Source organism: Beta vulgaris, chromosome 5 (assembly GCF_026745355.1).
Source record: "Beta vulgaris subsp. vulgaris cultivar EL10 chromosome 5, EL10.2, whole genome shotgun sequence".
In the NCBI taxonomy this organism is placed as follows: Eukaryota; Viridiplantae; Streptophyta; class Magnoliopsida; order Caryophyllales; family Amaranthaceae; genus Beta; species Beta vulgaris.
The window spans coordinates 56,091,510-56,207,511 of NC_079206.1; the positions used below are offsets into that span (position 1 = coordinate 56,091,510).

General features: G+C 36.6%; 8 protein-coding genes and 1 pseudogene across 19 annotated transcripts; 6 read left to right on the forward strand and 3 right to left on the reverse strand.

The window, feature by feature from the left end:
* Positions 1-38: 38 nt before the first annotated feature.
* On the reverse strand, positions 39-7,973 carry LOC104894012 (histidine-containing phosphotransfer protein 1). Of its 3 annotated transcripts, none has more exons than XM_010680165.3 (7): positions 7,821-7,973; positions 7,281-7,360; positions 7,037-7,167; positions 6,853-6,921; positions 6,509-6,580; positions 1,915-1,987; positions 39-380 (listed from the first exon to the last, which is right to left on the reverse strand). In XM_010680165.3, the coding sequence occupies exons 2-7, from the start codon at positions 7,341-7,343 to the stop codon at positions 330-332; spliced, it is 459 nt and encodes a 152-aa protein (XP_010678467.1). In that variant the 5' UTR covers positions 7,344-7,360; positions 7,821-7,973; the 3' UTR covers positions 39-329. The 3 variants fall into 3 exon arrangements, with proteins under 3 accessions (XP_010678467.1, XP_010678466.1, XP_048500271.1); XM_010680164.3 differs by having other exon boundaries at positions 7,281-7,364; XM_048644314.1 differs by lacking the exon at positions 6,509-6,580 and having other exon boundaries at positions 7,281-7,364.
* A 23,283-nt stretch (positions 7,974-31,256) lies between these two features.
* Positions 31,257-37,925, forward strand: LOC104894013 (two-component response regulator-like APRR1). Of its 3 annotated transcripts, XM_048644313.2 has the most exons (7): positions 31,257-31,430; positions 31,564-31,725; positions 34,166-34,327; positions 34,409-34,542; positions 34,764-34,940; positions 35,973-36,057; positions 36,390-37,925. In XM_048644313.2, the coding sequence occupies exons 2-7, from the start codon at positions 31,581-31,583 to the stop codon at positions 37,313-37,315; spliced, it is 1,629 nt and encodes a 542-aa protein (XP_048500270.1). In that variant the 5' UTR covers positions 31,257-31,430; positions 31,564-31,580; the 3' UTR covers positions 37,316-37,925. The 3 variants fall into 3 exon arrangements, with proteins under 3 accessions (XP_048500270.1, XP_048500269.1, XP_010678468.1); XM_048644312.2 differs by having other exon boundaries at positions 31,257-31,725; XM_010680166.4 differs by having other exon boundaries at positions 31,259-31,725; positions 34,764-34,931.
* A 1,636-nt stretch (positions 37,926-39,561) lies between these two features.
* On the reverse strand, positions 39,562-43,695 carry LOC104894014 (vesicle transport v-SNARE 13). The gene is made up of 6 exons (XM_010680167.4): positions 43,480-43,695; positions 43,065-43,209; positions 40,822-40,880; positions 40,525-40,710; positions 40,183-40,353; positions 39,562-40,008 (listed from the first exon to the last, which is right to left on the reverse strand). Exons 2-6 carry the CDS (start codon positions 43,156-43,158, stop codon positions 39,856-39,858), a joined length of 663 nt encoding a protein of 220 aa, XP_010678469.1. The 5' UTR covers positions 43,159-43,209; positions 43,480-43,695; the 3' UTR covers positions 39,562-39,855.
* Positions 43,696-58,962: 15,267 nt separating this feature from the next.
* Positions 58,963-60,287, forward strand: LOC130591635 (uncharacterized mitochondrial protein AtMg00810-like; annotated as a pseudogene).
* Positions 60,288-64,457: 4,170 nt separating this feature from the next.
* Positions 64,458-65,790, forward strand: LOC104894078 (uncharacterized). The gene is made up of 2 exons (XM_010680244.4): positions 64,458-64,685; positions 64,867-65,790. The coding sequence occupies exons 1-2, from the start codon at positions 64,551-64,553 to the stop codon at positions 65,569-65,571; spliced, it is 840 nt and encodes a 279-aa protein (XP_010678546.1). The 5' UTR covers positions 64,458-64,550; the 3' UTR covers positions 65,572-65,790.
* A 1,464-nt stretch (positions 65,791-67,254) lies between these two features.
* Positions 67,255-67,962, forward strand: LOC104894079 (B3 domain-containing protein At1g05920-like). The gene has a single exon (XM_010680246.1). The coding sequence runs from the start codon at positions 67,255-67,257 to the stop codon at positions 67,960-67,962; it is 708 nt and encodes a 235-aa protein (XP_010678548.1).
* Positions 67,963-73,971: 6,009 nt separating this feature from the next.
* LOC104894015 (pentatricopeptide repeat-containing protein At2g20540) lies at positions 73,972-82,275 on the reverse strand. Of its 6 annotated transcripts, none has more exons than XM_010680169.4 (5): positions 80,147-82,275; positions 79,864-80,048; positions 79,423-79,579; positions 77,310-77,527; positions 73,972-74,295 (listed from the first exon to the last, which is right to left on the reverse strand). In XM_010680169.4, the coding sequence occupies exon 1, from the start codon at positions 81,960-81,962 to the stop codon at positions 80,307-80,309; it is 1,656 nt and encodes a 551-aa protein (XP_010678471.1). In that variant the 5' UTR covers positions 81,963-82,275; the 3' UTR covers positions 73,972-74,295; positions 77,310-77,527; positions 79,423-79,579; positions 79,864-80,048; positions 80,147-80,306. The 6 variants fall into 6 exon arrangements, with proteins under 6 accessions (XP_010678471.1, XP_019105208.1, XP_048500267.1 ...); XM_019249663.3 differs by having other exon boundaries at positions 79,864-80,051; XM_048644310.2 differs by having other exon boundaries at positions 80,142-82,275.
* Positions 82,276-103,725: 21,450 nt separating this feature from the next.
* Positions 103,726-104,630, forward strand: LOC104894016 (18.5 kDa class I heat shock protein). The gene has a single exon (XM_010680172.4). It carries the CDS (start codon positions 103,826-103,828, stop codon positions 104,348-104,350), a length of 525 nt encoding a protein of 174 aa, XP_010678474.1. The 5' UTR covers positions 103,726-103,825; the 3' UTR covers positions 104,351-104,630.
* A 4,802-nt stretch (positions 104,631-109,432) lies between these two features.
* LOC104894017 (putative pentatricopeptide repeat-containing protein At1g74400) lies at positions 109,433-115,661 on the forward strand. Of its 3 annotated transcripts, none has more exons than XM_057395189.1 (4): positions 109,433-109,657; positions 109,759-112,307; positions 112,590-112,717; positions 113,141-113,233. In XM_057395189.1, the coding sequence occupies exon 2, from the start codon at positions 109,950-109,952 to the stop codon at positions 111,984-111,986; it is 2,037 nt and encodes a 678-aa protein (XP_057251172.1). In that variant the 5' UTR covers positions 109,433-109,657; positions 109,759-109,949; the 3' UTR covers positions 111,987-112,307; positions 112,590-112,717; positions 113,141-113,233. The 3 variants fall into 3 exon arrangements, with proteins under 3 accessions (XP_057251172.1, XP_010678476.1, XP_048500266.1); XM_010680174.3 differs by having other exon boundaries at positions 109,440-109,657; positions 109,759-109,819; positions 113,141-115,661; XM_048644309.1 differs by lacking the exon at positions 109,759-112,307 and having other exon boundaries at positions 109,440-109,657; positions 113,141-115,661.
* The last annotated feature ends 341 nt before the right edge of the window (positions 115,662-116,002 follow it).

Genomic DNA, 116,002 nt, shown 5'->3' on the forward strand with positions numbered 1-116,002 from the left:
AGAGAGAGCCTGAAATACATCTCACAGAGAACATGGTATCCAAAGTAACAACAAAGCTAGAAATGGTTATTCACAGTGACTCGTAAACACAAATTAGATGCATCAAGAAAGTTGTCCAATGTCACCCACTTGCTAAAGCCTGAAATACATCTCACAGAGAGAATGGTATCAAAAGTAACAACAAAGTTAGAAATGGTTATTCACAGTGACTAGTAAGAGAAGGTTATTATGGAGGGATGCAACAGCATCTAGATCATCATCCAGATTCCAGGCCAATCTACTAACTTCCATCTTTCTGGTTTGCTATAATCGATACGGGGTTCCAAGGTCTAGTCCATGGTTGGAATTGTACCACCATTTTTCACAATATCTTGCTCCAGCTGCAATGATCGATCACCAGAATTTCAAAGGCATTAGCAGGATTTTTTTTTTTTTGATATCATCATAGGCGAAAAAAGCTTGATAGAGTTTGAAATTACATACACTTAAAAAATTGATTAATACTTCCTCTATACATGCAAGTATGCAACACTTCGACTTTTGCACTATTGGACTACATTTTTCTAAAATGATTCATAAACACGAGTAATGAGTAATATTATCTCTATACTTGCAACACTTTCACTTTTGCACTATTCATATGGTTCCTTTCTTTCAAATCATAAGATATTTTAGCTAAAAAAATTGTTTCCAAATATAAGGTATTAACAATAACAATGTAAAATTAAATGCAACTTCAAACTATCGACATAAGATTATAGGTTATTTTAATTTATCAATATAATATTTAACCATTTAATGTCAATTCTTATTATCTATGCAAATCTAACTAAAATTATACAAATTCTTTTATAAGACAACCTGACATTTAATTTAACTGACAGGGCCTATTAGGCCCATTTATACTCAATTCCAGCACGTCAATTTAATAGACCAATGAGTCAACTTGATTTTCTGTGTTTCCTTTTTGCACTATCTTCTCAAACCTTTGATTTCTTCTCTCCAAACTTCCTTTTTCAATTCTCTCTGGATTTTTAAAATCGTCATTCTCAAATGAAATCATCTTCCATTTTCGAATTTACCACCACCCCCGTTTCTCTCTCCTCTTCCCAATCCCAATTACCTTTTCTCCCATATCCTTGAACTAAAAAACCAAAATCACTCATTTGTTAGGTTTTCGGTTTGAGGGGTTCTCAAATTTGGATTAGTTTGAGCAAAAAAGTAGTGGCAATTGGTTATGCAATGGTAAAACAATTTTTGTCAGTGCAAATATTGATGTGCAAAAAAAGAAGCCGGGTATGAAATTCTCTCTCTCTTCAAATCTTCTCAGTTGCTTAGAGTGACGCGGGCATGGAGAAAGAGGATCGGAGGACCCTAATGCTGAGATTTAAAGCAAAGTATTTACTACAATTGTGATTCTTAGTTAATGGTTTTCAGGTTATTAGCTATAGTTTTCGAGTTGGTAGCTATGGTTTTGGGTAAATGATTATGCTTATTAGGCTAATAGTTATGATTATTAGGCTAATAGTTATGATTTTTAGTTATTAGTGATGGTGTTCGGATTATTAGTTACAATTTTAGGCTATTAGTTGTTGTCATGGTATTGGACTAATAGTAATAGTATTCAGATTAAATAGTGATGAAATTTAGGTTAATAGTTATGGTATAAATATAGTTATGATTTAATGGTTATTAGGAGAAAATTATATTAAGAGAAAATTATATGGTTAAAGTTGTGCTTTGGCAATCATGACAATCAATAAGTCTCAATGTTTCAAGTAAAGTATTTTATTAAAGGAAATTCTTCTAAATGCTTCTCTGCGAAAGGGTCGAGAATCAAAAGGGAGGAAGAACAGACATTATGCACAATAAACACTAGAAAGTACAATACATGCGAACCATATTATTTGATACCTGGAAAAGAATCTCAAATTTCTTTTTCAAAACAATATATTCCTGCTGCAGGTCTTGCAGAACAGTAAGACACCTGCACCAAACGATTAAAGGATCATCTTTGAGACATACTTCAATTAGAAATGCAATCGACCTACTGCACACACCTTAGATAATTTGAGTAAATTGTAAGTCGTTACCAAATGAAACCAGCATATGACTGTAGCCAAATAGCCAATGCACAATGATGTGCGCAAGCTAAATGAAAGTTGAATGGACTTGGACGCACGACCTATTGATTCATAATCATGGTACTAAGTTAATATCCTAATCTGAAAGCCCATTTGACTAACTATTAACTATTCAGTCAATTCTTTTTATAACCCAGTATTGCAAACTTATGTTATTTATGCAAAATGAAAGAAGTGGTAATCAATCAGGATGGTTGTAGGCTATTTAATAATAAGAGCCGGAAAAGGTAGACTATCTATTCATAGGAGCAAGATAAGCAGCACAATATGGCAAGCCTCTATCTAGATGGCAGAACCTGGGTTCGAGAGTCAGAACTTCCTACATACACCTGTTCAAAGAGGATGAAACCTCAGGGACCGGAGTAGCGAAGTTTATCGCAACAATCTGGTGTATCTGGTTACAAATAAATGAAATCATCTTTAGAGGTCAGCCTTGTGAAGCAAGAAGGACCCTAACAGTGGAAGAGGATTCCAAAACGAAACGAGGTGGCATGAGGCCATGGGAGAAGGGACCCTGTTTCCAGGACATATGAGGAACATAAGTACATAACTAACCAAGGCAGAGACCAGTCCAGTCAACCTCTGGGAGAAATCTGCTGGCACACACTACTAAAGTAGTAGACAGCCACGCCTGGAAGAATTGAAAGTAAAACCAAAGGAAGCGGTGGTCAGCTGCGACTGGTTTACATGGAACTGGGAAACTGAGTGGACTCAGGAGCACAAATGATATTCATGGTCTCACCTCTACAAGCTGAGTTATATCCCATTTTGAGAGGGAAGGAAGATTCCACCATTGCAAAACTTGCTCGAAGTATCCAGAGCATCATGAAGCCAGCAAAAAAATATAGAGAATGAAGCCCTGATTGCTCAATCTCTCAGAATACTTACATACTTCTTCTCTCATTTTCGTTCCTGCTGAGGTTGAGGCCCACTGTAACATAATTCGCTATATAATTCGCTTTTCAGTTCGCGGTTCGCCCAAAATAGGCAAAAAATATGCGAACACCGACCATAATTCACTTTTTCCGGATCGCAGTTAGCAGGGAGATTAGGGAATTATGTGACACTGGGTTGAGCTTGCCCCATACCTAGCTCACAAGACTAGAATTAGGGCATGTTCTCTTCGGCATAAAACAGCTGAACTGAACTGAATTGAATTGAACTGAATTGAACTGAATTGAACGGAACTGAAATGAATAGTGATATGTGAGAGTAAAAGTATTGTCAAGAGCTGAACTGAACTGATTTGAACTGAATTGAACTGAATTGAACTGAAAATAAGCTGGGGAGAACAGGCCCTTAGGCCTTAGCTTTTTCGTTTGTTTCCCGCCGCTAAAAAAGAAATAAGTAATATTGAAACCAAATTATGAACAAAAAGTATGATCATGTCTATCAAAAGAAGACACTCAATTCTATATTAATATATTCTTGGAAAAACTACAATGCCAATGGCTATGTAGATCATCAAAACAAAGAGTTGACACTAGGAGGGTTTCAAGTTGTCGAAAGAAAGGAGAGAAAAAGCTCCGTCCAATGATCTCAAGTCACAGCTGTAGTAAATTATCACCAAATCAACAGTAGTTCTGAGGAACAAGAATGCAGTCGAACCGGGGTGGCTTTTTAAAGGGATGCTTTTGTGGTGACTTCTATGCAAAGGGGTGACTCTTCCAGGATATGAAACGACTTTTAACGACGATCAGTGGAGTCTTATTGTATCTCTATAATTTGCATCAAACCAAGACATCTTCATTATTACATGAATCACATAGATAGGTATATCATTGGTCATCCGAATTGGATACTCAAGTACTCAACAACAATGATAATGCTGAAGAATAATATTCAGTTAGTTGATGAGTCAAATTACCATTCTACAGTGAACGATAAAAATGAAAAATTTATGGTGCCATATTGCCATTCTTCACTAAGATAGTGTCAATACAAGACTGACTTGAAATTTACAAGATACAGTAGCTGATTAATACTAGTAGCACATATAAAAACTATAAACCTCAGATGTTTGACTAATGATATTCTACCAACGAAACTGCCAATCTTTTACAGCTTCACAGAGACACAGATCATGACGCTGAATTTTCTAAAAGCAATTCAAATGTACTGACAGATTAATATAAAATAGCATTACATCCAAGTAAAGATAAAAAAAAAAAAAGTTGATTATACCAAAATATTATCATTATAACTGTAATATGATGCAGAGATACTAGCATGAATATTTGGTAAAATTTTGAAGCCAATCAAGATGCAGAACACATTTTAAACAATTCAGCAAGAAATAAAGCTGCTAAAATTATCATCTAAAATGCCCAGGTGCTGACCCCGACCTAGGTAGACTTGTTTACCAATATAAAGAACACGCATAGTTGATAAGTTCTAAATGCAATGTTAACAATCACAAAGACTATAATGATTAGAGAGGGTATCCGATAGTCATTGAGGTCAATTTGAAATAACACACATTCATAAAATATTCAGAAATTTAAAAGAAAACAAACAAAATTTAGATTGGCTTAAAAAGAAATAAGTAGACTATGTGAAATAATCCATATGACTTGAGAAAATTCTTGACTACTCCTAAACAACAAGGCAACTTAAAAGTTAAACCATTTGACTGTCATGGACAAGAAAGACAAGGAGAGAAAAGCTTCTTCAACCGGAAACACATACAAAGGAGGAGAAAATTGCTTCTTCAAAGTTCAACCGAAAACACATAGAAAGGAGGAGAAAAGTTTTACATACCTGTGTCCTACAATATGAAGCTTTTAGAAAAAAATCGTACTCAAATGTTTTATTTAATTTAATATCACCGATATGTTACAAATGCCATCCTATTTAAGATCAGATTATAATTTTAATGCATGATACAAAGAATGCGAGCAGAAAAAACATTGGCAGAGCGATGACCAACAGATTAGAAGTTCTATGGAGCTGTCGCAAGATGCCTTTGTATAAGTAACTTGAAGGATTATTAAGGTGCATTCAAGACTCCCTGAGGTCTCCAAGACACACATGACGATGCTTCTGGGGCTTTTAGTTCAACTATTGTTGTGGCTTTTCTTTTCCTTCTGTTAGGTGGGGGAGGGGAGGAACCCTATCTAAAAAGACAGAATAAATTGTTTTCTTGAGAACTTGAAATCTGAATGCAGGATAGAGAAATCTAATTGTATAGCATGTTTGCACGCGTGCTGCTTCGCCTACGACTCACCGTATGCAGCTCATGCTCAAAACATTGCACATTGGTCCCATAAAACCAAACTAAAATATCCATCAAGAACCAAACTTTCCTTATATCTTCAACCTTTCATGTTTTCTTACCTAGGCACCTCGGTAACTCTTTTATGCTAGTTTTTGTAAACTAATTACACTCTCACCAACATAACAAACTCGTGATTACTAACTTTGTCGGTCCAGACTGAATGGTATTGCATGTTACCTCTCAAATTTACAGGTGTCAACAATTGTAGATAAACAACTAGAAGGGGTGACTTTCTCTAGTAATAGCCAAACATGTATCATTCAATTAACTAATAATGAATTTAAAAAGAAAAAATCAAACTTTTACTGTTGGAAGAAGCATCAGTAAGTTTTTTTTTAAAATGAACCATTAATATGTTCAATAGTTTTATCTAAAATAAAGGTATTTCTTGAGCAAATATTTTTCGCCTGCTCTTTATGAAATTTTGAGTATTGCAACTAAAGCTGCCATGAAAATTTCCTCAACATATCCAGTTCTCAAAATAAACTTGTTATTATTGCATTTCTAAAATATTAACATATAAACAACTTAAAAATTGGTTAATTCTCTCTGAAAGGACCACAGCCAAGACTTACTTTCTCGAAACTTTAATCTAGTATCTCACTTCATGAAAAATGAAAGCAGGTATAGTCTATAAAATGATGCTAATTCAATCATGTAATCTACGTCATTTGATCTTGTCCTCTCATAAAGTGTTACTGAATCAACACCAGTCTTTAGATGTTGCAAGTTGCAACACTATGAGACCAAGTAACCTGTCAACCTTATTAAATGTTTTAACTTGAAGGCACCATAAGGAACTGCTTGACTACTTAACAAAGAAAGAAAAATTTCAGCCCAGTAAATGGAGTCCTTGTAGCACTTCGTAGTTCATACACACCACTGAAATAGTGATGCATCACTTGCCAAACATAATAGCATCAGCATGGAAAAAAACACACACACACACACCACGCACGCAAGCGCGCGCAAACACACGTGCGCACACAAGCATGCATATCTATCGCATGCATGATGAAAGAAATAACAATTTAAATCCCAAGGAGAAGAGGATGTATGACAAGAAGTATACAAGCAGATATCTTACCCATCATGGTTCCTCTCCTCACAATAAGCTCGAAACTTAACGCATTGGTTTTTGACCCTATGTGCGCCGATACTGTCACATACATCAAAAAAAAGCACACTCAAAACGCGGGAATTCTAAACACAACAAAATAGTTGTAACCCACCAGATACCAAGAATAACTTCATCTACATAGTCATCATCACCCAACAAAACTCAAGCAACATAAATATCTGATTTCAATGATTTCTCCAAATAGATGTATTAATCCCCCAATTTATAACCTTCATGACATTAGATCAAACACAAAAATCAAACAATAAATCATGTATAAAAATCAACGGCAAGAGGGGAAAAAAGCATACCTAGAACTACTACCCTTGAACTGATGAGCATGATTGGCCACTTGGTTGAAATCAACTACTTGCTGATTACTGTGTAAGATATATTTTTAAAAGAAAAACAATCAGATTCCAAAATTATACATGAATTTAATAACAAAATCATACCCTAAAAAAGATTTGAGTATATTAAGCCAATAAAACTTACAGAGATTTCGTTAAATTGTCAATAAGTTTCTCAGAATCTTGAAAAAAAAGAGTTACAACTTCATAAACAAAATCTGGGCTGCTCTCATCAGCCAATTTCTGCAACTGGGTGAACTGATCATCCAGATAATGCTGCCAAAAACATGAAATTGATCCACAATCAGGAAAAAATATATATAGAAAAACAATCAATGTTTTCAACTTTTTACAAAATCAAATTAAACCCAAAGTGTATTTTGGTCTACCTCCATGTATAGAGACTTCATATAATCGATAAATTGCCTCTGAAGCAGTTGCACAACATCCATCTTTACTCTCTCTTGCTCTTCCTAAGCACAAAGAGAGCAATTTACTGTAATTTGCTAAATAAGTGTAGTTACGCAAATTGGAATAAATTCCTACTCAGAAAGTATTCTTTTTTGGTGTTGTAAGAATAATTGATTCTTGATTGATAGAGACAGTATGTGAACCCTTCAAAAATTCATTTGATGAAACCAACATGAATAAATGAACAATCGCATGAAAGTACGCGAACCTACAAATTATAACATAAATATTCTTATCATTTAGTTCCATGAAACAAACATGAATTCAGAAGTTATACCAAAAAAATTCGAAGTATAAATATATATAACATCTAGATTATCCCTAAACACATCAAATAACATGAGATGAAGAAAAAAAAAAGTTGAATTCATGAAACAAACAGTAACAATCGCATAGAATCAATCGCATGTTGAATTTATGTACTTAGATCTTAGAAATCGCAAGAAATAAAATTTTACCTTAATGATCGAAACAAAAAAGATCGTCTAAACAAGTAAGGAGAGATGAATGCGAGCTTTGAAGATGAATTGGAGAGTGATAATTGGGTAGGAGTGAGGTTACTAAAGTTGAGAGTTGGCCAGGGTGTCTAATTGATCTATTAGCGTTATATGTAAGTGGTCTAATTGAATAATATTATTGTCTTCACTCTTTACATTTACGGTTGGTCGGTTCATGGGTGGTTAACCGTCTAGAAACAATATTCCGATTCGATAATCGTAAGTTTCGTTTCGCTCTTTTTGCGAATCGTAACCGTTTACACCGGATACCGCTTAAGCGGTTAACCGTTTTTTCGGTATCGTTTTCCGGTTAACCATTAATCATTATTTAATTTATATTATTATGTTTTACTTAATATACTATATATTTTCAAAATTTTTTGTGCATATATTTTAATATTATGTATATTCTAATATAAAATGTATTATAAAATGGATAATAAATTCATTGAAATAACTAACACCAATAATTCACTTCATTTCCTAACTATAGTGTTTATATTAGTACACAAAGTCTTAAAAAAGACGATCTCATGTTAGTCTTAATGTGAGACCTGACCAGCCCAAGAGGTGTATATATTTTTAGAAAACGGACCGCGTCTCACAAATTCTCACGATAATATTTTGACGAATTAGTTAATCTTTTTGGCGAATTAGTTAAATATTTTAGCACAATAGTTTAGAGCTGGTAATCTTTATGTAGACTTCATTGGTTTTTAGTTAACATATTCAATTTAGTTAATGTTATTCAATAATTAGTTAAGATTAATTGAGCATTATTTTGGTTTCTAATATAAACGAAGAAACAACTTTTTTACAAATCTAAAATGTTAAATACAAAAGACAGCCTGAAAAAATAACATAAAACAACCTAACATTTGGAGTAATTATTATACCAATTTCAGTTTAGTTTTTGAAATTTATTTTTTTAATATTCTCAAAATGACTTTTATTTCTTGCACTTCCTCTCTTTGTTTTTGAACCATACGGGTATAAAATAACCAATATAGTTGTACTTGATGAACATCGTTCTTCTATAATTAGTTTTGTAGTTAAGACTTTGTTTATAATTGTACTAGTATTTTTGTAGACTTCTTGGAGTGCCTTTCTTGCATCTTCATTATCTTGACTTTTGAGAATGAGATTGTAGAACTAATTTTCTCGCGGTTTCATATCGCCATGGAGTTATATTGGTTTATCTATTCATTTCTCTTTTCCACACTTTCCTCTTTACATATCTAATCCACCTTTTGTACATATACTTATGTAGTATTTTTGTGATTGAACGCATGTGCATGATTCTCAAGGCATGAAAATACAACAATCCTAGCAGCATAACTATTACGAATAAATTAATAACTAATAGCATTTACGTATTAGTTATATTTTTTCAAATAAAAAGTTAAACTTTCAAATGCAAAAGTTAAGTTTTCAGTACCAAAAGTGATCTGATCCGTTTATTCAAAGTTTCTGCAAGTGCAAGTTATCATCTAACAATAGGCAATATATATTACCATTGTGATGAATATGTGTCAAACTCTTCTTTCACTTCAAACATCTTATAATGTGAAAAAACAAAGTAAGTGTTTGTGGACATTGTCATTACAAACTCCTGCTCAAATATTTTACTAACATCCAAATTAAACATCCAATGCAGGTTGTATGCAGAGAATGGAGGAGGAAAACAATATTGGTTTTAGGGTGTCTCGATGGATTAGAGAAGAAAGAGAGAATGTTTATGTGTGATACTAAAATTAGGGTCAATAAAATGCATTATAATCTGGAATATATGATATAACTAATATACTCCAGCTCTTAACTAATATACTTCAGCGCTTAACTAATTCATCCAGAAGCAATTTAAGCCTAGCATAATTAATAGGTGCAAGCGCTTAACTAATTCTACTGCTGGTTTGATGCACGTGCGTGATGTTATCATGACATCAACGATTTCACGTTAACACTAATGTGAGACCGTCTCTCCAAAAATGGATTCCATTAGTAATAGAGTTTTCGAGTAATTACATATTTTTCCTAATTGTTATAACTTAGGAACAAATATTAGAAATAATGTAACTGTTGGAAAATGTTTCACAACAATTAAATAGAGAAAAATAATATTTTGGTTAACCGTTCACTCAAAAATCATAATTGTAACCGTATGGTTTAACCGTTAATTTTATCGGTTTGGAAACCATACCGTTGAAACTTTTTTTTATTGTTACGGTAACCATCCGTTTAGACCGATATTTCGATACGATTTTTCGGTTTCGATTTTTTCATGAACACCCCTAGTAAAAATAGAATGGACCACTAGTCTATGACTAGTTTAATATATTTTCCCTCAAAAAAAAGTTTAATATATTTAGTAATCAATTTAATTTAGGATTTTTTAACTACAATAATACAAACTTTTGCCCATTTTCTCACAATAATACAAACTTTTGATTATTTTTTAATAATACAAACTTTACATCAAAATTCTTCCAGTAGGTCAAGTTGACTTGTAACCGGTAAAAAAAGTCAAAAAAAATTACAAAATGATCTTTCTTCTTTCTCCCTCATCCCCCAACCCCCCACCCACCTGAACCACATCCGTTTGTTACCTCCCACAACAAGTTAAAAATCGGTATTGCCTTCCTGGAGGAATTTTGATCAAAAGTTTGTATTATTAAAAAATAATCAAAAGTTTGTATTATTGCCAGAGAACGGGCAAAAGTTTGTATTATTCTTGTTAAAAAATCCTTTAATTTATTCAGTGATTAATTTAATTCATTAAGTTATCACATTTTTTGATCTAATTTGTGATTAGTTTAATTTATTTAGTGACTAGTTTAATCCATTTGGTAAGATAGTGGGGTTGTTTTCAAAAGTTATCTGTTACGGTTCGAGAATTAAAGGGAAACAAAGGGTGGAGAAGAGAAAGAACGACTAGATTGGGGTGAGATGTGTAGATATAGTGTGGGGTTGGAGTGAGATGGAATGAAAGTGTTAGGAAAATGTATGTTTCGGTTATTCCAATAATTTGTGTTATTTTTATTGGTGCCAAGTGATATATAGTTTCTCCAAACAATACCTTGTTTTTATAATAAGTAATAAACTTTGGCATTAATAGTATGAAAATTTTGAGTTACCATATTTATATCATGATAGATAACCATCGAAAAAAGTTATTCATACACTAGGGAAAAAAAAAAGGAAGGACTGCGCTTTTGCAAAAAGCGCAACCCTTCACTTAGTAGGGTTGTGCTTTTAGGAAAAGCGCAGCCCTTCTTACACTCAGAAGGGCTGCGCTTTTCTACAAGCGCAGCCCTTCTGTAACGTAGGGCTGCGCTTTTTGATACAAGCGCAGCCCTTCATTAATTTTTTTTTTTTGCTTGAATTAGTGCGCGCATGTACAGTATAGAGTTCTATTTCCCTCTTTCCCTCCCTTAGAGTAATTATACGAGAGAAAAATCACCACCACCACTACTACTAGTGTGCGCGACCTAATTTACTGCTCCACCACTGACCACCACTGCTCCACCACATTGCGCGACCACCCACCACGCCACTGCTGCCCACGCCACTACTGCCACCACAATTCGAGTACAGTGGGACTTTGCGCGACCTAACTCCATTGCTCCACCACCACCTTGCGCGCCAACAGTGTCCGCCACCCACCACGTGCAACCCTGCTCTTCTCTTCTCTTCTCCACTATCACCACTACCCTTCTCTTCTCTTCTCTTCTCCACCATTTGAGTGGTTAAGTATGTATGAATTAATTTTGTTATTAAGTTACTTTTGTTTTTCTTGATTGAATTAAATGATTAATGTGCAATGTGGGTTTTGTCAATTGTAGGAAGAAGAGGCTAAGGAAGGCAAATAAAGTTCCAAGTATCACTTTTCTCTTCATTGCTCGTCGTTGATGTTAAGAGGTAACTAGATAGTTTAACATGTAGACAAAGTTGATAATTCATTGATGTATATATGTATTTTTTATAATGTATATTATAATTTATTGATATGAGATTGTATGAAAACGCAATGTGATTTAGCTATATATATGAAATCTACAAGTTGTTTGAATCATCATCATATGCCTAGATACCCATTCAAGACTTACTCATTAGGAGTAAGTCTTGAATAGTCCCCGGTTTGGGACTGTTCTTGGACGTTTGATCTCACTCAGGTGGTGAATGTGTGTCTTCTTTTCAATTTTGAGGAAATTCTTGGCTTATCGTTTCTCTACATTGTTCTCTGGTACATATGTAGATAAGCAATTATCTACATTGTGTACTTGGAGAACTGTAGGGAAATGCTGCCGGATTTTCCTTAGAATTGAAAAGTTGGCATATATTCACTAGTGAGATTAGACGTCCAAGGATGGGTTAGGTTGGAGTGATAAGGACCTTTGCTGCATGCATACAATTGAACATGTACTATCTTAGCTTGTTGTATACGTGTGTGATTTGAATATGTGAGTGTTATGTACTTTAATAATGATTGATGCATTATAATGAATGTTGTGTTTAATTATTAGAGGTGGTCTTCTTGAATGAGATGGATCGTACTTGGATGTATGGTAGTCGTGAATCGATTGAGTTTGTGAATGGGGTCTCGGAATTCTGTAGAAGTGCATTAGAATATCAAACATCCTCTGGAGCAGTCGACTTTTATTGTCCTTGTTTGGATTGTAGAAATGTGAGCAAGGTTAGTAGTATACATGTGGTTAGGGAGCATGTCTTTCGCCGTGGGTTTAGGCCTCAATACCAGTATGGATTTGGCATGGTGAGCAGGGGAGGTATATGGGAAGCTCTGGAGTAAAGAATGATGTATGTGAAGAAAAAAAGGATGATGATGAGTTAGGGGATGAGAATTTGGATGATGAATTTGGAGATGACGATAGGGATCGGGTAGACGAGATGATACACGAGGTTGAAGATCAGTCGTGTAGACGACCTCGTATTTTTGAGTCTATGTCTCAGGCTGCTGAAAAGCCGTTGTATCCAGGTTGTACAAAGTACACCAAACTTTCCGCGGTGGTAACACTGTTCAACATTAAGTCGAACGCTGGTTGGACGGACTCTAGTTTCACATCGTTGTTGGAAGTTTTAGCTGAGATGCTCCCTGATGGAAATGAACTGCCAAAGTCGTACTATTATGCGAAGAAGCTGATGTGTCCTTTGGGTTTAGAGTACGAGCGGATACATGCTTGTCCTAACGATTGTGTGCTTTATCGTAATGAGTATGAGCATTTACATGAGTGTCCACGTTGTGGATTGTCGAGGTACAAGCGTGAAGGAGCTGGAGGTAGTGAAGGACCACCAGCCAAGGTGTTGTGGTATCTACCCATAATACCTAGATTTAAGCGCATGTTCTCAATTAAAGGAGATGCGAAGAATTTGAGGTGGCATGCAGATCGTAGGAATCTGCTCAAGCATCCGGCTGATTCGCCTGAGTGGAAAACTATCGACAGGGTGCATAAGTCATTTGGTAATGAGGATAGGAATCTGAGGCTTGGATTATGTACGGATGGCATGAACCCTTTTGGCAATCTCAGCTCGCAGCATAGTACATGGCCAGTAGTTTTAGTGGTTTACAACTTGCCTCCTTGGTTGTGCATGAAACGCAAGTACATGATGTTGTCGCTTCTTATATCGGGGCCCAAACAACCTGGAAATGACATAGATGTATACCTTCAGCCGCTTGTTGAAGATTTACAGAAGATGTGGAACGAAGGAGTGTTAGTATTTGATGCGTATGCTAATGAGATGTTCACTCTGCGTGCCATGCTTTTTTGTACTATGAACGATTATCCAGCTTATGGGAACTTATCTGGGTATAAGACTAAAGGAAAACAACCTTGCCCGATTTGTTTAGATGACATGAAATCTACACACCTTAAGGGCTGCAAACATGTGTATATGCGCACACGAAGGCTCCTCAGCCGGACCATCCCTATCGGTTTAGAAGAAGGCATTCGATGGGACGGTTGAAGAAGAAGTTGCTCATAGACCATTAACTGGTACTGAAGTTTATAATCAGGTGAAGGGCATTGAAACAGTCTTTGGTAAACCTGCTAGTGAGGTTGATTGACCTACAGGATTATGGAAAAAACAGTCCATTTTTTGGAAACTCCCATATTGGAAAGATCTAAAGGTCAGACATTGTTTGGATGTCATCCACATAGAGAATGTTTGTGAAGCTATTATCGCGACACTTATGAATATTCCGGGCAAGACAAAAGATGTTAAGGCGTCACGACTTTACTTGGAAAAAGAGGGGTTCGACCAGAGTTGTGGGCTCAGAAAAGGGACGGAAGGAAGAAGAAAAAGGGGAGGAAAGGGTTGATGATGAAACTCAGAAAAGTAAAAAGGTGGAGGATTCGGAGAAGAATTATTTGCCACCAGCTTGCTACACGATGTCGCGTGCAGAGAAACGGATTTTTTGCGAGTCATTGTATGGCATTAAGGTCCCTACTGGCTACTCATCGAATATGAAGCGCTTTGTTACCTTAAATGGTGAGTTGAAGTTATCGAGTATGAAATCGCACGATTGTCATGTCATGATGCAAGTATTCTTACCGATTGCAATTCGTGGGATACTTCCAAAGCATGTGAGGCACACCATTACAGAACTGTGTTCATTTTTTCATTCAATCTGCAGCAAAGTCCTAGACCCGTCGACCCTCGATTCCTTGCAGCCAGAGTAGTTGAAACTCTATGCAAATTTGAGATGTATTTCCCCCCCCGCATTCTTTGACATTATGGTCCATCTCATTGTCCATCTAGTTCGAGAAATTAAGCTGTGTGGTCCAGTGTTTTTGAGGTGGTGCTATCCTTTTGAGAGATATATGGGAACTTTGAAGGATAAAGTTCGAATCCTGCACAACCAGAAGGTAGTATAATTCAAGGGATTGTGGGTGAAGAGATCAGTAATTTTGTGGCTGAGTATTTTGCTAGTGTTGATCCTGTTGGACTTCCGACATCCCGACACGAGGGCAGACTTGAGGGCAAGGGTACAATTGGTTCAAAATTGATCACACCTTCCGTAGAAAAGCGTAAACAAGCTCACTTATTTGTATTGCATCACGTACCAGATGTCCATCCTTATTTAAGTGAACATATGGAGGAATTACGTGTTAGCAATCCTGGAAAAGGAGTGAGGGCATTGACGCAAATGCATAACAAGACTTTCATTGATTGGTTTCATAAACGAGTACTCAATGATTTGGATGAAAGTGTTCCTGAAACAGTCAAGTGGTTAGCATTTGGTCCTCGTGAACTGTACGCTCTTATGAGGGTTATGATATTAATGGGTATACGTTTTGGACTGAACGTCAAGATCTAAAGTCAAGATCGCAACAAAATAGTGGTGTTTCACTTGTGGCGTCGTCTACACAATATGCAAGCTCGAAAGATAAGTCGCCTGTACATGCTGAAAGCAACTATTATGGGCGAATACAAGAAATATGGGAGCTGGACTACTGTACTTTTAATATTTGCCTCTTGTGTTGCAGTGGGTTGACTAATCGACGTTGTGTAAGAAACGATGATCCTTGCGGTTTCACTCTTGTTGACCTTAGTCGTCTACGTGAAACTGAGGAGCCATTTGTAATTGCATCACAAGTCAAGCAAGTATTTTTTGTAACTGATCCTGCTGATCATAAGTGGTCAATTGTTGTACCTGGTAAAAGGAGTATCCTCGGTATTGGTGATGTTGATAATGAGGAAGAATATGATGCATTTGAGGACCTCCCCCCTTTTACCTATCCTGAAATTGGTGGAAGATGATGTGAAATATGTCGGAGAACTATATGCGTGTAGATCACACGGAAGGGATACATGTACTTGAGGATCCTAAGAAACGGCGGAAGTCAATAAATCATGAGACATAAACTCAGGTGTGTGTAATTTCTCCAATTTGTAACTATTTTGGCCTTTTCGCTCCCAAATCGTACTTATCGAGTCATTTAACCCCAAATTCTTTTGAACATGATTATATGAGTCATAATATAACTAGTATGTAGATTCTTAGGCTTTAATTTGTTGTTGGTTGCATTTCGGGAACGAAAAGGCCATTTCCGGCCTATTTTTGGCCTTTTCGCTCCCAAAATGTACTTATCAAGTGATTTAACCCCAAATTCTTTGAACATGATTATATGAGGATAATATAACTAGTATGTAGATTTTAGGCTTTAATTTGTTGTTGGTTACATTTCGGGAACGAAAAGGCCATTTCCGGCCTATTTTGGCCTTTTCGCTCCCAAAATGTACTTATCAAGTTATTTAATCCCAAATTTTCTTTGAACATGATTATATGAGGCATAATATAACTAGTATGTAGATTCTTAGGCTTTAATCTGTTGTTGGTTGCATTTCGGGAACGAAAATGCCATTTTCGGCCTATTTTGGCCTTTTCGCTCCCAAAATACCCATCCCACTCCCTCCCATTGCACCCCCTCCCCCTCCCACTGCCCCCATCCCCTGCTGCCCCCCTCCCACTGCCCCATCCCCTCTGCCCCCCTCCCCCTGCACCCTCCCACAACCCCCTATCCCCCTCCCCCTGCTGCCCCCTCCGACTGCTCCCCCTCCCCTGCTGGCCCCCTCCCACTGCACCCTACCCTCCCCTGCTGCCCCCTCCCACTGCATCCCCTCCCCTGCACAACCCTTCCCCTGCTCCCCCTCCCCCTGCACCCTCCCCACAGCCCCCTGCCCCCCTCCCCCTGTTGCCCCCCTCCCACTGCACCCCCTCCCCACTGCACAACCCCCTTCCCGCCATAAATGTGAATTTTTTTTATTAATGCGTATGTTTGTACAATTTTAGGGACATGGCGGAGGTGCATACGGATACTAGTGCGGAACACACTACCGAGGATGAGTCTTTTGATTACCATAAGGAGCAGGGTAAATTGGTTAAGGCTCGCCGTGAAGAAAAAGTTGCACAAAGGCCAAGTAAGAACTTGGCGACGAAAAAGAGAAAGGGAAGGGGACCTACAAAGTCACTAGGGAAACCCACCCTAATAACTTTGGAGTACGATCATTTGGGGCAACCTTGTGGAAAATGGCGTCAAAGTATGCCATGCAAGTTGGGATTTGCATGCATTAGCTCTCCATTCTCCACTCATGGAAAGAGGTGCCCGAGTCTTTGAAAAAGATGATTTGGGAAGATACTATGGTAAGCTTCGCGTACAATAACGTTTAAATCTTAACACTTTAGTTAAATATACTATGTAATATTTACTAATTTGTGAAATGCGTTTTTTTAGAATCAATTCAATATTGAAAATGATGAAGCCAAGAAGAATGTGTTTCTATTCGCGGTTTCCCAGAGATTCAGAGACTTCAAGGCGAAGTTAGTGTCGGGGTGGATCACGAAGCGGAGAAAAGTCGTGGGTACAAAGAAGAAGAAAATCTACGGGGGAGAAACACACACCGGTTCTGAGGCTTCACCGGACACATCATTTGAGACGGCCTCCAAGTTTCCATATCAGATATGGAGGCATATCACACCTAAGGAGTGGCATGCATTTGTTGCACAAAAAACAACCCCAAAAGCTGTTGTAAGAATATTTTACTTGCTAAGATTTAATACTCTTAGATCCAGTATTATTGTATAACACCCAACCTTTGTTTTTAATTGTGTGTTTCAGGCATCTCGTGAGAAAAGTAGCGCGAATGCAAAAGCAAGGAAGTACTATCACCATCTGGGTGCTCAGTCGTACGGGCAGGCGAGAGATACGTGGATGTATAGCCATTACCCCACGGTTGGGTCGAAAACGGCAACGGGCACTAGCTCTACGACGACAGTTGCACAGCCTCGACAGCCAGTTAGAGTGCTCGATTAGTGGTGTTCGATGCATGGGGTTGATGCAAAGGGACAGAAAGTCTTGCCTGATCCCGAAACACAACAGATAGCTAATGCCATTGTAAGTACATATTATAAGTTTTTGATAAGGTATATATAATATAACTTGTGGGCTCACGAGCATTTCTCTCTTATCCTTATGTAGATTGGCTTGAAGGAAAAGGAGGCAACTGGTGAATTCACTCTTAAAGGACAAGTTGATGCCTTACACGAGACTTTAGGACGGGACCAATATGGACGTGTGAGGGGCGTAGGAGGTGTCCGCCTCGGGGTGAGAAAGGTGTATGGTGATCAATACACCTCTACGTCAAAATCCAGTGCCTCCAGTGTCAATTCGGCAGCTTCCATAGATTTGGAGGCTATGAAAGCGCAAATTCGGGAGGAGCTCAGAGCGGAGATGACTCAGAATTTCAACGCCATGTTGGCGCAAATGGGCTTACCGACTTTTGGTCCTTTCCAGCAGGGCAGTGTTCCTACGCAGCCGCAGCCTCATCCAGCTCCGGAGTTCATGGTAATCACTTAATATCACAACTATTGTTCTTAAATGCATGAAATTCTTACTATTATATATAGACTAACTATGGATAGAGTTTTTTTTTAAAGGAAGAGACACTATGTGAGCTATTAGCTCGAGGGGATGGTCATGGCAGTTTCATTCTCGTTGCTTATGGCCAAGCACAACCCCCTAGGGACCGGGTACGATTGCACAACCAGGCAGTCGCTGATATTCACTATGTGGTCAGCGTTTCAGAGATTGTGCCCGGTTTCGAGGAATTACCTCTTCTGCTGCCGAATGCAGAAGTTGGTCTACAGTTAGTGACTGATTCCCTTGGCAGTTACGTTCTATGGCCGCGTGCATTGGTGCGGTTATAGATGAGGTACAATGATTAACATAATATATATATATATATACATATATATATGTATATATATATACATATATATATATGTATATATATATATATATATATGTATATGTATATATATATATATATGTATATGTATATATATATATCTATATATACATATATATATATATATGCATATATACATATATATATACATGTATATATATATATATATATATATATATATATTATATATATATATATTATATATATATATATATATATATATATATATGATTGTCAGTAATATCTGTTTAATTTAACTAATTACTAGGGTTCGGGGAAGGCCGACAAGAAGGGAAAGAGAAGACATGTTCACCTCAGGAAGGCCGACGTGATGTAGTGGAGAAAGTAAATGTTTCTATGGCATTTGTCCACTCATTACGGAGATCGAGGTGGTGTAAAACCCTTACTTCTCCGTGCTTTTGGCTACATGAGTGCGCTAGCGATGTAGCCGATGAAGCAATGATTGAGATTCAGTTGTCGCACCACCAATTCCACTACTTTGAGGATACATCGACCTTTTTTTCTAAGGTTGATATAGGAGAATTCTTACGTGGGGAAGAGTTGAATGTTTCCATGATATAAACATTCATGAGGTAATACTTTAGTATATAAATTAAATATGCATATTATATATACATATATATGCCTTAATTAAGTAGTTTTCAATCCAACTAACTTCCATAATGAGTAAGTTTTCTTTTAATCAATATGATGTCTCAGGCTATTATACAATGAATTGCGTGCATCTCGTGAGCCAATGTTTGGTTGGTTATGTCCAAGCTTAGTACGAGATGACAGTTGCTTAAGAAACAAAAAGGGGTTGAAAGACTATCTCAAGTCTTCTTTGAAAGCATGTTCTCGTCTTGGACATAAGATCATTCTTCTTCCTTACATTGAATTGTATGCTTCTTAAACTCACTTTACTTTAATTAAATTCACCTATTAGTTGTTCTATGATTAAATAATAACTATATTTTATTGTTGTAGGAATCATTGGACACTGATTGCAATATGTTTGTCACGTAACGAAGCCTACCACTTTGATTCTTTGCGTAAAGAAACAATGCGGCCCTTACTAGTCAAATCATTGTTAAATAGGTAGCCTAATCGAAACTCAATATATGCACACTTATTAATATTAAATGTACATCTAATCTTATAATAATGTGTATTGATGTAGTGTGATGAAGGAGGTTAATGCAATAGGACTTTGACCACCAAAATCTCCTGTTTGGCATTCAGTCGAGGTAACATGACTAATTTTTTTTCTTTATATAGAAACACATAATACACATCTAATATCAATGTCATTTATTGCATCCGTTGGTGAATTTAGTGTCCGCTACAAGAAGGTGGACTTGCGTGTGGGTATTACGTCATGAGGTTCATGCTCGATATCGTCAACCGTTGCAAACATGTTGATGATCTTCAAAATGTATGTAACTTATTAATTAATTAGTATATGTTAGTTTCTGCCTATTTTGGCCTTTTCGCTCCCAAAATATACTTATCAAGTGATTTAACCCCAAATTTTCTTTCAACATGATTATATGAGGCATAATATAGCTAGTATGTAGATTCTTAGGCTTTCATTTGTTGTTGGTTGCATTTCGGGAACGAAAAGGCCATTTCCGACCTATTTTGGCCTTTTCGCTCCCAAAATGTACTTATCAAGTCATTTAACCCCAAATTATCTTTGAACATCATTATATGAGGCATAATATAATTAGTACGTAGATTCTTAGACTTGCATATGTTGTTGGTTGCATTTCGGGACCGAAAAGGCCATTTCCGACCTATTTTGGCCTTTTCGCTCCCAAAATGTACTTATTAAGTGATTTAACCCCAAATTTTCTTTGAACATGATTATATGAGGCATAATATAACTAGTATGTAGATTCTTAGGCTTTAATTTGTTGTTGGTTGCATTTCGGGAACGAAAAGGTCATTTCCGGCCTATTTTGGCCTTTTCGCTCCCAAAATGTACTTATTAAGTGATTTAGCCCCAAATTTTCTTTGAACACGATTATATGAGGCATAATATAAGTAGTATGTAGATTCTTAGGCTATGTTCAGTTCACCTTATTTTTGCTTATTTCAGATTTAATCAGATCAGATCAGAAAAAATAAGTTCAGATCAGATCAGTTCAGATTTTGCTTATATTTAAAAATCATTATATCTTTCATAACATATTAATAAAAATTATAATAATTCAATATTAATAAAATACTCATTGAGACGAATCAAACAAGACCCCACATGACTATATTTTTTCTTATATATTGAGCAAAATCTAAAAGATAAGATCTTGTAATCAGATCAGTTCAGATCAGATCAGATCAGATCAGAAAAAATAAGTTCAGATCAGATCAGATAAGTTCAGATCAGAAAATTTCAGGTGAACTAAACATAGCCTTAGGCTGTAATTTGTTGTTGGTTGCATTTCGGGAACGAAAAGGCCATTTTCGACCTATTTTGGCCTTTACGCTCCCAATGTACTTATCAAGTCATTTAACCCCAAATTTTCTTTGAACATGATTATATGAGATATATTATAACTAGTGTGTAGACTTTTAGGCTTGCATTTGTTTTTGATTGAATTTCGGGAAGGTATATGTCATTTTTAGAACTACTAACTATGGTAAAATGATTGAATTCTTATATATGTGTTTATTCCTTGGTTGTTTTGCAAGGTTTATGAGAATTCCACACCAAGTTCGAGGAACTTCACCAAAGAAGAAATAGATGAAGTTCGGGATAAGTTGGCGTCCCACATTACCGATGATTGCTTATGATACATACATTTTAGCTCGAATCTACTAATTTCTATCAATTCTATGTACATTTTTTACATTATCAAATATATAATTTGAAGTTAATTATTACCTTTCGCCACTTGTCATATATTATTGCATTTGCATTTTTTTTTGTTCAAGGGAGGTTTTGGGTTGGGGTGGGAGTGGGGTGGTGGGGGCTGCTGGGTGGGCTGGGGATGGGGGTGCAGGGCTGGTGGCAGGGGTGTGGCAGAGGGGTGGGCTGGGGGCTGTGCAGGGGTGTGCAGGGGTGGGCAGGGGGTGGGCAGGGGGTGGGCAGGGGGGTGGGCAGGGGTGGGCAGGGGCTGTGGGTGGGATGGGGTGTGCAGGCTGTGGGATGATTTTTATTTAAAAAAAAAAAATTCAGCAAGAAGGGCTAGGGGTGATAATGAGCCTGACAAGCTTGCGAGCAGCTCGGGCTCGGCTCGGTCAAAGCTCGGTCAAAGCTCGGCTCGTTGAAGCTCGGCTCGAGCTCAGGCTCGGCTCGAGACTTAAACGAGCCGAGCCGAGCTAGGCAAAGCTCGGCTCGTAAAGCTCGTGAGCAGCTCATTTATTATTTTATATTAAAAAAAATATTTATATTAAAAAAATATTTTATATTAAAAAAATTTAATACTAATTTATATTTTAATTTAGATTACAAAGTATATATTTTAATTTGTGATCCAACTTCACCTCTACTCCACTAGGCACTAAAGTCCCACATTGGTTAAGAAAACAAGGATCAACCTTATTTTCTTTATAAATAGCTACTATTCCTTACTTCAACTTAAAGTTTAATTTTGTATCTCCTTGGTTGGAAAACAAAAACTATAATTTATTTTCTTCATAGAGAGTATGAAGTATAATTTTAAATAGTTGATTATTTAATACTTAAAATATTTGATAATTTTTTTTTTAGCAAAACATGGAGTCCCACATTGAAATTTTAACAATGCTAGGAGGGATTCCAAGTTATAAAAGCATATGTAAACAAAACAAGGGTATAATGAGTTTTTTTTCTTAACAAAACATGGAGTCCCACATTGAAATTTTAGCAATGCTAAGAGGGATTCCAAGTTATATAAGTTAAGCATATGTAGAATGAGTTTGTTTATCTTAAACAAAACATAAAGTTCCACATTGAAATGGGGATAGTGAGTTTGTTTTTTTTTTAACAAACCATGAAGTCCCACATTGAAATCTTAGCAATGCTAAGAGGGAAATCAAGTTATAAAAGCATATGATGGATGAGTGAACAAGCTCACCTACTTCGAGCCAAGCCGAGCTCATTAGTCGAGCCTAAGCGAGCTCATTAGTCGAGCCTAAGCGAGCTCGCGAGGCGAGCCTAAACGAGCTCGCGAGGCGAGCCTAAACGAGCTCGCGAGGCGAGCCTAAACGAGCTTGCGAGCTGAGCTTAAACGAGCTCGCGAGCCGAGCTTGAGCCCCAAAATTCCATCACGAGCCGAGCTCTCCCAAGCTCGGCGAGCTCACGAGCCGAGCCGAGCCTGGAAAATTTTAAACGAGCTCGAGCCGAGCCCAGTGCTATTCGGGCTCGGCTCGCTCGATAAGCACCCCTAAGAAGGGCTGCGCTAGTTGAGAAAAATGCAGCCCTTCATGCTTGAAGGGCTGCGCTTGTTGAGAAAAGCGCAGCCCTTCATAGTAGGAAGGCTCATGAAGGCTGCAGCCCTTCAAGCTTAGAAGGGCTGCGCTTGTTGAAAAAAGCGCAACCCTTCAAGCTTAGAAGGGTTGCGCTTGTTTAAAAAAGCGCAGCCCTTCAAGCTTAGAAGGGTTGCGCTTTTTAGCAAAAAGCACAACCCTAATTAAAAAGTGAAGAGCTGCTATTGAAAGGGCTGCTGTCAAAAAGCGCAGCCCTACAGGCCTTTTTCAGCGCAGTCCTTCTTCATTTTTCCACTAGTGATATTTTGTAAATGTTATACTATTTACTAAGCAATAAACTCTAATAAACATATTACAATAACAAACAAAAATACTACAATTACATATGAATATCATCTTTGTATTTTAACTTTGTATTGGAAGAGGTGGGGAACACCAAAAAAGGGAAAAAGGAAAAAAAATAGAAAATACAAAAACTAACTCTTTTACTATTTTTTAAAATTAATCAAAAAAAGAAGATACAAGAAACTAACTCCTTTAATTATACAAAAGAAATTCCAAAAAAAAATAAAGGAATAAAGAATAAAGAAAGAAAGAATAATCAACTTATTTAACTTTGATCATAATTTTGCTGCATAGCGTGTATATAAGACAAGTTGTAATAATGGGACGAGAACTGATAAATAAGAATGATAGTAACAACGATTAGAGATGGACATGGATCCAGGATCCGATCGCTCGATCCATTTTGAAGGGTTTGGGTATAAAAAATTGAGACTCATTGGGTTTGGGTCGGATCTGGGGCTATATGGTAAAATTCGGGTCTGGGTTCGAGTATCATGAATTCAGACCCAAACCCTCCCCATATACCCATTTTTGTGTTTGCATATTATATATATGTATTATAATACAAAATATATAAAGTAGTAATAAAACTTTTTATCATGACTCAAGTCAACTTGTTGTGAATGTTCTAATTTTAAATGTTTATACAAGAATTAAACTATTAATTTGTACTTTTATCATATTAATAACTAAAAAAACAAGTGTATAAAATTTGCAGGTTAAAAAACAATCGAAACTCTTAATAAACTTGAGACCATTTTAGTCCCGATTTGGACCCAGGATCCGTCGGCCCCATTGGATATGGGTAACGGTTCAAATTTTCTGCACCTCGTGGGTCTGGGTCGAGTCTGTGTCTATATCCAAGTTTGTGGGCTTGGGTATGGGTCTAGCAGGACTTGCCGCAGACCGACCTATGTTCATCCATAAAAACAACAATGATAATGATAATGATAATGATAATGATAAAAGAGTGAGGGATGACCTAGTGGTTAGAGCTTTTCTTCCGATTTCAGGAGATCTTGGGATCGATTCTCACCCTAAGCAAGTCGGGATCCCTTTATTCCCCCAACTTGTCAAGGTTTCTCCTTACCTTATTTAAAAAATAAAAAAAATAAGAATAACAATGACAATAATTGTAATAAGTTATGAACTGAGCTAAATTTAACTTAATTAGTCTAAACTGAATTGAACTGAACTTAATTTTTCATTAGTTCAGTCTAAAAAATAACATAGCTCTAGTTTCCGTTGGTTATTAGACGCCAAAATTGTCCAAAGGGGGAAACTAAGAACGCTCTCGCAATGGTTGATACGCTAATCCAAGCTTTCTACGATTAAAGGTGATGATGTCAGTACCACTACGATATCACTTGATGTTTTCTTTCTTCTATAAATTAGACTTGCACTTCCTACCCTTAAGGCTCATCAAATCACCAAAGATACACATAACATTTCTTTCTTATAACTAGTCTTATATGCACGCGATGCGTGCGAAAACATGTAGAAAATTATATTAATTACTATTTACATTTAATAAATCAAAGATTTTTTGATTTTTTAAAAATAAATGTGTAAAATAGTGTCAATTAACAAAGGAGCCACAACCAATATAAAATGATAGTTTATAAGATACTCTAAATAATACTTCAATATAATAGTTGGTGTATAATAGAGATAAAAACTTTTTGTGAGATATTGATAGTTATCATGAAATTTTTCCCATAAGGGGTTTGTATATATAAAATTACGGTTATGATATTAGGGAAGCTACTGATTTGAAAATTCAATGTATCTCTTTTAAATTTTTTCTTCCTTTTCTTCTATTTTTCTTTATTCTATTAGATGTAATATGCTTCATAGTTGGAGGTAAAATAGGGGCTTTTAAGGTTTTTGATGTCCTACCCCTTTTGACATATAGAATAGAGATAAAAGTTCAAGAAAAAAGCTGGGCGTTGGATTTTGCTCGCCTCTTGTTTTGCTAGTTTTAAGTTTTAACAACCTATCTTTCATGATAGCCTTGCCATCAAAAAGCAATGCCGGAAAAATTGCAATATATTGGGGCCAAAATAAATGAAGGGCACATTAAGTCATTAACAACCACATGTAGAAGTGGATTATACATGAGTATATGCATGTAAACATAGCTTATTTCTCTCTACATTTGGAAACGGCCAAACTCCACGATGAACCAACTTGGCTGGCCATTGTGACCCTGACGCCTCTGATGGGTGTCGTAGAGTGAGCATCGGCGTCCGAGACTGGCAGAGCATGGGTATCAAGGTCATGCTCTCCATTGGTGGCAGTTCAAGGAGCTACTCTCTTACGTCGATCAGCTGATAATGTTAGAGGCGTTGCCGATTACTTGTGGGATAATTTCCTTGGAGGTCAATCCAATTCTCAACCATTTAGCATGTTGCATGAACTGTGGACATGTTTGTGAAAGTGTTTTTTTGCTGAAAGAAATTATACATCAAGAATTTAATCTTCCATCAATATTCTCATATGTTGATTAAACCAATGTGAACTTATAATTTGAAGTTCACATGTATTATTTTCGATTTATTCGAACTTATACAACTTTACTTTATGTTGAGCATATAACGCGTACTACTTTATTTGGAGCTTGATCCTAGGTTATCTTATTGTTTATTTTTAAAATAAAGGTAAGAAGTTCCTTAAAGTTCAAAATTTAAGACATGTCTACAAGGCCTTAACTTGCTCAAATAGACACCCTTAAAGACCTTACAACCTAATTTATACATAATTGATCAATTGTTTATATACAAAGCAAAATTCATATCTAAAAAGATCGAATCAAACCAAGATTTGTCGGTAGTAAAAATTGATTTAGGCATTACAACTCTAACATGAATCTTGATATGTCTTCAAATGATTGTGATGGTAGCTTAAATAGAAGGTAAATTTTGATTATGTTATATGGTGTCATGATTTCTTGCGGAAGAAGAAGGTTTAATTGCTCGAGGATGAAAAAGATAGACGAATAAGCAAGCTGCTGCCCGGTCAGACGTAGAGCCAACCCGACCAGGAAATAACACCATATCACGTGGTTGCGCGGACAACTCGTGACAGTGGGTTTGATCCAGATTTAATCGCGTTTGCGATTGCAGGGGAAGAGGAGGGGGTGCGGGGGAGTAGGAGGGGGGTTGCTGGGGTGGTGGGGCAGTAGGGGGAAGGGGTAAGGGGTGGAGGATGTGTGGTTACGGTTAGGGCATTAGATTAAGGGTTAGGGTTAGGATTTGGCTTAGGGTTAAGTTAGTTATTTTGTAGGACTATAGATGCTCAATGCGGAAAACGAGTATCATATACTCAAACATCTAACTCATGATCTTTGCATAAATTAACATGAATCTAATAAGAGTTTAGAATTATACCTCTTGATGCATGAATTCCTCCTACATCACAAGCATTCTAGTGGAGATCCTTTAGAACGTCAAACACCGTTCCTCTAGTGTTGGTCCACGAACAACCCTTGGATCACCACATATATATACTAGTACGGAAGAGAGGGAAACTCTCTTGCTTTTAGGGTGTATGGTAGTCGAATGGGGGGAAGGAAGAGAAAGGAAAAATCTAATTTTTCTTTCTAGATGATGTAATGTGTTGTAGTCACTTTGTAACCCGGTAACCCCCATATCTATATATAAGATGGTTACAAAGAGGTGATTCATGAGGCTTTATTTGCCTCATAATGTCACACATATTGTGAGCCTAATAATACCATGAGTTACATCTCACTCCACCCATCTAAAACTGTCCAACTCATTTCACTAATGGGTTCGGGTAATATCCAAGGGTTGTCACATTGTGTGACCTCATAGGACCTAATATATATTAGTAGTTGGCCCTATTATACTAGCCCAACAAACTGCAATTAATTACCTGTTAGCAAAATATTGTGGTCACCTAATAATATTGAATATTATCTCTATAATTTGTCCATATACATTTATTCTATTACACTTGATCGAGGACAAAATCTTTCATAATTAGGGTTAGAGGGGGAATTAGGGATTAATGAATAACAGCGTTAGCCTTGCGTTAGTCATAAGGGTAAGTGGATGTATATTTTGAATAGTGGAGAGTATATGGTGAATTTGGAAGGGTATATGGTGCAAATAAAAGTTGTCAGGGATATATGGTGAAAAACCATACAATAAATTATTGTAAATTTTTCTAATGGTAAGGTAAATAAACATTAGGAGACCCTCCTTTGAAGAAACCCCTAACGCATTGTTTACAAGGATAGAAGAATGAGTAGAATTATTGCAAGGATTGATAACAAACTAGTTATTAGGCCCAGGCTATGCCCCGGGTAAGAAAAAATTTCATTTATTAATATAATACTTTATAATAATAACACTAAATATAACTTAGCCTAGTGGTTAAGATTTTAGTATATATGTACTTGAGGTCTCGAGATCAAACCCTATACTATGCAATTTCAGTTATATATTTGTATAGATGAAGAATCAACTAAATGCCGTACATTAACTATCTATTCAATTGCTCGGTTTGCTTCCCAAAATACATAGTCTGATTTACCAATACCAGAATTTGTTTAGTAGGAGTTGAATGTCCTTTATGATGCTAAGTATCTGCCATGGGGGATTCTGCACATTTTTAACTGCATTGACAATCAGGTGGTTATCCCTTTTATAATGATGTTGATTGTATTGTGGTATAGGCCGGAGCGTCATCGACATTGTAAGTGCAAGCATGAGTTGGGACATTGTTGTAGTTGCGGATGATGACTCTTACTGCTGCTGAAGAACCTCATGTCTCATACTCCTTTTGTTTCTTTTAAGGAGTTGTTTGGTTCAAGATATGGAATGGAAAAGGAATGGATAAAAATAGAGAAGGTGAATGATAACAAAAATGGTTACCTTTATTGAGTGTTAAGTTCAACCCAAGAAATGAAAATGAAGGGTAACCATTAACTTGAAGTAATGGATTTTGTTACTTGAAGGGGAGGGAAGGTAACAAATTGGGGAAATCTATTACCATCAAGTAATGGTAAGGGGTCATTTAGGGGTTGAACAAAACACAAAGAAAGGGAATCAATAATCGATTCCGTTTCTTGAAACCCAAAAATAGTGAACCAAACGACTCCTAAGTTTACTTATTTTACTTGGTAGGGAGAACAAATGAGGATGGAAAAGTATAAGAGAGAAAGTGAGAAAAAAAATGAAAAGTGAGAGAGGAAAAATAAAAAGTGTACTAAAATATTAAAAAGTGTATGACACGAGTGGAAAATAAGGAGAAAATAGATGAGACATGTTACCAAGAATAGAAAAAGAAATAATGTATAGATAAAAAAGAAACAGATCAAAAAGGATAATGTGTAAGTTAAAAAGAACAATTTGACCTAAGTAGACCCGATTAACGTTAATATTAGTGCACACCACGCCAAAAGCACGCATCATTTCTGAACAAACCACTATATCATATCCACTATATCATGCAAATATCCAATATATCATATAAAGACTCGCTATATTATTTAGAAACATACTTTATCATGCAGAAACTATATCATTTCTAGACATTTCACTATATCATAAAGAAACTCACTATATTATTTAGGAATATAACATATCATGCAGAAACTACATCATTTTCTAACAATCCATTATATTTTTCACACACACTATATCATGCAAAAATTCATTATATCATTCAGACACTGACTATGTCATACGGAAACTACATCTTTCTATATGTTAAAGTACATGTCTTGATATTATATATACTACACAACCTACATCTTCCTGCATATTAAAGCATTAAAATCAAATCCTCCACTATATTGCATATAATTTCATTATATGTTTTCCGTTAATGAAATCCACTATGTTATATATAAGTTCATTATATCTCTATAAAACTCACTAATATCAATTATCAGTCTGGTGAACACTAATATGTTCTCTTCACCTTAAAAAATAAGTTTCATGTTCAATAATGATAGAGTATAGATCTATTCCTAGGGCCTGAACCATAAGCTTAAACTTTTGGTTGAGTTGGTCCTTTGACATGGTATTAGAGCTAGCGTGACAAAAAAGGTCACGGGGTCGAATCTCATCCACCCCTCCTTTCTAAGTGGAATATTTAGCGTCAGGTATGAGGGAGACATGTGTTGCATCCACACTTCAAGCCCAAAGGGCTATTGCGTGAGGGGGCGTGATAGAGTATAGATCTATTATTGAGGCCTCAACCATAAGCTTAAGCTTTTGGTTGAGATGGTCCTTTGACATATAAGTTCTTATTAACTTTGATCAGGTCTAAATGACACTCAAAAATAGGTTCCAATAAAAATCAACCAAATATAATAAGTTTAGATTAATTCAAGTTTTTTCAGGCGAATAGATGCCCTCTAAGTTAGTATGCACTAAGGTCCCTGTAAGTTTTTTTTTTTATAAAGAAGAATCGTGATCTCGTACAAAAATGTGTGTTCTTCACTTCTTTGAGTATGAGATATTTTGTCTAAACGACATTTATAGAATTCTATTTTTATCTCAAAAAAATACAGAAAAATAGTAAAGCAATTCCCTCTTACAAAGATCTTCGTATGACGTGGGCAATGGCCTACCTCCTATTTCAAAGTAAACTAATCCTTTTCAACTTTTTCCTTCACTTTTCTTTCCTTGTATCTTTTCTCTCTCCTCCACGTCCTCCCCTTCTCTAACATACGCCCCTCTTCTAACTTCACCCCCCAACTCCCTCTCCTCACTAGTCCACCTAATCCTACTCCCACCTGGCGCACATCAACAAACCCCACTTCACAATTAGATATTTTTCAGATATTAAAACTTGCACTTTTACTCCTATTTTTCAAATTGCTACATTTTATGAAAAACTTTAATATTTTTTTTTGAACGGATGAAAATCTTTAATACTTTGTGTTTATGTATGTAAATTTTAATATTTATTTTTCTTGATGTATAATTTTTTCTTAATGTATTTTCTCCGTTTCAAATTAGTCGTGATACTTTGACTTTTCACACATATCAATGTAAAACTTTGAGAACATGTATCTCTAATTTTTTATTTGTAAAAATTATTAAAAGTACATATTAAAAAAATATATATTAAGACGAATCTAACATAAGCACACGTGTATATTTTTATTCATGTATAAACTCATAAATGATGGTTAAAGTGAAATTTATAAGTAGTATAAAATGTCAAAGTACTAATATTTTAGAATGTAATTTAAAAACAGTTAAAAAGCAAATATAGCAATTAAAACAAGATTGAGAGTATAACAATGTCCAAGTAATACTACCTCTGTACTTTTTTAGTTGCATCATTTGCCTTTGCGACATTATTTATCAACCAACTTTGTTAAACTATCTCGCATTATTATATAAGAAAAAACATAATCAAACGGGGGTTTGTTGGATTTGTCTCAGTGCAAGGATATCAAATATCAAATTTTTATAATTTTTACTTACACCTAATAAGAAATATCAACATTCAAAGAATCGTCTCGGTAAATGTGAAAAAGCAAATGATGCGACTAAAAAACTAGAGATGTTATGGGGCTGCTCTCTTCGGCATAAAACAACTGAATCGAACACAGAAATAAAAGTGATAAGTATAATCTAGAGCTAAACTGAACTGAACTAAAAATAAGCTGAGGAGAACAAACCCGTGGTATAATTACGATTGCGAAACTTCATTTCACATCACACGCTGCTTTGAGCTTGGTTAGTGGGCACTTTGGCACCTTTGCTAATATACGCCACTTTTGGGTCCCACTACACAAATCCTAGCCGTCCATGAGTCGTTGAAACTCAATCTCAACCGTCTAATACTGCTGGTTCTGAGATATCATAATTGATATTTTACCCTCTTCATTCTCTCTCCTCTCTTCTCTTCTTTCTCTCTCATGGAAAAAATAAAATTAAATAAGAAACTCAGCTGAAATTAGGTGATGATGAAAATGGCTTCTCTAGAAAAAATCTTCACAGTTCTACTCTCTCTCTCCTCAGCTTTTAGCAATTCTGCAGCTTTAATGGAAGTTCTATAGTAATTAATTTACTAGTATTAGTATTAGGCAATTTCAATTTTCTTTTTTTGCTGGATTTTTGTTTTTCCCCTTTTGATATTAATGGCGGAAAGTGTGAGATAAAAATTGGGTTTTTTTTTTGTTTTTTTGGAGTTGAATTTGAGGTGAAGATGGAGAATGATGAAGTGGGTCCCAGCAATGGGAAGAGTAACGATCAGTTCATTGATCGAAGTAAAGTCAGAATTTTGTTGTGTGATAATGATTCCAAGAGTTCTCAAGAGGTTTTCTCTCTCCTTTGCAAGTGTTCTTATCAGGGTAATTTCTTCAATTTTGGATTAATTGATTGTTTTTATTATTACTTGTACTGTTTGATATATGCTAGATATTATTATATAATCCCAGTTGTTGAAATTGTTGTTATTTAATTTCTGGGTGGAGAGGGAAATTTTAATTATTGCTAATTTAGGGTACTGAGATTATGGGGATAATGATTTGGAGGAGTATACTTTGTGGGATCTGCTTTAGTTTAGACATTATTATGTTTATAGTTCTTGGTGCAAAAATTGTGGGAGTGTTGAGAAGTTGTGTTGAATGTAGATATTTTGAGTATTGGAGTGATGTTTAGGTCATGAAAGGCGTGATCAGATTCGATTGAAGTTAAAGGTAGGATGGGTACCTTGTTGTGATTGAGGGACTGCAGGATTGTACTTGGGTTTTGAGCTGACCATCTTTTTAGTGTGCTTGAGTGGATTGGACTGTTTACCATGGCAAGATGCTGGAGAGATCGAGATAGTCGAGATTCTCCTTGACGGAGTAAAGAGTGGTTATTGTTGGTTTAGCTGTACAATGGTTAGCTAAACTGTCTTCCATTGTGCTATTTAACGGTTGCACCTGAATTTTAACACCACAGTGATGATTTAGATGATCATAATGAGATATAGAGGATGTTTTTGTTGAGACTGTTGGACTACAACATAGAAACGTTATCAGTGAGAAGTATGTGCAATGAGTGATGGAGCTGTTTCAGTAGCTTCTGTATTATGCTCGATACTTAGATAGTGTTCGTCCTGTGGAAGTGGTTTATTTAGGGGTATGTTCTTTAATTTTTTTCATCTTATTTATTTGCAGCATTAGCCTATCAGCCGTGGTCGATCTGGATATGCCACTGAATTGTAGCTAATTTGACAGTTGGTTGAGTTGAGATTTTGAGTTATAAGTTGTGAATTGTGATCTAGCTGTCCGCTGGTTGTTGACAACATTTCCTTCTCATTGTAGTGTGCAGTTTTTTTCTTCAAAACTTTTTTGCTGACGATAGGAAATGAGTTTCTTGGGTATAAAAAGCACAGGAAATGATGTGGTAAATAAAGATCTTTTCAAGACTTCGTGGAACTCAAAAATTGATAGATTGGAAGTTTTTAACCTTATTGAAGCGTCTTTCATAGAAATTAAGGTGATAGAGGTAGAGTTTTATGCTCCTATACGCTACTTCAGTGTCAAAAAGCTCATGGAACACTTAAATATGTCATCGTTTATTACATCCTAATAAACTTGAAATATAAAATCTCCTTAAAGCCACCATGGATGTACAATTATTGGCCTTAATACTAAGACAATCCTCTTAAGCTTGTCAATGTCAAAAGGTTCATCTAGTCAACCTTTATCATCTTGTTCAATCCATTAATAAAAACACCATTGACATCCTCATCTTTGGAAAGGGATTCATGATAGGAAGAAATGTCCTTAGCTTTGCTTCTTGTATAATTCCACTCCCATCCTTTAGCTCTTTGATAAAGCCTTTTATTCTCCTATCATGAACAACTTTAATAAGACACACTTAACTCATTACCCCTGCTTGGAGCACTTAACTTTCATCTTTTCTGTCCTACTTTTCTCTGTAAGGAACAAATCCTCTGGCTCATAAGAATAATCCTGAGTTTTTCCAAAAGTCCCTAACTCTAAGATGATTTAATGTCAGTTAATCTCATATCTGGTAGGGGGTAGGATCTCAAGAGATAGATGAAGACCCCAGAAATAGTAGAGAACTGATCTGTCACCACCATTGTAGCAACTATCTTTATGTTGTTTGGGATCTCATCCTGAGTCATTAGCATACACAATTCTGCCTATTTGAAGGCCATATTCTGATCACCACCACCAATTGATGACAATGGAAAGGACTAACATGAAACTCTGCTTTTAGGAATTCAGACCCAATCTTTATAGTTTATACCAAGAGAATAGAGATCCTTAAATGAATCTAGCATGCCTTTCCCTTAATTTGTATACTAATGTTAATTTGGGATCTTGAAACAAATTTTGATGAAAAATAAGCTATATTCTAAAGTAAGACCGATATGGACAGAGTATTCCGATTAAGAAATTGTGCCTATGATAAATGAAACTTAGTGGGGCTACTTAAAAACATATGGGAAATTAATCCCTAACTTGATGTGGATTCTTGCCTTTGTCTGGGATGAGATTTCAAGTATTGTATGGAACTTGCTTGTAATACCAACTGCTAAAGGAATACAAATATTGCATATTCTTGTTTCTATTAACCATTGAAGGTAGGTTGTGCCATTGTATTGGTTTTCTTTCTCTTCTCCTTTTTGAATAGTAGGACTTGTATTACCTGATGTAGTTGTATCAATTTGGAAAGACTTAGTCTTCTTATTTGCACATCATTTTAGTTTTCAATCTACTGGCTCCTTGAAAGAATTTTCTTGTCTTCTTATGTGTCTCTGCATACCCACAGTGACATCAGTCAGGTCAGCTAGGCAGGTTGTTGATGCACTGAATGCGGAGGGGTCTGACATTGATCTTATACTTTCCGAGGTTGATCTTCCTACGAAAAAGGGGTTCAAGTTATTGAAGTACATAATGCGGGATAAAGAATTGCAACGTATACCTGTGATCAGTATGTTTGCTGCCATCCCCATCTATTGTTTGAACCCAAATTACAGACTTGTTATTAATTTTATCCTCTTCTCTTTCTTAGTGATGTCAACACAAGATGAAGTTTCTCTTGTTGTAAAGTGCTTGAGGCTGGGAGCAGCAGACTTTCTTGTGAAGCCATTGCGGACTAATGAGCTTTTAAATTTGTGGACTCACATGTGGCGGAGGCGAAGAATGGTTAGAATCGAATATTATGCTTCCTAAGTTGCTTCTTAGTGACTTTTGGTGTTCCTATATAGCTACATCCTATGATTTTTGTTCAAAAGAAACATAAAGGACCTTTTGGTGTGCTAACGGTTTGATTATTTTTTCTATGACTTCAGTCAGGTTAAATTGAGAATTTTCTGTTCTCAGTATGAAACATTTAGTGACATGAGTTTTTTTTATTACATTGGCAGCTTGGTCTTGCGGAAAAGGATATTGTGAATTATGACTTTGATCTAGCTCAATCAGATCCCAGTGATGCTAATACAAATAGCACAACATTGTTCTCTGATGACACAGATGATAAGTCCCGGCGGACTGTTAATCCAGAGATGAGTATCACAGTACAACAGGAGGAGGAGGTCAGTATGGTAAAAAGAGCTTGCTTTTGACACTGAGCTTATTATGGATGATGAACATATACTAGTAATCTTTTTTCAATTATTATTTTGTGGAAGCCAAGGTTATTGGTTTATGCTTTTCTTTGTTGATGTTCTTATTTCTCATTAGCCTTGTTAACATTATTTCTTCTCGCATGAACTGTGAATCCTGTTTGCTGATGCTAAAGCAGAAAGTTTCAAGCCCTTGATTGAGTAGAGGAGACTCTTATGCTCTTGAATTTATCCAAGATAGTTAGCTGCATTTTTATACTTGTATTATTATTAATGGTAAGCAAGAAATACAAATGCGCCATGCAAGCTATTATTGACAACCAAATTTATACTTGCATCTTTGTGACAAGACAAGGGCTTCCCAATCTAAAAATGTGATATGCAAGTACTTGTATTTCATGGTGGCTATATTTGTAACTAGAAAAGGTGACTAGGATATTAAGGATTCTGTGGAAGGTGAATGTTTTCATATCATAGAAAAGTTTCAACCCTAACTCTCACCGACATGCCACTTTATCAATTTTGTGAGTTTCTCTGACATGACTCAGTTTGTATGGTATACTCTTTTTTTTTTCTCTGGGATGAGGTGCATGTCTGCATGATATGTACAAGCTTATTAATTTGTTAGGTCTAAGAGAAGGTAACACTTTTGGCATTATGTTTACCTTACTAGTTTATGAGATGTTATGGTTGAAGAGTAGTGACTATTCTCCGAAACACACCCTCTTGCCGAGTCTCAATGTTGAATGAAGTAATCTTGGACTTTGGTTTCATAGATTTTTCAAGTTATATAGGATATTTTTGTCTGAATCTGTGCTTGATTGACTTAGTGTTCTTAGTTATATTGAGATTATCCTTTGTTGAGTTCCTTTTTCTGTTAATGAAATTCTTGTTGTAAATCTGATATTATCTTTTACCTTGAAGATTAATATCTTGACTTGCTGCTTCTTTTCTTCTTCTTTTTCTGTAACTCACTGTTCCTTTTTTTCTATTCTTATTTTCCCTTCCCAGTGTAATAAATTCACTTCAGAAGCTGTGCCAAGATATTCTTTGGATTGTCAGCCTGCTGTACCAGCACTGAGTGACCGCCGAACAGGCAAGCTGCTTTATGTTTGAAATTGTTTTCTTTCTTATGATTTAAAGCTGCTTTTTTGCCACACTGCATTAATATGGTTGTGCTGCTGCTGTAACTGTAACTATTAACATTGAGATACGACTCAAGTAAGCCATTTTAAAGAAAATTTAGAAAGCCATGAATAAATATCTATTTCTTTATCTGAGCAATGTAGGGGTTATTTTTAAAATATTAATTGTTTAGAGCTTTGTATATGTACATTATGTAGACCTTATTTCTCCCAAGTGCATAATCAGTATTTGTCATTCATTCAACTACACTGATCCCTTTGAGAGAATCTTATGCATGGTCAGGTCAATTTGCTCCATTTCCAAAAAAGAGTGAGCTGAAGATCGGTGAATGTTCTGCATTCTTCACATATGTCAAATCAGGCTCAATCAAGAGCAATTGCCAAGCAGTTATTGATGTTGAAGGTTATGCTGCTCAACCTTCAAGACCAGATGATGTATCAGATACTTGGAATGAGCATTTAAACAATGGCAATATGAGATATGAAAATGGAGACACATGGGAAAACAACTCACATGGAGAAGACTTCCCTAGCAGTACTAGTGTACCTGATTCCACTTCCGTGGAAAGGTCATGCACCCCTCCTGTAGCTGTGGAATTCATGCTAAATAAATCTAGCGATGAAGGCTTATCTGAGGTGCACGTGCAGCCGAAAAATGGGACGCATTTTGATGTCTCAACTTTGGCAACACATGCTGCTTATCCTTACTTCATGGCAGGAGTCATGAATCAATTTATGATGCCTTCGTCAACACATGTACATCAGAAGGATCTTCAAAACCATGGTACATCAACCGTGATGTCTCACTATAACCATCTCCCGCATTGCCCATCTCATTTACCTGGGATGGCACCATTTCCTTACTACCCAGTGGGTGTATGCTTACCACAGGGACAGGGTCAATCGCCTGCTAACCACCAACTGACGTCATTTGGCAATTCATCTTCAAGTGAAGCTAAATTAAGCAAAGTTGACCGGAGAGAGGCTGCTTTGATTAAATTCAGGCAAAAAAGGAAGGAGAGGTGTTTCGATAAAAAGATTAGGTATGTGAACCGCAAGAAGCTTGCTGAGAGAAGGCCTCGTGTGCGTGGACAGTTCGTGAGAAAGCTGAATGGTGTGACTGTAGATCTTAATGGAGATCCATCTGCTGACATTGATGAGGAAGATGAAGATGATCGTAATTCATCTCCTGAAGATGACACTTCTTGACGACACATTTGAGGAAAACCCTCCTCCTGATGGATCACTGCTGTTGCCGCCATAATTGTTTCCTGCAAATCTCAGTGCTTGAGCTCCTTCATCATTCATGTTCATATGAGAGAAAACTGGCATGGATTCGTGATTGCTCTCAATAGCTTGTGGGCTTCTACTTTTGTAAGCATCTTTTTCGCGAGCTTATTGATGTGAACATGGGAACTTCCATCTCCAACATCTGTTCTCTCGTAAGCTCCTTGTGGATGGAGCTGCCTTAAGCCCTTAAGCCTTTGCCAGGAGGTGGGTGGTAGGCAAAGCTTGTACTTATACATCAACTCTATTCGTCATTCTCCAAGTGCTGCATGAAGTTGGAATTCCAACTTTAAAGGTTGAATGAAAAGTTCTTTTTTTCTCCTTTTATTTTCCTATTATTGTTGTAAAGGGCGCATAGTGATCAGCTGTTCTGTATCTTCCAATGGAAAAGGATACTAGCATTAAACTTATCTCCTATGATAGTTAGATTAGATCTGTATCTTTCAGTTTATGTTAAAACTTGGGTGTGAAGGTCGTGCTCCAGTGCTTCCTACTGATGCTGGCCAATAAAAATGAATTTTTATCAGCAAAATCAATTTCAATCAGCAAAATCAGGTTTTTGCTTAGTTTAATACTTTATTCTAGCTTTCATTAGTTAACAACTAGTCTTACATGCACGCAATACGTGCGATAACGTGTGATAACAAATGAAGTAGAAAATAAACTTAATTGGGTAGAAAAATTATCTTTACATTTTATTTTCTCAAAAAACTGATGTTCAGTTTAAATGTTCTACTTTTCTCCTCTTTTTTCATTCAAAATGAAAGAGTTAGTTATATTCTATTTTTTTTTCTTTTTCTATTTTTTGGTGTCCCCCATGTGTTGCCTTATATAATAGAGATTCGATAAACTGAACAAAAATAGAAATCAGTTTCAATCTGTAATATAAATTGTTAGTAGTAAAATCAGTTTTAATCAACAAAAGTAATTAAATGTAAATTAGTTCAATCAATAAAAACAACATTTTTGACTAGAAGTGACCTATTAACGGAGTTAGATAAGATTATAAGATTGGTATGACTTATAAACGGGTGTTCAGGTCACCAATACAAATTGTTGGCAATATGCTATATCCACTTATGGCCTGTTTGGCTAAATGTCGTAAATGGAGGTAATAATAATGCATCATAGTGTAAATTTGTAAAGAACTTCTCACACAATTACCCATGGTAATTCTACTTGATCCCAAAAAATCCATTTTCTTCCGAAAATCACATTATATCCATTACCACTTAGGAAGGTGATATTGGATAGTAATAGAAATTTGCATAGAAAAACTAATATTTTGTAATGAAGTTTCATTACCATGGCCATTGACATGAGAACTTCTTTACATATTTACACTAAGAGGGTGTTTGGTATGAAATTTTTTGATGTAGGAAACGGATTCAAATAAGTGTTTCCATTTCTAATTGTTTGATATGAGTGTTAAGTAACAAATACCGTTTCCAAGGGGAAACATAATCGCCCCATTTTTTACCCTTATCAAACTAGTGGAAACAAATCACGTTTCCTTCCTCAATCATAATCCTCTCAATTGTTTCCATTCCACTAAGATACCAAACAACAATTAAAGATAACGGTTATTATTTCCATTTCCACTCCTTATCCAAATCCTTTCCATTCCGTTTACGTTTTCCATATCAAACACCCTCTAAATTACATTACCATTACCACCACTAACCAAACCGTTAGAATACTTTTTTTAGGGTATGCACTTCAGCGAATTTCAAGTGAAGCGATCACTCACAGTTTTAAAATTGTTTAAGGCTCTCCTAAGCATTGCTATCTGTCTAGTGGGTATTATAGATCACTGGTAGTCGTAGACAGTCATTTCCAACACAGGTTAAAAACCTACAAGCATGAATATCTCCTACGACTACCAGTGGTCTATAATACCCACTAGACAGATAGCAATGCCAGAGACTACATTCTTGAGAGAATACTTCCATTAGAAATCTCTTGATCTAGCTCCTCTAAGAATTTCTCTTAATCTAGCTCCAGTATTTGTTAGCACGCTCAAGTCTTCCCAGTGTTCAATTTTTTTGGAGTCCAGGAAAAGACCGGCGAGAATGGAACTCTCCTTGACGCTTGGGCCAAATCAATTTAGGCAGCACATTTAATTTGACAGTAGAAAGGAGAAAGTTGTATACTGAAGGCAATTAGTGTTGTGAAAACAACAGTAGTTAAATCACCCAAAAACATTGAGATTCAAGTGCAAACATTTACACAAGTAATTCGGTACTGACAGACATGAGATTTAACTCATTTAAGGGCAAACCTTGACACACCAGGCTATCTAAAACTTGGCCAAAGAATGTGAAGTGGCATAAGAAAGAAATATTAATTGATGAACAAAGTAACTTAGCAACAATGATTAATCACACCAAAAGATCATGGACATCGAACCACCAGCAGGACAAGTTGCCCGAGTTCTTTATATTTTTGACAGAGTTGACAAACTAATGGCGCAACTTGAAGTAAAGGATCAAAATAACTGCAAGCACCAGTACAGCTATGATAGAACCAATAATCCATTTGTTACGGTTCATTCTCCTTGACATTGAAGTCAGAATTTTCTTGCTTCTGCCAACATTCTCATCAACCCCATGAAGCTGGGTAAAAGAGAAAAGAAATTTGATTAGCCATACTCCAAAACTAGCTTGATCAAATCCATTTCACAAAAACATTAAAGATGCATGGCTAATGAAACATTATTAAATCTTAGTAATTTCCAAAGAATATAAAAAAGATTAATGTTGCTTGATTAAGGAGATGGAGACACTTACTGTATTATGAGCATGCAAAAGTGATTGGCGTTGCTGATGCAAATCTTCAAGTATAGAGACCCCAATAGCTTCAGTTTCCTGCATTGTCATTCTGCTCTGCCTAACCCTGTCAGAGGACTGATTCAATCTCTCTGTAGACATCAACAACCGTCCTCTTTGATCAGCAGAAGCCTGGTCATCATGTAAGCGAACACAACCAAATGAGATGACTCGCAAGATTCATATATGCAGTCACATTTGATAATTGCCAAGTTTCTCTTACGAATCCACTCATTAAACATCTAATAGATTGGCTTCAGCTCTTCACCATAAGGATAAGCAGAAAAACGATATCGCACTTACCATCAGTGCATCTGCCATACCAGATTCCAGCAATGCATCTCGAGCAGCTTGGCTATCAGTAGAAGAGAGTCTCTTGACCTCGGATTTCAGGTTGTTGAGGTCATTCTTATACTCTCTAAGCTTGGCAAGGACCATAGCCTTCGTGTTCGGCTGTAAAGTTCTTGCCTCGAGGTCCATTTTCCGGATCTGGTTATATTCAAAACATAACTGATACTTGTAACCACAACTTGCAAAGGGTTGACTTAATGATTAACATTTATAAAGAAGTATTGCAACAGAAAAGAGCTTATACAATACCAATGCTTCTGCTTCATCAAGCCCACTTTTGATTTCAGATATTTTCTGCTTCTTCTGCTCTGCAAAGCAACACTAGATAAGAACACTTAAGCAAAAATGAAGGTTGTAAGGCACGTAGCCAAGTAATCACCGTAGACAACGTTGACTCAATTAAACAAATATGATTCGGAGGCAAGTGCCATTCAACCCTTCAGAAATGCAGAGAAGTAGAACTGTCATGCAACACTGTTAGACTGAGTATGTTGTTAATTAGGATGCAAATTTTTAAAGGGTTGTGAATGAAACTCACTCAATATTCATTATTAAAACAAATTTTGTCTAGTACAGCTACCAACTTTTATCAAGTTCCCACAAGAGAAAAAACATATACTGCGCAGGACCTCTAGATATCTTTCTAAACAAAAAGGTATGTTTAAGATATTGGGGCCTTTCATATATATTATATTCTTTTTGTACAGATTTAGCAGACTAGAAAGAGTGTGAACTGGAAAATTTTGCAGGATCAGCCGACATGATCAAGTTCATTCTGGCTTTTTATCAAATAACTTTCTGACAATTGTTCTGCTTTGGATAAAGATAGTCATCATTATATTTTTCTCCTCTTGTTCTTATTCCCATGTGAAGTGGGAAGGCAATCTGGTAGCCCATTGTCTAGCTAAACTTAGCTATAGTTTTCCGTATAATAGAGTGTGGATTAAAGAGGTCCTCGAAGGAGTAGATTCAGTTGTAGACAACAATGTTATGGATGTGATTAATGAATCCTAATCATGCTTTCCCGCCAGAAGAAAAAATGTTCTCAACTCTGTGACAGCAGTCCCCATTTTGATACGTACATCAAGGATAAGATAATCAGAATTCAGATCCACTGTAACACAGAACATGTAGCTCCTTTTCCAAAACCCGCCATAAAAACCCCTCATGTTTTGAAGCAAAAAGACTTGACAAGTTAGTCTCGCCAGATAAACAGCTTCCCAAGTGAGCCAAGAAAGGCAACAACTATTAGAAACTTCTTCAAACATCCCAAAAAGACCTACTTTCTAAGAGAAATAGAGAGGCAGCTACAATTCAACATTACTACTTTGAGAACAAACGACGCAAAAACAACAGACTTCTTAAGTACTAATTAATTCATCATAGCTCTTTCGCAAACACCGTTATATAGCGATCCATAGCCCTTCTAATTCATGTAGACTACTAGAGTTTGGAAACTATAGGATAGATCTAGGATTACTAGGGAACCTTTGCAACTTTTTACATACAATTCCTAATTCCTCACAAGTACGCTTTCCTAATTATATGATCAAGTAATAATAAGTCAAGATGCTTGACATATTCCTAGAATAATCCATATAAACAACATCACATATACAAATATACTGTCTTATACAAAGCCAGAGTAAGGCCACAAACTTTCAAGGGGTAGGATTTCCTCTTGGAAAGAAAAGCCTGTAAGCCACACCATTGATAAGGAAATTTTGAGTACATACTTCTAATCATTTTGGCCCTTAGGTATCTGACTGCGCCTGGTGGAAGGGTTGTTTCTATAATAGGTCAGTCAAGTCCTATAATGAGCGAAACCTACCAGCTGCTACCTCCCTTCTGCTCAAGCTACAAGGTCATTTCTACAACCCCCAAACCGAAAACATAGCAATTTGGCAAGCATGACACACAAGCTTCATTAAGTTTGATTTAGTAATGATAAAAGAAGCTAAAGATTACTTCAATCAAAAAAAAAAGGATGAGCTAAGAATCAAGACATGTTCCAGTAATTATGAGTATTATCCAGCATTCATGCCCTTTCTTGAAACCAACAAAGAAAAGTGAGGCGAACAATCACACGTTCAGCTCTTTTTCTAACGAGATAGATCCACCTCCGCCCTAAACCACTCACCGTACGATACAAATATTATCATACACCTGGGCTAATGGTACACCCTTTTACTCATTGCTCATTTGAAATCATCGAAATGAGCAAAATTACTAAAAACAAAAGTTCCAAATGAAATTAGTGGTACACCCGGGTGTATATGAATGAACTCCATCATACAAGGACAAAGCCAACAATAACTCAAATTAAACAAACACAAAGCATCTGCCTATTCAACGAATGCTGCGAGCCTCGAAATTCAATCTCAAATTACTCATTAAGTCATTTTAGATAATTCGAATCACTGAATTAATCACCATCAAGACAAGAATACATTCACATAACCAAAAACCAATACAGAAAATTTAGGAATCACCTCCATTGAGAAGACCAGTAGAGGCACATTTCCGAGTCAAATTCGCCGAAATTTCACAATATTGACGTTCGTACCCTTCAAATACCTGACTCATCCTTCCAATTCTCTTCTTATAATAATCAACCACTCTTTTCTTCTCTCTCCCCTAAATCCAAAACAACGGAAAAAGAAACGATGAACATCAAATTCAGTTTCTATTATAAACCCTAATAAAATCAATCATCTACAATCAAAAACCCCAAAAAATCTGAGTGTTTTGTAAGCTTAACAAAGTAATAATTAAAGTAATGAAATCTGGATTTTTTGCTCAATTATGTGTATGATCATCAGGCTCAAGCATTTGTTCTTACATCATGTAAAATGTTCCAAATTTGAAAATTTCAGAAGTTATAGTTAAAATTACGCGTGAACAAACCTTTAGATTTTGGGAGGATCCGACTTTCCGATCTCGTTAAAAGAAGTTTAATTTACCCGCAATCTTCTTTATCTGTAACGTCAATCAAATTGGGGGAAAATTAAGTGGGATAATTCGTTAACTTTTTAGATGGAAAGGTGGAATGGATGAATCTAGAGAGAGAAACAAAGAATTAGGGATACATACTTCATCTTCTTCTTTTTTATTTCTTTTATCTTTTTGTTGTCTTTAACATTTTCTTTTAAGAATTAAATAAAATAAAAACCACGATGCCTTACCATCAATTTCTATACAATTAACTTAAGGTATAATTGTTTCTAATAATACAATTTTTTACAGATTAATTTTTAATAAACCAACATTTCAATTATTCCTTAAGGTAATAATTCAACCTTTATTACCTATCTACTTCCAGTGAGTCAAAATGACTTAAAATTGTGTAAAATATTAACTCTTAACCATATAAGTAGAGGTGTGGAGGCAAGGAAAGGAAAAAATGGACGAACTAGGAAAAAATGGACGAACTAGGAAATGTGGCTTGCCAAAAAAACTGATTATCAACACACCAAAGCCTATTAAAAACAAATACCCCAAAAGGTTGTATTATTCAACAATAATTGAAAAAGTTGACTTATTAAAAACGGTTATTTCACCAAATACCCCTGACAAAAAAAATTATTCACCAAATACCCCAACTTTTTTCAAAATTCACCAGATACCCCTAACTTTTAAAAATATTCACCAAATACCCCAAAAATTGACGGACGTTAGTCTCCGTTAGTATTTATCTAGAAGTTTTCCCTAAGTCAACTAATTACCCTAAGTCAACCTAATTAATCCTAACTAATCCTAACCCTAACTAACCCTAACCCCCTCTCTCTCCTAACCCATCACCCCCACCCCCTCCCCCTAACAACCCCCCTAGCCCAGCACCACCCCAACAGACCCCACCCTCCCCACCACCCCAGCACACCCCCTCCCCCAACACCCCAGCAGACTCCCCTCCCCCATCCCCCGAAGTCCCAACCCCTGCAGCCCCCCTCCCTCACACATGCCTCATCCACGGCAGCCCAACACCCTCCCCCACCCCCGTGCGCCTAACCCTTGCAGCCCACCGTCGTAATTAATCGCCCAAAATTGCAACCACCGTCGCATTTCCATCTCCAAAAATTGCAGCAAGTTCTATGGGGGTAGGATTAGAGGTGCCGAAATGAAAGGGGGGCGCGGGGGTGGGGGTTAGGCGCGCAGGGGTGGGGGAGAGGGAGGGGTGGGGGTTAGGGTTGTGAGGGTTAGGCGCGCGGGGGTGGAGGAGGGGTGGGGGTTAGGGTTGCGAGGGTTAGGCGCGCAGGGGTGGGGGAGGGGCGGGGGTGCTGGCTGCCAGGGGAGGGGAAGGGACTGGCGGGGTTGATGAGGAGTGGAGGATGGGATGGGGTCTACTGGGGTGGTGGGGAGGGGGGAGCTGCAAGGGAGGGGCTTGGAGCTGGTGGGGCTGGGGTTGTTGGGGGGTGGTGGGTTAGGGGAGAGAGAAAGGAGGTTAGGTTAGTTAGGTTTTTAAGATTTTTAAGTTAATTAGAATTTTTTAGGATCAATTAACACTAATGACTAATGGAGTTAACCGCCGTTAGTCATTAAGGGCATTATTTGTCATTTTAAAAAAAAATTTGGGGTATCTAGTAAATATTTTTTAAGTTAGGGGTATCTGGTGAATTTTGAAAAAAGTTGGGGTATTTGGTGAATAATTTTTTTTGCCAAGGGTATTTGGTGAGAAAACCGTATTAAAAATTAATTGGTGAAAGGTTGTATCATTGAAAACAATTATATGTTGATTTTTTTATATACTTCATTCAAACTGAAATAAGTAAAACAATTATATGTGTGAGTTTTTTTAAAACAATTACGTAACTGCCCCATCTCCCTAAACCTAGTTTTCTCTCTAACCTTCTCCCCTACCCCTTCTTCACACTAGTAGAAAAACGTTGATTTGCGTTTCCTGAATTACGTCGCATAACAGGTCAATTGACGCAAGAGTGGAAGAGGGCATCATTTACGTCAGACATTTAAGGCGTCTGAAGCAAATGCTTTATGCGTCGAATGTATCACGCATTCAACACAGAAAATTAAAGCAAATGGGTGCAAGATATACATGCGTCGGACCCCAATCAATGTTCGACGCAAATTATGAAAGCTAATTTTGCGTCAAAGGTGTTGGATAATTTAGAGTATTTGGTTGATTGAGTTCATGTAACGTATAACTTGAATAACTTGGTTAAGGTGTCGTTGTTCAAGTTACGTTAAATATACACGTAGATTGTTTATGGTGTAGTAAACAATAAGATTTGAAGGAATAAAGAAACCGCAAACAAGTTCAAATGTTACTTGAATCATTATGTATAATGCATTATGCTTGGTGGTTATAGCTAAGCATGGTGCAGCAAAGCAGTAGCATGTATACTCGCACAAGCAGCAGGCTTCACGATGCTCGCCGCAAGCAGCAGGCGTGGGCTGCAAAGCTTCGCGACTCGCGAAGGCTCGTCGCGACTCGCGACAGGCTCGCTCGCGACTCGCGAGCTCTGTCGCGGCTCGCAACGAGAGCCTGTCTTCAGCGTGGCTTTGTGTGCAGCGAATGGTTTTGACGGTTATCTTTGTGTTGTACGTGCATAAAAGTGGTTTTCCACAGATGAAAGAGACAGATTTCAGATAATATTTCTCTCTAAAAGCATTCTCTCTCAAGTCTTTTTATACGTTTGATCATCAAACAAAATTACACAAACTTATTCTCATTTTGACAAGATTCATACGAGCGTGACTCTTGTTGTTCTTCTTTGTATCTCGAAATTGAATTCCGTGCAACCCGTGCTTCGTATAGGGTCGGAATATCACTTTTGGGAAAGTGTCTACACACGCCTAGAAGATTCATCATTCATAGTATTCATCTTCTTCACCCTTAATCTAGTTCTAACAATCCAAAAGTGATATTTCTTGAAGATGGCTACGGTACGTGAAATGACTTCGAATTTTCAGAAACTTGAAAAGTTTGAGGGTGTGGGATTCCGTAGATGGCAAAAGAAGATGCATTTTCTTCTCACTTCTCTTTCGGTGGCATATGTTTTGAGTATCCAAAACCCGAGTTTGTGGAAGATGAAACTTTGGAGGCCTCAAGGAGAAGGAACAAGTGGGAGAACGATGATTATATATGTCGTGGTCACATTTTAAACGGTATGTCTGACACTTTATTTGATGTTTATCAATTTTATGAATCCGCTAAAATGCTTTGGGATGACCTTGAGTCAAAATACATGGCCGAAGATGCATCTAGTAAGAAGTTCTTAGTAATTTCAATAACTTTAAGATGAATGAAACAAGGCCTGTGATGGAGCAATTCCATGAAATTCAAAGGATTTTAGGAAGTTTTAAACAACACAATATTAGTATGGATGAAACTTTTATTTTATCTTCAATAATAGACAAATTACCACCAAGTTGGAAGGATGTTAGAAATACTCTTAAACATAGGAAAGATGATATAAATGTGGAACAATTGGGTGCTCATCTTCGGATTGAAGAGGGCATTCGGGTTCAAGATGGACAAAAGGAGGTAAATCCTAATTCTTCTACCATTAACATGGTGGAGGATGGAAAGTTCAAAGACTCAAATCCTAAGAAGAGGGCTAATAATTTCACCAAAGGCAACAACTTTAAGAAGCCTAAGAATGGTGGAGGTGTTCAACAACGTGGTTGTTGGGAGTGTGGCAAGCCCGGACACTTCAAAAAGGATTGCTTCCTATGGAAGAGGAAAATGAACAAAAAGAATGAGCAAGGTGGAGGGAAAGGCGAGTCTAGCCAATCCCAAGCCAAACAAGGTACTTGTACACAACTTTCATGTAATTCGAGTTTGAATTATATGTGTATGATTTCTGAAATCTTTTGTGTACAGGATGATTGTTCATGGTACATCGATTCAGGAGCTTCAAGGCATGTGTGCAAGGAGCGATCTTCATTCAAAACCTTCAAGGAGGTGGACAATGGAGAAGTTCTATACATGGGGAATGACTCTACAGCTCAAGTTCTTGGTGTAGGACAAGTAGAGTTGGTCTTTAGTTCCGGCAAATCTCTAGTGTTAAGAGATGTTGTATTTGCTCCGGAACTTAGGCGTAATCTAGTGTCAGGAGCTATCTTGAATCGAATAGGTTTTAAAATGGTTTTTGAGTCGGACAAATTTATATTATCTAAGGGTGGTTTGTTTGTTGGACTTGGTTATTTGTGTAATGGTATGTTTAAACTCAGCATTTCAAATGCTTTAGTGAACAATGTGTGTGTTATTAATGATAATTCTTCTCTTTGGCATTTAAGACTTGGTCATGTTAATTATAGAAAATTATATTCTATGGCTAAGGATGATTTAATTCCTGCTTTTGATCCAAGTATTGAGAAGTGTAAACATGCATGCTTACCAAAATAACTAGGTGTTCTTTCCCTAATAATGTGGAAAGAGATACTAAATTGCTTGATTTGGTACATAGTGATCTTTGTGATTTTCATAGTACACCTTCTTTAGGAAACAAAAAATATATAGTAACATTTATTGATGATCATTCACGATTTTGTTATGTATATCTATTGTCTACTAAAGATGAAGCCCTAGAAAAATTTGAGATCTATAAAAATGAAGTAGAATTGCAACTAAGTGACAAGGTTAAACGGTTTAGAACCGATAGAGGTGGTGAATTTCATAATCCTAGTTATTTCCAAGCTTTAGGAATAATACATGAAACAACCGCGGCTTATACACCACAACAAAATGGTGTAGCGGAAAAAGAAATAGAACTTTACAAGAAATGGTAAATTCTATGTTATCCTACTCGGGTTTGAGTGATGGTTTTTGGGGTGAAGCGGTTTTAACCGCTTGTTACATCTTGAATCTGTTCCTATGAAAAAGAACAAGTTACCCCTTATGAATTATGGTACAAAAGAAAACCAAATCTAAGTTACATTAGAGTTTGGGGATGTAGGGCAATAGTGAAAGTGCCGGAACCTAAACGTAAAAAGTTAGGTGAAAGAGGAGTTGAATGCATCTTTATAGGATATGCTTCTCATAGCAAATCCTATAGGTTCTATGTTATAGAACAAAACGACTTTTGGTCGGTTCACACTATTGTGGAGTCAAGGGATGCAATTTTTGATGAAAATAGATATTCATCGGTTCCTAGACCAAAGGATATAACTCCAAGTACCGAAATTCAAGAGATTGATCAAAATGATGATCATGAGTTAGATGAACAAATTCTAGATGAAAATGTTGCATCTACATCAACTCAACCAAGGAGAAGTAAACGGGTTAGGAAAGAGAAATCTTTTGGCCCGGATTTTCATGTATATTTGGTTGAAGGATCAAGAGATAGTGTTTTGACTAAATTTCCATATGTCTATAATGTGGAAGGGGATCCTTTAACATATGATGAGGCCATGCAATCTCAAGATGCTTCATTTTGGAAAGAAGCTATTGATGATGAAATGGACTCAATCATGGGGAATAACACATGGGTTTTAGCGGACTACCTCCTAAATGTAAACCAATAGGGTGCAAATGGATTTTCAAGAAGAAAATGAAAATCGATGGAACTATTGACAAGTTCAAAGCCCGGTTAGTGGCACAAGGCTTTTCTCAAAAGCCGGGTATCGATTATTTCGATACATATGCACCTGTAGCTCGAATCTCCACTATAAGATTATTGATTGCCCTGCAGCAATTCATAATCTTGTGATCCATCAAATGGATGTCAAGACTGCGTTCTTGTATGGAGAATTAGATGAGGAGGTTTACATGAGACAACCGGTTGGTTTCGTTGTCAAAGGTCAAGAACAAAAAGTTTGCAAACTAATTAGATCTTTGTATGGGCTAAAACAAGCACCTAAGCAATGGCATCAAAAATTTGATGAGGTAGTGTTGTCTAACGGATTCAAATTGAACAATTCAGACAAGTGTGTATATAGCAAATTTGATGACAATGGTCATGGTGTATGATTTGCTTATATGTAGATGACATGCTAATTTTTGGAACTGATTTATCCCAAGTTGAGTGGACTAAATCTTTTCTATCGTCTAAGTTCTCAATGAAAGATTTGGGGGAGGCGGATGTCATTCTAGGAATTAGAATTAAAAGAAGCAAAGGTAAATTGAGTTTGTCTCAATCTCACTACATCGAAAAGGTTCTTAAGAAATTCGATGTTAGTGGTTGCTCTTTTGTGTCAACTCCAATGGACCTAGTGAGAAATTACTACCTAATGAGGTAGTGCTGTATCTCAACTTGAGTATTCAAGGGTGATTGGATGTTTGATGTATGCTATGACGAGTACTAGGCCGGATATCGCATTTGCGGTAGGCAAACTTAGTAGGTATACTAGTAATCCTAGTGTACAACATTGGCAAGCTATTCGTCGTGTTTAAGGTATTTAGGAAAAACCAAGGACTATGGTTTATCCTACAGTGGATATCCTTCGGTTTTAGAAGGGTATTCGGATGCAAGTTGGATCTCTAATAAAGAGGATCACTCTTCTACAAGTGGATGGGTATTTCTACTTGGGGGAGGTGCTATATCTTGGGCTTCCAAGAAACAAACTTGCATAGCGGATTCCTCCATGACTTCGGAATTCATTGCTTTATCTTCCGCAAGCAAAGAGGCGGAGTGGTTGAAGAATCTCATGATTGAGATTCCTTTGTTGCCAAAACCGATATCGCCCATAGCGATTCATTGTGATAACGATGCTGCTTTGGCAAGAGCATATAGTCAAGTCTATAATGGTAAGTCAAGACACATTGGTGTGCGGCATAGCTACATCCAAGGACTTATCAAGGATAGTGTAATCACTGTTGACTATGTACGTACAACGTATAATCTAGCGGATTGTTTTACAAAGGCCTTGGCTAGAGATAATGTAAAGAGGATGGCAATCGGTTTAGGATTGGAGCCCCTCGAGAATCACGAATGAGGGAATCTTAACTTAACGCCCAATATGACGTTGGGTCTTAAGTTCAATAAGATTAATTTCTTCATTTAGATGATTGTAGAACTTTTATTCATCCTAAGTTTATAGTTCTATAACTGTGTTGTATAAGGAGGTTGTATAACTTAATAGGTCTCTTGTTTATGCTTTTCACAGTAGCATGTATTTTAGAGATCTACCTATGTAAGTGTGAAGTTTAGCCGCTTCAAGGAGCTATTGGGGCATAGCTTTGATACACTTATGAATAGATATGGACACAAGGCTTTATGTGTCGGTTTATAATGAGTTTAAGTAATTTTATCTTGTGTGTATTGTATCTTCGGGTTTCCATTATGTATTGAAATTGGTTCAATCGTTATCGACACCAATTGGATACGGATACTTGGAATGTGTACTTTACTATATGAAAGTTCAAGTTTTATACACTTTCATTTACGCATGAGATGTTTGTTTTGATGATGTTTAGTGCTTATTATCTTTTAGAATACTCTAAATGGGGGAGGATTGTTGGATAATTTAGAGTATTTGGTTGATTGAGTTCATGTAACGTATAACTTGAATAACTTGGTTAAGGTGTCGTTGTTCAAGTTACGTTAAATATACACGTAGATTGTTTATGGTGTAGTAAACAATAAGATTTGAAGGAATAAAGAAACCGCAAACAAGTTCAAATGTTACTTGAATCATTATGTATAATGCATTATGCTTTGGTTATAGCTAAGCATGGTGCAGCAAAGCAGTAGCATGTATACTCGCACAAGCAGCAGGCTTCACGATGCTCGCCGCAAGCAGCAGGCGTGGGCTGCAAAGCTTCGCGACGAGAGCCTGTCTTCAGCGTGGCTTTGTGTGCAGCGAATGGTTTTGACGGTTATCTTTGTGTTGTACGTGCATAAAAGTGGTTTTCCACAGATGAAAGAGACAGATTTCAGATAATATTTCTCTCTAAAAGCATTCTCTCTCAAGTCTTTTTATACGTTTGATCATCAAACAAAATTACACAAACTTATTCTCATTTTGACAAGATTCATACGAGCGTGACTCTTGTTGTTTTCTTTGTATCTCGAAATTGAATTTCGTGCAACCCGTGCTTCGTATAGGGTCGGAATATCACTTTTGGGAAAGTGTCTACACACGCCTAGAAGATTCATCATTCATAGTATTCATCTTCTTCACCCTTAATCTAGTTCTAACAAAAGGTCAGCTAAATACGAGGCAAATGGTTGATGGGGGAAAAGAGAATGGAGTAAGATAGTTGAGTTTCGGGTGAGGGGTGCGGTGGGGTTGCTGGGTGACTGGGTTTTCGGGGGTGGCAGTGGAGGGCGGACTGTTGGTTTCGTTCGTGGGGGGGGGTGGTGGGGTTTTAGTTGGTAGGAGAGGAGAGAGAAATAGATTTTGGGTTTTTAAAATTCTTTTTAACTATTTTTACAAGTTAAAGGTCATATTGCCCTATTGGAGAAATTTTGGGCAAAATTTGTATTATTTTAAAATAATCAAAAGTTTGTATTATTGCGAGAGAACGGGTAAAAATTTGTATTATTCTAACTTTTTTTTTTCCTTTTGAGCAATTTTTGAGGATATCGGTCACATTATTTTCAAAAAGGATAACATAAAACTACTCATCTTCACCAATGTGTATTAAAAAAAAAAATGTTATTTCAAATCCCAGTAGAATTAATCCTAAATATGAACTTAACTATTTTATTGCTATAACAATATAATATAAACTATCAAATCTCAATTTCATGTTATATTTGTGTGCACTAAACTTCTGCAAGTATTTTGGAATGAAGACACTAATTTCCTAAAGGAGCTCATTTCTCATGCCTAGGAGTTGCAACTAAAATGAGGTCATTCTCTTGGATGAATCAAGTAGCTACCATACATATCTGCATAGAAGTAAGCACACCAAACCCCCCAAAAATCTGATACTTGTTACAGAAGGTGATTAAGCAACTCATTATCATACATGCTTTATTAATGCCCCCTATAGCTGCAGTATCCCAGCACCATATGATTAGGTGAAAACTAAAGAACACATATAAATAATCTGTAAAATTTAGAAATCTGGTGAAAGAAACATAACACAGATTGGTGAAAAGTAATACATATTACAAAGATCTGTTATGGAGCGCAAGGTGCAACTTAAGTTAGAATCTTTAGTGTTAGCTGTGCTTCTCATTTCATGGTTAGCATTACAGACATCAGCATGTCCTTATCCTGGTTTTGGCTGTAAAGGCTGCATTGCGGAACGCTTGAAATTCCATTGTTCGTCTTGCATCAAAACATTCCGGTGTATTGCAAAATGCCAGTGGGGAGGGACGTCGAAAAAGAAGTGCACAAAGCAGTGTGACAGCAAAAAGAAGAATCCAAAGTCATCTAAATGCAGGAAGTGCTTGTCCAAGTGCAAGTGCAACTGTGCTGGGTGGAACTAAATACTAAATAGATCAAATTTCTCATACTTCGCCTTTCTTTTCTCTTTTTCCTTGTCTAAAACTTGAATGTTGTTCTTCAGTTGTCTTAATAAAGATAAATACTTTTCTCTCTTGGCCTGACTTCTATGAATCTTGATGCCAATGGTTTGTGATTAAGCTGCAAATCTGCAATGACAGGAATTAGTTGAGGTCATATGATATACTCTCTCCGTCCCAAATTAGTTACTCCATCTACCTTTATTTATTTGCTACATTTTTCGAAAAGGGTTGCTTTTTTTTTTATTTGCTACATTTCCTTATTAAGAGATTTGGCCCACCAAAAAGTAATAGTATTATATTTATTTCCCCTCTTCTTTCACCAAAAAGTACTACTTTTTTCCTTTTTCCCACCCTATTTAATGCTAAAGATGTCAAAAAATACACTAAAAAAGAATGAAAATGAAGCGGAGGGAGTACTACATTTGCTTTTTCACTGTTTACGAGATGCAACTTCAAACACCAATATCTTGAGTTACATATATGAAAAAATTATATATTTGGAAAATACAAATTGGGATGAATCAAACAAGATTCAACATGACTATGTTTTTTCTTTATGTATATGAAGTAAAAGATAGTCAAAATTAAGACATGAAAGTGCCTACGGTCAAAATGTAGCAACTAATTTGGGACAGGGAGTAATTTTATCAAATTGACAGTGACAAAAGTCAAACCCTTATTTCCAACTCCAGGGCACATATCACATATGCGATCCCTGTGACCTGATCCTAATTCAATCATGTGACTTGGACTGTGATATGGATGCACAGCATCCAATTTTCAGAGTCATTTTTTGTTTGAAAATTTTGCATGTTTAAGGGCCTGTTCGGCAAAAGTAGTTGTTGTAGTAGCTGTTAGCTGTCGGAGTGGCTGTTAGCTGTCTACTAGTAGCTGTCAGCTTTTAACTATTTAAGTAGCTGTTTAACATATAAGTGTTTGGTAAAAGTAGCTGTCGAGATTGTATGAGATAAAAATAATATATTATTTAATCAACAATAACATGACTATTTATTTCTACCAAAATAATTTACCTATCTATTCCTATCTAAATAATTTTTTACTACTAACAAAATATATCAACTCTAAGGCAATTATTACAACACATTTAGTTATTTTTTATAACCATTAAAATGTGAAGGTATAATATTCTTCTTACAATACTGATTTATCTAACTTATGCATGCAAGTTGCAACATCTCATTGATGTGGCACGTTCCAAGAGCTCCAAATCAGGGATGAACAATAGAAAGAATACTCATGCTACATGGCAGATTATACACTTTAATGGAGAACAATAGATTCTCTATTAATTCAATTAGTTTAGGAGAAAAATCCACAACCTTCTCATAATACCGAAAAGTTGACATGCCTATATTCATAGCCTCCCCTCTCCTTTTCTCTCTCTAAAACCCTAGCCTCTCTTACCCCTTCTTCATCAATTAGGGGGTTGCCATGGATGTTTTCATCCATGGTAAGCCCCTTTTTCCCTTTTATTTTCAGTTTTTAGTTCATTTTCTTGTTTTGTTCAATAAATTAGTATCTCTTTATGAGATTTTCTCATACCCTTTTATGGGTTTTTAGTTTCTGTTTTGGAAATCTCCTTCTCCCCTATGGGAGTTGTGAGTATGGTTCTTTTGTTTTTAGGTATGAGAAATTATTCTCATTGGTTGAAGTTCGAGATTCAACATGAAGAATTAGGGTTTCACAACTTCTGTAAAATTATGGAAGACTATTGGAGTACGTTCATCCCAAAATTTCCGCATCTGCAGATCGTATGCCGAACCAGAGCGAACTCACAGATTGCATTGCTTCAGATGAAGATTTTTATTAAGGCAAAATTAAATCAAATCTGCGATGTTTACATTTCTAGGGTGATATGTATTTCTATTAGAATTTTATGTTTTTCAGAAATGACTTGTAAGTGCCGTTTGGCGAAATACTAATGAAATCCCTTTTCTTTCAAAAAAAAAAAGGAGAAAAATCCACAAATATTTGAACAATCTCGCATAAGACGATTGAAATTCATTGACTCTGCCAACTTTCTAACTAATCCCCTTCTGAGTTTCATATAAGGAAGCCAACAAAACCCTCAAAATTACCAAATCAATTTATTTCATCTTCATCATAGCTCCACAAATTACCCTTTTTAATTAGAAGTGAAGCTTCCAACACTCTTTTTCTTGTAATTTCTAGCCTTAAATTTTATGGGTTTGATTGGTTTCAAGTGTTGAAGAAAATAAAAACCACCACCGTTGAAGCCCACCACTCCGCCTCTCTCCTCTAATCTATCAATGGATGACACACTGCTGGAACCACCATCACAACCAGCAACTCCGCCGTCGTCAACGACGCCGGCAAAACCCGACAACAGAAATGGCATCAATGGATGAGTTCTTTTTCGCTCGTGTTTTCTCTCACCTCAGCCAACCCCAAGAGGTGATTTGCAAGAAAAATCAAGAATTTCCTCCATTGTCATCGAACTCGAGGAAGAAGATGAGAATTTCAAGGATTTCTTGTATTTTTTTTGGGAAAAAAAAGTTAAAAAAATTGAAGAACGCTACTTTTGCTTTTGAACGCTATTAATTGTAACGTTTATCAAAAGCTATCTAAACACTACTTCAAACTCCAAACACTACTCCCACCTCTACAATGCCAAACACTTAATTAGTGTTTTTGTTAGACTACGTAAATATGTAAAGATTTTGTATATATTCTAGTTCCCTTATTTACCCCTTTGTAACCCTAGTGTGTACTAGTATATATATTTAATTAATGGAAATACCCTAATCAAGGGATTATCATTATCTGACATGGTAATCAGAGCCTAACCCTAGCCACCTTCTTCTTTTCTTTCTCTCTCTCTTTCGGCCACCATGACCGGACCTACCAAGGAGTCATCTCCTTCCTCCTCTCCTTCTCCCTTTCATCCTGCCCTCCATCTCAACTACAAAAATGCCCTTCCTATCACCCTTAACATGGACAAACCGCAATACACTGCTTGGGCCACTCTCTTCCGCAACACGGCTCGCGCCTACCAAGTACTGGATCATATTGACTCTACTGCTACACGTCCTAGTGACGTTGATGACGATCTTTGGGGTCGTCTTGATTCCATTGTTCTTCAATGGATTTACGGTACCATCCACGAGGACCTAATCTATGCTATTCTTGATGAAAAGGCCACGGCAATGGTGGCTTGGGGTAAACTCCGTGATCTTTTCCAAGACAACAAGGGCACTCGAATTGTTCATCTGGAAAACCAGTTTGGTACCATTAAAATGCAAGATTTTGCATCTTCCGCCGCCTACTGTCAATCGCTAAAATCCACGGCCGACCAATTATCGAGTTTGGGCCACTCGGTCTCTGAAGAACGACTTGTCCTTCAATTGGTGTCGGGCCTCACCGACGAATTCGACACCGTGGCGACATTTATTCAACAATCTCAGCCCTTACCTTCATTCCAAAACGCACGGTCCATGATAGCTCTTGAAGAAACCCGCCGGAATCAGTCCAAGAAAATTGGCTCTTCCACTAACACCGTGCTCCTTGCCGCTGACAGTTCACCTTCGTCTCACTCGTCCTCTTCTGGTCACCGTGGCGGCCGTACCGGTGGTCGCCCGAGTCGGGGCGCGGTGGCCGGACGGGTGGTCGCGGTCGTGGCAGTGGTGCTCCCCGCCTGCTGCCCAGCCCAGTTATGGCTACGGGCCATACCCATCTCACCCATACTACGGCCCTCCCCCCCCATGGCACTCCTACTGGGCCTATCCGCCAAGTCCATACCCAGCTCACCTACCGCGGGCCTCTACTGCTGCTCCCCGCCCATCTGCTGCTGCTCGACATGCGGGCCTCCTTGGCCCAGCTCCTGGCCCTCCTGCCCCGCCACTGCCTGCCCCCCAGCAGGCCTTCCTCGCCCCCGCGAGCGATTCCTTGGTCCCTACCGAGCTGCCCCAACTCTTCAATGCCATGACACTTCAACAGCCCGATGATAACTGGTTTTTGACACTGGCGCCTCCACTCATCTTATGAATGATCCAGGTATTCTCCCTGTTATTTCTAATTGGCGCAATTTAAATTCTCATATTATGGTTGGTGATGGCACATTAATTCCAGTAAAAGGATCCAGCACATCCACCCTTCCCTCCCTCACCCTCCTCTACTATTACATAATATCCAATATGCTCCTGCTATTGTCAAAAACCTGATATCTGTCCGTCGTTTCACTACTGACAATCATGTTTCCATAGAATTTGACCCTTTTGGTTTTACTGTGAAGGATTTGAGGACGGGGACGACCTTAACGAGGTGCAATAGTTCTGGAGATTTATATCCACTATCCACTCCTTCAAACACAACTCCTCCTGTTTTTGCTGCTCTCTCTCCCTCCACCTGGCACAATCGGCTTGGCCACCCTGGCGATGCCGTATTAGATTTTCTTAGGAGTCATAAATGCATTCAATGTAATAAAAATTCCCCTACCCCTCTTTGTCATGCTTGTCAATTAGGGAAACATTGTCGTTTACCTTTTTCCCCTTCTAATAATAAAACGTTTGCTCCTTTTGCTATCATTCATACTGATTTGTGGACTTCCCCTATTATTAGTCCCACTGGTTATCGTTATTATTTGTTATGTTTGGATGATTATTCTCACTATCTCTGGATTTTCCCTCTTAAAAGCAAATCTCAAGTTTTCTCCACCTTCCTCACCTTCATTGCTCACATTAAGAATCAATTCAACTCTACTATTAAAACCATTCAATGTGACAATGGCACTGAATATGTTAAAAAGGAGTTCCAATCCTTTTGTGATACTCATGGTATTGTCTTCCGCCACTCTTGCCCATACACTTCTTCTCAAAACGGCAAACCGAACGCATGATTCGCACTACCAATGACATAGTGCGCACTCTCCTGTTCCATGCTTCTCTTCCATCCTCCTTTTGGATTGAAGCTCTTCACATGGCCACATATCTCCTTAACATCCGCCCTACCAAAACACTCCAATTCCTCACTCCTCTTCACCTCCTCTATAACCGTGCCCCCTCCTATTCTCATCTCCGCACTTTCGGGTGCCTCTGTTATCCTAACACTAGTGCTACCATGACTCACAAACTTAGCCCACGCTCTACTCCTTGCATTTTCCTTGGCTACCCCTCTAACCACCGTGGCTATCGGTGTCTCGATCTCTCCTCTCGCAAAATCATCATTTCCCGTCACGTCACTTTTGATGAATCCACTTTTCCCTACTCTTCCCTCCACTCTCCTCTCCTCCAGGACTACGACTTCCTCACGACAAGTCGGCCCCGTCCCGACCCTTCGTCACCTGCCACCGCCACCTTTCTTCCGCCGTCCCTTCCCGTCGCCCCCCCTCCCGCCCTACCGACATTACTCCCCATCCCCTGCTCCGCCCAGCCCCCCCCCTAGCCCCCTCCCTCACATCACCTCACCCGCACCTTCCACCCCTGCTAGCCCTACCCCCGACACCCCCTCTAGCCCCCCTGTCACCGAGTCTGTCACCTCACCTCTCCCTCCCCCACCCGACCACACCACCACCACTCACCCGCCCACCACCATCATCACTCGCAGCCAAAACGGCATCACCAAACCTAACCCCTATCGCGGCCACCGCTTCTTTCATGTTCAGACTCCTCCCTCCATTTCCCCTTTACCCCGTTCCCACCTCCAAGCCCTGCAGGATCCCAACTGGAAAGCCGCCATGTGTGATGAATATAATGCGTTAATTAAAAATGACACCTGGACCCTAGTGGAACGCCCTCCGGGGGCCAATGTTATTCGTTGCATGTGGTTATTCAAACATAAATACAGGTCTGATGGTTCTCTTGAGCGCTACAAAGCGCGCTTGGTTGTTAATGGTAAAAAATCAGGAGGTTGGTGTTGATTGTGATGAGACTTTTAGTCCTGTGGTTCGGCCTAACACTATTCGCACTGTTCTGAGTCTTGCTGTCTCTCGTCGGTGGTCTATTCACCAACTTGATGTGAAAAATGCTTTCTTAATGGTCATTTGCAGGAAACGGTTTATATGTTTCAACCTCCAGGTTTAGGACTCCACTAATCCAAAGGGGTTTGTTTGCTTCAAAGTCTCTCTATGGTCTCAAGCAGGCACCTCGGGCTTGGTACCAGCGATTTGCCACTTATCTCTTGTCCATTGGCTTTGTGAGCAGCAAGTGTGATCCCTCACTTTTTATATTTCGCCGTGGCACCGAGATGGCCTATCTCCTGCTGTATGTGGATGATATTATTTTGGCTACCTCTACCACCTCTCTCCGGACCCGTATCATCTCTCTTCTCCGGTCCGAGTTTGCCATGACTGATCTGGGCCCGCTCTCATATTTCCTTGGTATTTCAGTCACCCGTACTTCGAAGCACATGTTCCTATCTCAGAAAAAATATGCCGAGGAAATCCTGGATCGTGCTAACATGTCTTCCTGTAACCCCTGTGCTACACCTGTTGATACTAAGGCCAAACTCAGCGCCTCCAGTGGTCCTCCTATGAAGGACCCTACTCTATATCGTCAGCTTGCCGGTGCTCTCCAGTACCTTACATTCACTCGCCCCGACATCTCTTATGCAGTCCAGCAGGTGTGTCTCTTTATGCATGATCCTCGTGAGCATCATTTCCATGCCCTAAAACGTATTCTGCGTTACCTTAAGGGCACTTTAGAGTATGGCATGCACTACACTTCTACTCCTGCCTCTGGTCTTGTCTCCTACACCGATGCAGATTGGGGGGGGTGTCCTGACACAAGACGTTCTACATCCGGCTACTGTGTGTTTCTTGGTGATAACTTAATCTCCTGGTCCTCTAAGCGCCAAGCTACTCTTTCTCGTTCTAGTGCAGAGGCTGAATACCGCGGCGTTGCCAACGTCGTCGCTGAGTGTAGTTGGATTCGCAACCTTCTGTTGGAGCTTCATTGTCCTATACCCAAAGCCACCGTCGTCTACTGTGATAATGTCAGTGCCGTTTACATGTCTCATAATCCTGTCCAGCACCAGCGCACTAAACATGTAGAGATGGATATCCACTTTGTTCGTGAGAAGGTTGCTCTTGGTCACATTCGGGTTCTTCATGTTCCATCCGCGTATCAGTACGCCGACATCTTTACCAAGGGTCTTCCTAAGGCTCTCTTCTCTGACTTTCGCTCCAGTTTGAGCGTCCGTCCTCCTCCCGCTCCAACTGCGGGGGTGTGTTAGACTACGTAAATATGTAAAGATTTTGTATATATTCTAGTTCCCTTATTTACCCCTTTGTAACCCTAGTGTGTACTAGTATATATATTTAATTAATGGAAATACCCTAATCAAGGGATTATCATTATCTGACAGTTTTGACTTGGTCAAAACACTAAAAGCTAGTTGAAAAGCTAACGCCGAACACGCCCTAAATCTGAGGTGATGTGTCAAGTTACCGGAAATAGATACCTCAATTTACAAATTCCGGCGTCATACAAATAGAGACATTAGAAACTGCTGCATGCAGCATGCTTCACATTCTCAAAGTAAAACCACATATACATTATATACATATACATACAACGGCGGAGCGAGGATTGTCCATCAGGGTAGCATAAGAACTACTAATGGTTCATCATTTATGATACTGAAACATAATTCACCTTTAACAATTATAACATTTTTTTTAAAAAAAAATGGTACAACACTATTATAGGAAATTATTTCCGGTGACTTGAATTTGGTACATTTACAACTTTAACACCCCATATTTAACATTTTACATTTACTGATAATATCTTATTAACACCATGAACTATTTATTAATAAGGGTCAACTTCTGTTAACTAATGTCATTTGCACCCGTCAAAACAAAAAAACTAATGTCATTTGCAGCAGCCAGTAAGGGAAAAGCTACAATAAATACCTATGTAAACAATCCCCTCAAAAAAAAAAAAACAATTCCCTCCATGATTTAATTTCCAACAATTTATATAGTAGTTTTGGAGAAAAAGAAAAAAAGATGAGAAAAAAGGAAAAAAAAAAAAGAGACAGGATTTTTAAGTTGTTGCAATGAAATTTTTTAAAAGGAATATGTCCATATTCAGAAATGAATGCAAAATTTTGGATGTGTGAAGTTGAAATTGGAATGAAACGAAATATTGCAGGGGAAAAGTGGCAAATGACAGAAAAAATTACGTTATGACAGTAGATATGGCAATGCAAAGAGAGATGGCTTTCAGGAAAAAGCTCAGAGCTGAAATAGGAGCTCTGCCTTCTCAGGTAACATTTTCGTTTTCTTTGAAATTTTCAACTTTTATTATACGATTTTTTTCACGAAAATATCCTAAACAAAAAATTATTTGTGTACTCCATAAAAGTTGGAATTCTTATGTTGGGAGTTAGATACTGATACTTATAAAACAAAACTAAGGGTCTGTTCTCTTCGGCATAAAACAGCTTAATTGAACTGAACTAAACTGAACTGATCTGAACTGAACTGAATTGAATTGAACTGAACTAAACTGAATTGAACTGAACTGAAATGAATGGTGATATGTGAGAGTAAAAGTATTGTCAAGAGCTGAACATAACTGAACTGATCTGAACTGAACTGAATTGAACTGAACTGAAAATAAGCTGGGGAGAACAGACTCTAAGCAACAAAATGTGTAATATGTGAATGTACATTAACAAGCGTTATGTATAAATTTCAAGTTCACAATTTGAATAACATCTAAGGCATGGATAAAGGGCTAAAATTTGAGCTACAAGTTGTGCTACTCTAAATTACAAGATGCCACACACTATTATATTTCTAAAATTGTGTTTGGTTGAGAGGAAAACAATTTCCTATTGGCGTGTTCGGCAACAGTAGTTGTGGACTTGTGATGGTAGCTTTTAGATGTGGTGTGTCGCTGTTAAGTGTTTAACTATCGGTGTAAAATATTGATATTCGGTAAAAAAAACTGTCAAAGTAGCTGTTTATAAATAACTATTTAAAAACTCAAACAAAACTTTAATATATAATTTATATATCACTAAACGCTAATTCAAAAGTAACAGATTGTAGTTTTTGACAAACACTACTAAAACACTACTTATACTACTAAAAGTTACCTACATCACTACCTTACCAAACACTACTATTTTCTTTAATTAGTGTTTTGACCGAGTCAAAACACTAAAATCTACTTAAAAGGTTGTGCCGAACACGCCTATATATGTGATTTTCTACTTTATTTTGTTTGATATGTTAATGATAGAAAATAGTATTTTCAAGGTATAAAATAGTTTTCCCAAAGATAGAGAGCTTATTCCTTTGTCAAGCAAAGAATGTCAAATACTATTACTTTCTAATCCTTTAAAGTTTAGCTTTGCTCTTTCTATATATCCTTCCATGGATTCACTTTTTACTTATAAATTTTCTCCTACAATCTAAGTTTTATTTTCAAGAACCAACAAAACATAGGAAAACTATTTTATAACCGTGTATTCTTTTGAAAAATCATTTTCGGATTGAAAATGTATTCCATTGGACCAGATAGACCTTACATCAGGTCATCTGTATTTTTTTTTTTGTTGAACAAGCGGTAACATTATATTAAATAGTCATGGCAAATAGTCTATTACAATCCGAGTCTAAAAGCTCCATACAATAATCAGGGGGTACGGGAATCTGATGAATTACATTAAGATCATCTACTCCTACATCTACGCGATAATGCATCCGCGACTTGATTATCTTTCCTTCTAACGAACAATAACCTCGTCTCTTTGATGGTTGCTTAACATGTTTGTTAGATTAAATCTGTTAGCTAATTTGGATTCGGGTTTGGTTCAACAGGTACTAACACCAACTCCAGGGCAAGCTCTAAGGGTAACGCTAGTGCCAACTCCAATTCCAATTCTAGTACAAACTCGTCCAAGGGCAGCATTGCAAACTCCAACTCCAAGTCCACGTCTAACCATTAGGCCGACTTCCAATACAACTCCATGGCCATATTTTGGGCCTAGCCCAGTTCCACCTCCGCTACAAATACCCATCTCACAACATCAAGGCCCAACAACTATTGGCTCAACTCCTCTTATGAGGCCTCCAGTATCTCAAGGCCCACGTTCAAGACGAGGCCCAACTCATCATCATATATAATCAAAAGAGGAGAAAGGCACAAGAAGTTGAGGTGGAACATTAGAGGTGCAATCTTTGTCAAGTTGGCTGTAGTAGTGAGTTGAATCTGAGGATGCACTTCATGGGTCACAAGCATAAGGCAAAGTTAAAAGATGTTAAAAATAACAAAGTTTCAGGTGAAATATCTCAGCAACAGGCTCCAAAAAAACAGCAGAAATATTGTGAGTTGTGTAGGATTTGGTGCACTGATGAGAGTTCTTTCAGGCTGCATCTTGATGGCAAGAACCACATTCTTAAACTACATGCTGCCCAGAAAAGAGCTCAAGCTGTCATCTAGGCCGTTTTCGGAACGTGGAAAACTCATGTTTCGTCCTGGGGTTTGGGTACTATCAGTGATGCTTGTTAATTAGGAACAATATAGTACATGGGTCATGGCAACATGGTTTCATGAAAAAGTGTGAATACATTGAGACTTTGGGGGTGTTGTTTTCTGCATACGAGGATCTTCAGATGTTAAAACTTAAGAAGTGCTAACTTAGTGCATATAAGAGCTTTCTCATTATTAATCAATAAGATTAATTGATGGTTCTATGTTAAAAATTCTTATCTATATTTTATTGCTTTTTAGAATGTGGAATCAAGTATCTTATAGATGATATTTGCACCAATGAAAAATCTTCTTTAGACTATCTCAAAAAGTTACTAATATTTTTTTTTCTTCACACTGAGTTGTCACATTGTCCCAACCTAAGTACATATACTAAAATTCTAACCACTATGCTAAGTTATATTTAGTGTTATTATTGTAAAGCATTATATTAATAAATGAATTTTTTTCTTACCTGGGGCATAGCCCGGGCCTAATAACTAATTTATCTTTAAAAGGTGACAAATTTTTCCGAACATCTTAAAATAGTACTATACCCATTACTCGTTACTATTAAAATCAAATTGGGGAGTAACAAGCCAACACCATCATCTTTTGAACCTTTCCAAAGGCTTCATTATCAACAAGTAACTGGCCAAATCATTTAAACAAATTTCTTTGCACAGTTAATGATCAAGTTCCTGCCTAGTGCCTACTAACCCTGGCACTAGAAAAACTAGCAGTTGTGCACTTGTACTATATTCTAAATTTCTAACTGGAGTATATTCTATTATAGAACCATATGTATGTAAGATAAAGGCATAGGAGTACATCTGATTCAATTCTAATATAATGAGTATAGAGGCTATTTTTTTTTTAACTCACACAATTAACATGGATATAAGGTCATGACTTTGCAGGAGGGAATAAAGTACAGAGACATTGACAAGAATAAACTCCATGTTCTTCATAAGAATAATATGTTACTGATCCTACAAGTTTAAAAGCAGCTCTTTACAACTTACAAAGACACTTCAATTTTACTTTTCTCAATCTCTCCTTCCATTTTATGTTTTCTGTTTCTGAGATATCACTTAAATAGTTGGAGATCAGGGAAGGGAAGAACAGCAAAATGCATAGCGAAAGGGGTAAGTATGTAATGTCACCTGAGCTCGCGATCAAGAGGGAGATGGCGTATCTAAAACAGTTGGAATTGATGCAGCTGATTCAAAAGAGTGAATCCAAAAAACTCCCTCCACCTCCAACTGTAAGAAATCTATGTTTCATAAACTTCTTGTTAGTAACCTTGCTAATATATATTGTAAACTAAATTTTATGTTACATAACATAATAATCTGCCAAATATGATGCATGTTTTTAAATGCTTATACCTGTAACATAATTGATTAAGTATACCGTTTGATTAACTAATTATGTAAGCCTTGCAGCAAACATCAATGCCAGTTCCGTGGCCAACTTCAGGGACAGGACAGGGCCAAATTCCGAACTCAAGGCCTCCCATGGTAAGCAAGCATCCATCACCTAGTACAAGTCACAAGCCATCCCCATCACCAATCCTGCAACCTGGTCCAAGGCCTAGAACAATGCTGAGCCGAACTCCACTCTCAGCTCGAGGCCCAAGTTTACTGCCAAAACCCTTTTTTCCGTCACAGGCAGACCCGCGGCCACAATCTATGATAGTAGCTCCACGTCCATACATGAGGCCTCAAAGCTCAGGTTCCCTTCCATGGCCGAAGTCATCACATGTTGGCTTGACTACTGGTGCAAGGCCTGGTTTATTACCCACCCCTTCGCCACGCAGGATGTTAAAGCCTACTATAGACAACTCTAGCCACAAAAGGAAAGAGGCACCTACTCATCAGTTTCAGGCTAATAATCATACTAGTAAGGTGCAGAAGCTATTTTGTGAGGTGTGTGAAGTTCATAGCACTTCTTATGCTAATTATCAGATGCATATTATGGGTCAAAAGCACAAAGCTCAGGTGAAAAAAGGCAAGGAAATCGGATGCACGAATGATAATAGTAGACTGTACTGTAATTTGTGTGACATTTGGTGCATGAATGAGTTTTCTTTGAAGCAGCACCTTAGTGGCAAGAATCACACCCTCAAAGTTCATGTTGCTGAGAAGTGAAAGTTGAAGCATCACATGTTTATGCTTGGATTACCGCTTCTTCTTACTCGTCAGTGAGCACTAGTTTATATGTGATGTTGACTAATTTGGTTAATTAGTTTATGAGTTATTAGAGTATATAGATGCTTAATTATTCTACTTGTTAGTGAAAGTTAGGCATGTTTATGTTTGGATCCTCGTTTGTTCTTACTTGTTAGTGAACACTGGTTTTCATGTGATGTTGAGTAATTTAATTAGTTTATGAGTTATCAGAGTAGATGCTTAATTCTATAATGATAAATTAAAATAGTAATAAGATCCAATAATTCCAATTCCCAAATACAACAAGTTAAGATAGATTTTAACCCACAATATGGATTCTGCTGATGACACTTGACAGTGTAAGATGATCAAAAAATCACTAAAATATAATCAGAAGATATGTAAATTTTTGCCCATACTGAAGAACTTTCAGAAGCATCATTTAAATATGGCTTGAAATAGGAACATCAATAACGCATTTTGGTCACTTGATCTAAGATTATAGGATTTTTTGTCAGAAAGGACCTAATAAAATACAAGTTTTGTGGGGAAGACCTAATAAAAAAAATTTTGTCAAAAAGGACCTAATAAAATACTTTCGATTGTGAACACTCTGAACAGGAACCACTTTATGAATTTCCGGCCAAATTTACCATTTACCGGCGTTGACCTTTTTTTACCCCTAGTTGAATCTTTAATGTTCTGTTTCTATTTTAGAGCACACAAATCCCTATTGAATCCCCAAACTTAATGTTCCTATTGGCTTAACCTTCTCCTTCTTCATCTTTAATTTCAACTTCAACTTCTCAAATTATGCTTCAACTTTTAGTTTGTCGGCCTTCATCAAAGTCTTTTCTTGCTTTACCACCTTCAACTCATTCAACAAAAACTTCTTCTCATCAACAAGATCATTAATCACAATTCGTTGCCATTCTGTCATCTCATCATCCACCCATCTAAAGAATTTGCATCCCATTGGATTTAAAATAGGAACAGAACATTAAAGCGTCAACTAGGGGTTAAAAAAAAGGTCAACGTCGATAAATGGTAAATTTGGCCGGAAATTCATAAAGTGGTTCATGTTCACAATCGGAAGTATTTTATTAGGTCTTTTTTGACAAAAAGAAATTTATTAGATCCTTCCCCCACAAAATTTGTATTTTATTAGGTCCTTTCTGACAAAAAACCCAAGATTATATTGCTAGCAGATGATTGCCAAAATAAACAGACCAGAAACTATAAACTGATTTTCAAACAGTACAAACTCCAATCCTACTTCAACTACATTTAGGCTTCGGATTATTATTGTTCCTACAGAAATCGGATTTTATTTCCAATTTTCATATATATATTTTTTCTTTTTAATTTCTTTTGGTGCATAATAAACTCCCTCTCTAGACTCTACTTCAACTACTAGAAACTAATTTTCAAACATTACAAACTCCGATCGTATTTCAACTACATTGCCATTAGTATTGTTGTCCTTAGAGAACTCGGATTATATTTGCTACGTACTTCAACAGCAACTAGGATTAGATTTGTTGAATTCTTATAAATAGGCCATTACTCTCCTAAACTCTCCTCACATAATTTGTATGATCCAAACTCAAACTCTAAAGAGCGATTTGATCGAGCAACATATATAGTATTAGAAAATTTACAATGGAAGGAAAACAATCACAAGTTTTAAGATTATTTGGGGTCAATATCGATATTGTCCCATTAAGCTCAGCCGAAATTTGTACCACTCCCGCATATTCGGCAGCACCTGATAATAGTGATAGTGATGATAGTGAAAGTGATAGTAATAATAATATGCCTGTTGTCGAAAGGCAACCAGCAAGGAGAGAAAGAAGGCCAAGACCTAGTACAGAAAATCTTCTTTTGGCGGATTCGGAACCTCCAAATATTCCGAATGAGCTCCTTCAAGAAGTACATCGTTTAGGTGGAGGTGATGATCCGCCAAAACTAGTCATCCAAAAATATGTCTATTACTCTGATGTCGCTACAAATCAAGCACGATTTCAGATTTCTAGGACAAAAATACAGGGGAAAGGGATCCTCACCGCGGAGGAAGAAAATCAAGTTTTTAATGGCTGTGGAAAAATGGACGACGTGACTGTTTTACTACAAACAAGAGATATCGAGACCATGAGTTTGAGTTTGAGAAGGTGGCCTCTTCCTCAGCAACTGAATCCGACGAATAAATGGAATTGTGTGCTGCAAAGCCGTTGGAATGAGGTGGTCGAGAAAATTAGCCTCGAAGAAGGAAATTATCTTCAAGTATGGGCTTTTAGACATGGTCAACAGAGAAAGCTTGGTTTTATTTTGGTCAAACTTACCAAGGAGCAACTCACTCAAGCACATTAGTGATTTTTTTTTTATTTAGTTATTATTTAATGTTTTATATTTTATTTCCTTGACTCTGAAAATATATTATTTTTAGTTAGTATAGAGCGTAGATTAGTATTTTAATAATCAAGTATAGTCTCTTAAACGTATAGTATTATTTCTATTTTGAAGTTTTTTTTGTTCAACATATCACTTTGTTTAATATTTAAATATTTTATTTGCGTTTATTTCAGTTAAGTTCTTATATGTGTAATTTAATGCTCCATATGAATAATTTAATTATTAGATAGCAATCTTTCATTAAAAAAACAAAAGTTATTAGATAGCAAGAATATCGTTCAAAGGATTTCGCAATATATATATATAATTGAGTTCATGTGAGAAAGGAGTTTTATATGAGAAGTGAGAAGAAAATCTAATCCTTAGATCATGTCTTATTGAAGGGCCAAGATTAAAAACTTAAAAGAATTAAAATCCCAAATTTTAAAATCATAACCTACTGCCTCTCTCCTCTTTCCCCTCTCTCCTCTCTCCTCTCTGCTATATTTCGACGGTTCTAGGTAATTTCACAAACTATTTTTTTGTCCTTTGCAATACTAATTGAGTGAATTTCGTCTACAATTCGACACTCAAGATCAAAGATTACTTAAATAGTTGCAGACAACAATCCGTCTTGCATGGACCTGGTTTACACTAAAAATAGCGTGGACCAGGCCCAGGCACGTGACCGGTTAAAAAGTACTTACTTATACTGTTATACACTATATCAAAAATACATACACTATATGATACATAGGTACACTATATCAAAAATAGATACACAATATCATAACTACGTACACTATATCATACAGAGGTACACTATATCATAACTAGGTACACTATATCCTATAGGAAAATATTTACTTAAACGCATTACAGAAACATACACTATATCAAAAATAGATACACTATATCAAAAATAGATATACTATATTATACATAGGTACATATCACTTATACATAGGTACACTATATCATTTTAACATACACTATATCATTTTAACATACACTATATCATATCAATATACACTATCCTAAACTCACGTGATATGGATTGGGTGCACACTAATTAGTGTGCACCGGGTTCATATTAATTTTTTTTATTATTTTTGTTATTGCTGTGAAATTATATTATGAACCCAAGAACAAAAGAATTATCTAATTGAATAGTGGTGATAAGTTGATTCCTGAAATCTTCTTGGTATTTCTTATATTATAAACCCAAGAACAAAACAATTATCTAATTGAATAGTGGTGATAAGAATTATCTACGAAATTTATCAACTGAACTTATCAAAATCAAAATCCTTGAAATTTCTCAACTGAAGTCGTGAAAAATTAGCTTCTTTACTTGTTGAATTAAGCCTTGTCTCTTCTTGCTTCCTGAACGAATTAGAGGGTGAACATTAGTTTGCAAAAATATTTTCTTTTATTGATATTTGAGTATTGTTGTGTAACCTTTTGTCTTATATATGTGATAAGTTATCATCGTCATGGTAAATGTGGATGCATTTAATTTTATGCCTATGTTTAATAGTTTGGTTTTAATTTTAATTTTAATTCCAATTACTTATTTTATCGATGAATTCTAGGTCTTGCGATTCGTTTGTGGTTTGATTTTTCAGTTCAATCCGATTCGATTTTGGTTGCTTCCTATGATACTACTCTTATCGCCGACGTTAGTAACATCAGTAAGAGTTACAAAGGCAGTTCATAGAAGTTATAAGAAATAGTACTAAGAGGTATGTCAATATTTGATTAGAGTTATATCCACTCTTAGTTAGTTATGAAAACAGTAAATTAGTGTTATAGGTACTTACACTTGGAGTTACGCCAATGTTTTAGAGTTATAGGAATTTGGGTTTGGAGTTATGCCAATGTTTGATTTGAATTATATAATTTAGTAATTAGAGTTATATAAGCATTTCATTGGAGTTCTAGGAAGTATTAGTTAGAGTTATGTCAATATTTGATTAGAGTTAAATAGACTAATAGTTAGAGTTACAAGAACTTGTACTTGGAGTTAGGCCAACGTTTGATTAGAGTTATAGGAATTAGTAGTTGAAGTTTATGTGCGTTTCTATCTCTCATAAAACCCACATATGTGTTCCTTTCTCTAAAATCTAAATTTATTCGGATTGCACTTCTTTTTCATGTTATCTATTTTCTCCCCCTTTCCTTATTGTTCTTCATTAACTATTAGAGAACACAATATGAACTTGTTGTCAATGGAAAAGATTACGTAATGGAGGAGAAGGGTGGAGAAGGTAAGGAAGCAATCATGGTGAAGGACCAGGAAAGACATGAGTTCTGTTAGATTCAAGTAAATGCTTATATGCTTTAATTTAGCAAGTATAAAGTGCAGCCCCCAAAGATAAAAGGGAAAATGTATGCTTTTGTATATGGAACTATGGTAATTAAGAGTCATGTAGCCATGCTTATTTGTTTTGATTGATTTGGAGAGATTTAGACTAGTGATATGCTCAAGTTGTACGATGTTTTTATGATGTTTTTGGGTGCATTTTGCTAGGGGGTTTGATTGTAATTGTTAACATTTGTGTTTTATTTAGCTCTTAGCGGAAGTTCGGAATTTTGTACATTAATTATTGTTAAAGTTGTAAGTTCCGAGCTCCTAGAAGCATGAGTGGTTGGAACAACTCCACAACATCGTTTCACTAGCCAAGCATCGCCACAAGTTCTAGTCAAGCTGTCGCTGCCCGCAAGCACTAAGTCTGCCAAGCAGCGAGGCTTAGCACAACAATGCAGCGCTCGAAGCCAACAGATAAGCCGCATCGTAAGCCAAGCCAGCAGCTCGCGACCCGCAAAGAATCTCGCGACTCTCGACCCCTGCCTTCGCACCTCGCGATATATGTCGTGACTCGCGACCCTTGTGCCCAGGCAATTTTGTGCCTCGCGATGCTTATGTCGGTTTGGGGCCACGTTTTGTGCGGGGTTTAAAAGCTTCCTAAAAGCTACTATTTTGGAAAAAGAAAAAAGACAGCAGCCTTGAGGAGAGAGAGTCTCCAAAAATTCCATTCTTCTCTTATTATCTTCTCTTATACTTCCTCTGTTTCTTTTTACTTGCAACAGTTTGACTTTCACGCTTGCCAATGCATAATTTCAATAATCCGTAAGTTTAATTACCGATAAATAAAAATTATAAAAAGTATATATTCAGAAAATATACATTCAGACGAATCTAATAAGATCCCACATGAATATGTTTTTCCTTAACTATAAATCACCAAACATAACCTAAGTAGAGTTGGTGAATAGTGCGAAAGTCAAACCGTTGCAAGTAAAAAGAAACGGAGGAAGTATATATATAATTCTGGGGTTGATGAAGGTAGAAAGAAAATGATACATCTCATTTAGCTAAGAATTGAGCTCTAATCATTAAGGGTTCTTTGAAATCAAATATTAGCTTTGTTGCTCAGGATCATGAATTGATCTACATAATCTATCAATTTGTCCAATGAAGTTAATCTATCATACTAAGAGTCTTAGATGTCTTTGTTATTTCTTTTGTGGGATCATGTAAGCACCAATGTTCTTTGATGTCCTTTTTCTATTACCTTTGCTAATTTTGTAGATAAATTGCTCCACCATGGTATAAGCCTATGGAGTAATGTTTGATTCTTTTAGCTCTAGTACTTCCAATATGTAGGAGATGTATGTTCTTTTTATATAATAAGCTCAAATGAAGCTTCAAAAAGCAGATAATAGAATAAAGAAAAAGTAAGTATTGTGTGTGTGGTTTCACTCGTACTTTAAGGTCTATTAGTTCAAATGGTAGAGCATTGTGCTATGCACAAGATGTGGGTTCGAATCCCACATAGGCTATGAAATGATAGATTACTAAACATAAAGGAGAAGAATTTAGTACAATAACACTCATGTATACTAAAACCAAAATTGAAAATCGTCATTATCTTGACTGAAACTAGTGTCATTTTTTTTAATCTGTTACCACCTTATCGGTTGAAGAGCAAAATTACATCCTAAAAACGTAACAAGATCATTTAACTAAGAAGTACTTGAAGCTTAACAAATAAAGGATACGAGAGTTGTATTTGCACACATAATACTTACCGATTAAGCTAACAGGCTATTAAGTTGCAAATGTAATTACAATACCATGAATATAAGTCTTGACATAACTCTAGTTAGTAGTTCCTATAACTCTGAACAAGTGTAGATATAACTCTAATTACTACTTCTATAACTCCAAACAAATATTGTTATAACTCTAATTACTATTACAACTCGAAATGTTGGTGTAACTCTAATGACTAGCTCCTATAAACTCTTAAAAAAGATTTGGTGTGATTCTATACAGACATTGCTTTAACTCTAATTATTACTTCCCATAACTCTAAACAAATGTAGTGGTATCACTAATTACTCCTTATAACACTAGAAAAAGTGTTGTCGTAATTCTAGTTACTATTTCCTATAACTCTAATTAGTTTTTCCTATAACTCTAAACAAGTGTTGGGACATAACTCTAATTACAACTTCTTATAACTCTAAAGAACTGTTCGCACAACTCTAGTTACTATTTCCTATAACTCTAGTTACTTCAGTGTTGATATAACTTTAAAGAAGCATTGGTATTACTTTAAGTGCTACTACGTATAACTCTAAACAAGTGTTAGTAGCATTTTAATTACTACTTTCTATAACTTTAAACATGTATTAGTACAACTATAATTACTACTTTCCATAACTATAAACAAGTTTTGATACAACTGTAACGGCTCATTCTATAATGCTAAAGAAGTATAGCCATAATTCTTATTAGTACTTCTTATAACTCTGAAAAAATATTGCTTTGTTAGTATAACTATACTAACTAGATTGTATAACTGTAAAAAAGAGACATCATAACTCCGAACAAACAATGTCATAATTATAAACATATATTGCTAGAATAATAACTCCAATTACTACTTCATATAATAATTCTAAACAAGTATTAGTATAAATAAAATCCAATATAATAAATTGCAATTCTAAACAGTGTATGCAGTGACTATATTCCGACAATAACTCTAACTAAGTGTGGATATAACTCTAATAATCACTTTCTATAATTCTAAACAAGTGTTATTATAAATCTAACTAATACTTCCTGTAACTCTAAAAAAAAGTATTAGTGCAACTCTAATGATAAATTTGTATAACTCTAAAAAAGAGATAGCATAACTCCAAACAAACAATGATATAACTTCAAACTAATATAAACTATTTTCAAAAGTCAAGCAAATTCTTACTTACTTCTCACATTTTCAACAACCATGAAGGAAGTTATACAGATAGTTTACTCAAGAATCTGAGTGTTTCTTTTATGAAAAAAAAAAAGCTAAAAAACATAACATGGTATATATTTGAAGGCTACTATTTTAGTATTCTCCATTGATACACATCATATATGCTTAGCTAGTATCTATGAAAGAAATCATGCATCACAATCGTTGAGTCCATGTCCATCATAAATCCCAACAAAAACCCACCCATGTTCTTCTCATACAAGTATAAAACATTAAAACTACATGTACTCGATCTTCCCCTGCTTGGCGCTGTGCCCACTGCAGATTATGACTTTCACATGAATCACTTGCTTCAAATTCATTCAAAATTCATCTTGCTTTATCAATCCCAACAAAAACTAGGGCAAAAATATGAGGAAATACAAAAATAAAAAAACGACCCTAAAGAATCAAGTTCTTATATCTTGTATTGCTTGATCAAATCAATTTTTGCATTGTTGAACATAATTGGTTTATGCGTAATCGAGAGAGAGGAGTGAAAAACGAGGTTTATGCGTGACAAATGGGGAGGTTTTGGGATTTTTGTTTGTTTTAATTTTTAATCTGGGCTATTAAATGAGTCATGATCTAACCGTCCACATTTATTCTCACTTCTCACCTAAATTCCTTTCTCACATGATCTTGTATATATATACATACGCAAATACAGATCTTAATCCAGGAAAGAACAAGTTGTCTAGTATCAATAACATATAACAGTTTCCACCCTTACTGAAGACATACACACATGTGACTAGAATACTCCTAAAGCATCTAAGCTTCCAACTTATACAAGTATGCTTGCATTGAGAATGATGCACAAGAATATATTCTTGCACAAATACAAGAATTGACCTTACTATTTCTAGATTTTACTATATACACTTCAAAACGACAAACAGGAGAAAGAAAAGGATAAAAGGCCTGCCTGTGGGCTTTATATCACATTGATGCACAAACTTCCGTGTAGTTTCTTCACCTTCTTATATCATGGAACCTGTTATGGAAAAATCAAGTAATAAGTAAAAGTGTATTCATTATAACATAAGTACCCCCAAGCTATAGGGGCGAAAGTTATTCGGATAAAATCCAAAATCCAAAATCCAATCCAATCCAATCCGAATCAGTAATTCGAATCGGATTCAAGCTGTGTTCGGATTGGATTCGGATTGACATTTTTTGGAAAATTCGGATCGGATTGGATTGAGGGTAATTGGATCCAAAAATCCAATATAACCAAATAGTAATATGTCTTGTATTATGTATTTGGATTGGGCTTAAGTGCTTAACTGATTTTCTTTATAAAAAAACTACTCCATAGCCCAATATACATAGCACTTCAACCCTTCCCCTAAAACACCACCTGTACTTAATTCATCATTTTCTAATTTTACTAGGTTGTTGTTGTGCTTAATTCATTTCATTCAAAAACTAGAGTTTTAAAAAATCGGATTTTCGGATCGGATCCAATCTAGCGTATGAAAATTTGGATTGGATTGGATCGGATTCAAACCTTAATTGGTTTGGATTCGGATTGAAAAATTGAAATCCAAATTTTATTTGGATCAGATTAGATTAGGCACTAATCCAAACCGCACACCGAACTTTCACCCCTACCAAGCTATTGTAATCACAATATCCTGATGAAGATAATTGTATTTACGAATTACGATGATAATCTAGTGAATGTAGCAACAAAATTAATTTTGTTCAAGTTTCTTGTTTATAGCTAGCGAGTTAAAATAATTTGAGTTTGTAGTTCCGGGGACAAGGTTATTTCATCAGGAATAATCTGTAGTTGCAGCATAAATAATAGCACAGATTTTGGGATATGCCTTATTGTTGAATAGGCCTTTTCACTGCTATATAATGCATCAAGAAACATTATAGCTACGATCATATGTTATCTCTAATATTTATCATAAGCACCCAAGCACTACGGGTCTGTTCTCCCCAACTTATTTTCAGTTCAATTCAGCTCCTATCAATTCGGTTCAGTTCAGCTCCATTACTTTATAACCATTTTGTTAAATACTATTATTATGTTGGTATAATTTATTTTACTACTTATTATTATTATTATTATTATTATTATTATTATTATTATTATTATTATTATTATTATTATTATTATTATTATTTAAATATATATCATTACTATTAAGTATTATTAATATTATTATTGTTGTTTCTATATATTATTTTGTTTATTATAGCTTTACTCATTATTGTTACTATTATTATTAGGAGGAACATGGTTTAGGTCAAAGCACAAATAAACCCACTTTTTTAGCCCATAAACCAATCAAATCGCGTCAAGACGGTTTATGATGTAATTTTTGCGGTCCAACCCAATCATTATTTTTATTACTAAATATTTTTATATTATTAAATCTAATTATTAAAATAGTAATATTAATTTACTTCTTACATATAATTGTTATTATATATCATCATCAAGTATTAATATATTAATACAAATAATATAAAATAATTATTATTAATTATCATTATTATCATTAATTATTATTATTGTTATTAATTTATGATTATTTATAACTATCATTTAAAAATATTCAAAATACTACTATTATTATTATTCATTATTATTATTTATCATTATAATTATTATTTAATATTCATATTATTATTGTTTAAAATATTCTTTATATATTTATTACATTCAATTTAATTCAATTCGGTTCGGTGCGGTTCCGGTAAGTTCAGTTCAGTTCAGTTGTTTTATGCCGAAGAAAACAGGCCCTACAAGTGAGATAAGAGAGGGCGATGGGGACAAGACGTATTTTCATAAAATTAAATTAGAATTTTTACACAAGCATTTCGGCTATAACAACCTCTTAAGGAAAATTAGCTCGCAATTACCATTAAACTTAGAAGATTTAGCCAAGCATTTTTTTTGAGATAACCTTTTCAGGAAACTTGGCTCAAAATTACAATTAAGCCTTTCTAGACAGCTTGCTGCTCATCCTCTGCTAAACCTCTGCTAGTTTACTTTTAACAAACACAATTGGTTAGAACTCTTCTCCAGTTAGCATAGAACCTATTGCATTAAAAAGGCTTTGTTGCGTATCTCTACAATGTTAACCAAGGTATGTTCTAGATGTACAATTCCTTTCAAGTTTTAGCTAGTTTTTAAGAATGCAAAGAAAGACCTTAAAAACATGACTACCTCCAGATCTTTCGCTAACAGGTAGGGAGAAAAGTTCCAGAAGATTGTTACAGATGCATCGTTCCTAAGACATAAGAAGAGTTTCGAATACCCTGTCGGGCACCAGGCCTGTTTTACTGGGGTTCTCGATATCTGTTGCCAATGGCTCATCTCACAGCAACTACTGCATGAGCAACTTAACAGCACACAATGTGATCTCAAGCTGTTCACTCATATGTTCATTCCACAAAAGTAGAAATGTGAGATGCATGTACCAACTGAGTTGTCTAAATTCTAAACTCAAGTTGTGAATAAAGAAGATGCAGTGATGCACTCTGTCTAGTCATTTAAAAATTTGAGAATCGGTATCATAAACATCATAGGAGGTTGAGTCAGTTAACTACTATTATTGCAGTCATATGCACAACAAATGTGACACCAAAACTCATCATCGACGTACCCGATAATTGGATAGTAGTTAAGACATCATAGTTATTCCATCACCCCTAAATTGTAGGAGAACCAGCACCACTTTATTACCCTAGCACTAGTGATCAAATTTACTCCCCTAGCATCCCAAATCCAAGCACCCTCAATTATCCTTCTTTCCTTTGATTATTATCTCAATTTGAGCAAAATTGTGTGTTTCTTCTTCAATTTCTTCTATAAGGGCTTCTATTCCGAATTATTAACCCGTTTTACCCTCTTTATTAAGACAGAATCCCCCTCCCCTGATAAAAAGGCCTCCATACCCATCAACTAATTAAGTGAAATACTTATTCGATTCATGAGCAAAATGTTTGTAATATGTTGCAAAGAAATGTGAAGCAATGAAATCAAACCTGGGAGACCAAAGATCGCTTAGATATTTGGTGTGGTGGAACCACAGCTAATGCCTGCGGAGTACCGCCAGGGAGAGCAAGGAATCAATTACACCTTTCTCTTCCGTGAATTCGGCAGGTGAAAGTGCAGAATCACGATCACTTCTAGTAAATTACCCATATTGGTCACCAGATGATCATGTAAAGCGTCCTAATGATTCGCACTCGTAATTGGACACCTGATTAGAGAACACAAGCTTGTTAAACTTTTTTATAAAAAAGAAAGAAAAGAAAATAGGACATATAGATGTAACCACTAACAGAAGCCATTAACCTTTTACAGTGAGCACTTGTAGGAAGCAAATAAACAACGGTCATATCTCAAAATAAGCGGCACACTGTGATTTAAGACTAAACAGCATGCGACCCCTTAAAAAAAAAGGGATTTCTTACTTTCACGGTTCACTTTAGCTGAAGTACAATGTGCTTGGATCGCAATCAACTGTTGAGTATTGCATATACCTATCTTGTGAAGAAGTTTCTATGAGATGAGTTGGTTGGCAACAAGTACGACAACACATACCACAAAGCTACCCTAAAATTTCATAATTCACACCAAAACATGTTTTTTAGCTATACCAAACAATAAAAAGCCATCTCATACTCCCAAAGTTAGCAGGGAAGGGAACCAATTCTCACTAAATATTGTCCTTAGAGTAGATTTCCAACAAACTTCCGAAGAAGAAATGAAAACAAATTGTGTTAGCATCACTTAGTCCAATACTCCAATGTGAAGCGCAACTAGTAAGATAGTGATGCTCGCAATGTTGCTTTATTAGCAATGCGTTACCTGAACAAATTTCTAAGACAAATAAGTTGACATAAATTACTCATGTAAATGATGCTAGGGATAAAAACCCGAGTGTAGCAACGAAGTAAAAACTATAAATGGGAACAAGAAAAGGCATGAAAGATGAGTTCATGATAGTTAACCGATCTGCCAAAATATATAAGATATCAATAAGCCAATAAAATAATACATCGGAAGCAAAGCAGCAATCACAGATGCCACAGCCACGCTGAAGATGACAAAAAATAGATCAAGAACCAAAAACGCTATACAAAGCCAAGTTTAGTTAATTTATAGTAATATGAAATAAAAATATAAATTTTCATTATGATCCAGCATTTTAAACTAGCCAAGTTCAATTGAACAGGAAAGTTTCCAAAATTCCCAAGTCAGATTTCCAAGCGTATCATATACGAACATAGAAGAAACCAATAAAGTAGTAGTATTACATAAATCTACTAATAAAAAATATAATGTATGCCATAATTTCATTGCAAATTACTTAGTCACTTGTGTATTTTCATTAGATCCCATGACAAAATAATTGTATCAGAGAAAACTAAACTCCTTAATACGCTTCATTTTGATAGGTTCCTATGCAGTAATATGTTCCTACAGTTTCATTTTCATGTGATCATTTTTGGGTGTATTTTAATCCTTAGTCTTTGAAGTAAATGTTATTTCTTATATTTGTACAGAAAAAGATTTGTCTTGACTCTTTAATTGTGTGTGATGTTTACAAAGTTTGGGAATCCTGTTCCGTTTTCAATGTTATAAGTTCAGTTGATGTGCAAAAGGATTTAATTGTCGAGAAAGAAGAATTAGCCAAGGAAAGGAAAGGAAAGTTCATGCTACACAAGTTGCTAAACTCAAGGAGATGCAAAAAAATATCAAATTTCAGCTATGCCAACGAGAAGGATCTAGCATAACACCAAAACTGATTGCAAAAGGCTATTCAATTAACTACTAGCAGTGGTGCAGAACATCATTGAAGGCAAATAGATGCAGTTGGTTATAGACCCAGGTGTGTTTCTTTATTATTTTGTTTAGTGATGATTTCATTCTATTCAGAGCTTAACACTAATCATTCCACATCTGTAGATGTTGTGCGTTAGTTATGCTATTCCTTCTGGTTTGTTGTTGGGTGGAGAATCACTCTTGTTGATTGTATATTTTCTCCCCAGTACACTATTTCTACTCATATCTCTACTTCAAATTCTGCCCAATAATGGTCAGGTTGAAAAAGCATATCCCTTCCTGTTATTAGTCTCGCGTAACTGTTACCTGGGAGAGCATATTGAATTTGCACTTCAACACCCTTTTAGAAAACTCAAAGCTTAAAGGTAAGCTGTTAGCAACAAAGGGAAGCTCGTCCAATCTTCATGTTGAATTTCAAGCAAGCAGGCAAATATCTTGCAGTCATTCCCAGAATTCTCTGCAACTAAATTTCTACAATTAGCATAGTAAACTTTTGCCATCAACAACTGAAAGAAGAAGAACGCATCATCTCTATAAGATTCATCAACTATATAGATGAATGATAAGTCTTGCTAAACATGTTGATACTAAAGACTTGACAGCAATCTGCTATTTTAAATACACAAGATACCTTCTTCTTAATTATATATGCTCATACACATTTTCCAAACCCATTTTCAGGTTAGCATGCTAGACAAGCAAGTAAATCTTTCATAGTATCAAAGAAGAAATATACTGCAGAATTACCTCCAGGCTCCAACAACTGATTTGAAAAATGCAGGAAGGAGTCCGTAAAAGATGGATGTTTTCTGACAGCGGATATACCACTCTCCCTTTCAGTCAACAACCTTTATAAAGAAAATCTGCAAACTACAGCAACAGCCTCCTGGAACTGTTCCATGAACGTTTGATCATATCAATAAAATCTTACCCTGCTGATACAAAAACTCAAAATCAGAAGCAACCCTTCCAAAAAATTCCTCCAATCAATAATTAGTACAGAGCATCAAAAGCTGAACTCTAACTTTACATTCATATTATCCTCCCGATTAAGCATAAGAAAGTATGCAATGACTGATAGACTGTTCTGCAGATTCTCAGTGCTTCAGATTGATGAGCTTACACAAGCTACACCCAACTTTATTGTCAAAATATTAAGCAAAGTACTCCTGCAGAAGAACTATAACCCCCTAAAACTCAACAAAGTCCTCACTCATGTCATGATCATTGGCTTCATATCTGATTTCTGTGGTGAGTTTGTTAAGTAACTCATAAATCAACAAGGTATGTCTATGAGTAGTATCACCAGCCATGAAGTCATGAACTGTTTCATCTATTTGCACCCAACTCTTGCCTTTATTATTTTTTAAAACCATTTTTTGCATCTTCTTCCGCACCATAGCCATCTCTTCCCATCTTCTGGCCATGGCATAAACATTTGATACCGAGACAAGATACTCAACCATTACCTCCTGATCAAGCTCCGCTACAAGTTTTTGAGCTGCATAGGAGGCAATTTGGGGAGTGCTATGAATCATGCATCCACAAAGAAGTGAACCCCAAACTACATCATTAGGCTTCATAGGCATAGTCTCTATGAACATTCTTGCTTCTTCCAAGAACCCTGCACGACTCAATAGATCAATGAAGCAACCATAGTGCTCGATATTGGGGTTAATTGCCCATTTTTCTTCCATTTCTTTAAAATACCGACGACCCTCTTCAACATATCCTCCATGGCTGCAGGCCGTGAGAACCCCCAAGAAGGTTCTGGCATCAGGCTTTACTCCACCTGTATTTTGCATACATTCAAAAACCTCTAAAGCTTTTCTAGTAGAGCCATGTTTAGCATATCCCATAATCATGGTTGTCCATGACACAACAGTTCTTCTTGTCATATCTCTAAAGATCCTATATGCTTCTTCTATAACTCCACAGCTAGCATACATATGTACAAGTGCATTGTGTAAACGCACACATACATCTCGTCCCTCCCCATCAGATGCCTTAATAACATAAGAATGAATCCATTTTCCAATGCTCAAGTCACCTATCTCGGCACATACTGATAAAGCTACAACCAACGACACCTGATCCAATTCCAAACTTGCTCTTCTCATCTCTTGAAACAACCATAAAGCATGCCTAAACCATCCATTTTGAGCACACCCCCTAAGCATCGCAGTCCAAGCAACCACAGTCCTCACAGGCAGTGCATCAAAGACTCCACGAGCCCCATCAAAATCCTGACACTTAATATGCCCAGCAAGCAACGAATTCCAAGTAACAGCATCTTTTCTATCAGGCATTTCCTCAAACACCTTGTATGCATTCGCAAGACCGATTTTGTCTCCCAATCCCAAGTACAAATTGATCAAATTGGTCTTAATAAAACTGTTAGAACAATACCCATTTGACAAAACTCTCCCATGAATCTGTTCACCCTCTCTAAACATTGAAGATCTCGCACACGCACTCAGAACATAAGAAAAAGTGTACTCATCAGGCACTAATCGTTCCTCTAACATTCTAGAGTATAATTCTACTGATTTTTGTGGTGTTTCACTGTTAGCATAACCTCTAATCACTTGATTCCAAACAGTAGTTGATGGGTTTGGCATTTCGTTGAACATGTTGCAGGCATTCTGGAAATATCCATAAGTTGCATACAGAGAGTTTAACTTGGCAATGAGAAAACTTTTGTGGGAAAATCCATTGATGAAGATTTGAGCGTGGATTTGGGTTAGCTGCTTAATGGAGTTGCAGGTTTTGAGGAGAGAGAAAATATGTTGTTGATGAGCTCTTAGGTTTATCCTAATGGCGGGAATTGCTACAGCAACTGGCATCCTATTCTAAACTCATTTACACTGTTCTTTAGTTGTTCCCGGGTAAATATTATGAATACTTTGTTGTTTCCCCTGAAATGGAAAGGCTACCTTTTTTTTCTCATGGAACAACGATCAAGTTTAGAGCACCCTTAGGATACGATTAACGAATCAATAAGAATAAACTAATTTGGTATAGGCTCAGCAGTCGGCACCACTGCACCAGCAACAACATGTAACAAGGTAGCAATAAGAGCACCTCCAGCGGACCAAAATAGGTCCCCGCTTGCAAATATTGAAGAGTTTGAGCTAGTAGCTTGTTTGCTGTCCGCTTGCAAATATTGAAGAGTTTGAGCTAGTATTGAAGAGTTTAAGCTAGCAGCTTGTTTGTTGTCCGCTTGCAACTATTGAAGAGTTTGAGCTAGTAGCTTGTTTGTTGGAGTGAAAAGAAGGTTGTTGCTTGGGGAAGCCAAGTAGCTCCATAGACCTACTTGCTTTATTCTACTCTTTATGTGTCCTATGCCCCTACTTTCAATTTTCACTTTCCACTTTCACTTATACATTAGAGGTGATCATTTTGGCCCGGCCCGCCCCGTTTTTGGGCCGGGTTTTGGGCAGAATTTCTCGGCCCGGCTTTGGGCAACCCAAAAACGACTTTTTAGTCTATTTTTTGGCCCGGTCCGTTTTGGCCCGCAAAAGGCCGCTAATTCAAGCCCGAAATAGCGGACTTTGGACACAAAAATTCGGCCCAAATTTAGACCCGGCCCGAACCGACCAATGGGCAAAATTTTTTGGCCGCGGCCCGACCCATGATCACCTCTATTATACATGCAATTGTTTGATATGGACATATGGTGATGATATGTGAGACCTATAAAAACTACAAGTGGTTGTACTTTTTCATTGGGAGAGGACGAGAGGTTGTAGCTAGGGGTGATAATGAGCCTGACAAGCTCGCGAGCAGCTCGAACTCGGCTCGGTCAAAGCTCGACTCGAGACTTAAACGAGCCGAGCTAGGCAAAGCTCGACTTCTAAAGCTCGTGAACAACTCGTGTAACACCCTCCAAATTTGAAATAAGTGTAAAAATCCAATAAGTATAGATTTAAGAAAATCCTTTATTCAAACTTGGAGGATATTACCGCCCATTTACTCTCTAAGAGTAAATGAAAGGCAACAAAAGATAAGTTAACCCAAAAGTCTTAAAAATAGAAATATCATTACAACCAAAGTTAATAAAATTCTAAAATAGTAACTCCAAATGAAAAAAAACTAAATAAGGTCGGCTAGGTGAATTAACTAAGCCTCCTCACACGAGATCCCGTCACCAAGTCCAACCTGCAAGTAATAGAAAGAAGACAACAAGGGAGACAACTCCCAAAAATCAGAAAAACTGAGTAATTCGACTCCATCCCGTAAAAATAATAATTTTAAAAAATAATTTTGATTTTAGAAATAGAATAAAGTGCTCCAACAAATTCAACACTAATGTTTGGATTTTCAACGTTTGTATTACTAACTCCAAATACAAGTCATATATCATAACGTTTAGGCACACCACTTAAAATAATAATTTTAAATTAAGAGAGGGAAATGTGAACGCCAGTAGGCCGGGACTGATCCCTATTAACCGCCTACTTCAACAAGAGGTCGTCACCCCAATATAACCATGGCCAAAATCATAGAGTCCCTAGTTGCACACCCCTTCTACTTGGATCACAACAAATGAAGGAAGACAACAGTTCGTATCGTATTTATTAATCAACCTATAGATAGTTATACCATCGTATAGGGCAACCTATTCAACACCCTTTCGGGCTTCATTACCCTCCTTAGTTTTTTATTTAAAGGACACAATAAACATAAATTCTCAAGTTATAACCATACAATTCCACATGTTTTGTTAACATAAACATACTCTAGTCATAAAGGTTTGCCACAAGAATATTCACATACTAATACTTTAGTTCAAAAGAACACATGATTATAACATATTTATACTCTTACCAAGTTATAATAACATACTCCAGTTCATAGTATTATGAGAATCCTACTTTTATAATAATGATTACTAACTCAGAAATTCATAATATTAGTCTATAAAATATTTGTTACATACATAATCACTTAATCATATAATCACACAGATAGCCGTTTTGCAACGGGAACTAGAGTACGATGAACATCGAAATTACCTCGAGTAGCGCAGATACGAGTAATAAAGTCACCCCTAGAAAGCTCCTTCTACAAAATCTCCGTCTACAATAGTAAGTGAAGGAACTAAATTAGTCACCTATGTAATATTCGAATCTATTAAGTTTATGAATTGAAGGTGGATGAAATAATAAAGTTTTCACAAGATTTAATTGTCAAAAGTAGAAAAAGAAAAGAAAATCTTTGTTTAAAAATTAGAGAATGAAGAGAAAGAAAAGATAAAATAAATAATGAGAGAAAGTAAGAAGTTGCATTAAACAATTTACTGATTCAAGAATCAGTTAGTAAGAAAAGACAAAAAGTAAAACAAAGAAAATAAAAGGAAAAGAAACAAAAGTAACTAAATAAAATAAAAGGAAAAGAAACATAAGTACTAAAGAAGATTGAATCAGATTTTGTGCGAAGGAAACTAAAAGGCAGAACCAAAACAAGACCAGAGGAGAGAGAAAGAAGAAAGAAGAAAGAAGAAAGAAGAAAGAAGGAAGAAGGGCCGGCCATCCGCGGCGGTACGCGACCCGTCCCCCCCCCCCCTTTTTTTTTTTTCTCTTCTTCTTCTTCTCTGATATTGTTTAACAGAAAAAGGGTTTCTCACCTACTGAATTTTTGAGCGAAAATTGGGTTTGAATGAGGTGTAGAGTCCGGTATTTATAGTCTTAGAAGAGGGAGAGAGGAATAATTCAAGAAGGAAGGAAAGATTTGATTGAAACAAAGAAGAAGGTTAGAATTGATTTTTCGAAATTTTTTGGGTGATAATTGATTGAGTATCAATTTGACAGATTGCTTGATAAACTGACAAAATTTGGAATCTGCGTGAGATTTGCTTCAAAACAGGTTTTTTTTTTATCAGACTATTATTTTCGAAATTCAGATTTCCAAATAAAATAATTCAAGTATATTAGGTAATAAAGTATTTTTGAATTTTAAAATAAAATCATGAATTTTGTAGTTTGGAGAAAATAATTATTTAGGAGTTTAAGAATTTCGGGATATTACATTCACTCCTCCTAAAAAGCAAAGTTCGTCCTCGAACTTAAATCGCATAGACTCTATAAGTTAGAAAACGAAAAGTTAGTATTACACTCTTCCCTTCATTAAGGAAGTTTCGTCCTCGAAACTTTACCATACCTGAGGAAAAAGTTCCGGATATCGGTTTCTCATGGCATCCTCAGCTTCCCAAGTGGCTTCCTCGGTTTTCTGATTCGACCATAATACCTTAACTAACCTCACAACTTTGCGTCGAGTATCTCGCGTTTTGGTATCTAAGATTTTAATGGGTCGGTTTTCAAAGGTAAGGTTTTGATCTAATTCGACAGTTTCAGGTTGAAGGATATGGTTTGGGTCATGAACATATCTGCGAAGTTGAGACACATGGAAAACGTTATGGACATTGGCTAATTCTAGGTTAATGCTAACCTATAGGCCACCTCTCCGATTCGCTCAAAAATTCATAAGGGCCAATATATCGAGGGCTTAGCTTCCCTTTTCTCCCAAATCGCATTACACCTTTAGTTGGGGAGACCTTGAGTAAGGCTTTTTCTCCAATTTCGAACTCTAAGTCTTTCCTTTTTTTATCTGCATACGATTTTTGGCGATCTTGAGCGGCTTTCATGTGTTCTTGAATGAGTTTCACCTTTTTGGTGGTCTCTTCAATCATGTCGGGCCCCAAATTCAATGACTCAGTCACATCACTCCAGCATATAGGGCTTCGGCATTTTTGTCCATACAAAGCTTCATAAGGTGCCATCTTTATACTTGAGTGATAACTATTATTATAGGAAAATTCTATATACATCAAATGGTCGTCCCATGATCCTCCAAAGTCCATCACGCACGCCCGTAACATGTCTTCGAGTGTCTGAATAGTTCTTTCCGTTTGTCCATCAGTAGCTGGATGAAATGTTGTACTAAACTTGAGTATGGTTCCCACAGCTTCTTGAAGCTTCTGCCAGAATTTGGATAGGAATCGAGAATCCCGATCAGAAACAATATCCTTGGGTACACCATGCAATCTTACTACCTCCTTGAAATAAGCATCTGCTAGTTGTTGCATTGACCATGTGTCCTTCATGGCCACAAATCGTGCTGTTTTTGTCAAACGATCTACTATGACCCAAATGGCATTCTTTCCTGACTTAGTGTTTGGCAATCCCATAACAAAGTCCATAGAGATCGATTCCCATTTCCATCCTGGAACCGATAAAGGCTGTAACTTTCCACCAGGTTTCATGTGCTGGATCTTAACCTTTTGGCAAGTTAAGCATTTGGCTACGAATTCCGCACTTCTCGCTTCATTCTGGGCCACCAAAAGTGTTGTTTGAGGTCTTTATAGAGTTTGTCTCCGCCAGGGTGTATAGAGTAATGGGAATTATGAGCCTCTTTCAAGATTTTGTCCTTTAGGGTTTCATCATTAGGAACACACCATCTTCCCTTGTACTTTGCTATTCCTTTAGCATCGACCTCAAATTCAGGTGCTTGACCCTCCTCTTTCATCTTCCTCAACTTAATCAACCAATCATCTGTGCTCTGCTTTGCTTGAATTTCTTCGAAGAGGTTAGGCTCGACAGAACTGCATTTAATCTAGCTTCTACATAACCATGTTCAACCACCTCTAAGTTTAACTTATGGAAGTCCTTGCATAACTCGTCGGCTAAGATCAATACATTCAAGGTATGACTACTCTTCCTGCTTAGAGCATCTGCGACTTTGTTTGCTTTGCCTTCGTGGTAGACAATGTCGAGATCATAATCATTGATGAGTTCAAGCCAACGCCTTTGTCTCATGTTTAACTCCTTCTGAGTGTAGAGATATTTTAAACTCTTATGGTCTGTGTACATTGTGCACTTGACTCCATACAAATAATGTCTCCATATTTTGAGTGCAAACACAATCGCTCCTAACTCTAAATCATGAGTAGGGTAATTTTGTTCATAAGGTTTCAGTTGCCTGGATGCATACGCTACAACTTTTCCATGTTGCATTAGCACACACCCTAACCCATGCTTTGAGGCGTCACTGAACACCTCGAAGCCTTCTGTTCCACAGGGTAAGGTCAACACTGGTGCTGTTGTAAGTCGTTTCTTCAATTCTTGGAATGCTGACTCACATTGGTCGTCCCAATGAAATTTAGTGGTTTTCTTCATTAGGTTGGTTAGAGGTTGAGCAACCTTAGAGAAATCTCTAACGAATCTCCTATAGTACCCTGCAAGACCCAAGAAACTTCTAATTTCCGTAACACTTGTGGGTCTAGCCCAATCGGTCACTGCTTGTATCTTTGAGGGGTCAACAGCAACTCCGTCCTTTGAAATCACATGGCCTAAAAAGCGACCTTCTCTAACCAAAATTCGCACTTTGAGAATTTGGCATACAATTTCTCTTGGCGAAGGATCTCCAAAATTATCCTCAAATGGGCCTCATGTTCTTCCTTATCTCTTGAGAAGACCAGAATGTCATCGATGAATATGACCACGCACTTATCTAAGTACTGCTTGAAGGTCCGATTCATGAGGTCCATGAATGCAGCAGGCGCATTAGTGAGTCCAAATGGCATAACTGTGAACTCATAATGGCCATACCTTGTGCGGAAGGCTGTTTTGGGTATGTCCTCATTCGCGATCCTTAGCTGATGATACCAGAACGCAAGTCGATTTTTGAGAATACTGCAGCACCTTTTAACTGATCGAATAAATCCTCGATTCTAGGAAGTGGGTATCTGTTCTTGACAGTGACTTGTTTAACTCCCTATAATCAATGCATAATCTTAGAGACCCATCCTTCTTCCTAACGAACAACACTGGGCTCCCCAGGGTGAGACACTTGGTCTTATATATCCTTTCTCCAAGAGTTCTTCTAATTGCACTTTCAATTCTCTGTTTCGGCTGGGCCATTCGATATGGTGCTTTAGAAATAGGGCCTGTTCCAGGAACTACGTCGATTTTGAAATCAACTTCTCTCTCTGGTGGCATTCCTGGAATTTTTCTGGAAATCATCCGGGAATTCACAAACAACAGGAATGTTGGGTATCTCCTCATCCTCCTTACTTATGTCTTTCATGTGACACAGGTACACTGTGTAGCCTTTCCTAAGGTAAGTTTGAAGGTTCAAAGCTGAGATAATCTTGATTCCAGGTGTAAAGACAACCCCTTGGTAAGATATCCTATTCCCTTGCGGTCCTTTAAGAGACACTTTTTGTTTATGACACTCAATCTTGGCCTTATATCTACTCAACCAGTCCATTCCTAAGATAACATCAAAGTCTTTCAGGGAAAACAAGATCAGATCAGCAGGTAGATCAGTCCCGCCTATGGTAATAGGAATGTCTTGAAAAAGGGTATTACATGGGATTGTGGTCCCGGTGGACATGACAATGTTGGCTAGACACGAGACGATGAAGGTTCTAAAGAAAACTTTTCCACAAAGGACTGAGAAATAAAAGAATGAGACGCTCCAGAGTCAAAAAGTAGGAAAGCAGGATTAGAGTTTACGAGAAAAGTACCCGTCACGACGTTACTGTTGGTGTCCGCTTCAGTTCTGCTCATGACGTGAATTCTGCCATAAGTTGGACGTGCACCATTTCCATTGATCTGGTTGTTGCTCTGGGTAGCATTTGGAGTGGCTTGATTACCATTGGTGTTTGGAACTTGAGGATTGGCAGGGCGATTAGGGTCTGGTATTGGTTTCGATTGGTATTCCATTATTGTGGTTTCCCTATTTTGCCCATTTTGGTCAGTTTGCCTATTTGGACACTGTTGGCCTTGTGTCCAGGTTCGCCGCACTGGAAACACTTAATTCGCTCACCCTGACATGTGAAACCTGGGTGACTCTTATTGCACTTCTTACAGACAAACACCTTCTTATTATTGTCTCCTGTCTCCTTTGACCTTGATTGTTGTTGTGAGAACTGTTATTGTTGGTATAACGACCTCCCTGATGGTTACCCCCGCTATTATTTCCTCCATAGCGAGCCTTTTTCTCATAACCTTGAGTTTGAGAGTTCCCACTTTGGTCCTTCCTCTTGATTCGTCCCAACACTTCCTCTTCTCGTTTCAAAATTCTCTCCATGTTGCAAGCTTTACCATAAGCCTCCATAAAAGTGTGGGAGGTACTACCGCCTAGTCTCTTTTGAATTCTAAAACTAAGTCCATCCTCAAATTTCTGGGCTTTTGCGGCTTCATCAGGAACCATATTGGGGCAAAACCTAGCATATTCGTGAAATTTCTGAGCATACTCTTCTACACTCATAGTAGATCCTTGATTGAATCTAGTGAACTCACTACATTTTTGTCTCCTAATGTGCTCGGGAAAGAATCGGGCCCTCATAGCAGTCTTAAAAGTAGACCAATCAAAATTAGGTTGCATACGAATGGTTGGTCCTTGGTTTCCCACCAAAGATCAGCATCCTCTCGAAGGTAAAAGGTAGCATGGTCAACCTTTTGGTTGTCAGGGGTTCCATTAGAGGTGAATATCTTCTCTATATCGCGCAACCAGTTTTCTAACACAAGAGGATCTTCTCGACCAATGAAGGTTGGTGGTTTCAAATTGGCAATTTTCTTGGCCATGGTTGCTTGGGATTCCTCACCGACATGGTTGTTGAGTTGGTTTTGAAGAACAAGTCCAAAACTTTGGAGATAATTGCTCGAGAGTTCGCAACGAGCAGCAATTTGTTCGGGATCTCAGACATATTTTTGTTTGAGCGGAAACGAGAACGAGTATAGACGTTAAATTATAAGCTACCTAGAAAAGAGAAAACAATGGTGTGACCACCATTTATTATTGATGTAAATATAATAATGAGACATAAGTATTTAGTTTGAGCTAGTAACACAACTTTAGAAAAAGTAAACCTATTTATTCAATTATTCAATCGACATAACATCGTTGGTCAACATAACATCTATTGGTTCTAAAAAAAAAATCTTATTGCACGTAATAAAATAAAAGAAAGAACAACTTAAAGGTCATCATCCTCCATAGGCTCTTCATCCTCCATCTCGGACTGAGGGTGGGTAGGGTTAGGGCTTCTATTAGCTTCTCTTCATCAAAACTAGAGCCATTTAAATTGAGATTGTAATAGTATTCTTCCATAGCATCAATCATGACCCTTCGTAGATACTCAATGTCAGAAACCATGATCCTTTATGCGTGTACCTCTCAACATTAGGGATCATTAACATAAACATCATTGTATTTTCTTTTGATTGCTCCTAATGGTCCTCGCTCGGGTAGGGTTGTCAATAAAACATATGCTTTCTTTTCAGGAGTGCAAAAGTCTGAATCTCCATATAAGTCATTAAAATGGTAGCTTTCAATAGCCAAGTTCAAACGATGGACATAATCACAAACATCCTCCCCGTATCTCATGCGAATCAAGTAAGGTGAAGCAGAGAGAGGGCCAGTGAGTTTCCTCGCTGTCCTTTTTCTTGCGGTTTGGTGAAGTCTTGCCATCTAAAACATAAAGAAGCATATATTAAGTACTTAAAGTAGTACTTCAAAACATTAATAAAATAACCCTTTTCGAACCCACTCTCATAACTTAATTCATTTAGTCCTAATTTTATTTATTTAATTTACTTAACCTATTTAGTTCTGTTTAGCCCAATTATCCCTAGTTAATCTTAAACCTAAGCTCTTGATACCACTTTGTAACACCCTCCAAATTTAAATAAGTGTAAAATCAATAAGTATAGTTTTAAGAAAACCTTTATTCAAACTTGGAGGATATTACCGCCCATTTACTCTCTAAGAGTAAAGAAAGGCAACAAAAGATAAGTTAACCCAAAGTCTTAAAATAGAAATATCATTACAACCAAAGTTAATAAAATCTAAAATAGTAACTCCAAATAAAAAAAACTAAATAAGGTCGTCTAGGTGAATTAACTAAGCCTCCTCACACGAGATCCCTCACCAAGTCCAACCTGCAAGTAATAGAAAGAAGACAACAAGGAGACAACTCCCAAAAATCAGAAAAACTGAGTAATTCGACTCCATCCCGTAAAAATAATAATTTTAAAAATAATTTTGATTTTAGAAATAGAATAAAGTGCTCCAACAAATTCAACACTAATGTTTGGATTTTCAACGTTTGTATTACTAACTCCAAATCAAGTCATATATCATAACGTTTAGCACACACTAAAAATAATTTTAAATTAAGAGAGGGAAATGTGAACGCCAGTAGGCCGGGACTAATCCCTATTAACCGCCTACTTCAACAAGAGGTCGTCACCCCAATATAACCATGGCCAAAATCATAGAGTCCCTAGTGTGCACACCCCTTCTACTTGGATCACAACAAATAGAAGGAAGACAACAGTTCGTATCGTATTTATTAATCAACCTATAGATAGTTATACCATCGTATAGGGCAACCTGTTCAACACCCTTTCGGGCTTCATTACCCTCCTTAGTTTTTATTAAAGGACATACAATAAACATAATTCTCAAGTTGATAACCATACAATTCCACATGTTTTGTTAACATAAAACATACTCTAGTCATAAAGGTTTGCCACAAGAATATTCACATACTAATACTTTAGTTTCAAAAGAACACATGATTATAACATATTTATACTCTTACCAAGTTATAATAACATACTCCATTCATAGTATTATGAGAATCCTACTTTTATAATAGTGATTACTAACTCAGAAATTCATAATATTAGTCTATAAAATATTTGTTACATACATAATCACTTAATCATATAATCACACAGATAGCCGTTTTGCAACGGGAACTAGAGTACGATGAACATCGAAATTACCTCGAGTAGCGCAGATACGAATAATAAAGTCACCCCTAGAAAGCTCCTTCTACAAAATCTCCGTCTACAATAGTAAGTGAAGGAACTAAATTAGTCACCTATGTAATATTCGAATCTATTAAGTTTATGAATTGAAGGTGGATGAAATAATAAAGTTTTCACAAGATTTAATTGTCAAAAGTAGAAAAGAAAGAAAATCTTTTTAAAAATTAGAGAATGAAGAGAAGAAAAGATAAATAAATAATGAGAGAAAGTAAGAAGTTGCATTAAACAACTTTACTGATTCAAGGAATCAGTTAGTAAGAAAAGACAAAAAGTAAAACAAAGAAAATAAAAGGAAAAGAAACAAAAAGTAACTAAAGAAATAAAAGGAAAAGAAACAAAGTAAACTAAAGAAGATTGAATCGTAAGTAGAAAATTTTGTAAGAAGGAAAACTAAAAGGCAAAACCAAAACAAGACCAGAGGAGAGAGAAAGAAGAAAGAAGAAAGAAGAAAGAAGAAAGAAGGAAGAAGATGAAGATGAAGGAAGAAGGGCCGGCCATCCGCGGCGGTACGCGACCCGTCCCCCCCCCCCCTCTTTTTTTTTCTCTTCTTCTTCTTCTCTGATTTTGTTTAACAGAAAAAGGGTTTCTCACCTACTGAATTTTTGAGCGAAAATTGGGTTTGAATGAGGTGTCCAAGTCCGGTATTTATAGTCTTAGAAGAGGGAGAGAGGAATAATTCAAGAAGGAAGGAAAGATTTGATTGAAACAAAGAAGGAAGGTTAGAATTGATTTTTCGAAATTTTTTGGGTGATAATTGATTGAGAATCAATTTGACAGGTTGCTTGATAAATTGACAAAATTTGGAATCTGCGTGAGATTTGCTTCAAAACAAGTTTTTTTTTTTATCAGACTATTATTTTCGAAATTCAGATTTCCAAATAAAATAATTCAAGTATATTAGGTAATAAAGTATTTTTGAATTTTAAAATAAAATCATGAATTTTGTAGTTTGGAGAAAATAATTATTTAGGAGTTTAAGAATTTCGGGATATTACATAAGCACCCCTAGTTGTGGCTAGAAAATGTTGTAGTTTGAAAATGTGATGTGGCATATAAAGCTACAAGCGGTTCTAGGTTGTCATTGTAGTTGCACTTAACGTAGTAACCTATGTGGAGAGATAATCTGTCATCCTGTTGTCTTCACATAATATAAGACATATAATCGATGATGATTTGAAGCGGACATGGGAAAGAGTATAACCCTTGCAAAATACGAGTTACCATTTGATTGTCACCTTTAATATGAAGGTTTTGAATGTTGTGTGGGAGGAAAAATGCTATGTTATTTGTTGTTATGTGTTAGTCTTTAATAAGTTTCAACTAATCAACTTTTTTTTTATAACTAGGCACTATATATTTTTTTTTTATAAGGAAAACAAACTTAGGAAAGATCCCTATTTAGTTCGGAGACCAACCTAAAACATCCTTGCGGATGATGAGGGAAAAATCAATACAATATGGAGGAAACCAGTACAGGAGAGAGGAATAACTATGGCCCTTATTAGCCATAAAATCCGTCGGTTGATTGGCATTATATGCTTATATAGGTATTAGTCTCATATTTAAGATGATCAATAAGAAAAGAAAATATGATTCTTCTCTTGAAATCAAAAATAGACTTTTTTTTAAAGGTTACTATGATTAGTTTTGTTTGTATACTTGCAACTTCATTGTATAAGAAACTAAAATTGTTCTCATTCTATCATACAAAACAATTGAAGCAATTTTTTTTCAAAACACAACATATATTCGGTTAGGCCGTTCGGCTCAACTTATATTAAATAGACTTAGTACACCAAATTGTGGGTAGCATAAAAAAAATTCTATTCTCTTTATATTTCAAATTATTTTAGTGTACATATTTTTGTAATAATATCTTGAACTCCTAAAAGACACGCGTTACACCATTCAAGTTTCAACCAATGAAGTAGAGCCGATCATTTTGGTCCGGTTAGACCCTTTTTTGAGCGGGATTTGGGCAGATTTTTTTGACCTGCGGTCGGATCTGGTTCGACCATATCCAAAAAAAATTTATTGGGCAAGTCAAAAATGACTTCTTAGTCTATTTTTTTGGCCCGGCCCGATTTCGCACCGAAATAGCGGGTTTTGGGCACAAAATTTGGCCCGATCCAATCCGACAAATGGATATATTTTTAGGTGCGACGCGGCCCGAACCCGGCCCGGCCCAGCCCATGTTAACCTCTACAATGAATATAACTTTGTTAGAAACTAGACTTTTACCAAACAAGACTGGTTTGACTCAACTCAATTGAAATACAACTATTCCATAAATTCGAATCTTTCCAAATCAGATAGAGTGGGATCCCCTATACCTTCATTACCGTTCTCAAGTAAATCTAACCCTTCTATTTATTACTTTCCTTATTCTTCATTAATTGCAACATATTATACTAGACAACTTCATATTAATTGCAACGTTAATTTTCTTTTGGTAATAAAAGTTACTATTCTTAAATCTAACCAAGGATGTGTTCTCTTCACCTGAATAACTTTGCCTTATCTGAACTTAACTTATTGGACCTAAACTGAACTTATTGGACCTGAAGTGAACTTAATTATTAGACCTGGTTGGACCTGATTCAACTTATTGGACCTGGTTGAACCTTATTGGAACTTATTGAACCTAATTGAAACTTATTGACTTGATTGAAACTTATTAGACATTATTGGACTTAATTGAAACTTATTAGACCTAATTGGAACATATTTGACCTTATTAGACAAAAATTTGATGAGTTATAACATAAATATTACCCATAATGTAAATACTATCCCTCAAAATTTACTATGAAATAATAATTATTAAAATTTGCCTTTCATAAAAATAATAATAATTATTTACCTCTTATGATAAACGATTTAACGAAAAAATATATAGTATTTATATACTTGCCTATACACAACTTTCACCACTAATATATCTAATAGTCTTGTTAATAGTAATATGATTAATAAAATAATAGACAATAATACAAGTATAATATTATATATTATGGTACTTTAATTAAAAAATTTAATAATAATATACTCCCTCCGTTTCCTAAAGATCTTCCCACTTACTGTTCCTACAGATACCAAGGAAAATCAAGTTGTGTGGGGCATGGTGTGAGTAAAGTAGGAGAGAGAAAGGGGTTAAGATAAATAACAAATAAAAGGGGTTAAAGTAGGAGAGAGAAAGGGAGTAAAATTGAATTAATAATGTAATAGTGGACCATATGATAGTGACATGAGAGGGTAAATAGGGAAATTTGTTTTGCCAAATAAGGAATAAAGCAAAAGTGGGAAGATCTTTTGGAAACACCCTTAAACGGAAAGTGGGAAGATCTTTAGGAAACGGAGGGAGTAATCAACTAATAGTAATATGAATAATAAAATAATAGATAATAATACAAAAATTTAATAAAATAATAGACAATAATACAAGTATAATACGATATAATCATTGTGGTACTTTAATCAAAATTCTAATAATAACATAATTAGGTAATAGTGATATGAATAATAAAGTAATGGACAATAATACAAATGTTTATTGATTATAATATAAAAAAAGATGAAGAGAGAGAAAGTTAGAGAGAGAAAGAGAAAGAGTAAGCGAAAAAGGCGAAAAAAAAAGCCCCTTAGGTTTTCTCCAGAAACCCTAGTTTTTCAGCCAATTTCTCTGCAAATTGTGTCCTTTAAAGTTAAGTTTTGCAATTCCAGCACAATATCTCAAAGTAAATCCTTCTCTTGTCGAATCAATTGTACTAAGAAGGAGGCGTGTGGTTTATCTTGTCTACTGATTCAGTTTAGGGCCTCTAAAGTAAGCAAGATTAATTTCGATAATTCATTTCTTCCCTATATCCATAGGGCTAGTTCTCAATTAAAGCTATGGTTAATAGCTACTAATGATGTTATCCAGGCTGGAATCTTGATTGTTTTTCTGAGTTGGCTAATTTTAGGGTTTCTCTTTAGAATTGGGGCTTTTCATTGGGTGTGGTGTTTCAGTGCATTTATTGTTTGGCAGAGGTGTGGAGAGTTTAGTGAGATTAGGGTGTCCTTTAAGGTGTTGTCATTCATTGCAATTGGTGGTGTTCTCATTAATCTTCTCGGTTTTTGGCGTGCTGTTCATCAAGATATCAGAAGTTCACTTAAGTGTGGCAATTTCGCATTTATGGTGATGGTAAGTGACTTAAGTTCGTTTGTTGAGAGGCTGTTAACTAATGATGCATCCGATATTTACTACTATAAACTCTTCGATGGTAAGTAAACTATTCGTATCACTCCCTCATATCTTTCCTTCTTGCTGGTTTTATTGGTTTCTTTTCATTTGGTGTTACAAAGTTCACTTCAATTTTTTTACTTTTGCAATGGCTTTGAACTTTAAGGCAGCAATGCTTGAGCCTGGGGACTTGAAGGCAACTGAGACTCAGTCTCAGGAGTCATTTCGAGGCCCTGAGTCTTTTCCTCCTGTTAAAGATGGTATTAATTCTAGTCTGATTGATGATGCTGCTCCTGATCCCCCCTTTGATGCTGCCTATCCTGAGTCAGTTGTAGTTGATGAACTGGCTCAGGTACAGGAAGATATCAAAGAATTGTCTAAGTCTTGTCTAATAGGTAAGATGTTGGGTGAGCCATTAGATGTGCGCACTATTATTTCTCGTTCTAAGTCTGAGTGGAAGTTTGTTAAAGGTGACATTGATTTCTTAGAAATGGGTAATCATTGGATCTTGTTAAAATTTGCTAACCCTAATGATTTGGCTATGGTATGGTCTGAGAGACCTTGGCATGTCCAAGGTGATCTCTTTGTGCTTCAGGCTTGGAGGCCTAATTTTGATCCTTTCCTTGAAGAGATCAAATGGGTTGATTTGTGGGTCCGTATTCCTAGGTTTCCTACGGAATTGCTTAACTATGAATCTTTAGCTAATCTGTTTGCTTCTAACAATGTGGGTGTGTTAGTGAAGTTGGATTCTAATTCTTTGTTAAGGAACAAGATACGATTTGCTAGAGCTTGTATTAGAGTAGATATTACTGAACCTTTGCTTGAGTTTGCTGAATTAACTCGTGCTGGTGGAAAAAAGTGTGGGTATGTTATTTGGTATGAGGATTTCAGTGCTGGCTGTTCATTTTGTGGCTTAGAAGATCATTCTATAGATGTTTGTTCTTTGTTGCATGCCCCAAAGAAAGAGGTTACTGTTTCTCTATTGAAAAGCCCTAAACAAAAGAATCTTGTTGAAGTCCTTTCTCTGGCAAATAGGCAAGTTCATCTTGCTACCAGGGCTGTGGAAGCCAATGTGGTACAAGCAAAGCCTAAGTCAGTGCATAGGCATTCTCGAGCTTCTGCTTATGTTAAGTCTGGTGGTTTCAGTTCTTCTGGTCATAATTTTGTTAAGAAAAAGGAAGTTGGAGTTGTCTTTAAAGAATCTGTTACTATGAATGTTGCTTCTGCTACTCCCTCTATGCATGGGAAAGGGAAAGGTAAGGCTTTAGTTTTTGCCTCTGCTCCTCAGTATGGTTGCTTGAGTGATTCTGATGATGACACTGATCATGAGGTTCTCCCTCCTATATTACCTTCTTCTGACGATTTTCAAGCAGCTTTAATGAATGTCTCCTCTAAGGATGCTGGTGAGGGTGTAGGAAGTGGCTTTGCTCCATCTTTGGGCACTGATATTGAGCTGTCTCCTGTCCCTCTCCAAACTGTATACCCAGGTGAGTTCTTTCATGGTAACCAATTTGGTCCTCTGGTCCACTTGGCTGAACATCAATATGGGGGTTATTCCATTTTTGAATCTGATGTGGAAAATGATACCATGATCCTTCAAGATGATGACAAGGCTTGTGAAGCATTCCCTGTTAATCATAAGTCTTCATTTCATTCTATTGACTCAGCTAGCTCTATAGTGAGGCATATCAGTGCCTTGGGTGTCGAGCAGGACCCTCCTATGGAACCCACCTCTCTTTCTAGTGCTGCTAAGAGAAGGAAAGGTAATAGTGAGGACGACTCAGCCTCTTCAGGTCTGAAGAGATCCAAAGCATGATTGTTTTAGATAAATGATAAAATGTTTTTTGGGATGTCAGTAAGTAGAAAGGGTTGTTTTTGCTTGAATGTTTGGCTTAGAAGGGGGTCTGTTATTCAAAAAGCATTAGACTTGGTCACTTTTTTGTGGATTGTAAATAATTTTGCTGTTATAATGCTCTGGGAAACTGTTTCTCTTTATTCTTCCCGATGTTTGTGGAGAGGGAGGTTCAGTTTCTCTCATTTTGTTTCTCTCCCCAGTGTAGTGAAGGCTACTGACATCCAGTTTGGTGATTATTCCACCTGGTGTAATTGGTATTGGGCCAGGACTGTTATAAAATTTCTGTTTATTGCCTACGGGCTGATTGTAGTAGTTAATTTTACAAGTCTCTTTTTTGTATTGCAGCTGGTTGATTTAATGATCTATAGTTATTATGATGTAGATAAATTATGTTATGGTTTTGTTTTTAAGTGTTTCTGCTTTGAGCCCAGTCAATTAGCTCCTTCTTTCCTTGTTGAAATTCTTGTAACTGGTACTGTTGCCTACTTTAGTTTTGGTATCGCACTTTGCATGAATTATTCTAAGAGTTTCTGTATTTGGCTCAACACGAGCTTGGTACTTCGTATTTTCTTGAGGAATGTCTCTTCAGTAATTTTTGTTAGGACTTGGTTTGTGAATGTTAGAAGTATTTATAAATGAATATAAGTTTTTGGAATATTAGGGGCTGTAGAAGACACCTTGCCATGGAAGAAGTAAAAGATTTTAGTATTAATAACAAAGTACAAGTAATGATGCTATGTGAAACAAAAGCACAATTACCTCCGGGGGAGGGATGTATTAGAAGAAGTGGGTTTCATCATTTTGATTATATCCCTTCTTTGGGTTTGGCGGGTGGTATTTGGCTTTTTTGGAAAGATAATGCCAGTAACCCATTTACGTTGTCTGTAATCCATAAGAGTGATAGGTTTTTAGCTTGTAATATTAATCTCTTGTCCATGGAAAGTAAGTTTATGGTGATCTTTATTTATGCCCCACCAAATCATGCTCTTAAACTCGATTTCTGGAACGAATTAATCGATTATATTAAGACGTTATCTGATCCCTTTCTTATTTTGGGAGATTTCAATGAGCTTAGTTCACATTATGATAAACAAGGAGGTGCGGTTTTTCAATTCTCACGATTATCGTTTATGAATCTGTTGTTTGATTCCATAGAATGTACTGAGCTACCCTTTACAGGCAGTAAATTTACATGGAGGAAAAAATTAAATGGGCCTAATAATATTCTAGAAAGATTGGATAAAGGGGTAGGTAGTATTGATTTTCTCGCTTTGTTCCCGGATGCAAAATTATTTAATCATAATTTCTCGTCTTCTGATCATTGCCCAGTTTCGCTCTCCTTCAAAGTAAGACAATGTAGAAAGGCTCCCCCTTTTAAGTTCAATAAATTATGGACTACTCGTAAAGACTTTGACTGTTTAGTTAAAAAAACTTGGAGTACCCATTTTCAAGGCTCATTCATGTATTGCTTAACAAAGAAGTGTAAATTACTTAAAGAACGTGCAAAAAACTGGTCTACTACCAGATTTGGAAATATTTTTAGACAACTTAGGACGGTGGAAGCTAGGCTGAAGACTATTCAGAGTGAACTAGTTCATAGGGAGAATTGTCCCCATCTAATTGCGCTCCAGAGTAAATTTCTCTTGAAACAAGCTAAGTTACTACATTTTCAGGATATTCATTGGAAGGTCAATGCAAAGTCTAATCATATTAAGCTAAGCGATGCAAATACTAAGTATTACCATGCTTGCGCGACTATTAGGCGAAATAGGAATCTTCTTAATTCTGTTAGGGACCCTCAAGGTGTAGAGGTTACTCATCCTGCAAGGATTGAAGAGTGTTTTACTGAGGCTTTTAAATTACGTTTTACTTCAAATGATCAGTGTGGGTTTGATGCCACTACAGATTTTGAGCTCCTAACAACAGTAATTTCTGAGGAAGATAATGTGTTTTTGTGTAGTGATGTTACTTTCGAAGAGGTCAAAGCAGCTACTTTTGATTTGGCTCCTGATAAGGCGCCAGGGCCTGATGGTTTCCCACCTTTCTTTTTTCAAAAATATTGGTCCCTTGTCGGGAACTCGGTTTTTAGAGCAGTTAAAGCTTTCTTTCATTCAGGAAAAATCCTTAAAGAAATTAATCATACATTTATTACTTTGATCCCAAAAGTGGATAATCCCTCTAATCCTAATCATTTTAGACCTATTAGTCTGTGTTCGACTATTTATAAGATCATTGCAAAAATTTTAGCTAATCGCTTGAAAGTTGTTTTAGGTAAAATAATCCATCCTCTTCAAGGAGCATTTGTTCCTGAGAGACTGATCCAAGATAATGTCCTGTTAGCCCATGAAGTTTTTCATTCCTTTAAAAATAAGAAAGGAACCTCAGGATGGTTAGCCACTAAACTTGATATGGAAAAAGCCTATGATAGGTTAGAGTGGAATTATATATTCACCACTCTAGAGAAACTCGGTTTCTGTGATCGTTGGATAGAATGGTTGAGACAGTGTATATCAACGGTCTCTTTTTCGGTCCTGGTTAACGGTATCCCAGGTGAAACTTTTGTTCCTCAAAGAGGAATTCGTCAAGGGGACCCTTTGTCTCCATATATTTTCATCTTGTGTGCGGAAATGTTGGCTAGGCAGTTGCAGAATGCTAGTTTGGCTGGAACAAGATCGTTAGGAGTTACGTTAGGACATTCAAGAGTTAAAATTCCTTTTCTAACTTTTGCTGATGATACTATGATTTTCGCTAAAGCGTCGGAGGAAAGTTGTTATACCATAAAATCAATTCTAGATAAGTATTGTACAATGTCAGGGCAATTAATAAATTTTCATAAGTCAGCTTTCCAATGTACGCAAAATGTGGATGAGAGTGTTTCTGCAAATTTTGCGGATATTCTTCAGATGGATAAATCTTTCTCGCTGGGAAAGTATCTGGGTTGTCCCATTATTGATTCAAAAGTTACCAATGCTACTTTTGCTGATCTTCAGGAGAAAGTTTCGTCCCAGCTTACTAAATGGAAGGCTAATTCTCTTTCTCAAGCAGGACGGACTATTCTAGTCCAATCTAATTTAGCTACAAAAGCTAATTACCAAATGCAAAGTTTCTCTTTGCCCCCCTCTATCCTCTCTTCCCTGGATAAAAGCTATAGGAATTTCTTTTGGAATAAAGCAAATGAAGCTAAATCCCCTAATCTTATAGGGTGGGATAAGATCTGTAGTCCGAAAAAATTTGGCGGCTTAGGCCTTCGGAAAGCTAAAACTACTAACAATGCTCTGCAGTTTAAACTTTTGTGGAAAATATTGGAATCTCCGGATAATCTTTGGGTCCAGTTAGTCAAACGAAAGTATCTGAAGAATAGTGATTTATTCTCTTATAAAGTTAAAGCTAATGTCTCTTGGCAGTGGAGAAGGTTGATGAGTCTTCGCAGTCCTTTTAAGAAGGGTCTCCATTGGATTGTGGGGAATGGAGAGCAAATTTCTTTTTGGTTTGATAATTGGGTTTTTAAGACTGCGTTGGTAGATTCTTGCCCTATCCCTAGGGGTTCGGAGGACCTAAAAGTTAGCCATTTCATTAATCAGGATGGTCAGTGGAATGTTTCGTTGTTAAGGCAGTGTGTACCAGAGGCAATTTCTATTAAAATTGCGAGATATTTTCTTCCGAGTAATGCGTGTGAGGACAAAAGGGTGTGGGGCCTGGCTGCTGATGGTAAGTACTCAGTTAAGTCAGGTGTGGAGTTGCTTCAAGGGTTCAGTCATCAGCAGTTTGTTCCTTCCTCATTTGGTTGGATTTGGAAGCTGTCTATTCCCCCAAAGATAAAGTTTTTTTTATGGAAATTATGTCATAATGGGCTCCCTACCAAGAAAAGATTGGAGATCAGTCATGTTTTTCTCCCCTTGGAATGTGTTTTTTGTAACCATCACTCGGAGGATACAGATCATTTGTTTTCTAAGTGCCCGTTCACGAGGGACGTTTTTGAGGATCTCTACTCATCTTTAAATTGGGTTTCTCCGCCGGAGATTGAAAATGGTGCTTCTTTTAATAGTTTTCTGTTAAAACTTAAATCTTCTTTTTCGGTGTGCCAGGTGGAGTGTATGGTCATTGTGTGGTGGTTTGTGTGGTATGCGCGGAATGCGATTATTTTTCGTCAAGAATCGTCTTCTCCGTTAAAGGTTAGTGCGATGGTCAAAGCCTTTGTGATAAAGCTTAATATTTCAGGGGCTGTTACTGTCGGCATGGATCCTTCGTTTCCACCTTTGGTCAGTAGGAGGTCGAAGGTGGCAGCTCGGGTTAATGTTTCGTGGCTTCCCCCTCCGAGGGACTATCTTAAAATCAATTTTGATGGGTCTAAGTTAGAGAATGGTCAAGCAGCGTTTGGGTTTGTTATTCGCGATGCAGAAGGTAGTGTTAAGTTGTGTGGAGCGGGGTCTTTGGATAATTCTGTTTCTATTTTGGAGGCTGAGGCCAGGGGTCTTCGGGAAGGCATCAGAGGGGCGATCTCTATTGGGGCTGATAAGATTATTGTGGAAGGTGACAATTTGGCGGTTATTAATGCTATTAAGCAAAATTGGAAAATTCTGTGGATTATCCACTCTAGTATTCTAGATACTAGTAGTGATTTGAGTCAGTTTATGGATGTCCAAATTCGTCATGTCTTTAGGGAAGCTAATGCGGCAGCTGATTGGATGGCTCACCGTGGTCACTCTACGGAAACCACCACTTACTGGTTTGATGTTCCTGGTTTACCGTTTGCTGTAATCATCCGTAAGGATGCTTTAGGGTGGCCCATCTCCTGGGATCCCCCCTAGTTTTTTCTTTCCTTATTAAAAAAAAAAAAAAATGTTTATTGATTATTGACTATTTAGACCTAATTGAAACTTATTGGACCTGATTAGACCTAGTTGAAACTTATTGCACCTGGTTGGATCTTATTAAACTTTATTAGAACCTGATTGAAATTTATTGGACAGACCTGATTAAAAGTCATTGTTCTGATTGGACCTAATTAAAACTTATTTGAACTGAATTGAATTTATTAGACCTGAAACTTAATTTATTAAAGTGAAGAACGCACCTTAAAACTCTCATCAATTATCCAGCCACATGAGTACTTTTATCCTATCCCATCATTTTTTCGTTCCCTTAAAAAGTAAGCCAACCTCATATAATTAATGTATATTGCAATTAATAAAGAAATGAGAAAATACTATTATTCATTGTAAACAATTTTTTTAATAGGATTTGTTTGTTAACATAATTGTTAATGTAGTTTTCAATCTATACAAATATATTAAAAGGCGTGCGAAAATAATAAATTGTGTCACGTGGCGCTCTCTTTATGAAATTTTAGTTCATGTAATCTATGTACAATAAAGAAATTAAGAAATTGCAGAGTATAGGGTTTGAATGTTTGATCTCAATACCTCAAGTATATATACTAAAGTTTTAACCACTAGGTTAAGTTGTATTTAGTATTACTATTATAAAGTATTATATTAATAAACGAATATTTTTCTTACCCGAAGCATCCCCCGGACCTAATCACTAGTTTTTAGCTAAAAAACTGAACTTTAAAAAAAACAATTTATTACTAGTGCTGGAAATGGAATCATTAATATGAGTAAAGTAGGTCCCAAATGCACTAAAAATCCAGTGTCTAGATTCTTCCATACGCTCTATATTAAACCCTTGGGCTTCTAGTCCCTCCTCAAACTCAAACAACACTTCCACTTCAAGTTCCAGGTACTGCTACTCAATTTCATCAACAAACAACAAAAGTGAGCAACAATGTCACTAATCCCAAGAAACACCTCAAACAACCCAACTCCATTCACCCCATTTTCCCCAAATTTCTGGGATCACTTCTTCTCGCACAATTTCCCTTTCCATCCCTTCACAGCAGCATATAACTTCCCACTCTTCTCAGCTAGCAGTCGCACTATCCCGTACTCAGAGCTAGCTGTCGAGACCTCAGGCGACGTCAGAACTCGGCTGGAGTGCAAGGAGATCCCTGAAGCGCACTTGATCGTGGCAGAGTTGCCTGGGTTTGAGTCGCACCAAGTAGAAGTCGACGCCGAAGATGATGGTGGGATTGTGTGTATTAAAGCTGTTGATGGGCGGTTCTCTTGGCGGTTGAGGTTGCCTGAGGATGCGAAAGTTTATTTGATGAGTACGTCGATGGAGAATGGTGTGTTGACTGTTGTTGTGCCTAAATATGCTGTGGAGGTGGAGTGGGGAAGAGATGGTCAAAGTGAAAGAGAAAGAGGGCGTGGTAATGTGAGGGTGGTTGAAATTACTGGCTCGGATGAATGAAACATTATTATGCTACTAGTCTCTAGAAAATGGTGTGTGTAGAAAGAGGCGAATGATGTGGACGGGATTGTATTTTCGGATTTTGGGATAAGATTTTAACTAATTAAGCTATATATGAAGTCTACCTCTAGAGAATGTTTGTGTGTTAGGCATAAGAATGTATAATTGTGTTAGTTGTGTGGTACTTGGTTTATTCTATGTGTAACTATAATCAGTTGACATCTATGTTCAACGTGTATGTCGTGTAGTAATGAATAATAATAGCACTTGTTTGGTGTGATTATGTGGAGTTATATTCTTTGGTTTACATTTGCAATTACTATGAGCGAAATAAGAACTAGCTAATTAAGAGAGGAAAGAAGGACTATTTTAACATCATTTCTTAAATTACTGTTTCTGTTTTTTTTCATATTTGTTATATTGATTTTGCGGGGTTTCTAAAGGTTTACTAACTCTTAATATTTTATTTTATTTTTATAAATAAAAGTTATTGTCAATCTACATATATTGATAAATTTGATAAAATTTTACACGATTATAATTTTACTTATGAAAATATCAAAATAATTGGTCAAAGTTGGTTAACTGATTTTTCAAAATAGAAATGTAACATATAAAAAAGTAAGGAAGTATGTGCCAAACTACATAGGTCAAATATTTCAAGGGGAAGGAATGAAGTATAAATCATTTAAATTTTGGTGGTTTATTAGATAATAAAAGAATTAATGAACTTTAATACGACAAATATGAGTTTTTAAGGATTGTTTTAATGTGTTCATGATTAAAGTTGTAGTTTGATTATTTAAATATAAATTTCAGATTATGTAAATTATATAATGAAGTAATTAAATTTCAGCTTTATTTACTATGATTAAACTAAGGTTTTAAGTATCAAAGCACGAAATTTTAGAGTTCTATGAGTTGGAAAATCATAGTAGTATATTATAGTTTATGAAATTGAGTACTCTTATAATTTGGTCATTGTTTATTAGGGATGGAAATGGATGGGATTCGGGGCGGGTGGAGCATCACCCGCATCCGTCACCCGCATCCATCCATCCGTCACCCATCAGGTGAAACGGGTGGGTCGGGTGATAAACGGGTGAAACCATGTAGTATATTTTCTAATGAAATTTGTGATATGATATACATGATATAAAATATTTCTATCAAAAATATAAAAAGTAAGTAAGTTTACACATAAAACTTAATAAATGGGTGATGGGTTTGAGGTTAAACGGGTGATGGATCGGGTGACGGGTGAAAAAATTCTCACCCACCACCCGCGTTCCATCCATTTAAATCGGGTTTTTCATCCATTTAAAAAACCGGGTTAAACGGGTGATGGATGATCCATCACCCATTTCCATCCTTATTGTTTATGTATGTTTTGAAAGGGTTTTAATACATTATAAGTTGTTGGAATTTTTATTACTATGCTTATGATGGAGTTTTTATGATTAAACTATGAGTTTTTAAGAGTTTTTAATAACTAATATATTAGTATTATACTATGAAGTATTAATAATTGAAGTTTCAATATTGAGAAAGGTTTTTAAATACTTTTAAAGAGGGTTTAAAGTATTTTTAATATTGATGAAAATTTATAGAGTATTGATTTCTATTTATGTTGATTATTGGTAGGCGAAAAATTCTCTTTAAGCAACTTTTAAACTTGTTAAAGTGACCTCGAACTTTGTTTACATACGTACATACCTATGTGTGAGTTGAATTAGTATCATTTTCTAAGGATGAGATTTATGTAGTATCATGTATAGGAAACTATTTTAGTTCATATGTGATCTACATTCAATTAAATTTGCATGTTTTATGCCATTGTGTGAACCATGTTGATTATGATGATTATATAATGTTTGTATTGATGATTGATGCAAGCATATGAGATTTGAGAACTTTATTTTACTAATTCACACGAGGGATTAATAATTATGCTGATATTGGATCATGAATGGATCATGTGGTTCCCTTTGCATTATTTAATTACTTTATGAGGATCGAGGGTCTTATTTGTTAAGTTGGTTATTCACCTATAAAAGGTTGGTTGGTTGTTGACTTGGATCAACAAATATATAATGATTATGGAATTAATATTGAAATTATTCTTGGGTTGTTAAGTTGATGTTAGATCACCTTTATCTAATCATAAGATAAAAATGGAAGTTTATGTATTTTTGATGATTATATTGTTTGTCTTACTTATTTTTGAGTTATAACAAGTAAATAATTTATTAAAGTGAGAAGTGAATAGCAATAAGTTTTGGACCTGTGCACGTCTGAAGGATTGGATTAGTATGAGTTGTAGTACATGATGGTAGCCTATGACTTTTCTTGGGACCGGATTGATCACCATGTCCTATTTTATTTAAAAGGTTCCTCGATATCGTAGGTTAAAGGAGTACGGAGTCACGTCCGTACTTCATCTTCTAAATTGAAGACTAGTTTGGTTTGAACAACTCTTTTCATTACCTATTCCATATAAATTAATTAACTTAGTAGTTATGGATGTCAAGTTCAGTAAAAGTATTCTGATATGTTATTATACTATTATTTACCCTGCTTAATGTTTATTAGTATCATGTTAGGTTTTATATTTATTTACTATGTAATACTCAGCTTTTATGATTACGTGTTTTGTGTGTGTGTTTTGATCATGACTATGCCTTTATTGATTTTGTGATGACCCATTTGGTTAACAGTATATCAAGATCAACTAAGCATCGTCCATATCAAGTTTGAAGATGATGAATCACCGGGAATTCGTATGGAGCTTGTGTTGACTTTATTAATATTATAGTTGACATTTTACTTTTATAGTTGAATTTTGACTTTATGGTGGTTTGGCTTTGGTTTGACTTTTAGAGTTGATTTTTGGTTAACCAAGTTTCATTTTCAAAGTTATTTATTTATTGTTATTTCCGCTGCAAAATTCTGAATAAGCCGATATGTATTACACGGGCAATAATGCTTTGATAATTCTCTAAGTTTTATATTTAAAAAATAGAGAATTGTCGAGGTGTTACACCTGGATCCGCCACTACCTCTAAAAGAGGTGATTCTAACAATCTTTCTACCTACTTCGTTCTCTATTTCTATTTGAGAAAATACTAAGGAAAATTATTTTGTTTCCACCGAGCTAAAACAAAAAAAAAAAAATATGTTGATTGAAGCCTCTAGTAAACTAAAGTCATCATTTAATAGCTTTTTTTTCTTCTTTCCAAAAAAAAATGTTCTTTTGGACTGAACTAGACTAAACTGAACTGAAATTAACTGAATCGAACTGAGAGAAACTGAATTACATAGAGAAATTAACTGAATTGAAATGAACTGAAGTGTAACTAACTTAAGTGAACTATACTGAACTGAAAATAAGTCGAAAAAAATAGGGTCTTAGTCACGATTAGAAATCCTTATTTTTTTTTTAATCTTCATCTACTATTAGAAACCTTATTTTTTTATCTTCAATTGGAGGCATTGATCCAATTCAATCAAATTTTATGTTTCGTAATTTCATAGTTGAAACTTGTGATTGAGTTTTGTATACAAATCACGAAAGTATAATTTCTCTCTTCATCTTAAAAAATAATTTTAACTCCAATAAGTTCTGATTAGGTGTAATATAACACTAAAAAAAGTCTCAATAATGGTCCATCAAGTTTAATAAGTTCAAGTTTTTCAGGTGGAGGGAACACACCTTAATTAGTTCGTACCTAAAAGAAAGACACTTATAAGTAGCGGTGTTCATAAAAACCGAAATCGAAAAACCGTACCGAAATACCGATAAAAATGGGTGGTAATCATATCGGTAAAAAAATATTTTAACGATGATACGGTTATTGAACCGATAAAATTAACGGTTAAACGGTATGGTTACGGTTATGACTTTTGAGTAAACGGTTAACCGAATATCTTTTTCTCTATTTAATTATTGTGAAACATTTTCAAACAATTAGATTAATTCTAATATTTGTTACTAAGTTACAATAGAGAAAGCATGTGATTATTTGGAACGCTCTAGTTTTAATATAATCACAATAATTAGGAAATAGAATGAATTTTTAGTGTTAGTTATGTTTTTCAATAGATTTATTATCTACTTTATAATACATTTTATATTAAAATATATGCACAAAAAATTAATATATATATGTACATTAAGTAAAACATAACAGTATAATTTAAATAACGGTTAATGGTTAACCCAAAAACCGTACCGAAAAAAACAGTTAACCACTTAAGCGGTAATGGATCTAAACGGTTATGGTTCGCATGAAGAGCGAAGTGAAACTTTCGATCGCCGAACCGAAATGTTGTTTCGTGACGGTTAACCACCCACGAACACCCTTACTTATACTTATAACTCATCCCTAGAAGTGGCCATTAGGCGGGCCTAATAAGATCTAGCCCTAAACTGATTCGTTAAAAGACTGGCTCGGACTGGTCCGTCAGATGGGCAATCCTGATCCTAACAATCAAATGGACTCTTGTGGACCAAAATAATGAGTCAGAAAACCGGCCCGACTCTAACATTGAATCGGATCACAAACCGCTCTCAACCCTGAACCGGGTCGTGAACCGTACTCAAACCAGCCGAGAAAATTCATAAATATATTACATCCTCAACCCATTTATAAAAAACACTAGTGTATATGGACGGTATCGAAAATTATTTATTGTACTTCCTCCGTTTTATAATACTCGCTACACTTTCCATTATGGGAAGTTTCACATTACTTGCTACACTTCTTTTTTGGGCAATAAAATCTCTCTATCTCTCTCATCTCACATGAGTCTCTTTTCTTTTTACCCTCTACCTCTCTCTTCTCCAAAAAATTGTCTAGAAATCTGCGAATTCAGAAGTGTAACGAGTATTATGAAATGGAGGAAGTAAATGCTACTACATATACAATTTAAATATAAAATTAATACGCATTTTCATTTATGCAAAAAAGAAAACAACGAATTGGTGGGTCAAATACGAACCCGTCCAGTCCAATCCGAACCCTGAACCGAAGCCGAACCAGTTCAGATTTGAGAAAACATAACCCTGAACCTGAATCTGGAAGTTGGAACCTATCAGCTGATTGGTCTAGTTCAGGCTCACGCTGAGCTGAACTGGACTAGCCTATGTCCCCAACACCCAACTCCCCAGTTTGCAACAAGAAAAACCACTCTAATCTGTCCCAACAATCAACATCATTGCGACATTGCTCTCGTTAGTCGTCATCGTCGATAGCCATTACTTAGGTTCTCCGGCGGCGTGATCTACCAGCCATTAGCAACAACTCGGTATTATCTCTCTCCTCCATCATCCCTTTTTTTGCTCTTTACTTTTTCTTCTAATACTCGAAACTTGACCCTAATCATTATACACAAATTATACATTTCAGCCTCAAACTCCCAAATTCTCTCGATTTTTGGCCTTCTCTTCAACTTGAAAATCTCCACTAGGTAATTCCTTACTTACCCACTTCTTTAGTAACAATGCACATAAAATCCCTGAAACTTGAATGATTAAATCTTACAAAATTCATGCAGTGATTGGGTATTTTTGGTTTTTCAGTTCTTTCTTTTAGAGCAAATGTTGAGGCTTTATTCATCAAAGAAAAGTTTGTGCTGTTTCAAGAGACATTTAGCATGTTTAAGCACTATAAGTTGTTGTTCAACTAAACCATCAAAAGATTATATGTCTAAGGTCATATATACAATACTTTATAGCAAAACCCCTGAGCAAGCTTTGAGTTATTTCAAATCGATTTCGCTGTCGATTGATGTAACGAAAAACCGCCTAGCTCATTCGGCGATTGTTCATGTGTTAAGCAAGGCTAAATGGTACTTGCAGGCAAGGTGTTTGTTAAAATGCCTCATCCAGGATCTCATTAAGACGTGCCCACCTTCACGTGTTTGCTCCATTGTTTTTAAGGACTTGAGTCGAGTTGATGAGTCTAAATTTGATGGCAATGTGTTTGGAGTGTTAATAATTGCATTATCTGAAATGGGTCTGGTAGATCAAGCTATTTGGGTTTATTATAAGATTGGAGAATTGCCTTCTATACAGGCATGTAATGCTCTTTTGAATGGGTTAATTAAGGCGGGAAGGTTAGGTTCGGTTTGGAGAATTTATGATAAGATGCTTGAAAGGGGGATCGTTCCTAGTGCTATTACATATGGTACTTTGATTGATGGCTGTTGTAGTGAAGGGGACATTGGGAAATCACGTGCGTTGCTCGATGAAATGGTCAGGAAAGGGATCAAACCAACAGTTGTTATTTTCACGTCTTTGATTCTTGGGTTGTGTAAGGAGGGTAGGTTGTCAGAAGGGGAAAATTTGTTTAGAGTAATGAAAGAATCTGGTTTAATTCCCAATTTATACACTTACAACGTTCTTATGGATGGGCACTGTAAAATAGCCAACTGGCGACGTGTTGTGGGTCTATATAGGGAAATGTTGAGCTGTAACTTGATGCCTAATGTAGTTACATTTGGAATTTTAGTTGATGGGTTTTGCAAACATGGTAGAATGGATACTGCAAGAAGGCTCTTTCCTTACATGATGAAGGCTGGTGTTCCTCCCAATGTATTTATATACAATAGTTTGATGGATGGGCTTTGTAAGGCTGGAAATTTTTCTGAAGCCCTGACTATGTATGAAGAAATGAATATTTTTGGCATCGCTTCAGATGTGTTTACTTATAGTATTCTTATAAAGGGTCTTTCTGAAGTAGGTAGGGTGAAGGAAGCAGCTAATCTACTTTTGAAGATGAAAAATGAAGGGGTCTATGCAAATTCTGTGACATACAACTCTGTGATAGATGGACACTGCAAACAAAGAGACATGAAAAAAGCTCTCGAACTATCTTCACAAATGGTGAAAGAGGGCATAGAACCCAATGCCCATACCTTCTCTACTCTCATACATGGATACTTCCGAGAAGGGAATGTGGATTTTGCAAAGGGCATATTTTCAGAAATGATTATTAAAGGGCTTTTGCCTGATGTTGTAACCTATACAATTTTAATCAAGGGGTATTTCAAAATTGCAGACACGGAGGGTGCTCTTGGGATTTATAAAGAAATGCAAGAGGAAGGGCTCGCTCCTAATGCTTTCACAATTAGTTGTCTCATTGATGGGTTGTGCAAAGATGGACATGTTAATGATGCATTCAAACTTTTTCTGAAAGTTACAACCTCTGCAGATTGTGAAGGCACTCAATCTCAGTTTGACACGAGAACAAGTCCTTTCAATCATGTAGTATATACGGCTCTTATCCAAGGGCTTTGTAAGGAAGGGAGAATACTTAGAGCTAGTAAGCTGTTCTCAGATATGAGAGCTCGTGATTTAAGGGCTGATATAGTCACTTACATAATTATTATTCTGGGACACTCTCGAGCGCAGCATGTCCAAAATTTACTGATGTTGCAGGCAGATATGCTCAAACTAGGTTTCTTGCCTGACACTGTCATATGTCGAATCCTGCACAAGTCTTATGTGGAGTTTGGGGATATTAAATCAGCTTTAAAGTGCTTTGGGGATCTACTAGGCTTAGGTGTTGCGTCCAAGCAGTTACTTCCCAAACAGTGGGGTCATAATCTTGTTTTACAGGAATCTTGTGAATGATGGTTTGTCAAAAGGCCAGGTGTAAAGAAGTCCTGTGATGAAAGCTGGTTCCCTGCAAGGATATTGATGAAGCACACCTTTTGCAAGACATCTGCCAGCTGTGATTTGCATGTGTATCTTTTTAGTTGTGTTGGCGAGTCCTGTTTTGGCCGATTTCATTCAGCAGCGTTTTTGCACAAGAAGATCATTTATCAGGCCTTGTGGCCATTTGTCCTGGATTAGACTGAAAAAATCTGACTGTTGAATTTGTATGCAACGAAATTTCCAGCTCTGCCGAAGTTCCTTTCCCTCTTAAGTCACTTGAATAATTGGAGCTTTTGGGTGAGAACCAATTTCTTGGCGAGCCTGTTTGCGGCAGTTGTTTTTAGTTTTTTTTTATACATGTACATGTCCCCTCCCCCCCCCCCCCAACCCATAAGAAACCAAAACAAGGCAAGACGAAAGTTTGTTTTGTTGAATCAGCACTGATTACTTATGTTAATCACCACTGACACAATCTAAATAAATTTATGTTCCATGTGTTTGGTTCTTTATATTTATTAAAAGAACTGTGTAGATTGGAATTCAGTGTAACATAATTTGCTACATGATTTGCTTTTTCAGTTTGCGGTTCGCCTTAAGTGGGCAAAAAATAGGCAAACACCGACCACAATCAGCTTTTTTCGGATCGCAGTTCGCGGGGAGATTAGAGAATTATGTTACATACTGGATGCTGCCCCATCCTTTTGAGGGTATGTGTGTTTTTTGATGCATTTTTGCTAGTCCCCTGACCTCTGCATACTCTTAATTGATAATTCTGAAGAAAAGATTTATATAAAGTTGGAGTTTTTGTGAACCAGTTTAGCATCTCTTACGATTATTGGTGTGCTAGCTAATCAAGCTCGGAAAATTCTAACATGTTTTTGGTACAGCATATATTTCACCATATAGTTTTCATACTAAACATATCAGTTTTGATAGTATGTTTTAGGTATCCATTGTGATGAGTAGCAGACGGTCCTGTGGCTAGAATTTACATGAAACCTTGAACTTGACTTCTAGCCATCATATTGCTTTGTTTTCTAAGTTACTTGATTTCTTTTTACCATTTGAGTCTTACAGGTAGTATCCTAGTTGAGTCAATGCATGATGTTCTTTAATTACTTGTTTTCCAGGTCTTTCTTAAATTGTCTTGAAAGTAAAGCTGTGAGTTCCCAGCATGTGAAACAATAGCAAGGCCAAAGTATCTTTCTCTGAATCAGCAAAGAGAGTATGACATGTATAAATAAAGTCTCATCAATCCGAACAATTGTTAACTCTTCTCTTACAAGTAGGCTACCCAAAACTACGCCTCATGATTTCCTCAGACCACCTAAAGCAAATCAAACCCTCAGAAAATATCTCAAGACACATTCTGCTTCAAGGGCTATAGTATTCTTCAAAAAACTTTGGAGGCAAAATCCTTCTGCTGTGGATAGCTACTCATCTCTGTTTGCTCTCAAGGCTTGTACTCAAGAGTCCTTAATAGTTGAGGGACGACAATTACATGCCATTGTTAAGAAACTGGGCTTTGAACCTGTGATTTATCTCCAAACATGTTTGATAGAATTGTATTCAAAGATGGGGGATGTGGATTGTGCCCATCACATATTTGATGAAGTATACTACAAAAATGCTATCTGTTGGACTTCTCTGATTAATGCTTACGTTGATAACAACATGGCTAGCAAAGCCCTTATAATATTCAGGCAGATGCTGGTTAACAAAGTTGAGCCAGATCAAATTGCGCTGACTGTTGCTCTAGCTGCATGTGCAGATCTTGGTGCATTGTCTGTAGGAGAGTGGGTTCACGCTTATACTTGTCGTAAATATGGGCTTGAAACTGATCTGTGCCTATATAATGCTCTCATTGACATGTATGTCAAGTGTGGAGAGATTAAGGCTGCACATAAATTATTTTGCATCTCTCGGGAAAAGGATGTATTTACATGGACGTCCATGATAGTAGGGCATGCACTACATGGGCAATCTATTGAGGCTCTTGATCTTTTTGCACAAATGAAACGAACTAGAAGTTCTGTCGAGGGAAGTAAGTCATGTATTCTTCCTAATGACATTACCTTCTTAGGAGTCCTTATGGCTTGTAGTCATGCTGGGATGGTAGAGGAGGGTAAGCAGTATTTCAAAAGCATGATCGACGGCTATGGACTACAGCCGAGGTTGCCTCATCTTGGCTGCATGGTAGATCTTCTCTGCAGAGCTGGGCTTTTGAAGGAGGCTTATGAATTTATTATGAGAATACTAGTTCAGCCAAATGCTCTGATATGGAGAATGTTGCTAGGAGCATGTTGTATTCATGGTGATATTGAGCTTGGTGCAAAGGTTCGGAAGGAACTTCTTAAGTTGGATCCAGCACATGTTGGTGATGATGTTGCCTTGTCCAACATGTATGCTGGAAGGGGGCTTTGGTATGAAAAATTGATGGTTAGGGATAGCATAGAATGTCGCAGGGTGCCTGGTTGCAGTTCGGTTGAGGTGGCCAGTGTGGTAAATGAGTTTGTTGCTGGAGACACTCACCATCCTCTAAAAGCTGAAATATATAATGTTCTTGGGTACTTGATGGGAACAGTCAGAAGTTACAGCAATATTCCGAAGACATTAGACATCAATTATCATTGAAATGAAGGAATTTAAGGTATGGAGATGTGAGTTTATCCTAGTCACACTTTTATGGTGTTTGATCTAAGGAAAAGGTTGTAGACTTGTAGTGCACAACACTATCTATCTGTCCTCGTTTTGTGCGCATGCTGTTTCCTTGCCATATGTTGTACGACATCGAGGTTCCGGATGAGGCAACCTTACTTCACATCTTCTCTTGGTAACGTTAGGGTACACGTGTGGCAGCACATCTTGGCATGGGTGAACTGATGGCCATGTCAGCCTTGCTGGGTAACCATCTCCACCATTCTCATCTACAAGGCCACAATTCTGAGAACTTGCTGAGCCTTGACGTTGCACGTTGGTTGTCTAATTATAGTTATGGCTGTAACTTCAAGCTTTCAAGGGGTAAGGGCACTTTTTTCAGTTCCTGCCTTATTCTTCTACGGACTTTGGTACAAAAACAAGCTGTGAGCTAACAACGGCCAACATATTTTGCTTCAGTGACCGTGGCTAGATACACTACCTTGTCAGCCATGCAAAGCACAACTTTATGGCATGACCCCACTACGATCATCACATTATCACCACCACGATCAAGAACACTAATGATCACTTTTAGGCTTTCAAAGTTACAAATATGCACTTTTTGTAATGTAAGACCACTTCCACGTAGCAATTCTATCGGTTTGAAGGGAGGGAAGTAGAGATTTATCATAGTTGGGTTGATTGTGCCAGTGCAATGTGAGCTATTGGTGGTGGCTACATCGGGTGTTGGTGGTGGTGGCTAGTTGGCTACAGGCATGAGAGACGGCCAGATGGGCCATATGCATGTGAGAAAGAGAGAATGTCAGGTAGGTTTGGGGATCTTAATCTTGACTTTCTTGATGAGTTATCGTGGTGGTCAGAGGATTGATATACTAAAAAGAAGCTGAGAAGGGGTGAAGTTCGAATTCACTAATTATAGAGGAGGGGTGTAATTTCCTGGCAACTATTTTTTTAGCTACATTTATGATATCTACTATTACTAAAGGTTCATATGTTCTGTTGAGAAATAATGGTTGAATGCTATTACGCACTTGACACTACCAAACTAAGCACGTACCTTTTTATGCTCGCTTAGCATGCTCATGAACATGAAATGTCACATATCTTTAGCAATGGCGATAAATTAGGCCAAATGATTACCTTAAGAATCAACACAATTTTGTGGGTTAAAATGGTGATCGAAAATAATAAAATTCAAGTTTCACTAATAAGATTTACCTTGTACGATTTCTTGTTGTAAAAAAAAAAAGGTCTCACATTTTTGTCTCTAGTAGGGTTGTCACTTAAAGAGGCACAAACTCTCCACAACTTTGATATTCTAGGAGTCACAG

Excerpts from the sequence above, each read along its gene's own strand:
- LOC104894015 (XM_010680169.4), bottom strand. The coding sequence starts at position 81,962 with ATGCCAGTTGCTGTAGCAATTCCCGCCATTAGGATAAACCTAAGAGCT.
- LOC104894012 (XM_010680165.3), bottom strand. The coding sequence starts at position 7,343 with ATGGATGTTGTGCAACTGCTTCAGAGGCAATTTATCGATTATATGAAG. Across the intron at positions 6,922-7,036 it reads GACAATTTAACGAAATCTCT|TAATCAGCAAGTAGTTGATT; the intron begins GTAAGTTTTATT and ends TATCTTACACAG. Across the intron at positions 381-1,914 it reads AATTTGAGATTCTTTTCCAG|CTGGAGCAAGATATTGTGAA; the intron begins GTATCAAATAAT and ends CGATCATTGCAG.
- LOC104894078 (XM_010680244.4), top strand. The coding sequence starts at position 64,551 with ATGCATAGCGAAAGGGGTAAGTATGTAATGTCACCTGAGCTCGCGATC. Across the intron at positions 64,686-64,866 it reads AACTCCCTCCACCTCCAACT|CAAACATCAATGCCAGTTCC; the intron begins GTAAGAAATCTA and ends TAAGCCTTGCAG.
- LOC104894016 (XM_010680172.4), top strand. The coding sequence starts at position 103,826 with ATGTCACTAATCCCAAGAAACACCTCAAACAACCCAACTCCATTCACC.
- LOC104894079 (XM_010680246.1), top strand. The coding sequence starts at position 67,255 with ATGGAAGGAAAACAATCACAAGTTTTAAGATTATTTGGGGTCAATATC.
- LOC104894017 (XM_057395189.1), top strand. The coding sequence starts at position 109,950 with ATGTTGAGGCTTTATTCATCAAAGAAAAGTTTGTGCTGTTTCAAGAGA.
- LOC104894013 (XM_048644312.2), top strand. The coding sequence starts at position 31,581 with ATGGAGAATGATGAAGTGGGTCCCAGCAATGGGAAGAGTAACGATCAG. Across the intron at positions 31,726-34,165 it reads TTGCAAGTGTTCTTATCAGG|TGACATCAGTCAGGTCAGCT; the intron begins GTAATTTCTTCA and ends GCATACCCACAG. Across the intron at positions 34,328-34,408 it reads GCAACGTATACCTGTGATCA|TGATGTCAACACAAGATGAA; the intron begins GTATGTTTGCTG and ends TCTCTTTCTTAG.
- LOC104894014 (XM_010680167.4), bottom strand. The coding sequence starts at position 43,158 with ATGAGTCAGGTATTTGAAGGGTACGAACGTCAATATTGTGAAATTTCG. Across the intron at positions 40,881-43,064 it reads TACTGGTCTTCTCAATGGAG|AGCAGAAGAAGCAGAAAATA; the intron begins GTGATTCCTAAA and ends GTTGCTTTGCAG. Across the intron at positions 40,354-40,524 it reads GTATGGCAGATGCACTGATG|GCTTCTGCTGATCAAAGAGG; the intron begins GTAAGTGCGATA and ends CATGATGACCAG.